Here is a 144,179-nt window from a genome sequence, read left to right as displayed (position 1 = left end):
CATCATCTCTAAAATGACCTTAAGAGGAAAATGGGAAAACACTCCCATATCTTTGTTCAGAAACCCTGAAATGGGATCTAGAATAGTCAGACGCAACTGAAACAACTGAATAACCACTAAGGACCGAGTGAGAGAGTAAAGTAGAAAGTTCAGTCAGATGTTTCAAGGAATTTGCCTGAGAAAAGAAGGTGAGATTGTTCAAAAGGTGCTGAAGTTTTAGGGAAGGCTTCCTTAAAGAAAGGGGAGATGAGTATGTTTGAAGTCCCTAGGAAAGGGACCAGCTGGTAGAGAAAGATTAACAATATGAGGGGACTGGGTGTGGGGAATGATTGAGTGTGCTAATTATTGGGGAGGATAGGATGGTGGGGGATGGAATCGCCATATACATACTTGGCCTTTGCAAAAACAAGGCTCCCGCTTTCTTAGAAAAAGGAAATAAGGTGCTGTAAGATGACATGAAGAGGTTCTGAGAAGTAGAAAAGACAGACAGCTATTTAGTCTATACTTATTAAGTGCCTACTATGTTCCTGGCACTATGCTTAGTAGGAGTTGTGCAAAAAGAGGGTAACAGCAGTGTCTGCCCTCAAGGAGCTTACAGCCTAAGGGGGAGACAACAAACACACAGACAGGTACCAGAAAGGTAGAGAAAAGTCAATGGAATATAGTTAATGGAATGAAGGGGAGCTGGGAAAAATAGAAGATGGGAATTTGGTTGAGACTTGAAGGACCCCAGGAGGCCTAAATGAGAAGGCAGAGAATTCCAGCCACTCTGGAGACCCAGAGAAAATGTCCAGAGCCCAGAGATGGAGTTTCTTCTTCCTGGCATATAAAGGAGACCAGTGTCATTGGATCAGAGACGGCAGCAGGAAATAAGTTGGAAGCAGCCTGCAGAAGTAAGTGATGTCTAGGTCATGATGGGCTTTTAAAGCAAAATGAAAAGACACAGATGACACTGTTTAGATAGTCAGTCATCAATAACCATTTGTAAATCAGCTTCTCTATGCCATGAACTGTGTTAAATCTGGGGATAAAATGGAAAAGAAGGAAGACTGTCCTGTTCTCATAGAGATTATACTTTCAAGGGGAAGACAACACACCCAAGGAAGAGATTTAGGGCTAAAAACTCCAGACCTTGGCACATGGTGGCAAAGTCAGTGAGAATTGGCAAAGTAGTGCAGCCAGGTGCACAATAGGGAGATCTGTGAGCTGACCCTCTCTAATATGGTGAGGTTTGGAAGCACATGAGCTCATCCCACGGTAGGGAAGAGACAATGTGGGAGGATGGAGAAGGAAAGAGATGTGGAAGAGCTTCTGTTAACAAGTTAGGAATTCAATAGATGAATTATCAGTGAACAAAAGCATAACCTTCTTAAAGTGATTGTTCATAGTATGAATATATATAATGCAGTGTAGAATCATGACTCACAACACTAAGTGAAAAGGAAAATTTTGCAAATTCCTGGGATTCAAAAAATTCAGGAAAAGTCTAAAACATTCTTTAATTGTTCAAAAGTTCAACAACAGAAATAAAGGAACCTGTAACTAAAATGTAGATTATAAATAGAAGGTGAATAAAACATTTTAAATAGAATCAAAATGACAAAAGTGAAAGGAGCTTTTTATCTATATGAAAGAGAATTGCTCTGAAATAATAGAAAAATTGTAAAAGTGACTCATCTTTCTGCTGGAAATGGAAGAGCATGGAATCCCAAGTGCATCGACTGACCATGTGTTCTACATGGAGCAGGTTGGATAAATAGATAAATCCTCCCAAGTATCAAAGGCCTTACAGATGTGTATCAGCAAGCACCCTGGCCCCCAGGAAGGCCTGCTGCAGAGGTTCTTAGATCTGCTTTTCTAAAAGGAAAGCAATTTTAAGAGGGGTAAACAATCTTACTTTAATTACATATGCCCACAGAAAAAATACAAGCGGGTCACACCTATCAGATTGGCTAACGTGACCAAACAGGAAAATGATACATATTAGAGAAGATGTGTGAGAGTTGGAACATTAAGTCATTGTTGGTGGAGCTGTGAGCTGACCTAACCATTCTGGAGAGCAATTTGAAACTATGCCCAAGAGGATATAAAAAGGTGCATACTCTTTGACCCAGCAATATACTTCTAGGGCTATATCCCAAAGATATTAAAAAAATGGGAAAAGGACCAACATGTATACAAATATTTATAGCATCTCTTTTTGTGGTGGCCAAGAACTGGAAATGGAGGTGATGCCCATCAATTGGGAAATGGCCGAACAAGATGTGGTATATGAATGTAATGGAATACTATTGTACTATAAGAAATGGTGAGAAGGAAGACTTCAGAAAAACCTGGAAAGATTTATATGAATGGATGCTGAGTGAAGCGAGCAAAACCAGGAGAACATTGTATACAGTAAAAGCCATAGTGTGCAAAGACTGTATCTGATAAACTTAGCCCTTCACAACAATGCAAGGACCTAAACATTTCCAAAGGACTCATGATGCAAAATGCCATTCCCATCCAGAGAAAGAACTGTGGAGTAGGAACACAGAATGAAGCAGACTATTTTCTCTTTTGTTATGTTTTGTTTTCTTTTTTTTCCATGGTTTCTCCCATTCATTTTAATTCTTCTACACAACATGACTAATGCGAAAATGTGTTTAATAAGAATGTATGTGTAAAATCTGTATAAGATTGCATGGCATCTTGGGGAAGGAGAAGGATCAAATTTAAAACTTATGAAAGTGATTGTTGAAAATTGAAAACAAATAAATTAATTATAAAAAATAAAATAAAAACATAAAAAAGGATTAAAAAAAAATGAAAATGCAAGCAGGACCAACAGACAAGGCTTCCAATTATCTGACCACAGGCAATACACACGTCATTACCAGAGAGAAGCAATAACATCTGGGTTTTTGAAGCTGGAGGGCTTCTGAAAACGGCTGCCAGAGTCTCATCTGGCACTAGAAACTTCTTCCAAAAACTATGCTCCAAAGCAAATCTTCACCTCAAAGTACATATACCCGTTTCAGAGTCAGATGGCACAATCCCTCATGACCCAGTGCCTCTTTAGCAATCAGCAAAATGTGTGACCTTCATATAATACAAGCCTCCCCTGAGCAAGCTTCCCTTAATAGTCCCACCTGAGGCCCATTAATGGGCAGGGAAGATGTTTAACTGCCATTGCAATATGTCACCACCTTTTTGTATGATATCTATCAGTCTGCCTCTTGTCTCCTCATTGTCAATGTCTTCAAGTTCTAGTGGCATATTGAAATATTTCATTTTTCATTAATACTGCAGTGTCTCTTATGCATCAGTTCAATCTCCAACTCCAGCTCATAAAATATTATATGTTTAATAAATCAAGTAACTCTCCCCACAAAACAAGAAAACAAAAGAAAATAAATGGTATTCTTTCACAAGCAGTCAGACTATATAGTTCTTTCTCTGGATGTGGATAGCCTTTTCCATCATGAGATTTTTGGAATTGTTTTAGTTCCTTTCATTTGTGAGAAGAGCTAAGTCTATCAAAGTCAGGTATCACACAATGTTGCTGTTACTGTGTGTAATGTTCTCCTGGTCCTGCCCAGTTCACTCAGTATCAGTTCACATAAGTCTTTCCAGGTTTTTCTGAAATTCACCTGTTCATCATTTCTTATAGTACAATTGTATTCCATTTCATTCATACATGACAATTTGTTCAGCCAATCCCCAGTAGATGGGCATCCACTCAATGTTTAATTCTTTGCCACTACAAAAAGAGCTATTATAAATATTTTTGTACATGTGGGTCCTTATCACATTTTTATGATCACATTGGGATACAGCCCTAAATGTAGTATTGCTGGGTCAAAGGGTATGCTCATTTTTATAGAACTTCAGGCACTGTTTCAAATTGCTCTCCAGAAAGGTTGAATCAGTTCATAACTCCACCAACAATGCATTAGTGTTCCAATTCTTCCACATCTTCTCTAGCATTTATAATTTCCCTGTTTTATCATGCTAGCCAATCTGATAGATGTGATATGGTGCCTAAGAGATTTTTCTATTTGCATTTCACTAATCAATAGTGGTTTAGAATGCTTTTTCATATGACTATAGAAAGCTTTAATTTCTTCATCTGAGAAATGCTTGTTGATGGCCTTTGCCCATTTATCAACTGGGGAATGACTTGTATTCTTATAAATTTAACTCAGTTCTGTATATATTTTAGAAATGAGGCCTTTATCAGAGACACAGGTGGTAAAAATTGTTTTCCAGTTTTCTGATTCCCTCCTAATTTTGGTTGCATTGTCTCTGAACAAAAAATTTCAATTTAATGTAATCAAAATTATACAGCTTGCATTTCATAATGTTCTCTGTCTTTTGTTTGGTCATAAATTCTTCCATTCTCCATAATCTGACAGGTAAACTATTCCTTGCTGTCCCAGTTTATTTACAGTATTAGCTTTTATATCTAAATCATGACTTTATTTTGGTATTCGGCATAAGATGTTGGTCTATGTCCAGTTTCTGCCATAATATTTTTCAGTTTTCCCAGCAGTTTTTGTCAAACAGTGAGTTCTTATCCCAGAAGCTGGGGTCTTTGAGTTTATGAAACAGTAGATTAATGTTGTCATTGAATATTGTGTTTTGCATACCAAACCTATTCCACTGATCTACCATTCTATTGCTTAGCCAACACCAAGTAGTTTTGATGATTGTTGCTTTATAATACAGTTTAAGATCTGGTTAGGCTAGGCCACTTTCCCTAGCATTTCTTTTCATTAATTTCCTTGATATTCTGGACATTTTGTTCTTCCAGATGAATTTTGTTATTATTTTTTCTGGCATCATAAAATAATTTTTGGTAGTTTGATTGTATGGCACTGAATAAGTAAATTAATTTAGATAGAATTATCTTTTTTATTATATTAGCTTGGCCCACCCATAAGCAATTGATGTTTTTCCACTTATTTAGATTTGACTTTATTTGTGTGAAAAGTATTTTGAAACTGTGTTCATATAGTTCCTGGGTTTGTTTTGGGTGGTAGACTCCCAAGTATTTTATGTTACAATAATTTTAAATGGAATTTCTCTTCCAATTTCTTGCTGTTGGGTTTTGTTAATAATATATAGAAGTGACAACGATTTATGTAGGTTTATTCTGCAACTTTGCCAAAGTTGTTTATTATTTCAAGTAGTATTTTTCACTTGATTCTCTAGGATACTCTAGGTATACTATCATATCATCTGCAAGGAGTGAGAGCTTTGTTTAATCTTTGCTTATTCTAATTTCTTCAATTCCTTTTTCTACTCGTTGCTAAAGCTAATATGTTTCTAGTACCATACTGAATAATAGTGGTGACATGGGACATCCTTGTTTCAACCTTGATCTTATAGGAAATCCTTCTAGCTTGTCCATATTACATGTAATGCCTGCTGATGGTTTCAGGTAAATGCTTCTTATCATCTTAAGGAAAACTCCATTTATTCCTATGTTCTCTAGTGTTTTTAGTAGGAATGTATATTGTATTTTGTCACAAGCCTTTTCTGCATCTATTGAGATAATCATATGGTTTCTGCTAGTTTTCTTGATGACATGATCATTTATGCTGATAGTTTTCTTAAAATTGAACCAATCCTGAATTCCTGGTGTAAATCCCACCTGGTCATAGTGTATTATTCTCAATGATACGTGGTTAAAATCTTTTTGCTTATATTTTATTTAAAAATTTTACATTCATATTCATCAGGGAAAATGGTCTATAATTTGCTTTTTTCTATTCTAACTCTTTCTGATTTAGGTGTCAGTACCATATTTGTATCACAAAAACAATTTGGCAGGACTCTTTCTTTGCCTATGTTCCAAAATAGCCTATCTAGTACTGAAACTAATCATTCTTTAAATGTTTGATGGAATTCATTTGTAAATCCATCTGGTCCTGGAGATTTTTTCCTAGGGAGTTCATTGATGGCTTGTTCAATTTCTTTTCCTGAGATGGGGTTATTTTTATATTTTACTTCCTCTTCTCATAATCTAGGCAATTTATATTTTTGTAAATATTCATCCATTTCACTAAAATTGTCAGATTTGCTGGCACACAGAGAGGCAAAATAGTTCCTAATTATTAGTTAAATTTTCTCTTCATTATTAGTGAATTCACCCTTTCCATTTTTGATACTGGTAATCTGATTTTCTTTTTTTTAATGAAATTAATCAAGGGTTTATTTATTTTATTGTTTTTCCTCAGAAAACCACGTCTTAGATTTATTTATTAGTTCAATAGTTTTCTTAATTTCAATTTTATTAATCTCTCCTTTGTTATTCAGTATTTCTAATTTGGTATGTAACTGGGGATTCTTAATGTGTTCTTTTTTTAACTTTTTTACTTGCATGCCCAAATTCATTGATATTCTCCTTCTCTATTTTATTACTGGAAGCATTTAGAGATATAAAATTTCCCTGAAGAAACACTTTCGCTGTACCCCAAAAAGTTTTGGTATGTTGTCTCTTTACAATCATTCTCTTGGATGAAGTTATTGATTGTTTCTATGATTTGTTGTTTGACCCACTCATTCTGTAGGATTAGATTATTTAGTTTCCAAGTAATTTTTAGTTTATCTTTCCATGACCTTTTATTACATATAATTTTTATTGCATCATGACCTGAAAAGAATGCATTTCATATTTTTCTCTTCCTGCACTGGATTGTGAAATTTTTATGCCCCAGTACATGATCAATTTTGTGTAGGGGCTATGTACTGCTGAGAAAATGGTGTATTTCTCTCTATTCCCATTCAATTTTATCCAGAGGTCTACCATATCTAGCTTCTCTAAACTTCTATTCATCTCCTTAACTTCTATCTTGTTTATTTTGTGGTTACATTGATCCAATCCAGAGAGGGGGAGGCTGATGTCCTGTACTCATATAGTTTTACTGTCTATTTCTTCCTGTAACTCCCTTAACTTTTCTAAGAATCTGGATGCTATTCCACTTGGTGCATATATGTTTAATAATGATACTACTTCATTGTATATAGTGCTTCTTAGCAGGATGTAGTTTCCTTCCTTATATTTTCTAATCAGATTTATTTTTGCTTTTTCTTTGTTTGAAATCAGGATTTCTACCACTGGTTTTTTGGGTTTTTTTTTACTTCAGCTGAAGCATAATATATTTTACTCCAGCCTTTTACCTTTATCCTTTATGTATCCCTTTTTCCAATGTGTTTCTTGTAAACAACATATTGTACAATTATTTTTTAAAATACATTCTGTTATCCCCTTTTGTTTTATGGGAGAGTTCATCCCTTTTACATTCACAAGTTTGAGTAGTAACTGTGTGTTTCTCTCTATCTTATCCCCCCCTTTTATGCTTTTCTTTTTTCTTTCTCACTTTCTCTCCTCAGTAATTTTGTTTTTGTTCACTGCCTCCTCCAATCTGCCCTCCCTTCTATCAGCCCCCCTCTCTTTTATTTCACTTTTCCCTTACTACTTCTTCCCTCCCTTCTATCTCCCCTCCCTTTGCTTTCCCCCTTTACCTCCTACTGCCAATAGGACAAGTTAGATCTATATACCTGAGTATATTATTCCCTTTTTGAGCCAAATCTGATGAGAGTAATGTTCAAAAAATACTCATCTCCCTCTCTCCTTTCCTTCTACTGTAATAGGTATTCTGGCCTATTCATATGATGTAATTGAGTCTTTTCTGCCTTTTCCTTTCCTCTTTTCCCATTACAATCTTTTTTATCACTTAATTAAGTTTTTTATCATTACATGACAGTCAACTTAAACCCACCCCCTCTATCTATGTATATCCCTTCTAAATGTCAAAATGAAGATACAGTTCTCAAGAGTTTTAAGTATCATGATCCCATGGAGGAATTAAACCATTTGCTCTTATTAAATAACATATTTTTTCCCCTTTCCTGTTTACCTTTTCACGCCTCTCTTCAGTCTTGTCTTTGAATAACATAATTTCCATTGAGCTCTGTTTTTTTTTCTTCAGGAAAGTCTGAAAGTCCCCTATTTTACTGAACATCCATCTCCTCCTCTGAAAGATCATGCTCAATTTTGCTGTGTAGTGGATCCTTGGTTGTAATCCAAGCTCCTTTGCCTTATGGAACATCATATTTCAAGCCCTCTGGTCTGTTAATGTAGAAGCTGCAAGATCCTGTGTAATCCTGAGTGTGGTTCCACAATATCTGAATTATTTCTTTCTGCCTGATTGCAGCATTTTCTCCCTGATCTGATAATTCTGGAATTTGGCTAAAATATTCCTTGGTGTTTTCAGTTTGGGATCTCTTTTGGGAAGTGACTGGTGTATTCTTTTGATGATTATTTTACCCTCTGATTCTAGGATATCAAAGCAGTTTTCCTTGATGATTTATTTTTTTTAATTGCTTAATTTTTTATTTTTTAAAATTTATTTAAGTTTTCAACATTCATTTCCACAAACTTTTGAGTTCCACATTTTCTCCCCATCTCTCCCCCCCCACCCCAAAACACCTAGCATTCTAATTATCCCTCTCACCAATCTGCCCTCCCTTATAGCATCCCTCCCTTCCCTTATCCCCATCTTCTCTTTTGTCCTGTATTTCTTATTTCCTAATAGTATGCAGGAACAATACTCAACAATTGTTCCTAAAACTTTGAGTTCCAACTTCTCTTCCTCCCTCCCTCCCCACCCATCCCCACTGAGAAGGCAAGCAATTCAATATAGGACATATATGTGTAGTTTTGCAAATGACTTCCATAATAGTCATGTTGTGTAAGACTAACTATATTTCCCTCCATTTTATCCTGTCCCCCATTTCTTCTATTCTCTCTTTTGACCTTGTCCCTCACTCTAAGAATTAAGGGACCCTAACTTATTGTTGTTAGTCTAAAGTCCTAAGCCTAATAACTTAATTTTAGACTTAACCTCAGATGTTCCCCTACCAGCAATCTATAATTTAATAGATTTAGTATTAAGCTTACAAACCTTTTGACTATAGGAAATTGCCACTAAGAGTAGGGATGTTGCAGCGAAACAATATCTCCCCAACTTCATGTCAGTTCCAGGCAGGAGGAGATTGTCAACTTGCATTCAGTGAGGCTTAAAGTCTGCCAGGTGTCAGTGGGGAGGTTGATTCAGGAGAATCCTACCTCAGCCCAGGCTGAACAGCCATTCTCCCACCCTTCCCATGAGATCACCTTTTGCAGTTCATACCAGCATCTCACAGGGTTTCTGACATCATGGACTGGAGGCTCAGACTGCCTTTCTTGCTATCCATACCTGGAGTCAGACTCAGAACAGTCAATTAATAGTCCCATAGAATCTTAAAATAGCAAGTTCCAAAAACCAGGTTTCAGACATGACTATAATTTCACATTGGCTAAGGAACATCTTTTGAGGAATGTCTAAAGTGGCTTACATGCCTTTCTATACATGTTCTAGTTCCTGATTAAATAACAATCACAAAATCAAATTTACCATTAAAACCTTAACTTTTCCATCAATGCCAAATTTTACCCAAGGTTACCTGCCTCTAGGAAACTCAGACTAAAATTCTTTTCCCCAAACTAAAGGTGTCTCTGATTTAGGATCAGTAATTAATTCAGTCAATTTTTTAATACTAATTGCTTTTACATTACTTTGTAACATGTCCAATTTTTCTCCCCATCTCTCCTCTCCCCCACCCCCTAATACCTTGCATTCTGATTACCACTTCCCTCCAGGTACTCTCCCTTCTATCACACCCCATCCTTCCCTTATCCCCATCTTCTCTCTTTTCTTGTAGGGCAAGAAAAATTTCTATACCTCATTACCCGTGTTTCTTATTTCCCAGTTATATGCAATAATAATTCTCAACATTCATTTCTAATACTTTGAATTCAAACTTCTCTCCTCCCTCCCTCCCTACCCATCCCCACTGAGAAGGCAAGCAATTCAATACAGACTAAATATGTGTCATTTTGCAAAAGACTTCCATAATAATCATATTGTATAATGCTAACTATATTGCCCTCTATCCCACTCTAACCCCACCTTATTTTTTATTCCCTCATTTGACCTTGTCCCTTCTAGTTACTCCCTTCTCCCATTTGCCATCCCTTCTATCATTCCCCTCACCCTACTTGTCACCTCCTCTCCTACTTTCCTGTGGTGTGATATAAATTTTCATATCAAATTTAGTGAGCATGTTATTCCCTCCTTCAGCCACTTGTGGAGAGAGTAGCTTCATTTTTCCCTTCTCCCCTTCTCCCTTTTCTCCTCCACTCAACAAGATTTTTCTTATCTCTTTTATGAGTCATAGCCTGCCCCATTCCATTTCTCCCTTTCTCCTCCCAGTATTTTCCTCCCTCACCCCTTAATTTTTATTTTATATTTTTTGTGTGGATATCATCTCTTCTGATTCAACACAACCTGTAATCTCTGTCTCTATATATGTGTGTATGTGTGTGTGTGTGTGTGTGTGTGTGTGTGTGTGTGTGCAATCCCTCCAACTACCCAAATACTGAGAAAAGTCTCAAGAGTTACAAATATTATCTTTCCATCTAGGAACGTAAACAGTTCAGCTTTAGAAAGTCTTTTATGATTTCTCTTTCCCATTTACCTTTTCATGCTTCTCTTGATTCTTGTGTTTGAAAGTCAAATTTTCTCTTCAGTTCTGGTCTTTTCATCATGAATGCTTGAAAGTCCCCTATATCACTGAATGACCATTTATTCCCTTGAAGTATTATATTCAGTTTTGCTGGGTAGGAGATTTTTGGTTTTAATCCCAGTTCCTTTGACTTCTGGAATATCCTGTTCCAAACCTTTCTATTTCACACCTTACTCTCTTCCTTATCTCTTGTTTATTCATAATTTGTTCTCCCATCCAAGAGTCTAATAGGTAAGATGCTCCATGATCTTCAAATTTTCTTGTAATATCTCTCTTTAGATATGTAGTGCCACTGTGATATTCACAGCACCTACAGTGGCCATGAATATCCCGGAGCAATTCTGAATCACAAAATACAACACACTCTTCACTAGAATGATGGAATCAAAACATTTATTAAAACACCAGAAATCCAAATCCATCATAGTAACAAAAATCTATACACAATAACAATTCAGAGAACGACACCATCCCCAAGCCTTCAACCTGCTAGGCTTCCCACAAACCAGCTCCATTAAACAGATCACAAGCAGGCTCCCTTAAGCAAAATCACAAATGACCTCTTTCACTCATGCTAGACACCTGCCTGCTTGCCTGCATCTTTCCTAGCTATGACTAGACTCTGTCCAATTTCCTCTCAGCTCTGCTCTAGCTCCACCTCTTCCTGTTCCATCCTTCCTATTCCATCTGTTCAGCAAATTTCTCCCACTACAGGCTCCATTTGAATCAGACTTCCATGTGACCTATGCAAGTCATATGGGCCTATTAATGAATGGGAAAAATCTTCCCATTTAAATCCTCATTACAAGATATAAGTCATGTATCCATTTTAACCATACCTTGACAAATAATGTAGTGAGTCTATGCATAATTTCAGACACACTGATTTCCAGTTTTTCGAACAGATTTTGCTAATGAAATCCCATCATAAAATCATAAGTCTTTACACTTCCCAAATATAAGATTCCTTTTTATATTTCCTCTTATAAATTGTATACTTACTCTCTTCTATTGATCTACCTTTCTAGTTCTTAGTCAATACCAGATAGTTTTCATAATTACTGCTTTATATTACAATTTCAGATCATGTTATGCTAAAGCTATTTCCTTTACATTATTTTTATTAGGTCCTTTCATATCCTTTACCTTTTGTTCTTCTGAATGAATTTTCTTTATTTTATTCTAACTCAATAAAATAAGGTTTGGATAATTTAATTGGGATGGCATTGAAAGTATATATTAGCTCAGGGAAAATTGTCATTCTTATTGTATTGGCCCTGCCAATCCGTTAAGAATTAATATTGCTATAATTATTTAAATCCGGTTTCATTTGTATCAGTTTTTTAATATTCACATAGTCCCTGGGTTTGTTATGGCAGTGTCCCCCCAGAAATTTTATATTTTCTAGAATTGATTTAAATGGGGAATCTCTTACTGTGTCTTCTTTCAGGGATTTGTTGGTGATACAGGAATGCTGATGATTTCTGTGGGTTTACATTATATCCTTCTAATTCACTACAATTATTGTTTCAGCTAAATTTTCAGGTGGCTTTTTGGGATTTTCCATGGATATCATTGTATCATCTGTATCTTTCTTTTCTCTTATTACTATTCCAGGATTCCCATTACAATACTGAATTATACGGTGACAGTGGCCATCCTTCTTGAACATGAGATCTTACTGGGAAGGTTTCTAGCTTAACACCATTACAAGTAATACTTGCTGATGGTTTTAGGCAATTGAGTTTTTTTAATCAATTTAAGATAAAATTCATTTTTGTCTATAGTTTCAAACTTTTTTTAATATTTAGGCAATTGTGTTTTTTTAAATCAATTTAAGATAAAATTCATTTTTGTCTATAGTTTCAAATGTTTTTTTAATAGAAATGAGTAGCAATTTTTATCAAAAGCTTATTGTTCAGCAATTGATATGTTCATACAATTTTAGTTTTTTTGATTCTTGATACAAGTCACATGAATAATTTTGCTTAGGTCAACCTATCCCTCCATTCCTGGTATAAATCTCAACTGGTCAGAATGTAGAATGCATTGTTGCAATCTCCTACATAGTATTTTATTAAGGATTTTTGAATCCATATGTAATTGATCTTTTCTTTTTTCTTCTTCTTAATTTGAATATCAATACCATATTTTTTTACACAAAAGGAGTTCAGTAGTACCCCTTCTTTGCCTATTTTTCCAAATGAAGTCCATGATCACATCAATGAATGCCACTAACTCGTGAACCATCAAAAATCACATGATTTAGAGTTGCAAGGGGGGCGGAGCCAAGATGGCGGAGTGAAAGCAACAACTTACCTAAGCTCCTGGAAAAACTCCTCTGGATATCTCTGGGGGGAGAGTCTGACCAGACTTTGGAGGTGTAGAATCCAGTGGGAGACGGACTTTGACAGATTCGGAGCCCAGGCTGGACTGGAAGGTCCACGGGAGGGATCTGTTCCGCGGGGGTAAGACCCCGGCGCACAGCGCAGCACGGTCGGCGCGGCAGGGCGGAGGGGACCCGAGGGGCCCGAGAGTGGCGGGCGAGACCAGCAGAGCAGGAGATAAGCCAGGCCGAGCCAACGATATCAGCGCAACAGCCTTTGAAATCTTCAGCCTAAAGACGGGACTTCAGTGGGTCACTACTTGAACACCCAGAAGCTGGGATGCCGGAGTGATCAGTAAGTGCTCTCCCCTCCCCCCCGATGACCATGAGGGAACCATAAAATTCTTCCCCAGATTGATCCTGGATCAGTGGGAGCAGCAGAAGGGGGCGGGTGGTCTCATAACACCAGAGGCTGGAGAGGTGGCAAAGGGGGATTCTTCCTACCGGGTGGAGGCTATCTGGAGGGACAGACGACCCAGGGCAGAGAAAAATTCGCACTGAGACCCAGGCAAGCCGCAGCCCGGGAGACAAGCCCCAGGAGGGGTGGGAACACGCATTAGCCTCTAGGCGTGCCCCAGCCCTCCAGGGGAAAAGGGAAGACAATAGGGAAGCTGGGATCACCATCCCCGGACCTTGCCTTTGCCTCAGGCCAGCTGAGGAGATATCCTGAGACCAGACCACACCTCCCACACACCTAACAAGCTAACCCCAGGGTTGATCTGGGAAACAACAACAACAACAACAACAACAACAACAAAAAAGCCTGCTTTTAGCCTAGACAAACATCAACTCAACTTAAAAGATCTGTATCTTCTGACTGAAAGAACCAAAAGCTACAACACTCAGCCAACATCATGAATCGGAAAAAGCAGATGAAAAGTGAAAAAACCATAGAATCTTTCTATGGGGATAAGGACCAAAACACAAACACCAAAGAGGTCAGAGCTGAGACTGTACTTCCATCTGAAACCTCAGATGGGACTATGAATTTCTCGCAAGCACAACTAGATTACCTGGAACGTCTGAAGAAGGATATAAAAGAAAAACTGGCCAATGATTTTAAAACCATAAAAAAAGAATTCACTGATGAGAACATCAACCTGAAAAAGAAAATTGAAGAAATGGAAAAGGAAGTTCAAAAATTAACTGGAGAGAATAATTCCCTAAAAGGAAGAGTTAAATCAAACGGAAAAGGAAACTCAAAACCTAATAGGGAAAATTGATCAGATGGAAAAGGAAACCCAAAACCTAACTGGGAAAATTGGTCGAATGGAAAAAGAAGTACAAAAATTAAATGGAGAAAATAGCTCCTTAAAGAGTTGCAAGACTCCAGAATTTGTCTAGTCCAACCCTTATCAACTTAGAAGAGAAAACTGAAACCCAGAGAAGGGATTTGCCTACAACTCATACATATAACCTTGATGAGTGTCAGAGTCAACACCTGAAACCACTCATGAAGAGCCCAATGGAATATTGAGAAAAGCATTCTCTATTTGATGTGAGAATCACAATGGAATAGCAAAAGTTGGAAAAAATGTCATCCTATACAAAGCTTATCCAAATGGAATTAGGGAGAAGGCAAGTGCTCCATCCGTGAAAGAGAAGCATCAGTGGAGGAGAAAGAGAAAAAATAATTGAAACCCCCAGCAGAGAAGTCCTAAGGGATTTATTAAGAGAATTTGGAGGAAACTTGGTGAGAAAGTGGTAAGAACTGTGCGTCCTTGAGAGGGAAATGGAACAGGGATGTAGAAGTAAGTTCTTAACTAGAGGAAAGTGAGAAAAGGGCTCTGGAGAGAGGTTACTGACAAGCTGGACTCAAGGGAGTGGAGACTGTTTTCAGCCAAGTGAAGAAGAACCCCCATTTCCATACTGGGGGGTTCAGATGACACTGGGGGCGAGGTGTCCTGGGTAAAAGCAGCTGCTGCCAAGGCTTCCCGACTGCCGGCAATCCTTCCCTGAATACATTCATTCACTGTGTTATTTCACGACAGAGAAACAAAGTAACCAGGTAGGGGAGGGAGGAGCCAGCCCACAGCCTGGGTCAAGTAGCGCGGTGGGAGGAGCTTGCTGAATGGGCGGAGCCGGAAGTGCGGAGGGGGCCGACCCGGAAGTGCGAGGAGGCCGACCCGGAAGTGCGAGGAGGCCGTCTCTAAGTGCTAGAGGCCTGCCGCCCGGGTGAGTGAGGGGGACTTTTACCCAGCCGAGTCCGTTTGCGGGGAGCCCCGCGGCGGGAAGGGTGGCCGTGGCCGCGCTCCCGGTGTCGTGAGGGGAGGAGCTTCCTGTTACCGCCGTGGCGCTGCCTTTCGCCTTCCGAGTAAAGATTTGGGTTTGTTCTTTGGAAAAGAGAGTTTACGTTTCCCGAATTTACCCGGAAACGCGCCGGCGTGGCCATAGCGGCCGCCGTGGTCCTCGGGGAGAACCCGGTGGGGTGTGGACTGGGCAGGGCCCCGAAGGCCGAAGGTGAGTGTGACCGGGGCGGAGCCGGGGGATTCTGCTGAGGAGCGGAGGGGGGGAGGGGGGAAAGGGAGCGGAACAGTGGGGGAGGGGAGCGCCGAGGTGACCAGGCTTGGAGTGGTGGTAGGTTGGTAGGCCCTGAACTGTGGGGGGAGGGGAGCGGGAAGGGGAGCGCCCACCCAGGAGAGGTGTGGACTGGGCAGGGCCCCGAAGGCCGAAGGTGAGTGTGACGGGGGCGGAGCCGGGGGATTCTGCTGAGGAGCGGAGGGGGGGAGGGGGGAAAGGGAGCGGAACAGTGGGGGAGGGGAGCGCCGAGGTGACCAGGCTTGGAGTGGTGGTAGGTTGGTAGGCCCTGAACTGTGGGGGGAGGGGAGCGGGAAGGGGAGCGCCCACCCAGGAGAGGTGTAGACTGGGCAGGTCCCCGAGGGCCGAAGGTGAGTGTGACGGGGGCGGAGCCGGGGGATTCTGCTGAGGAGCGGAGGGGGGGAGGGGGGAAAGGGAGCGGAACAGTGGGGGAGGGGAGCGCCGAGGTGACCAGGCTTGGAGTGGTGGTAGGTTGGTAGGCCCTGAACTGTGGGGGGAGGGGAGGGGGAAGGGGAGCGGGAAGGGGAGCGCCCACCCAGGAGAGGTGTAGACTGGGCAGGTCCCCGAGGGCCGAAGGTGAGTGTGACCTGGCCGAGCCAGGAGGGCAGGGGGCGGGGAGGGGCGGAGAAGCAGTGGGGGAGGGGAGCGCCGAGGTGACCCGACCAGGGGTGGTGCCGGGGAGGGGTCATTGCCCCGGACCGTGGGGGGAGGGCCCACCCAGGAGAGGCCGACTGGAAGCCAAGGCCCCGGGATCAGAGATCTCTGTGTCTTCTGGCAGCCAGCTGGGTCTGAAGGGGCCCCTCCCCCGCCCCCCTTCTGGCTGCCCTCTGACCTCTTGGTGACCCTCCTACTTGTCCAGGCTCCCTACCACACCCCAAAGGTCCTGGGGTGCCACCCCCAGTTTTACCGTTGGGTCACAGTGACCTGACCTGCATCTCCCACCTGTAGGACCACCAGGAGGCAGAGCTCTGGGTGTGGGTCATTGAGTCTCTGCCAGGTCTCATCCCCTCTGGGATCCCAAGCCCCTTCTGCCTCCTGGGTCTCCTCAGGGGTTGGGGGTGGGGCATGAGGTCAAAGGGAAGGAGTTAGAGAGGGTGGCAAGTCCTGATCCTGCTCAGACCAAGTCCCCTTCCAAGCCTGAGCCTCCCTGCTGCCTCCTCCTGAGGTGGAGTCTTTGCCCAGAGGGCAGAGCAGGGTCTTGTAACACTCTGGGAACTCACCATCCACCCTACAAAGAGAAGGCAAAGCTGAAGTCTCTCCCAGTCTCACATTCTTCTCCCCAGGTCAGCTCACAGAGACCAAAGTCTTTTACAAGGAGAGAGCCTAGAACCAGAGAGAATGGCCCCTGGGACCCAGAGACCCTCATCTCAGGTGAGTGCAGTCCATCCACAGACCTGGTCACCATCAGCAAACATGGAATCCAGGAGAACCAAGGAGCCTTGTCCTGGTAGGTTGTAGATGTAGGTTGTCCTTGGCAGTGCTGTCAGCAGAGCAGATATTGTCCTTCTGCTCATAGCCTCCTGCCTCAGGCCACAGGAGCCTTCCCAGGTCTGTCTGAATGCCTCTCACAGCCCATTTCTTAGGTCAAGTCAGTAGCTTTTAGAAAGTGTCTTCTCTGTGCCAAGTCCTATGGTAACCTACTGGGGATGCGAAGGAAGGCTTACAAAAGAGCCATCTCTGCTCTAAAGGAGCTCACAGTCCAGTGTTGAGAAAACATTTCATAAGGTAGGTCCAAAAAAACTCTCTGCAGTATGGATGGGAGGCACCCTGAGAGGGAAGGTTCTAGCAGTGTCAGGGGCCACACAAAGCTTGTTTTCAGATGAAATATTACCTGAGATTCAGAGGGAGCCAGGAGGCCCAGGTGAGGGTGAGTACATTCCCAGTATGAGAGATAGCCCTCGGGAACGCACAGGGTCAGGGAATGGAAGGTGTTGGTCCTGGATCACCCAGGAGCCCAATATCCTTGTGTCAGAGAGAAGAAAAGGACCACATTTTGAGAAGACTGCAAAGGGTTAAGAGGCAGATTCTATAATGTTTGCTATGTGCCAGGAATCACATCAGTATCATTTCATTTAATCATGTAAGAATTGTCAGGGTCAGCTACGGACACCAGAATAAGGCAGCTCAGGTTATACACAGAAAGGAACCTGGGGTTCATTTGTCAACTCAGGAGGGTGATACACTCCAGCAGTAAGTGATGTATGTGTGTTTCACAGAGGACACAGACACTCTCCTCCTGAGCTACAGGACCCATTCTTTGGGTCGGATCCTTGAGGTCTTGTAGAAAGGCTTACAAAGAAGTGTTAGATAAGATCAGGATAGGAGACAGAGAGAGGAAAAGATACATTTTTAGGAAAAAGAGACAGTTATCTAAACTTAAAGTATTGGTTCCTCTAATCAGGGGGACTAGTAGGAGGAGCAGGTCAAGGTAGAGCTTGCCCAGAAAGGTTGGCCATGTGCAAAGCAGAAGAAGCCCCATGGGACTCGATGGACCAAGCCTTTTGTGGGATCTGGCTTCCAAGAGGTCCTCTCTGCCAGTATTGTGAGACCTCAGGATCATCCTCTTCCTTCATACAACACGGAGGGCAGGAAATTCAGGCGCCTGCCTTCCTCTGTGCCCCTAATCCTGGTCTCCATCAGCTACAATGCCATGGCCATGGCAGTCACCCTTCTTCTGCCCTGATCTTCCCTAAACTACCAACTTCCAGTGTGAGGCTCCAGTTCTACCTGAGCCAAAATGGAAAAGACTGGTTCTTCTTGAGAGCCCCTTATCCCAAAATGGAAAAGACTGATTCCTCTTGAGAGTCCCTCATAACTCATCTGTTCATCAACTCTCATTCTCCTTCCTTGCCACTTTGGGACTCAGACCCATCGCCTCCTGAGTAGAAAGACTGCCACAAGAAAACTTTGGTAGCACACTGTCCCAAAGGAGTGGGCCCTATAGTTTGACACCCTGGTTGCAAATATTTATCCTAAACTGAATTATGATGTGGTCTCATTTAATGTCATATTTATTCTCCTTTTAAGTTACTTGTGATGCTTACCCCTTTATAGGTGGATTATACCTTAGAGAAAAATATTCTTAAAGTTTGGCATTAAGGCAATACCTTTAGAAAATATAAAGATAAGAATTAAGAGCATCCTAGGATCAAAATTACTACTGGTATCTGAATGCAATCAGTCTAAACTGTCAAATCAATAAAAGGGTAAAGCAATTTTCTGAATAAGAAAATTCAAAAATGTTTTCAATTGCGTTGATTTTATTTGATTCACAGTGAAATAATTTGTGTTATTTATATAATTATGAATCTCATTTTGTTTCATTGTTGTGATTTTTGTTAATTTGAAAAAATAATACCAGATGGACAGAGGAGTCTCTGAATTTTTCCTGTCTAGGCCAGTACATACCTGGGGACTTTCTTTGGGGCAAGGTCATGAAATCTTACCAGCCTTGGAAAGAAGTTGCCCAACTTCACCTGGACTATCACATGGCATGTACATGTTAGAGACAGTCAGTCACAACAGAGCACAATCTTGATTCAGAATGGGATCCCTTCCTTGAATATAGTTGACATTCTCAGATCTTGGAATGCAGAAAACAAGAGAAGGGCTCCAGTCCCCATGATTTGGGTGACTCAGTCATGGTAATTCAGTAAGCATTAATTATGTGCCAGGCACTCTGCTAAGTGCTTTGGGAGCAAAGCAAGGTGAGCAGCCCCTCCCATCAGGGATCTCACTTTCCAGTGGCTTTAGTCAAATCAACAAGTCAGTGGGATTTTATTAAGCAACTGGTATGATCCAAGCCACTCTAGGGATTCCAGGAATGGAAAAGGAAAACAACTGACAGTTTGCACATAATTACAAACATTCATACATACATATCTATTTTCATAATAGAAGCTAGGAGGTACAGTGGTTAGAGTTCTGCACCTGGATTCAGGAAAAGCTGAGTTCACCTCTTACCTTAGAAACTTCCTAGAGATTTGGTTTCAGTTTTCCCTACTGTAAAATGGTGGCAGTAGGACCTCCATAACAGTTATTGTGAGGATCAAATGAGATAATGTTTTTAAGTGCTTCTGCCTGGCACATAGTAGACACATTGCATAAGGTAAATTTCAGGAAATCAAAGAGAGAGAGTGGACCAAGGAGGGCTTCTTATAGAAGATGGATGGTCAAGAATATTGAATGAAGCATAGGTCAGTTAGGAAGAGGACTGAGAAAAGGCAATCAGATTTGGTAATTAAGTCATCAATGCTAACTTTGGAGAGAGCCCTCTGAGGAAAGGAAATATGAAAGCCAAGTTGTAAAAGGTTATGGAGTGAGGGTGTGATAGCAAGGTGGCCTAGTGGTAAGAGTGCTAGGCTTGGAATTGGGAAGAGTCATCTTCATGAGTTCAGATCTGGCCTCAGACACCTACTAGCTGTGTGATCCTGAGTCACTTAAGTCTGTTTGCCTCAGTTCATCATCTCTAAAATGACCATAAGCAGGACCACTCCTGTACCTTTGCTCAGAAAACCTCAAATGGCAACTAGAAGAATCAGTCACTGCTGAAACACCTGGATAATAAGTAAACAGTGAGTGAGAGAGGAAAATAGAAAGTTCTGCCAGATATTTCAAGGAATTTTGCTGAGAAAAGGAGGTGAGAGAATGATTGTTCAAAAGGTGGTGAGTGTTTTGCAGAGATGGGCATGTTTGAAGTCACTAGGAAAGGGACCAGCTGATAGAGAAAGGGACCTGGGTGTGGGGAATGATTGAGTGTGCTGTTGGGGAGGATAGAATAGGGTGGGGGAATCAAATAACCATAGACCTAATTGGCCTTTGCAAAAACAAAGCTCCCACTTGCTTAGAGAATGGAGGAAAGAAGGCATTGTAAAATTCCATGAAGAGGTTCTGAGAAGGAAAGAATGCAGGCAGGTATTTACTCCACATTTATTAAGTAATTGCTATGTGCCTGGCACTGTGCCCAGTAGGCACCATGGGAAAAGAGGCTAACAGCAGTGTCTGCCCTGAAGGAGTTCACAGGCTAAGGGGGAGACAACAAGCACACAGATAGTACCCAAAAGGTATAAACAAGCCAGTTGAATATCATTCATACAATGAACTCAGTAGATTGAAAGGGAGCTGGGAAAAATAGAAGGTGTGATTTCAGTTGAGACTTGAAGGACCCCAGGAGGCCTAAATGAGGAGGCAGAGAATTCCAGCCATTCTGAAGACCCAGAGAAAATGTCTAGAGCCTAGAAATGGAGTGTCTTCTCCCTGGCATATGAAGGAGGCCAGTGTCATTGGTTCAGAGACGGCAGCAGGAAATAAGATGGAAGCAGACTGCAGAAGCAAGTGATGTCTAGGTCATTATGGGCTTTTAAAGCAAAGTACATGAAAAGATACTGAGATGAAACTGTTTGTATAGTCAGTTGTCAGTAAGCATTTCCTCTATGCCATGCACTGTGTTAGGGCCTGGGGATTCAAATAAGAGTTTACACTTTCAAGGGGAAGACAGTACACCAAAGGAAAAGATTTTGTGCAAAAGATAGCAGAGGTCTACCTTATCTAACTTTTCTAGTTCTCTTAACCTGCTTAACTTTTTCCCTGTTTATTTTATGGTTATATGCATCTACTTCTGAGAGGGGAATGTTGAGGTCCCCCACCAGTATATTTTTGCTCCGTATTGCCTCCTGTAACTCCCTTACCGTTTCCTGAGCATCTGGATGCTATACCACTTGGTGCATATATGTTTAGTAATGATATTCCATCATTGTGTGTGGTGCTTTTTAGCAGGATGGAGTTTCCTTCCTTATTTCTTTTAGTTAGATCTGTTTTTGCTTTTGCTTTCTTTGAGGTCAGGATTGGTACCCTTGGTTTTTTTTTTCCTAGATCTTGGCCGCACAAAAAGAGCTGCTATATGTTTGTACAGTTGGTTCCTTTTCCCATCTGTATGGCCTCTGTGGGTTTCAGCCCTGGAAGCAGTATTGGTGGGTCAAATGATGTGTACATTTTTATAGCCCGTTGGGCGTAGTTCCAAATTGTTCTCCAGAATGGTTGGATCAGCTCTCAGCTCCACCAGCAATGAATTACTCTTCCAACTTTCCTACATTTTCGCCAGCGTTTATCATTTTCCTGTTTTGTGACGTTAGCCAGTCTGATAGGTGTGATGTGATATCTCAGAGATACCATCCCAAAGAGGTCATAAAAATGGGAAAGGACCCATGTGTACAAAAATATTATATCCCTCTGTTTCAGATGTGTTTCTTGTGAACAGCATGGTATAGGATTATGGTTTTTAATTGATTCTGCTATCCTCTTCCATTTTATGGGAAAGGTCATCCCATTTACATTCAGAGTTATGATTACTGTCCAAGTCTTCTCCATTCTATTCTGTGCCCCCTTTATGCTTTTCTTTCTCCTTTCCCCTGCTTGCTGGAGTTTTGCTTTTGCCCACTAGCCACTTCAGTCTGCCCTCCCTTCTATCAGTGCCCCTCCCATTTCTTTCCCTTTTCCCTTACTACTTCTTCCCTCCCTACTTTCCCCAACTCCCTTTTCTTTCCCCTTTCCCCTCCTACTACCTATAGGGCAAGTTAGATTTCTATACCTAACTGAGTATGTTATTACTTCCTTGAGCCAAATCTGATGAGATATGGTTCAAACAATGGCCATCTCCTTTCCCTGTGCTGTGATAGTGTATTTGTGTCTCATCATTTGATATAATTTACCCTTATTTGCCTCCTCCTTTTCTCTTCTTCTGTTACAATCTCTTTTCACCCCTTAATGAGGCTTTTTATCATCACATCAAAGTCAACTTAAACCCACCCCCTGTATGTATATCCCTTCTAAATGTCTTAATAATGATACAGTTCTCAAGATTTATAAGTATCAACTTTCCATGTAGGGAAGTTTACCCTTATTGAATACCATGTTATTTTTTGCCCCCTTTCCTCCTTGCCTTTTTATGCCTCTCTGAAGTCTTTATTTAAATGTCATATTTTCCATTGAGCTCTGGTCTTTTCATCAGGAAGTCTGGAAGTCCTGTATTTCATTGAATGTCCAATTCCTCCTCTGAAAGATTATGCTCAGTTTTGCTGGTAGTTGATCCTTGGTTGTAAGTCAAGCTTTATACAATATCATATTTCAGTCTCTCGAGTCTTTTAATGTAGAACCTGCAAAGTCCTGAAAAATCCTGACTGTGGTTCCATGGTGTTTGAATTGTTTCTTTCTGGCTGCTTGCAGTATTTTCTCCTTGACCTGTTAACTCTGAAATTTGGCTATAACGTTCTTTGGGGTTTTCAACTTGTGCTCTCTTTCCAGAGGTAATTGATGGACTCTTTTACCCTCTTGTTCTAGGACCTCAGGGCAGTTTTCCTTGATGATTTCTTGAAAGATGCTGTGCAGGTTTTTTTTTTTATCATTACTTGTAGGTAGACCAACAATTGTTAAATTACCTCTTGGACCTGTTTTCCAGGTCAGTGTTTTTGCACTGAGGTGTTTTACATTTTCTTCTATTTTTTGATTCTTTTGATTTTGACTGATTCTTGATGTCTCATAGAGTCATTGCCTTCCACTTGCCCAATTCTATTTTTTAATGTATTGTTTTCTCCAGTTAACTTTTCCATTTGACCATTTCCCCATTTTAAGGGGTTGTTTTCCTCAGTGTACTTTGTTTCCATTTTATCAACTGTATTTTAAAAGAATTGTTCATTTTTTTCCTACCTCTCTTACTTGACTTTTGAAGCCCTTCTTGAGCCCTTCCAAGAATGCTTTTTGGGCTTGAGACCAGTTCATACTCTCCTTTGAGGTTTCAAATGTGGGTGTGTTGTCAATGTTGTCCTCTCCTGAATTTGTGTTTTAATCTTCCCTGTCACCAAGATATTTCTCTATGGTTTTTGTTTTTCTTGTTGCCCCATGTTGTTTGTCTTTTTTTTCCTTGACAAGTTGATCTGTGTTTTGGGGGCACTGTCTCAGGCTTCTTATGTTGGGAGTTAGGGGGCTAGTTTCTGGTTTTGCATTCTGGTTCCTCAGGTGCTGGTAGCTGGAGGCTATAGTGATCTGATAGTTTACCTTGTGCTGAGCTAGAGCTGCTGGTGGTGGCTGGTGTTAGTGCTTGCCAGTTCCACCACCCTGGGGCTCAGGATCACACACCCCTCCTCCCCCCCCAGTTCTCTGAGATGAGTCTTGGCATTGGCTTGCTGGGACAACTCTCATCTTGTTCTGGTCCCCTTCGGCCACAGCAAGAGGGACATTTCCCATTAATCCTCCTACTCTCTGGAGCTAAAAAACTGCTGCCCCTCACCTTTCAGATAGCTCCACTATTCCAGGATTTTTCCAGGGGCAATATTCTCTGGGTTTTTAAAGGTCAGTCAGGGAGGGTGAGAGCAACTTACTGCATACTCTGCCCTCTTGGTTCCTAGAAGCTGAAAAAGATGACTTTTAAACATTTAATCTGTGGGCTCATAGCTTCAGGAGTAGCCACTGCTTCTGCTTTGCTGCCACAGCTGATTTACTGACTCCCAAAGCCTACTTCTAGTTTGCGGAGACTGGGTCTATATTGGCATAACCAGCACTGGACTGCACTTCTGTCTTAACCAGTTCCTCCCACCCCTCCTGACCATCTAAGTAACCTCTGGCATCTGTAGGCTGAGAAGTCTGGAAGTTGCTACTGCTCCCAGTGATTCAGTGACCTGAGAACTGCTCCAGCTTTGCTGGGCCAGGGTCTGTGCTGGTGTGGCCTGTGCTAGACTGCTCTCCTCAGTCTAGCCCAGTGGAATGGACCCTTCCTGTTAATCTTCCAGGTTGACTTGGGCTGGAGATCTGCCTTACTCACTCTCTTTGTGTAGAATCTGTTCAGTCACTTTTTAGAAGTATTTGAAGGGTTTTGGGGAGAGATCAGGCAGATCCCTGGTTTCACTCAGATACTTGGCTCAGCCCTCCTCCACATGTTTTTGTACTTCACCTCAGGGAGTACTTACCTTTCCATTGGGCTAAGCACTGTGTAGTAAGACATTTTCTCCATCATGATTCTCATTTCAAATACGAAATGCTTTTCTTAATATTCACTTGGGCTCTCAATGACTGGTTTCAAGCATTGGCTCTGAAACTCATAAAGGTTCTATGAGTTGTAGACAGAGGCCTTCTGTGGGCCACAGTTTGACTTCTAAGTTGATGAGGGTTGGACTAGATTAATTGTGCAGTCTCTCCTCTTAATTGTGTCACTTTTGATGGTTTAGGAGTTGGTGACATTCAACGATGTGATTGTGGACTTTACTGAGGAGGAGTGGTGTCTCTTGGACCATTCTCAGAAAGAGCTGCACAAGGAAGTCATGCTGGAGAATATCCAGAATTTGCTGTCCCTGGGTAAGGACCATTTCCCTTCTTTTCTTTGTGATAATGTAAGGCACAAATAGCAGAGAATAGGTCAATACTCTATTGCATCTCATCCTCCAAAACTGCATTGAATGCACAGTCCTATGTGTACAACAATTCTCCATCAACTTTGTACTTGGCTTTCAGCATTTTCACCTTAAATAGCCTATCATTAGTCAAGTGGCTAGAGATAAAGATCTGGGTTCATTCTCAGAGGAAGGAAGGTTAAAAAAAAAATCATTCCTACTTCATAGAGAAATTTCAAATGGTCACAATCCCCAAAAGAGTTTTTGGAAGAATTTAAAGAAGGATTTCAAAAATCAGATGAGAGGCTGAGGGGAAAATTAAAGGGGAAAAATAAGAGGAGTCTAGGAAATGAAGAAAATTATGGAAATAAAGTCAGCTTATTAGAAAAACAGTTACAAAAACTTAAGAAAGAAAAAAACTTCTTAAAAACTAGAATTGAGCATGATGAACCTAATCATACAAGATACCCAGAAATACTAAAACCTAAAAGAATGAAAAAGTAGAAGGGAATGTGAACCATCTCATTAGAAAAACAAATAATATGGAGAATAGATCAAGGAGACACAATATAAGAAATGTACTGTTTGAATGCTATAATTTAAAAGAGTCTAGATAAAATATTTCAAGACATTCTTAAGGAAAATTTCCCTGATATTCTAGAACAAGAGGTAAAGTAGAAATAGGAAAAAACTCATCATTCACCACCTGAAAGAGATACTAAAATTCAAACTTATAGGAACATTATAGCCAAGTTTCAAAGCTCCCAAATGAAGGAGCAGCTACCACAAGCAACAAGAAAAGCACAAGGTAAATACTGTGAAGCTATAATCAAAATAATACAAGACCTACCAGCTTCTCCAGTAAAAGACATTGGGTCATTATATTCCATAGAGCTGGAGATTTGCGGTTGTGAACAAAAAATTACTCAGGGAAGCTGAGTGTAATCCTGAATGAAAAAAAGGGATATTTAATGAAGTGAAAAGCATTCAGATATTTATGAGTAAAGGAGCAGAACTCAATGGAAAATGGGACATGAAAGATGCCAGAGAAATCTAAAAGTTAAAGACCGGTTATAAGGGACTAAATAAGGTCAAACTTGTTTACTTTTTGTGTGAAAAATGTTATCAGTATCCTTAAGAATGCCATCGTTACTTGAATAGTTTGAAAGAAAAGCTTAAGCTGAGTTGAGTATGATGGGTTCATTCTCCAAAATAAAATTGGGTAGGTAGAGGTAATACACTAACAAGTCCTGAAAGGAAGTAGTGAGACAGAAGAAGCAGATGGGAGTGGAGCTGTGGTAGTGCTGGAGCCTTATTCTCATGGGATTAAGAAGAAAAAATAGAATATCTTAATCATCTTGTTTTAGATAAACTGAACTGGCCACAAATGTGCTTATTAAAAATAAAGCAACAGGATCAGAGATTTGCAAAGAATTTCTACCACACATGCAAAGGTCAGCTAAATCCAGTATTAAATAAGTGATTTGGAAAAATAGGCAAAGAAGGAGGGACTACCAAACTCCTTTTATGAAACATATGATATTGATATTCAAGTCAGGAAAAATAAAAAATGAACATTATAGACTAAATTTATTAATGTCTATGAATGCCAAAATACTAAGTAAAATGCTCACTAGGAGATTACAAGAATATATTGCAAAGATTATACATTGTGATCATTTGGGATTTATACCAGGAATTCCAGGATTGTTCAACAAAAGGAAAATTATCCACATGATCTGTTATATTAATAACAAAAATCATATGAGTATGTCAATAGCTGAAGAATAAGCTTTTGATAAAATAGATTGCTCGTTTCTATTAGAAACACTTGAAAGTAGAGTGAAATTGAATGTTTCCTTACATTGATAAAAAGCACTTACCTAAAGCTGTCAGCAAGTTACTTCTAGGGGGCAGAGCCAAGATGGTGGAGTAGAAGCAGAGACCTGCTTGAGTTCTCCCTTCAAATACTTCAAAATACCTGTAGAAATGACTGAAAAATTTCTAGATTAGTAGAAGCCACAAAATGACAGGATGAAACAGATTTCCAGGCCAAGACAATCTGGAAGGCTGACAGGAAGGGTCTGTTGCACTGGCCTTGGAGCAGGGCACAGCCTGTAGTAGTAGGCCTCAGGGGGAATTCTCTCATGAGCAATTTCCCCTTGATTTTCATCAAAACCAGTTTAGATTTTTACTTGTGTTCTAGTCCAGATGAGTTAATGTGGTACTGTACAGTAAATCTCTGCTGGCCACTCCTTTCCTGCTGCAATGTTCAAAATCATGTTTTGGTTCAGCCTTCTCTCCCATGTTAGCAGCAAACTGTTCTCGTGTGGATAGTCACTCTTAGCCGTTGCCATTCAGTCTTCTAGTAGTGACCTTGCCTTGGGGCTGCTGCATTTGTTGAATGTGAGTGTTTATGCTCTGATGGGTCCAGCACTTTGTGATGCACATCTCCTTTGTCAACTTGCACATCCTGTCTCTGTCTTCTCCATACAGTGACATAGTCTATGTAATACCAGTGTTTGCTCCAAGACTACATCCATGAAGTTCTCTTACATTTAGGTTGGTGATGAGAAGGTCATGAGCTGCAAAAGTCTTCAGTTACCATTGCTGTTACATTTATTTATGTGTCTATATTTTTCTCTCTATATGTTTGATGTTTTCTTTTCTTCAGATGTAGATACTAGGTTGGAAGTAAATGAAATAACTAGAAAGCTGGGAATTTTTTTGGAAGAGCATGACCTGCAAAAAGTCAAGAATGGTGGTCCCTGGGAATTCAATTTGAGAGAAATTCATGACTTTATTCTCAAAGTAGACAAAAATCCAAAGAGTTACTGTGAATTTGATGAAACTGAAAAGAGATTCAGACAATCTTCCATCCTAAATCACTGTAAGAAAATGACCTCAGGAAATCATTGTGTTCCTGACAGTAATAGCAAATGCCTCACTGAAGAGTTAAAGCTTTTTCAGTCCCATGGGAAGTTCCCTGAATTGCAAATGTATCCTGGTACTCAGTTTGAAATGGCCATGAGCTGGAGTTCAGTCCTCATTAGACATCAGACAAGTGATACTGGAGAAATCCTTTCTGTAAGTAATAAAGGTGGGAAGGCCTTTACTCATCTGCAAATTCCCATTAAAAATGAGCTTGATGCGTGTTATGAATGGGAAGCACACCAAGGAATCCACACTGTAGAGAGAACTTACAGATGCCATCAGTGTGGAAAGACTTTCCCAGAGAGCTCCACTCTTGCCAGACATCAGAGAATCCACACTGGAGAGAAGCCTTATGAATGTAATCAATGTGGAAAGGCTTTCCGCCAGAGGTTCACTCTTACTGCCCATCAGATACTCCATACTGGAGTGAAACCTTATAGATGTAATCAATGTGGAAAGGCTTTCACAGCGAAGAAGAGTCTTGCTGCCCATCAGAAAATCCACAGTGGAGAGAAGCCTTATGAATGTAATCAATGTGGAAAGACTTTCACACATAATTGTTTTCTTGCTGCACATCAGAGAACCCACACTGGAGAGAAACCTTATAGATGTAATCAGTGTGCAAAGGTTTTCACACACAACTCCAGTCTTGCTAGACATCAGACAGTCCACACTGGAGAGAGGCCTTATGAATGTAATCAATGTGGAAAGGCTTTCCGCCAAAGGTTCACTCTTGCTGCTCATCAGAAAATCCACACTGGAGAGAAACCTTATAGATGTAATCAATGTGGAAAGGTTTTCACATACAGCTCCAGTCTTACTGCCCATCAAAAAATCCACACTGGAGAGAAACCATATAGATGTAATCAGTGTGGAAAGGATTTCATCCAGAAGTTCATTCTTGCTGCCCATCAGAAAATCCACACTGGAGAGAAACCTCATAGATGTAATCAGTGTGGAAAGACTTTCACACTGAAGCGCTATCTTGCTATACATCAAAAAATCCATACTGGAGAGAAACCTTTTAAATGTAATCAGTGTGGAAAGTCTTTCCGCCAGAGGATCAATCTTGCTCTCCATCAAAAAATCCACACTGGAGAGAAACCTTATAAATGTAATCAATGTGGAAAGGCTTACCGCAAGAGGTTCGATCTTGCTGCCCATCAGAGAACCCACACTGGAGAGAAACCTTATAGATGTAATCAATGTGGAAAGGTTTTCACACACAGCTCCACTCTTATTGCACATCAGAGAATCCACACTGGAGAGAAGTGTTATGAATGTGATCAATGTGGAAAGACTTTCGCACACAAGGGCCATCTTGTTCCACATCAAAAAATCCATACTGGAGAGAAACCTTATACATGTAATCAATGTGGAAAGTCTTTCACAGACAGCTCTAACCTTGCCAGACATGAAAAAATCCACACTGGAGAGAAACCTTATAAATGTAATCAGTGTGAAAAGGCTTTCCGCCAGAGGTTCGATCTTGCTGCCCATCAGATAATCCACACTGGAGAGAAACCTTATGGATGTAATCAATGTGGAAAGGCTTTCGCAGTGAGGAAGAGTCTTGTTGCCCATCAGAAAATCCACACTGGAGAGAAACCATATAGATGTAATCAGTGTGGAAAGACTTTCACACATAAATGCCTTCTTGCCACACATCAGAGAACCCACACTGGAGAGAAACCTTATAGTTGTAATCAGTGTGGAAAGGTTTTCACACAGAGCTCCAGTCTTACTGCACATCAGACAATCCACACTGGAGAGAAGCCTTATGAATGTGGTCAATGTGGAAAGACTTTTGCACAGAAGAGCCGTCTTGCTACACATCAAAAAATCCATACTGGAGAGAAACCTTATAGATGTAATCAATGTGGAAAGGCTTTCACAGAGAACTCTGGTCTTGCCAGACATCAAAAAATCCACACTGGAGAGAAAGCTTATAGATGTAATCAGTGTGGAAAGACTTTCATACAGAAGGGCCATCTTGCTAGACATCAAAAAATCCACACTGGAGAGAAACCTTATAGGTGTAATCAGTGTGGAAAGGCTTTCATAGAGAATTCCGGTCTTGCTACACATCAGAAAATCCACACTAAAGAGAAGCCTTATAGATGTAATCAGTGTGGAATGGCTTTCACAGCGAGGCAGAATCTTTCTGCCCATCAGAGAACCCACACTGCAGAGAAGTTATATAGATGTAATCAATGTGAAAAGGTTTTCACACACAACTCCAGGCTTATTGCGCATCAGAGAATCCACACTGGAGAGAAGCCTTATGAATGTAATCAATGTGGAAAGTCTTTCACACAGAGGTCCACTCTTACTGCGCATCACAGAATCCATACTGGAGAGAAGCCTTATAGGTGTAATCAATGTCAAAGGACATTTACACATAGCTCTGGTCTTGCCAGACATCAGAGAATCCACACTGAAGAGAAACCTTATAGATGTAATCAGTGTGGAAAGACCCACACAGAAGAGTCATCTTCCTGCACATCAGAGAATCCACACTTTAGAGAAACTTTATAGATGTAATCAGTGCGAAAGGGCTTTCACAGATAGTTTCTCTCTTAGTAGCCATCAGGGAGAGAAACCTTTTGAATGTAATCAGTGTGAAAAAACTTTCACAAAGAGGCATCTTGCTCAACATCACAGAATCCACATTGCAAAGAAACCTTATAGATGTAATCAGTACGGAAAGACTTTCCCACGTAGCTCCTATCTCAGTAGACATCAGAGAATCCACACTGGAGAGAAACCTTTTGAATGTAATCTGTGTGGAAGGACTTTCACGCAGAAGTCCATTCTTGCTAGACATCACAGAATCTTTACTGGAGAGAATCCTTTTAGATGTAATCAATATGGAAAAGCTTTTCCACAGCGTTATAATCTTGCTGCACATCAGAGAATCCACACTGGAGAGAAACCTTACTCATGTAATCAGTGTGGAAAGACTTTCAGAAGGAGCTCCCAGCTTACTACCCATCAGAGAATCCACAGTGTAGAGAAACTTTTTGAATGTAATCAATGTGGAAAAACTTTCACACAGAGCTCCAGTTTTGCTAAACATCAGAGCATTCACACTGAGGAGAAACCCTAGGAACTTAATCTCATCATATATTATGACAGAATATAGTTATTGTGTTCATGTGACAATAATCCTCAACAGCATTAGTTCAAATTCAGGCAATATTCATTAACCTTTCCATACTTTCAATATAGTTGTTGGAGACAAAATTCACCACATGTACATATGTTCCCAATTATATCCAAATAAGTAATTGATAGGTTTTCCAACTGCCCCCTTAGTCTAGTCTGTAGATAGTCTAGAGGAAGGGGGAGTACATCTGGCCACTGCAGGTGGGCTTCATAGTAAAGCTTGCCAATAACAATTAAAAAGCTTTAATCTACTAAGTGAGTAAAAGGGTGCAACAACCACCAACAGGAAATGTTGGGGAGGCAAGCTGGTGGAATGTTGGATAAGGTGGACAATCAGCACAAATAGTACATTCTAGAATCTTAATGGGAAACAGTTAGCACTGGCTTACACCTGGTGAATAGTTGGTTCACAAATGTAGCTATATTGTATGCTAAATATTACCAGATATAATTCATGATTTTCCAGATGAGCACAAATGAAACTCACTTATTTAAAGTTTAACCCATAAATTTCCTTACTTTGGCATGGAGAGGTCCTAGTGCCTTAAACTGCAGCCTTACGGAATCTCTAAACACTGTCAACAGGGCTAGGGACATCTTTGAACACGTTAAGTAAGGTCAAATGAATCTCATATGAACCCCTTCGGGAGATTTTGTTATGTTTCTCTCCCAACAGTTAGTCATCAATCATTATAATTAGTTTCTTAACTAAAACAGAATATTCCTCATTATTTTCAAAATATTTTGTCGCATTTGATAATTGATTCATTTAAGATTGAACAGCATTGAGATCAAAAGTAACCCACCTTACCAGCTTTTTTTTTAAGTTATAAGACAAGAGAAAAACAGTTCAATAGAACACATTTTCAAAAGGTGTTACAGGGAAAATCAGTCATCCTGTCTCCCTTGACATTTTAGTAATCACATCTAATGGCATCAGAACCCCCATATTTAGTAAGGAGTAAGTACAGTCAGTTAAAGATGTGGCAATAATTTATTACTACAGTATTTACCACATGCCTGGTTTTTCTCCCTAGTTCTTAAAAATTAAACAGTTTCATCCAGCTGTGATGTTTTCTACCCAAGTTGCACTTGCCACCTCCTGTCTCTCCAGGGTTTAAACTTGCCACTTCAGAATTCACCCTGGAAGATGATATTACTGCCCTCATTTTGACAATTGCTCCAGATTGTGCAAAGCTGGCTTTGCAGGAAACAAGTGTCCCTTGCGTTCCCTTCCCTTCCATTGTTGTGGGTACCCCATACATCAGGGTGTGACGGTGAATATGGGTCAGGAAGACGGCTCTATCTGAGATGAAGCCCAGAGCAAGAGAGAGATTCTGACCCTGAAGCAGCCCATTGAACATGGAATTGTCATGTCACTCTGTAATACTTTCTCTGGATGTGTTCAGCATTTCCTATCCTGAGTCTTTTGGAATTGCCTTGGATTGTTGCATTGCTGAGAACAGCGAAGTGTAATAAAAGTCCATCGTTGCACATTGTTGCTTTTGCCATGTACCATGTTCTCCTGTTCAGTTCATTCAGCATCAGTTCATGCAAGCTTTTCCAGGTTTTTCTGAAGTCTGGCTGCTCACAATTTCATAGACATTAATGCTATTCCAATACATTTTTATACCATAACCATATACCATTCAGCCTTTCCTCACTTGTAATGGTAAAGGAATTTGAAGATCTACCATGCCCCTTAATAGACCTTTGAGCTTTGGTCCAGCCTAGTGTCTGAGTTAACATGGAGCCCATGGTGAGAGGAGTTTGATTAATGGGTGGAACAGGAAGGGTGGAAGTGAGAGAGAGCAAGCAGAGCATCTAGAGTGAGTGAGAGGGAGTGATTTTGCCTAAGGGAACTTGTTTGTGAGGATGCGTGATGGAGGGAAGGCTTAGAGATGGTGTTGTGACCTGCATTGATAATGTGTACAAATTACTTTGTTAATATGATGGATTTGGCCTTCTGGTGTTTCAATAACTGTCTTGGTTTCAAGAGAGTCTTTATATTTCCCTAATTTTCCCTGAAAATCCGCATGCATGTCCATAGCTGCACCAATTGATAGGTATCCCCTCAAAAGTAAAGGCACTCCTCACCCTTCTGGATTTAGTCTTGCAATGGAGAGTGGTGGGCAGGGAGGGCCCAGTGGTTGGAAACGTTCCTGGGCTGGGGAGTGGGGCTTAAGGCATAGATTGACACTCATCAACCAGGTACTTGGCAGAGTGTGTATTGATCTTGTTTCTTGATAGTTGAAGTGGTGGAGAGGGTAAGTTTTGGTATGAAAATGAAGGCAAAAGAAGGAATAGACATACACACAGACATACACACATGATATTGTTCATGTTTGCCAGGAATCCTGAAACGTCACATTACACAGCAAGGCTGTCTGGAAAGACTTCAAGCACATCCTTGAAAGTTGGCAAGGTTTATGATTATGCCAACAGAAGGTAGCCTGATTCCTAGTGAACCAGTCCTTTAATGGAGATTAGAGATTGATACTTGTAAGGAAAAAAGAACAATGAAATAATCTGGATGTGATTAAGGGTGATTGTGTTTGTCCTTCATTTTTGAAGAGGACCATGGCATCAGGAAAATGATGACATCACTTGCAGTTGACTTGGATTTGAGAGAGGGAGGGCTGTGCAAGGTCACCAGCCTCACTTTCTCCTCCAGAGCCATCTGAGTCCAGTGGCCTGATATTCATCAGGATGATTGGAGATGGCCCAGGGTGCAATGAGACACCCTGACCCTTTTAGGCTAAGGTCTTTTCAGGTTCTCACTTTGAGTGAGGTAATGCCCTTTCAGTGAATAGGCCTTTTTAAGAAGTGAGGCAAGGGATTGCCCCTTTAATTAGAAAGAAAAAAAATCAAACTGAGAGGGGAAGACCCTCAGGGTTACTGTTCCAAAGAAATACAGTTACCATTGACATTCACTTTAAGCTAGGAGGGTCCAATTTTGATGGTCAGAAGCTGCCCAGCTAACGTGAATCTACTAACTAGGTTTCTCTCTCCCTTCCTTCCTTCCTTCCTCCCTCCCTCCCTCCCTCCATCCCCTACTTAACTCTAAAACTCAGAAATTAGACCCCAATGGATCCCTGCTGAAGTTCCACTTGATGGCTGTATATTAAGGGTGGTAAATAGCCTAGAGTGGCCCAGGTGCAACAGGGGTCTGGGATGGGTCAGAGAACCACAGTGAAAAACCAACTGATTATTTAGGTGGACTGGGCCTAGTGAGATACCTTGGGACTGGGTTGCTGAAATGCTTGGGGAAATTCAGGGTACAGGTCCCATCACCCCTTCATTTGCCCCTTAAACAACTTGAACCCAGAATCTCTTGAGTCTTGCCTTCTGAAACTGCTTCCTGTTGGAAGAGCTGTCCCTGCTTTGAGGGGGTCACAGGGAAGAGGCTGACTGGAACCAAGTACAGGCTTCACCCAGGAGAAGGGGGGCATTACCTAGTACCCACTGTTGCTACCAACTGTATGTGAATGTCCTGTAGTCTGAAAGACACAAATCTCACAAGCAAGTCTGACAAGTTATTTAATATGTAGGGCCCAAATATAGGGAGAATTAAAAATGTTGTCAAAATAGGGGAAAGCAAAAACAAAGTAAGAACTCTGTTAGTCATTTCTCTTTGACATACAGGATTGTCTGATCTTGTTCCTTCCTCAGGCTTCCACTGTGATTCCAGTTCCTTTAGAATGTCAGATGCTATTGGGAAGCAGTGAGTTTTGTAGATATTAGTTTTCCACCCTTGTCCAGAGACTGACTCCAATTATAGCAAAAGATTTGGGAGGATACAAGAAAATTTCACTAACATTCTCTTCCCTAAGTCAAGTTGAAGATGTTTCTGGTTTAATTTCTGTAATTAATAGCAATAACGTATTACTTAATTGTTTAGGATGTAGAAAGGTATGTAGTTTTAGGCTGAATAGCTCAGAGCTCCAGCCCTCTTCAGAAAAGTTCAGAAGGACATTGCTGATCATGAGATTGCATAGGAAGCTGCTCAGGCTTGGGTGGAGACAGATTCTTCTGCCTGAGTAACCCAAGGTTGGGAGTGGTCTGGTATGGTTATGGGGTGATCTGATAGAAGAGGTATTTCCTGTGTTCCCAGGTGGGGTGATATCAGCCACTATTGAAAAGGTATTGTATCAGGATTAAGTGACCAAAGTCATGCACTCAAGACCTTCATTTTAATATAGCCCACCTCCCAGTGTGTTGACCAATCAGAGTTTATTGGCAGCCTTGGGAACATCTACACTTTGAAGGGTATATAACTTTACCCCCAAATCAAACCAGTTCTGGGCTGCTTCCCTTAGAGGGAGCCCAATTCTGGACTGTAAGTCCCATGCAATGCATGTTATGCCAGCTTGAAAGAAATAAAAATGTAGCCCCAACCTAATCCAGTTTGTCTTTCTTAGATTAAACTCTGTAGATTTTGGAGGTTGACAAACTATAAATGAAAGTAGACCCTCAAAAAGAAAGGGGGTATTCAAAACATTCCTAGTGAGAAAACACACTGGGAGAATTTATTTACTTCTCAGACGACTGAGGCAACAGAAGTACAGCACACAAGAGTAACCAACCAAGTACAACATAATAGAAGAGTAGTAATCAAGACAATTGTTTCTTAATGTACATGTGGACACTAAGGTGAAAATAAAAATGAAAAAGAAGTGGAAGTGGGAGAAACAGAATTGAGAGATCATGAACTAATCCCTGCATCATCTTCCAGATGAATGGGTATTTTTCTGGAACTAAATTACAGAATGTGAAGAGGCATAAACAAGAGGGAAAGAAACTCATAGAAGAGGATATGTGGTGTACCTTAATCAAGTCAAAGGCTAACAAGGAAATGGAATTTAATGTGGCAGTCTGCTAGAAACAAGAGGAACTAGAGGAGAATAAAAAGGGAAAGATAGAAAATGGGAGAAAGAAAAAAGGTAAAACTTCCCTCAGTGTTTGAATGGGGTGCCACTGATTAAGGGAGAATAAGACATCTTTTTTTCTTTCAAATAGCATTATAGTTTTCCCAAATACATATAAAGACAATTTTTTTTGCCACAAAACAGGACTTCATTTGTTTTGTTGATTGTTCTTTTTTTAAATAGTATTTTAATTTTTTTCCATTTCCAGGTAGTTTTCAACTTTTTGTATTCACTTTTTATAAGATTTTGAGTTCCAAATTTTTTCTTCTTCCCTCCCTTTCATTCCCCCTGTCCAAAATAGAAAACAATCTGATACAGATTGTACATGTGCAATCATGTAAACATATTTCTACATTAGTCATGTTGTGAAAGAAGAGAAAAGCCATAAAAAACAAAATGCAAGTAGTATGCTTTGAAATGCATTCATACTCCTTTGTTTTTTCTCTGGATGTGGTTAGTATTTTCCATTAAGATTAGTCTTTTAGAATTGTCTTAGATCATTGTATTGCTGAGAAGAGCCCAATCAATCATAGTTGATCTTGCACACTATTGCTGTTCATGGGATCATGAAATATCAGACCTCTACTGGGAGGCAGAAAGGCTTTAGAGAGAGAAAGGGATATCCCAGGATGGGAGGATTTGCCTTACTCCCTACAAAGAGAACAGGATAAAAGCACAGGGTGTTGTGAAAGCTTGGAATCAAGGCAATAGAAGGAAGAATCTAGAGATTTGGGAAGGTATTTGCAAGGAAAGCAATAGAACTGGGAAAAGAACTGGCAGGGATACGTAGGAGAGGCTGGGCCTTGCTAATGCGTACGTGTAAAAGCAGAGACAAGTTGCTGGAAGAGAAAGCTCAGGTGAGAAGAAAGTTGGCTGGTTTGCATGAGAAGATTTTTATACTGCAATGTTCAAATTCTCCTTTAGAAGAGCAAGCTCAAGTAGTAGACGAAAAAGCTGTTAGTTTAGCTCACAAAAAGAAGCAAAAAAGTAACAAGAGACTTGATTGGGTCCCAAACATCTGCTGGCAGGATGAGTGGGACACTTTTCAGGCAGAAGCATGCCCAATACTAAGGTGAAAACAGGAGAATCAGCCTTCCCACCCCAACGGTGTTTGGGGAGGTAATTGAAGAGTTTACTCAGCAAGAGGTAACATTTTTAGTTGGTTCCCCCAGAAGATGGGAAAAGTCATTGGAATCCTGGATGGTGAGAATCAGTGAAAAAGATAACTTTCCTTGAGAGAAGAGTAAATAGCCAGCAGATTTGAAGTCAGATCAAATTGACAAGAAAAAAATTGTTTACTGCTCAATTGAGAGCAAGGGTAGATTTTGGAAGAATAGATGCCATTCCAACTAATTAGCTATAGAAAATGTACTGAGAAAAGCAGCTTGATATTAGACTGAGCAGGGAAATAAGGACTGCCCCTACAGATCCTCCTTAATCATTGTATCTAAGTTCATCACACCTGCAGGGAGAATACAAAGTTGGTTAGGCCCTAGCTCAGTTTAAAGACAGCATACCTCTAGCCAGAATGATGACCCCAAAACTGCAAATTAGAAAACAGTAAACAGCAGTGAATAAGGCAATAACAGTGGATCCATGGACTCCAGAAGCATGGCTGACTCTGTAGCTACCCTTCTTCAGATTATTGTCTCCTTGTTTCTTTTTGGCTTTTTGTCTGTTCACCTTGTTTGTCAGATTTGTTTTCTACAGGCTGAATATTCTCCACCTGTAGATGCCTGATCTCTTAAGCCAGATGTCACCCCCTTTCCATGACTGTGATATGTCACCCCTGGACCTGTCACCTCCAGCCCCAGTGCAGCAGGCAACCAGCTCAGTGCAACTGGTAACCAGGTTGATTAGGCTGACCTAGGTGAGCCCAGTGCAGTGGGCCAACCATTAGCCCCTGAACCCCAGTGCAAGAAATGAGCTGCCAGCCCCAGAGGCCCTAGCACAGAAAACTAGTGACTAGGCCCCTAGCCCCTAGTGCAAGAAGCTTGAGACAGTTCCCCCTGTACCCCAGTAACAGAGCTCAACTTTAAGAGTGAGTAAATAGTCTGGGAAAATGAGCAAAAATAAAAAAATCTGTGACGATAGAAAGCTACTATGGTGACAGAGATGATCAAACTCAGAAAAGGACAACAATGTCAGAATAATTGCATGTGAAAACCCTCAAAGAGAAATATGAATTGGTTTCAAGCCCAAAAAGTCTTTGTGGAAGAGTTCAAAAGCAATTTTAAAAATCAAATAAGAGAGATAAAATAAAAAATGAGAGTGATGCAAGAGTATCATAAAAACGAGACAACAGCTTGGAAAAAGAGAAGACAAGTCCTTCAAAAGTAGAATTGGCTAAATAGAAGAGGGGGTACAAAAATCCATTGAAGAAGAAAACTTCTTAAAAAAAGTGGGATTACATTGTTGATGGAGCTGTGAGCTGATCCAACCATTCTCAAGAGCAATTTGGAAGCAAGCCCAAAAAGCTATGAAATGTGCATACCTTTTGGCCTAGCAATACCACTTCTAGGACTGCATCCCAAAGAGAGCATAAAAATGGGAAAAGGACTCACATGTACAAAAATATTTATAGCAGTTGTTTTTGTAGTGGCCAAAAACTGGAAGTAGAGGGGTTGCCCATCAATTGGGAAATGGCTGAACAAGTTGTGGTATATGAATGTAATGGAATACTATTGTGCTATAAGAAATGACAGACAGGTGGACTTCAGAAAAACCTGGAAAGGCTTATATGAACTGGTGATGCATGAAGTGAGAAGAGCCAAGAGAACATTATACACAGTAACACCCACAGTGTGTGAGGACTGATTTTGATAGACTTAAACCTTCACAACAATGCAAGGACCTAAGACATTTCCAAAAGACTCATGATAGAAAATGCCATCCACATCCGGAAAGAACTATGGAGTTGAAAAGCAGAATGAAGTAGACTATTTTCTCTTTTGTTTTTCTCATGGTTTGTCCCATTCATTTTAATTCTTCTATGCAATATGACTAATGTAAAAATGGGTTTAAAAGGATTGTGTGTGTAGAACCCATATAAAATTGCATACTCTCTTTGGGGGGAGGGAATGGGAGAAAATTTGGAACTTATGGAAGTGGTTGTTGAAAACTGAAATAAATTAATAAATTTAGGGGGAAAACCTCACCAAGCTCTGGATGCCAGCTGAGGAACTAACCCCTGGAATGGGACCTTTTGGGGCAAGGACAGCTCCACATTCAATTTCAACAGGATGTAGCTATGGAAAAAGAGACCTTTGCCCCTTACCCCACAGGATTTTGGACTCTATTCATTTGAGAGTGAGGGGGATGATGGGGTACTTGCGCTCAAGCCCCACCTTAAGATATTGTTTTATGTACTTATTTTGTGTAATCCTTATTATATTGTTGTAAAGTTCTGTTGACACCAGTTGCCTAAGATACTGTTTTGTACGTTTATTTTCTGTTATCCCTGTTACTGTTCTCTTGATACCAGTTGCCCACTGACCTATGTAATAAATACAAAAGATCTTGGAGCGAAATGGAAGGGTAATCCAAATGGGAAGATCTTTCCTATTCATTAATAGGCCCATGTTACCTGCTTAAATCACATGGAAGCCTAAGTCATAGGTGGTGGAAGGAGCTTACTGAATCAGTGGAACAGTCAGGGTGGTGTAGAACTGGAAGGAAGTCGGTGAGAGATGTTAGAGTGGAGGGAGGAGAGGACACAGGCAGGGAGACAGCTAGGCTCATGAGTGTTTATTTGTGGGAAGGTCCCTGTCAGGAGGGGGTGGGGTGGTGGTTTGGGAATGCTCATGTCCCCTGCAGTGACAATGTGTATTGAATTCTTGTTACCATGAAGGATTTGGTATCTGATTAAATGTTTTGGTTCTGTCATCCATGTGAAGAGTCTGTTGTATTTTGCTATTCAGAACTATGCCAGCATATTCATAGCCACCATAGGCACAGTGAATGTCACACTGGTATAACAGGGACATACCTGCTACCTAATTCCATTGGAAAAAGCATTGTATAGTAAGACATTTTCCCCAGGTTTTCTTTATTCCATCATGATTCTCACTTCAAATAGAAAGCATTTTGCTTTTCTCAATATTCCATTGGGTTCTTAAAGAGTGGTTTCAACTGTTGACTGACACTCATAAAGGTTATTTGAGTTTTAGGCAAATTCTTTCTCTGGGCTTCACTTTCCTCCTCTCAGTGGATGATGGTTGGACTACATGAATTCTGGAGTCTCCAATCCAAATCATGTGACTTTTGATGGTTTAGGATTTGGTGACATTTCAGGATGTGATTGTAGACTTCACTGAGGAAAAGTGCTGTCTCTTAGACCATTCTCAGAAAGAGCTGTGCAGGGAGGTCATGCTGGAAAATGTCCAGAATCTAAGTCTTATGGATGTAATCAGTGTGGAAGGGTTTTCACACACAGCTACAATCTTGCTAAACATCAGAAACTCCACAGTCGAGAGAAGCTTTGTGAATGTTAACAACGTAGAAAGGCTTTCAGATTCACCTCCAGTCTTGCTTTACATCAGAGAATTCACACTGGGGAGAAACCCTAGGAACTTCATTCATCATATGTTAAGGCAGGATATAGTTATTTTGTTCATGTGACAGTAATCCTTAACAATGTTGGTTCAGATTCATACAGTACTCATTAACCTTGTCATACATGCAGTATAGTTGTTGGAGGCAAAAGTCACCACAGGCACATGTGTTCTAAATTATATCTTAATAATAAGTATTTTATAGGTTTTTAAATTCCCCACTTGCTCTGGTCTATAGGTAGGCTAGAGGAAGGGAGAGTACATTTTGGTGGACTTCAGAGGACATCTTGCCAGTAGGTGTTAACAATATTTAATCCACAGAGTCAGTAGAAGGGAGCAACTACTACAGAAAATGTTAGGGCAAGCTGGTCAAATGTTGGATAAAGAGGACAATCAGCACAGATAGTAAATTCTGGAATCTTACATGAAGACAGTGAGCATTCTTTGACACCCAGTGGATATCTGGTTCAAAAACCTCACTTTACTATATGTTAATTATTAAAAGACTTAATTTCATGATATCCTAAATGATCACAGATGAAATTTATTACTTAAAGTTTAATACTTCAGTTTCTTTACTTTGACTGGGAGAGGTCCTAGTACCTTAACCTGCAGCCTTACAGAGTCTCTGAACACTGTGAGTAGGGCTGGGGAGGTGTTTCCACAGGTTAAGGAAGAATTCCAAAGGAACCTAACAGACTAACATCTCTTAAGAGGATTTTGCCATTCTCCTGTTAGAAACACTCTTGACACTAAAAAGGTATCAAGGAAAATTTATTGCAGCAGAGTTCAGAGGAATTGAATACTTTGGCCAAAGCGAACCCTAGCCTTTGTGGAGGAGGGAGCACTGAATAGAGAATACTCCAAGACAGATGCTCTCACCAGGAGACAGATTGGTCCATTCTCCATTAGGTCACCATCTTGTCTATGTGCCCATTATGTAACCACCAATGGTGTGATTTCCCCCCTCCTAAACATGCTTTAACATAGGACTCATGATCAGAAAATGGAGGGATAATTTTATGTGGGGTGTGTCTGCTTATGTGTATGAGGTTCATTAAGCAAGCACAGTGAAGAAAAGCCTTCTTAAGGTTATTCTAGGTCATTTCTCCTGACTGTGTCAGGCCAGCTTCAGGCCTGAACCTTGTTATTAAAAATTTTGTGACTTTGCAGTCTGCTGGCTTTCTTATTATCTAACTTATTCTCAGTGACTTCATCAACTACTAACCTCTGTGTAAACTTAACTTTTTCCTGTCTCTCACATTCCCAGTAGTCATTTTTGAAATATTTTGTTAGATTCCATAAAAGATAGTTGAAGTCTAACAGCATCAAGATCAAAAGTAACCCTCTTTACCAGCTTTTTTTTAAAGTTATAAGACAAGAGAAAAACAGTTCCATCCATTTTCGAAAGATATTACAAGGAAAATCAGTCATCTTGTCTCCCTTGACATTTTAGTACATTTTATTATAGAGTAGGTACAGTAGTAATAGTTCGTTTCTGCAGTATTTGCCACATGCCTGGCTTTTTTCCTAGTGAATTTCTTTGAGCTATGAGGTCTTCCACCCAGTTTTCACTTGCCTCCCCCGGCTTCTGGGTGCCATACCACCTCCTGTCTCTCCAGGGTTTAAACTTGCCACTTCAAAATTCACCCTGGAAGGTGATATTGTTACCCTCATTGTTGCCGATTGCTCCAGAATGTACCAAGGTGGCAGTGCCACTTTGCAGGACGCAGTGCCCCTCTGGTTGTCTTCCCTTTCATTGTTATGCATGCCAAACATCAGTGTGTGATGGTGAGTATGGTATGGACCAGAAAGCCAGTTCTATGGGGTCTGAGGCCCAGAGCAAGAGAGATTCTGACCCTGAAGTAGCCTGTTGAACATGAAATTGTCGCTCCATTGTTCTTTCTCTCTATATGGACAGTATCTCACATCATGAGTCTTTTGGACTTGTCTTGGATTGCATTGAATGGACCACATTGCTAAGTAATAAACTTGGTCATTGCACAATGTTGCTGTTACTATGTACCATATTCTCCCATTCAGCATCAGTTCATGCAAGCCTTTCTACGTTTTTCTGAAGTGTGCCTGCTCATCGTTTCTTATGGAAGTATGCCATTATACTAACAGACCACAACTTGTTCAAACATTCCCCAATCCATGGGCATCCCCTCAAAAGTAAAGGCAGTCCCCACCCTCCTGGACTTTATCTTGCAATGGGGAGTGGTGAGCAGGGAGGGACTCACTGGTTGAAAAAGTTACTGAACTGGGTTGGGGCTTTAGGGCATAGACTGACACTCATCAGTCGTAGTGGAGCAGACTGCATATTGATCTTGGTTCTTTTTAGCTGAATTGAAGGAGAGACAAAGTTTGGAGATGAAAATGAAGCCAAAAGAAAGAATATACACAGACACAGACACGGTATGGTTTGAGGTTGCTGGAAACCATGAAATGTCAGGGTACAGGATGAGTCTACCTGGAAGAAATTCAAGCACTTTACTCAAAGTAGCAAGGTTTATTCCAAAGCCAATACAAGTAAGCTACATTCCTAGTAAATATGGGCCTTAATGGCAAATAAAAGATTTAGATTAAAAAAAGGAACAGTCAGAAAATCTGGATGGAATTAAGGAGTGATAAATAGCCTGGGTTGGCCCAAGTGTAACTGTAGACTGGAATTAAGTAGTTTTAGGGAAGGTCTGAGAGCCACAGTGAAAGGATTATTGAGTATCTAGGTGGGCTAGGATAGGCCAGATACCTCTTGGCAGGATCCCAGGGACTGGGAAAATTCAGGGACTAGGCTGCTGAAATGTATGGGAAAACTTAGGGTCCACTACCCATCATTTCCCCCTCAAACAAATGTGACGCAAAATATTTCGGGGAAAGGGGAGAAGGTGTTGGCATCTGAACCTGCTTCCTGCTGGCCAAGGGCTTCCCTTGCCTTGAGGGGGTCCCAGGGAGGAGGTTGACTGGAACCAAGGACAGGCTGCATCCAAGGGGAGATAGGGGTACATGGACTGTTACCTACTATGTGCCACCCACTGTAGGTGGATGGACTATATTCTGGGAGACAAAAATCTGACAAGCAAGTTTGATGTGTGGGGCCCAGATATAGGGAGAATTAAAAGTGCTATGAGAATGGAGGAAAATAAAGAAGGAAAGCAAGAGCCCCATTAGAATCATCCCCATTTGACATGACATATTGTCTGATCTTGTTACTTTCTAAAAACTTTCCACTCCAAGTCCAGTTCGTTTAGGAGGATCAGACTCTGTTGGAAGTAACTACACTTCTGCAGGCATTTCCCCTCTGGATGCAATAGTTACACAAATGAAAAACGAGCCAGAGACTTGGCTTTTACTTGAGTTCTAACCAAAGACTTGGGATGATACTTAAATGATGACTAGGCTAAATATCCATTTTTCTACAGATCATCTCCTTCTAAGAAAATTAATTGCAATGAAATTCTATTCCCCAAACCAAACTGAAGATGTTTCTGGTTAAATTTTAGTAATTAATAGTAATACCCAATTACTAAGTTATTTAGGATATAGAAATACAGTTTTAAGTCATCCACCTCAGATTTTAAACACACATTTTGTTATCCCAGCCTTACTTTGTGGGACAGTAATTCACATAACTGTGCCAGCAGGCCGATCACCAGTACTGATTTACCTAGTTGTTTCAGATATGGAATGAGTATATATTCAAGTCAAAACAGCAAGATCTCACATACTTACTTTGTGCTCACATCTTTTACTGAGCATTTGCTGTAAAAGGATAAATGAGGGACAAGACTATACCAAATAGGCCAACAGTTCTGTATCATTCCCACCTCATAGCCAGACTGAGGAATAGTTAGGTGGGTAACATTCCTTTTCAAAGGAACACAATGGGGAAATTCACCCTGGAGGATCCCATTTTAGACTGAGGCTAAAATTGTCCTCTTAGCTTTTCCAGATGCACACCTCTCCACCTGTATCAGTTCTTTCTCAGTAGCTTGTGGCATTTCTCTTTAATGGTGGATTGTTGACTGTTTATTATGGATGGACTATTATCAGTTTTATAACAATAAATAATATACATTATATTATATAATAATAATAATTATTATTATATATTATTATAATTATATAATCAGTTATGGTCCCACGAGGTACTCCCCAAACAGCAAGTTTTACTAATCACAGCTTGTGGGAAAATTGACCGGGATTTTCATTTCAAATTTAAATTTGTCCTGATGTAAAAGCCAATCACTAAAGATTATTTCTATGAACTTGCAAATTCTGAGCAAGCCCTGTTGATTGTTTAGGAACTCCATAACCTTAGCAAGCTCTTTGGCAAGGTTACAACACAAGGAGGATTGATGGGGATCCCAGAGAAGCGGTTTCCTATCCCCCCCATCTGCCTTAGAACTACTATGGGCTGTGCCTTTTGAGTAGCCCTGAGGACTCCTCTGAATGGGCAGAACCAATCTGGATAAGACTTTCACCTGATCCATCCCCTTCTTTCCACACACACATGGTAATCAATTGCCAGTTTTAGGTTTCAGCATTTAGTTACCAATTTTACAGTTGTCATAACTTAGAGCCAAATTATTTTATCTTAAAACTTTCCTCTTAACTAAAGGCTAAGGTGAAAATACCCAGTTTTCTAAATGGCAGTTACAAAACATTATAAGACAGCAGGGAAACCGTTTTTTCTGCTCTCTTTATCTCATTTCCTACTTTAATAACATCCAAATTTTGAAAAGTTGTTTGACATAACTGATAAATAAGTTTACCAATTTGAAAGTTGAAACAAACCAATCAGATGACTTTCAATTATGTTAAATTCGTTTCCAAATTTCTTTTTTTAATGTTCTACAATCACTACCAAAAAAACTTAGATTTTACCCCCCCCACTTACCCCTCATCACCCCTCTCCCTCCCCAAGATGCCATAGAATTCTGTATAGAATCTACATATACTTTCGTATTGAATATGTTTTCACTATAGTCATGCTGTGTAGACGAACTAAAATAAATAGAAGAAATCATATAACATCAAAACATAATACACACACATATACAAACATAATCTGCTGCATTCTGCAAATAAATTCCATAGTTCTTTCTCTGAGTGTGGAAGGCATTTTGCCTTAGAAAACCATTGGGGATTATTTTTTTTTAGTTCTTGCATTATTACCAAGTTCCAAATCTACGAGAAAAAACTCTCATACACTGTGGTCTTTGCTGTGCACAAAGTTTTCCTGGTTCTGCTCCTTTCGCTCAGCATCAGATCATATAAGTCCTTCCAGGCCTCTCTGAAGTCGTCTTGTTCATCCTTTCTTATGGTGCAATAGTACTCCATTACATTCATATACCACAACTTATTCAACCATTCCCCAGTTGATGGGCATCCCCTTGATTTCCAATTTTTGGCCACCACAAAGAGTAGTGCTATAAATATTTTTGTACATGTGGGACCCTTTCCCATTTTTATGATCTCTTGGGGATACAATCCTAGTAGCTATATTGCTGGATCAAAGGATATGACACATTTTTGTAGGCCTTTGGGCATAGTTCCAAACTGCTTTCCAGAATGGCTGGATGAACTCACAGTTCCACCAGCAATGAATTAGTGTTCCAACTTTCCCACATCCTCCCCAACATTTATCATCATCCTGTTTTGTCATGTTAGCCAATCTGATAGGTGTGATGTGGTACCTCAGAGTTGTTTTGATTTGCATCTCTCTAATCAAAAGTGATTTAGAACATTTTTTCATATGATTATAGATATCTTTAATTTCTTCCTCTGAAAATTACCTGTTCATATCCTTTGACCATTTATCAATTGGGGTCCAAATTTCTTTAGACAGAGAATCGCCATGTCATCATTAATATGTTAAAACTGCAACCTTAAAACAGTGGGTTTACCAAGTGTAAAGGCTTGTTAGCTTCTTACCTTGTACTCTCTTGACCCATCTCACTTTCCTCTCTCCTTACAACTGCTGGGAGACGGGATAGAGATGATCAAGATGTGCTGAAACTACTAACACATTCTGGGTTGGCTACAGAGTGTTCAGGGCCAGGGATGTTGCCAGTGGGGCCACCTATGTAGCTGTCACTCTTTCCCCCTCCTTCCTTTGTTCAGATCAGGGAGGGTGAATCTGAAGGTGACCTAAATTGCCTACTGTTCTACATTTTCTTCTCCTAATCTCATCTGGGATGGGATGGGTCAACAGGAAAACTGAGCTCTTTGCAGTCCCCAAACTGTGATACCTTTTCAACTGAAGGGAAGGGAATGGAGGAAGGGCATGACTGGGATTGTAGGGACGTATTTCAAAACTCTTTAGTGATCAATTGCAAAAGCTCCAGAATATGCTAGTATATTTTTAGTTGTTCTAACTTTTCACTGTAGCCTTCATCTGGTCAGACTTGGGACTACAAGAAGAATCATAAGAAAAACATGCCTCTTTTTGATGGGGGGAAGAGTTCCCTCTTTTTTCCTTTGTCTCTCCACATTCTGAACTGAGAGAGAATCAATAACTTTTTTTCCTTTCTAAAAGTTTCCACAAATTCAGAAGCTCAGAGAGGCTTGTCAGAAATCCCCTGCACAATAATCAGACAATTTTCTTGGTCCTCTAGATTTGTTAAGGCCCAGCACAAAGCTTTCCTTTTCAAGGTCTTGAAAACTGAGCCTTTTCCAATTCTGTAAAACATAACCTAGTGGTGAATCTTGCAGAAGTCCCACAGAGTAGAGCTGGGAGGATTCTGGCACCCTGAGGCTCAAAGAAAAAGGGGCTCTTGGGGACATGAGTGTGGGGATGGAGAGTCCCTCCATGAAGGAGGATCCCAGGGTGTAGAGGGAGTAAGGCTCAGGAAACCAGAAAGCACCTGCAGTTTTCCCACTTCCCTAGCATCCTAGAGAATTGAGAGAATTGGGCCTAGGGTTCTATATAAGACGTCAGTGCAGTGGAAGGTGTGCTGATGGCATATAGTTTACCTTCTATAAAATGAATTAATAGGCATTAAGTGTCTGGACACACAATCTTTCCCCATTGATCAGAACTCCCTTCTTTCAGGCCATTACAGTCAGCTGATCAAGGTTGGGACAAGGACCTTTGGCAGATGCACAGATACCCTGATGAGCATAATGGCTTGGATTCAGGTCACAGCCAAAGGCTGAGGGTCTTCAAGCCAGTGATTCAGTGATAAACTCCTGTCTTTTGAGATCCATGAGTGCTGACTCAGGCTTCCCCTAGGTTTGGGCTCCTACACTTTTTGAAATCACTGGCCACTCTTCACACACTACACTTCATACACTACATCTTGTTTTTCAGTTCTTTCAGTCATGTCAGACTTAATGAGCCCATCTGGGGTTTTCTTGGAAAAGATACTCTAGGGATTTACCCTTGTCTTCTTCAGCTCCTTTTCCAACTGAGGAAACTACCTAAACAAGGTGAGGTGACTCACCCAGGGTCACACAACTATTAGGTGTCTGAGGCCATATTTGAATTCAGGAAGACTCATCTTCCTGACTCAGGCCAGGTGCCCTATCCACTGTACCACCTAACTGCCCAGCATTTATTAGTGAATAAAATGCATGCATCCAAAGGGAGAATTTCATAATGGTCATTGGTGCAAGTCATGTGCCTTAAGGCCCTGGTTGGACCCTGTCTCCTCTCCAAGGAGAGGACCACAATACCAGAAGGTTCTGAAGGAGTTCTGCTGGGCATCCTGACACTGTTCCCAGGCTGCTTCCCCAGGGGCCTGGATCTTTACTGCCATTTCTTCAGTCCCCCTGATCACCATGATTGGGCAGTGGGAGTGAGGTTTTCTGCCTCTCCTAGGACTTTGATGTCATTTTTTCTGCTGGATACTTTCAATTGGTAAACAGTGGCATGGAGAAAGGACTGCTCTAACATACTTGCGTGGCATCCTTACACATAGCCAGTGTTGCCTCTACCTGCTGGGCGCTTTTTATGGAGCTGAGACAACACATTCTTGTTTGACCTTTCCCATAAGCTGCACTGTAGGTGTGCTGCAGGACTCGGTTGGCCTTCCCTCCGTTACTGGATTGTAACTCACCCTTGGTACCATAAGCCTTCCCTCAGAGGGCACCATGACCCTGAGACCTAACACCTGGGCTGTAACACCAGCACGTAGGTCATCCTCCCTCAGAACAGGTACCCTACATTAAATGAAAGCTTTCATGCAGGGAGGATGCCCCCCCCCCTTCCAGAACCCTGTCTGGTGACCCTCTTGTCTTTTGTTCATCATCCACCCTCAGCAGGTGGTCTCTGTTTGCCAACAGATGAAGATGTCTGTAGTCACAGGGAGCCTACCCCAACTCTCTCTGCATTCCCAATGCTGTTCATTCCTAACTTCAGCCACTCACTGTTATGGCCCCTGGGCTTGGCCTCCCTCCTCTTCTGCTTCTCTTCCCATCAAGATCCTCTTCATGAACTGTGCTCTATTGAGTGTGAGCTTGGCCTGGACCACAATAGAAGAAGACTTCCCTAGCACCTGGGCACAATGGGCCAGAAGGCCCACCCTGGGCCTGGTCTGTGGCTCAGGGATCTAAAGGGCAGAATGGAGGGAGGGCTCTCTGTGGCTGAGATCTGGGGTTCAGGCCCTGGCCCTTGCTCTCATCAGTGAAGGCAGGGAGTCCTATGCACTAAGGTATGGCTTCCAGAAGACCTAGTCACAGCATTGGTCAGTACTCATGGATTTAAAAGTTCTCTGTCTGTGAGGCATGGACTGAGCACTCCTCTCCTGCGTTCAAGTCTTCAATCAGTGCCAAGGTTCTCAGTATGATCAGGGAGCTGCCTGGTTTTGGCAACAGAGATCTAAGAGGGAGATGAGTAAGGGTTCCCTCTCTCTGAAACAATGACCCGGCCCTTACGATTCCCAGTACCCCTAAGGGACAGCTTTGGTCAGTGGCACAAGAACTAAAGGGAAGTACCTGGGGTCTAACTTGGTTTGTGACTCATCCATCTGGTTCAGTCATATTTTACCAGGAAAGGATAATTCCAGGAGTCATTACAGGCAGTTTGATTAGTGCATAGCACAAGACTACCACTTGGTGGGTAGGCTACTCTGATCTTGAGGCAGGAGGGGCAAAGTGGCAGCAATAGGGCTATCCCCTAAATGGGGATAGGCAAAAGGGAAGGGAAGGGTTGGGGCAGAGTCCAGGTGCATCCCATAAGGAGGCTAGATTAGCCCTGTAGGGCAAAGGAGAGGCTCTTAGGGCATCAGAGGAGAGGGGCAGACAGTCCTGCAAGGCTGAACTGTTGGTGAATGCTGCACCTGCAGGGGTTTTGAGGGGTTGTTTATGGTTTCTTTGGGATGATGCCCTCAGAGAATACATTCCCACTTAGCCCTAAAGGGAAGATGGAGTATTCCCTCCTGTCTTCAAAGGGGAGGGGGCATTCTCTCCCAAGCAACTGAGCTAAGCTAGACCTTATGTTTAGACTCGGGGTGAGTGAAGCACTTTTCCAACGTTCTAACCTTACCCATCTTAACAGGGATTTCCTTATGCCCAGAGTAATGCAGTGTACTTTATCCAAATGCACTGTCAGGTTTGACCAAGCAGGGGAAGACTCCAGCAAGTCACCTAGCAAAATGCCAGGACAAATTAAAACTGTTACAAGTGAGTTACAAGGTGGTCCCCAAGTACCAAAGTCCACAGGATGAAATGTTTCTACTATATGAACTCCAACTGGTTTCAGTTTTTCCCACTAATTCAAAAACAGGTCCAGCAACAGTAATTCCAGCAAGGAAATAAGGATATAGCAAATGCTTGTAGGTTATGAAGGAATCTGAATGTCAGATAGAGTCTTTGTAGACAGCCCAGCTTCCTTTCTGGTGCATACTGACTGTATTCTACCTTCTAGTGGCCTTTCTCTGCCCACCTAATTTTAGAGGAGGTCAGTATGTGTTTACAGATGACATGGATGGTCATCACCTTGCCTCCAAGTGTGGCTCCTCCTCATGGATAAGAGGTTGGGGCTCTTTTTTGGAGAAGATACAAGGGAGAACCCATTGCGCAATTGTATGAAAAGGAAAATGCTGACTGTTTCCCATATTAGTGGGACACGTTAGTGTCCCATGCTAGAGGAGAGAATATGAATCCACATGTAAACTCCTGAGGGACCAGTTGTGGTCCTCCTTAATGCTTTTCCTTCAGACAGCTAACTGTAAGATGGCTGGGCACCTGGGCCAGGAGGTACTCATGGGCCCAGCAACATAGTATTCCCTCATCTGAACTAAATAAAGCCACAGAAGGCATAGGAAGAATGAAGTCCTTCCTCCACCCACCCCACCCTGTAATTTCAGTCCTGGCAGCACACCTGAGGACGGCTGCTGTGCATAATTTTAAGAGTGTAATCTCATAGTATAATGAATTCTATTCAGTAATAAACTAAATATTGTTCAATAAAGCAAAACATAACATTCATAGCAACATCCTTAAGCAAAGATATCCTATATGCATGTGTGTGTGTGTGTGTGCGTGTATACATACATATATATAAAACACTCACTACGTCATATGGCACATAGTATGTATCATTGCATCCCCAAAGTCAGGGGGTCCCAAGCTAGGATCTTCCCTAGCACAATGCATCACTAAGGGGTGGCAGAAAATAACCACACCATCCATCCCTAGGTCTCTGTAAGAACAATCTCCTCAGTCAGTGGTGTGCAAGTCAATTCCTTTCTCATCTTGACTCAAGGCTGATTTCCAAACCCCACAACTCCTCCGCTCCCCTGTAGGCTGACCACTCCCAGCTCATGCTTGGTTTCACATGCAGGCAGCTCTTTGCTCCTGCTCCTTGTCTCAGCTCCCAGGGACTGTTCCCCTCTAACCTCTTCCTGCTTCTGCCTGACAGTAGGCTTCAGGGGCTCCTGCCCACAACTTCTGTTTCTGGGAAAACAGCACTTAGCAGGACTATAACAATATTTGTACACATTACCAGCAACATCGTCTTATTTCACTCACAAACATCAACAGACAAGACTTCTGTAAGTTCCCCCAGCACACTCATACTTGCTTCTTCTCTCTCAGCTCTCTGTTCTCCCTCCAAGCAATGCAATATATATACTGTTTCCAGTCAAAGACTCTTGATTCAAACAAAGACTTTCAATCAAAGGCAAGAGTCAATCAAAGGCCAAACAATCCAGAAAACAGCAAAAAATCCTATTTTGCTTTCCATTACACACCCACAACCCCATCATGGAACCACCAGCCTTCTTGTCATTCCGGGACACCATCTTGAATTCCTTCTTCTCTCCTCCCTGCCCCCTCATCCAATCACTGGTCAAGCAGAGAAATCCCTCCTTGGGTCATCCACCCCCTTGATGGCCTCCTAAAGATCTCTCTGTCTCAAGACTCTCCTCTCTAATCCATCCCGTATAACAAAGGGGCAAAGTCAAAAGAACTAACCAACATTTCAACTCTTCAGGCATTAGATCCAGTGTTCCACACCCAGAAGTCCCTTTCTACCTGTGCAAAGAAATAGTGGTGAGGAAGGAGGTAGGCATTCTCATGTCTCCAATTCAAGGCCAAGGTTGGGCAGGCTAACTTCTCAGCATTCAGCCTCAAGAGTTTTGTCCTGGTTATCTTTTTCCAGTTCCATTGAAGTTCTAGTGTATCTTATTTTTCTGGTTCTATTTAATTCAATAGTTTATATGTAATAGTAGTACCAGTAATGGTAACAGTACCAGTAGCTACACTTATACAGGATTGTAAGATATTCAAAGCATCTTATGAATATCATTTCATTTTATCTTTACAAAATCCCAGTGACATAACTGCTATCATCACTGTTGCTGTTTTACAAATGAAGACACTGAGCCAGACACAGGTTTCAGAGACAGATCCAACAAGTGTCAAAGCTAGATTTGAACTCAAGTCTTCCTGACTCCAGGTACAGCATTCTGTCCACTGTGCCACTTGGGGGTCTTCCCAGGAGTGTCTATATTCAGCTTTTCTCATGGCACAGGAACAGATTCCATGCATTCATGTAGTGAAACTGTTGTTTTTCTTATTCAGTCATTTCAGTTGTGCCAAACTCTCAATGTCGATCTTAAAGTTTTGTTAAATAGGCAAAGAAGCTAGGTGATATATGTATGTATTGTTTATTCCCTTAAGCTCGCAGAATTCATGTGATACATGAGAGCCAAGAGAGAATTCTGACTTAGAAATAAGAACATTGTGGAAGACCTTTTATATTCTTAGAGCAATCCTGACTCAGGATGTGTGTGTCACTCAGAAATTATAGTCTCCATATGTGTTTAACCACAGCATGAGAAAGGAAGTTACTTACCTGGGTATGTTGGAAATACAATAAGATAGAAGTATCAGAGTGTCCGTTGAAATTACAGACCCAGGATATCAGTGTTTCTCTATCACCAGTAAGATATAACATAGCATATGTGCATAAAATACCAAGAAAAGCCAAGTTCCCCTATTCAATGTAATGTCCAGGCCCAGGCACCCTATGCTTAGCAGTCATAAACAGAGGTCGTAAACAGAATAATCCTCCCAGTGAGCTTCATCTGTCCCTGTAGTTCCTGACAGAAGAAGGGCCATTCTGAGAAAGAGAGAGAGCAGAGCAGAGTATGTCTGCTGGGCTGTGGTGGTTCTCCTGGTTGATTAGTTCGGACTTTGGCCCTTATTGTGGTGCAAATGTCCTTAAATGATTATTACAGGAATTTGGGGTTTTCTTGGCAGTGATACTAGATTACCATTTCCTTGTCCTGCCCATTTTACAAAAGAGGAACTGAGGAAAACAGGGTTAAGTGACTTGCCCAGGGTCACACAGTCAGTAAATGTCTGGGGCCAGATTTGAACTCAGATCCTTCTGATTCCAGGCCCAGCACTCTACCCACTGGGTCATCTTACTGCCCCCAAATTATTTATCAGTTCCAAAATTGATGGGCATCTGTTGGTTTTCAATTATTTACTACTAGAAAAAGGACTGCTATCAATTTTGGGCACATGGAAGGTCCTTCCTTCTGTCATTGAACTTCCTGTGATACATGCCCACCAGTGGAATCTCTGACTCCCAATGTAGAGATGTAGTTAGTGTGGGAAACAAGGAAGTTTTGTTTCCACAGAGTCATGACCTAGGATGGTCAGGTAAAAGGTCAGAAACTATTGCACAGACCTGATGAGCTCCTATCAGAGAGGAGAACATGAAGTCACATGGCCAGAGATCAGGGGCCTGGGAGATTCAAAGTTTGGAATTGTATAAGAAGCTTGCCTTATTCTGACCTTGTAGTCTTCCAATAGCCATGCTGGAGACCACCTCTTCATTCAAAGGAATGAATGTAGAAGGCCTTCCCTTCTCTGAACTCCATTTTAATCAGTTTTTCTTGATACATTTTTGTGTGTCAGGTTCGTCTCTAACAGCCCTTCTCCATTCATTTTGAACCCCAGTCGTAACACTGAGGGGGCGTTTCTTTTAGAGTCATTGGCTCTCTCCAGATTCTGAAGGATGAAGGCAAGGAGGGTGAGTATTTAGGCAGTCAGTCACTTAATCTTTTGAAACTATGAAGGTTTCTGTCTGGGGAGACTGGCAATGCCCTGTCAACATCCTTAGGTCTCTGCCTGGATCAAAAGCTTCCTCTTACAATATTGGCATATTTTAAGCAAACCCGGGGAGAGCAGTTGTAATTTCAAAACTCTTTGTAGAACTTGATGTGCTTTTCCTGGTGTATAGCCAGGATGTGAGTGGGATAGCAGAGTATCCATAGGCTCAGACCATCTGCACGTGGGGGAGGTTACCTCCTCCCCCTCATCTGATTTAAAAGCTAGAATGAGACTGGGAGAGCTTGGCTGGAGGGCCTGGGAGGAGGAGGGGAGCCAGAAGGTGGCATTTCAGCTCTTTAAGGAAGCAGAGTAAGAAAATAAGGGAAAAGGCTGTTCAGAGCTGAGAATGGCCAACCACGTGTTCCCTCAAGGGAAGTTTTCTTTTAAGTAGCAAGAGTATTTGAATGAAGAAAAAAAGGCTAAAATGTTTCTCATTAGTGATTCTAAATCCAGATTTGACATGATTCAAGTTAAAATCTGTCCTGAAAGAACACAGAGCAGCATCAGAGAATGCTCTTCCTATCAGGATTAAGCAGAAAAAGATATTGTTACTTGGCATTTATGATTGTAAAGTGCTTGGCACAAGCATGGGTATAAGCAAGATACTACAGTATAATGTAATGCTTATAATTTTTAAATTTGGATTTTGTTATATATGGATTAGGGTTTTAAAAAGATGTGATAGAAATTTGATAATGTGAAACTTATTTATAAATAAGCAGTGAAAATGCTGATGTTTGCTATATAATGGTAGATTTAACCTCTTTTCTTTGTTTAAGCTGGAGTGGGATTCCAGTCCATAGAATTAAAAAGTGATAACTTATGAGCTATCTTGATAGTCTTATGGTTAACTTCGTTGAAATAGCTCAATCCAATTTGAGATGACTCAAAGGATATCTGAAAGGATACCAAATCAATATTTGCTTGCTATTTAAGACTATGGTACTAAGATTTACCATTGTTTTAAGCTCTGATTACAGGAATAAGTTGTCTGAGTTATCATAAAACCAACTGACACAGACTGCAGGCTGAGATATTTGGGAGAACTTTGAAGACGCTTAAGCCCTGCTTTCAGCACCTATTGACCACATGATTCACTGTCAGAGACTGACTCATTCCTGGAATCGAGCAGAGCTAAGGAAGTCTTTCCTTCTGTTAAGACATATGACATTGTCCCTCTTCTTCTTTTATAGCAAAATCTCTATCATCAAATAGTTATATTAAAAAATTATCAGGTGATAGAGTGTGCCCACATGGTGGTAAGGAGATGATTTGCTGTGCAAGGTGATGTGGAAATGCATTCACCTGAATGGGTAATGGCTTATTTTAAGTTTTAAGTAAACTTAAATAGTTTAAATTTTTAAGTAATCCATCTATATCTTGTTATATTAGGAATTTTATTGTCAAATTAATGATGTATTGGATAAAAAACTTATGAATTCTGCATGAGACTTTCTTTCTTATAGAATTATTATTGAGAAAAATGAGAATCCTTGAAAGTAGATAGATACTGTTGACCTGAAAACTTGATTAAAGCAAAGGCAACAGGCTAAATGCATACATTTTATGATTTAATTAATTAATTGATCAATTCCCTATTAAAGATAACGGTAACATAATGCATTATGGAGCCAGAAATGTTCTGGCTACCCAGTGCAGAAATCTTCCGGCTTATATACATTTTGCCGTGAGAAAGAAACTCTCCTAATTAAGCAAACCATAAATTCAGTAAGACAGGACAATTAACAAAGCAATGTCAGTTGGGCCTTGTGATTCCAGGCTGTGTAAACATATAGTCTCTGTGACCTACAATAAGAAAATCCCACCAGGCTTCCTGTCCTAAACAGGTACTCGAAATAGCTGACACAGGAAAGGGTAAACAGAGTTTCAATTGAAATTACGACCTAAGATGTCTATATTTTCTTTACCATTAATATGCCATAACATAGTATATGTCTACAAATACTAAGATATGGAAAATGTCCCGTTATTCAAGATAGTGTCTTAGGTTAGAGGTCTCCCAAGGAATGTAGAGTCAGCCTTGGCTGGCTTTTGCTGACATAGGAAGAGGCATTCTCTGAGTTTGCTTCAGAGAGAACAAAGAGATTATTCCAAAATTTTATATTAAACATTATCAATACATAGATAGATATACACATATATTTTTATATATGGGTGTGATTTGCAAGCCTGTTTCATTTAAGGATGTAGTAAGTATGTTAAAAAGTTTATTTCTGCTATTCAGAAGGAAGTTTTGACTAAAATTGTTTTTGCTATCAATCAAGCATTTACAAAAGTATATTTGTGAAAGGAAGCTTGGTAAATGTTGCAAAGGCCTTGGTTTTAGATCTTTTCTGGTAATTTTTGTCATTTAGGTTCAAGAGGGTTGTGTGATAAATTGTAAACTGTTCTTAAGAGAAGAAAATATTTGTTGCATGAAAAAATGTTTTGCAAAATCTTTTGTATGATTTTTGAAAGGCCTACCAAAATTTATATTTGTAAGCTAATTTATTACCTAAAGGTTTTGTGGGCGTTGGAAAATAAAGGACAAGATAATGCAGACCAGGAGTTTTATGACTCCAGGAAGCTCTGTATTATATTTAAGGCAGCCTCATGGTGGTCTTCTCATTCACCTTCAAAGTCCAGTCTTTATTACAGAAGGACTTCTTGAGATCTAATCTGAACTCAGAACTGTTCAGAGAAAAGATGTTAACTCTTTCCTGTTGTAGAAGGAAAGGAGGGGCGCTAGCCCCACCCTGGGCCTCTGAGCCTGGAAAATGTGCCTACATGTAAGCCTCCTCTCTCTCCCTCACCTTTTCTCTCCCTGCAGTTGGGGTCATTCTCCAAGCACTTGGGAAGGCCTGGAGGTGCCTTTTGGGCCTGACCTCTCAGGTCCCATTAGAGCAGACAGTTCCAAGTCTGTCCTACACTTGTCCTGACATTCCCAGGCTCTGGGTCCAGCAGTTGGAGGCCATGGACCTTGGCACACCTTCCAAAACCCTATCTAGAAGGGTAAGTCCAATTCTCTGGTCACTAGGGAATTGGGAAAACTGCAGGTGCTCCCTTCCCTCTATACCCCAATATTCCCTGTCGCTATGCCCATGCCTGCAGGATCGCCCTTCTCTCCTGGCCTGCTGGCCACCAGATCCTTGCATCTGGACTCAGCAGGACTTCCCTGAGAGTTGCCCCTAAGTTAGCAAAAAATCGTGAATTTATGGATAATAATCTTTCCTTTCAAAAGTGCTAAGAGTATTGGGTCTTATGTTTGCCCATGATATGATTATACTTAAAAGACATTTTGAACCAACTTGGTTTCCATAAATTCTCATCTTTAAGGTTTCCAGCTAATTTATTTTATGAAAATTTAGTCATTATTTCTTTTAGCAGTGTGATGAATTGTGAGCTTTCTTGTGGAAAGGGAAATACTTTTTACAAAGAAATGTTTTGCAAAATCTTTTTGTGTGTGATTCTAAAGGCCTACTAAATTTCCATTTCTAGGCTAATTTGTTGCAGTTTCTTGATACTGATAACAATTATATCCAAACCTACTGTGAGTTTTCTAAGTTTCACTCCTAGGTTTCTTGTGTTCTTGGATCAGCCTTAAAGGGGTGCTTTCAGAGAAAGTCACTTCTTTCATGTTGCAGGTATTCTAAGAAAGGGCACTCTCATGGATGTCAGTCTGAAAGGTTCAATTCCCCACTAAATTTTTAAGGGGTGAACATAGAGGTGAAAAGTTAGAATCTTGGCAGATTCTGGAGGTTTTGTCATTGATCATGAAGGAATTTTGAAACACCTCCTTACAATCCCAGTCCTTCCCTTCCCTTGAGTCTAGAGGGTATATCATGAAAGAGTTTCACCCTTCCGCCCCCCATATGCAAATTCACCTTTCCCCAACTGGACTGGGAGACTCAAAGTTTGGAATTCTGTAAGAAGCTTGCCTTATTCTGACCTTGTTCCAATAGCCATGCTGGAGACCACCTGTTCATTCAAAGGAATGAACGTAGAAGGCCTTCCCTCCTCTAAACTTCATTTTAATAAATTTTCCTTGCTACCTTTTTGTGTGTCAAGTGCGCCTCTAACATTAGTCTCTTCAAATATTTCCATTTTTTCCCCAGAATACCTGGAACAATTCACTTCTCCACCAACAGGGTACCTTTTACTTTTCCCATCTTCTTTGTTCTAATATGGTGGCTCTGGAGGAAAACTCAGTTGTTTGGAACTGGATTTCTCTAATAATTAGTGGTCACTGGGTAATAGGACAGACTATGGGCCTGGAGTGAGGAGGACTCATCTTCCTGAATTCAAATCTGGTCAAAAACATGAACTAGCTGTATGACCCTGGGCAAGTCACTTAACCCTGTTGGCCTTAATTCATTGGAGAACAAAATGACAAACCACCCCAGAATAGATGCCAAGAAAATCTGGTGGAAAATACTGGTGTGAGGTAGTCCAGGGTAAGGGATAATCAGTGTTGAGCTGTGAGAATACAAAAAGAGGCAAAAGACAGTCCCTGCCTTCAGGCAGCTCACAGTCACATGGGGAGACATCATAGAAATGCTTACAAGGCAAGGCATGTAGAGGATAAATGGGGAATAACAGAGGGATGAAGAAAGATTAGAGAAGGCTTTGTTAGCAGCAGGGATTGTAGCTGGGACTTAAAGGGAGCCAGGAAGGTTAGTGGTCAGAGCAGAGGAGAGAGAGTGTTCCAGGCACGGGGAACAGCTAGAGAAAATGCAGGGAGCTGAGAGCCAGAGAGTCTTGGGTGTGAAATCTCCAGGGGAGAAGTGTCACTGAATGGAAAAATACAGGTCTGGGAGAAAGGTGTAAGGAGACTGGAAAAGTAGTAGAGGGATAAGTTATGCAGTATTCTGTATGACAAACAGAGCATTTTGTATGTGTTCCTGGAAGAAATAGGGAGCCAGTGGAGTTTATCGAGTGGGAATGCACTTTAGGGCTAGAGCAGAATGGACAGAGACTAAAGGCAGGCAGACCCCCTCCCTCTGCTACTATTGTGATAGCCCAGGGGTGACATGATGGTGTTTTGTTGGAAGTTGAATGAGAAACCTTAAATTGAAGTACAAATGTGAATGAATGTTTCAAATTCATTATTGTATTAGGCAGAAAGGGGCCTGGGTAAGTGGGGAAGGGAGCAGGCTACAGATCTTTGTCTCCTTCCAGGCATAGAAGAATACCAGAGATCTCAGGCGAGTCCCAAATCTGATTCAGTCAGGGGCAGGGGTGGGTCTGGGATCAGTTCCCCCAGCTGAAAGGAAGGAGAGGTCTTTGCTTGGAGACATCTCTGTATTATTGGGGCTGTGGCAGTAGCACTAACCCCAGGTCATGTAACTAACCCAGCCTGGGTAAAGGGAGCTTTGGACATTTTCCCCCACCCCAACCCCCTTCCCACACACCTGGGCTGGGAGGAGGTGGGGCAGGGAGGAGCCAAGTTTAACCTTGCCTGGCTGGGGAAGGCAAAGGGGTGGAGGGACAAGAGAAAAATTGTGGGAGTCAGGGAAGACTGTAGGATTGATTACAGGGAGCAGTTACTATCTCTTCATTCAGTTCTCTAGCCAGATCCAGAAGACATCAAAGGACCTGCAGTCTTTGGCCAGAGAAAGTAAGTCTGGGTCTCAGGTGCCCCCCCCCCCCCCCTCCCCCCCGCCCCAAACCCTCTCAGCAGCCCTGTGGGTTATCCCCCCTCCCCCCACCTCCTGTGGTAGTCAGAACACAACAGGATCAGGAAAGGAAACATTTTTCAGAATCCCTTAAGTGTCATGTTTCCATAATGGGAAACTGACTGGTAGAGGTAGGGAAGAGGACCTGGGTTCAAATCGAGCTTCTCAGGTCCCCCTACTAGACTCTATACGGTACTTTACATGCGTGATCTCTTTTGAAGCTGTCAGCCTGAACATTTGGTTAAAGGAGGCAAACAGGTTAGGTGATATGAAAATTGATATGGTTTATTCCCTTAAAGCTAGCCAAAGATAGGGAATTTGTATGCACAAAGAATGACTAGGCTTACTTCTATAAGTTTTAGGATAATCCCAACTCAGGGTCTCTATGTGGGTGTGATTTTTAAGCCTGTTTCATCTAAGGATATATTTATGTATGTTAATCTGGAGGTGTATGCACTATCATATTAATTCTGTAGCAACTAGGAATTTAGTTTTGTGTGGGTCAGAGACCACTGACTCCCATAAAAATCAGAGACTTCTCAAGGTAGAAGCAAAGCAGCAAGATTTTATTACGATCACACAAGAAAGGGCATCTCCTCTCTCATAAGTAATCAGGAGGGTGAGGCAATTAGAGAAGGCAGAAAAATAGAGATTATACAGCCCTAACACAGATCCCACCCCCTGCTGGCCTTTTACTCCCATTGACTGGGAGGCAGGCTCACAATCTAAATGTGACATGTGCCCCTGTGAATAGGGGACAAAGTAGCAGTGGAATAACCAATAGACGTTATGTTGATGTGGATGTTGATGTGGCACCCCAAGGGGGGGTAGTTTAAATTTTGTATTCCCAAAAGTCACATGATTTCTCAGAAACCAAACCTTAGACCTAATCATTACTAAAAGCCTTTTGTTAAGCAGTGAGAAGTCTTCACTAACTTCATTCCATTCAATCTTTTCTCTTATTTTTATACCTTTGAAGACTTCTCATACCGTTGTTGATACATAGCCTCAGCTATCATATCCCCTTCCTTCTCCAGGCCATCAGGACTGTGCTATCCCTCCTGATCCAATGGTACCCAGCCCTGTTTCTTGAGCACCATGAGTCTTATTGATCCCTCAGCTTTCCCTTCTAGCCTAATCATTTTGGACAGAGCATCCTCCAGGGGAAACAGAGAGATGTGTAACCCCTATACAGATAAAAAGACCTAGAATGAAAAAGATTAAGCCCAAAACAATCAGTAATAACAAACACCCTATAAACTTCCAATACTTGTTCTTTCATAGACTATATGACCACCTCTTAGGTGGTCTTTTCTGGAAGTGCAGCTTCATCCCTTCAGATCCTAGTGGACTTCACAGTCCACTTAGTAGGAGGAGTCACCAGGCTCTTTATTCTAGTGTGATGAGTCCTGGAAGGTTCCCTCCCAATATTGGGTGAGTTCCTCTTCCTTCCATGTCCAAATCAACACCCAATCACCAGGTTGTAATCAATGTACAGGAAATCCCAGACGAAGAGTTTGGGCTATCAAACCTTAGTTCTGCAAGACATGAATATGCTAATATAATAAAAACAATTGTACCTAAATTAATTTACTTATTTAATGCCATATCAATCAAACTGTCCAATAATTTTGAAGGAGAGATGAGTTCATTTTATGGTTGAACCCTCACAGTTGAAAAAATTCTAATTCCATTTTCAGGCTCTAGGTAAAAACGGAAACAGCAAATAATATAAAGTGAAAGAAGATTCCTTTCTCATAGAAAAGTGTATTTAAGCCTGGTCATTCTTCCATCAGGCAGTCAGAGGTTTTCCTTCTGGCTCCATGGCCATGTAACCACTAGCTTGAAGGGAATAAACAATATGCATTTAGCCTGTTTGCCTTTTTTAACCAAACTTCCAGGTTGACAAGTATTATGGTTAAAAACAGCTGCTACCATTGCTTTATGATTGCTTGCAATTGTTCAAGGAATATATTCCTTCACTGTATTATTTAATGATAGAAAGACAAAAGTAATTATGTAGGGAAAGAGGGGATCTTTGTTCAGCAAAAATGTCATATTTTATGGCCTGGGATTGGAGATTCAGCTAATGCATAAGAGAGATACTGACACTATTTAATGAAAATAAATGATTTCAGCATGCTGCTAGATTTGAAACCACTGAGCATCAGGGGTCAGGAGGCAGACTGATGGATATACAAGAGAGGGGAGACATCTCTTAAATATTTGGATACATGGGAGGGCTCATCTATTCAACCTGCTAAATGAAGAACAGATGTTCAGCCAATGCACTTGGCATTCAGTGCTCTTCCATTTCATTTTTTCCATTTTGGGCAGAATGACATGATTGACTTTTTTAGAAGTTCTATTATTTGAGTCTCTTTCATGTAGATAAAAATCTCATTTCACTTATTTGTGAATTATCTTCTGAATTATCTTCTATTTATAATTTGTATTTCAGTTTAGCTTCCTTTTTTCTGGTATTGAACTTTTGAGCAATTAAAGAATTTACTAAAATTTTCCTGATTTTAGATTCCCAAGAATTTAGAAAACTCTCTTTTCACTAGGTGTTCTGAGTCATGATTCTTGATTGCATTGTTTTTAATCATAGGATGAACAATCATTAGAGGAAGGCCATGCTTTTCTTCATTGATAATTTCTGTTATTGACCTGAAAACTTGGTTAAGAAAAGGCAACAGGCTAAATGCATACATTTTATGATTTAATTAATTAATTGATCAATTCCCTATTAAAGAAAATGGTAACTTAATGCAATATGGATCCAGAAAAATGTTCTGGCTACCAATACAAAGAATTGGGCAGCCTTAAATCTGTTTTAGGACAAGAAGTGTTCTGTGTCCTTCAGATGTATGATCTCCATAAGTGATTAACTAGACCATTAGAAAGGAATTTCTTAATTGCATAGGTTGTAAATACAATAAGATAAAATTTGACAAACTTTCAAATAGAAATTACGAGCTAAGATGTCTGTATTTTCTTTACCATTAACATGCCATAACATAGTATATGTCTGCAAATATTAAGATATGGAAAACATCCCATTATTCAAGAGAGTGTCTTAGGTTAAAGGAATGCAGAGTCAGCCTTGGCTGGCTTTTGTTGACATAGGAAGAGGCATTCTCTGAGTTTGCTTCAGAGAGAACAAAGAGATAATTCCAAAATTTTATATTAAACATTATCACTGTCTTGGATTGATGGGGTTCAGACTCTGGGAACCTCCTTGAACCCCCCCCCCTTGAATCTTCCCCCTTAATCTGGCCTTTCATACTCAAACCTGTTGCCCTTGGCCTGGCTTGGCCTTCTATAGTCTGTTACCTCTTGCTTCCCACCCAGGCCCTGCATTGGCTCCAGCTGTTTCCCACCCTTGATTACAGTTGCCACTGTCTCATCAAAATCCTTCTTAGACCCTCTTCCCAGACTACTAGACCCCCTCTAGATCTTTTCCACAGCTTTCTGTATATAATAAGTTCCAACTTGTCTCCATGGAGGTGCTCAGATTGAATCCAGCTCAGACTCTGTCTAGCTTAGATTCTATCAGGCCCTCTTGCAAGCATCACAAATGCTTAGACTCTTAAGAGTCATCCCAATAGGGGGAACCTTTAATAAACTTTGTTTTACTTTGGCTGGAAGAAGTCTTGCGTCGAATTCATTAGGTAGGACCGGGCATGCTGGTATTTTGCATCCCAAACCTCAATGTAGTTTCCCAGACCTCAACAGGATTCTTAAGTTGTTCTTATCAGAAACCCTTGTACATCTTTTTGCTTTCCCATCTTTACTAGCTGTGTGACCCTGGACAGGTCAATTAAGTGTGTTGGCCTTAATACACTGGAGAAGGAAATGGCAAACCACAGGAGAATAGTTGCCTAGTAAACCCCGTATATAATATTGGGGTGCTGTGGTCCCTCTGACAAGGTGTAGAGTTGGTAGAGCAGGTGCAGGTGTGAAAGGATTCACTTAGACTTCCTGTAGCCATTGGGAGCTTTATTTTACATGAAAAAGCAGCAAGGGTCTCCCAGCAAGAAAGTGAGACCCTGATATTTGGGGGAGTTGTGCTTTTATAGAGGTTTCAGAGGGGTGATGGAACTCTAGAGATTTTTATGGAGGTTAAAACTGAGGCACAGGATGAGGAATATGGATGACTGGATAGGAGAGGCAAGATAAGGGAAACAGGAAATTTTTGACCCAGGATGGGGGGAGACAAGGTCAGGATAAGGGGGAAGTGTTACAGTTTAAGAATTTAAGGACAGGGCAGGAGGATAAAGGTTAAAGAACAAAGGAGGCAGGGGACACAGGATGTAAGAGACAAAGGCAATTCCTTTGGTACTGGTTCAGCATAATGGGGGAAGGACTTTAGGGCTCCTTCAGGTTACAGAATAAACTAGGGGCTACACAAAGTACTGGAAAAGCAACTCTTAATATTCTTTTTAGCCCTCAGGGCACTGTTTGTAGCTGCACCACCCAGGGTAAGGGAGAGTCAAAGGAGACTGAAGGATGACCAGGTCCCAGGCACAGTGCTAAGCACAGGGATACAAAGAGGCAAAAGACGGTCCCTGCCCCCAGACAGGTCACTAGCAGGAGGAGAAACCACGTGCAAATGGTTACAATGTGAACTATTTAGAGGATAAATAGGACATAACTAACATTGGAAAGAAGAGGGTTGGAGAAGGTTCCTGTAGATGGAGGGATTTTAAGGTGGGACTTAAAGGGAGCCAGTGAGGTCAGTGGTCAGAGCAGAGGAGGGAGAGTGTCCCAGGCTTTGGGGGACAGCCAGAGAGAATGCCGGGAGCTGGGAGGTCTTGGGAGTGAAACCTGCAGGAGGAAATGTGGGGGAGAAAGGTGTAAGAAGGCCAGAAAGGTGGGAGAGAGCCAAGCTAGGCTGGGCCCTGGATGCCAAGCAGAGCATTTTGTGTTTGTTCCTGGAAGCAATAGGGAGCCACAGGAGTTTACTGAGTGGGGGGCGGAGGACATAGTCAGACCTTTGGGGCCGGACCAGATGGGCGAGGGGCTGGAGGCAGACCGAGGTCCGGGGAGTCCTCAATCTGACTCAGTCGGGGGCGGGGGCGGGTCTGGGGTCAGATTCCCCACCTCAAAAGGAGAAGGGGTCTTTGCTTGGAGGCAGCTCTGCATTATTGGGGCGGGGACGGCAGCTCTGAACCCAGGCCACTCAACTGACCCAGAGAGCCTTGGATGTTGCGCCCGCCCCCTTTAATCCACCCCCCCAACCCCGGGCTGGGAGGAGCCAAGATTTACCTGGCCTGGCTGGGGAGGCAAAGGGGCGGAGGGAGGAGGGATATAAATCCTGGGGACTCCAGTCTCTCCCTTCCCCCCGCTCTGTAGCAGGACCCAGGAGACGTCCAACAACCCGGAGTCTTTGGCCAGAGAAAGTAAGTCTGGGGCTCAAGTGCCCCCCCCCTCACCTCCTGGTTTCCGCAGCCCTACAGGGTCTGCTGTCCCCCCACTTCGGGACCAGGAACTGAAGCATTTAGTTTTAGGTCCCCCCTCCCCAAGAAATCCGCTCTTTCTCCCTAGAGAGAACTGTCCGGCAGTCTGCCCCCAACCCCAGGTTGGGAGGCTGCCTGGTAGAGTTGGGGAAGAGCTCTGCATTTGGGATCAGGACCTGGGTTCGAATCCAGCTTCCCAGGTCCCAGTACTAGGGTAGGCAGTGCTTTACATGTGACATCTCTTTGACCTTCACAAAAGCCCTGCCAGACAGGGGCTGTTCTCCCCATTCACAGATGAGGACACTGAGCTTGAGAGGGGCAGTGACTTTATCAGTCTTAGCCAGGACCTGTCTGAGGGAGGATTCTCTCAGTTCTGGTTCCAGACTCTCCACTTAGCCTTGGCTGGTAAGTCACTGAACCTCAGTGTCCTCCATAAAACGTGGGGTAGACTTGGTGATCTCTAACTAAGCCCCTTTCAGGTGTCAGATATACATGCATTTCCTCGGAAAAAAGTAAACAGAAAAAACTCCCAACTGAGGAATGTTGAGAATTGGAAGGATTTGAGAAAATGATCTTGGAATTCCCGAATAGATCTATGACCCAGGCTGGTCTCCTGGCTGTTCCTCAATGCCCCTGTGACCCTTGAGAAATCAATGACCACTGTGAGCTTTGAAAAAATCCTAGAGTGGTTTTCCATCTTCTTTTTACAGATGAGGAAACGGAGGCAAATAGCGTTAAGATACTTACCCAGGGTCACACAGCTAGTGTTTGAGATTGGAATATTTTCTTAAATCTGACTCTGGACCAGGCACTCTGTCCAGGTTAACACCTAATAGGTGCTTAATTGATATTTTTTGATTGAGTGGCCTGTTCAGCCTTATTGTCTGAGGGGGGCATGGAAATTGGTGATCTCTGAGGGTCCTCCTTATCTAAGATCTTAGGAGCCTTGGTGCTGTGACCCCTTTCTTTCTCAGCTCAGCTTTACTTCTAAGTACCCAGTGGGCAGGGACTGGGATCCTCAGAGCCAAGGAATCTGTGACTGCCTCTTAATGACTGTGGACCTGGAAGTTGGCTCTCAATTCCTCTCCCAGTGAATGACTGAATGAAAAGTCATTTATTCAGCTTGTCCTTAATCCACGCCCGTATCTGCAGTAGGAGATATAGACTCTAGCACCAGAGCAAAGATCTGCCCCCCATTAGCCTACCCCATTACAGGAGCTGGCCTTTGGAAAGCCTTTCCTGAAAATCCAAGTCTTTTTCTTTGCTGAACCCTGGACTGCAGAGGGAATGGGAGTGTGGGGGTTGGGGAATCACCCCTCCTTCTACCTCTGACCCTTGGATTAGCATTGATTGTTACAATTCACACCCCCTTCCCACTCCTCCAGATTTTGGAATTCCCTTTTTTCCACCTCCCCCCTCCCCCTCCATTCCTTCTGCACTAGTTCTTTTTAGTTTTGAAAGCCCAGATCCCCTCAGGCCTCTTTGTTTTCATTTATAAAACACACATGAGCCTACCTTTTGCTTTCTGGCCTTTGTTGGGGATCTGCTGGGACAATGAAATGCTAATGGCTCTCTCCAGACTTTGTTGCACCCCAGCCCCTCCCTCTTTCCTAGTCCCTCCCAACTCCCATCCCCAGTCCTGAGTTTTTAATTTTTTCTCTGGTCCATAGTACCATCAGTCTGTTCCTCATTGCACTTTTATTACAGAGTTCCTTTGTCTGCCAATTAATTCCTGGAGAGAGAAAAAAAAACCCGTCCTTGCTCTCGGGGAGTTTACCCTCTATGTTTAATCATGTGGGGGTTGCTACTTTGGACCTGAAAGTTTGGTTAAAAAAAGCCAACTGGCTGAATGTATATTGTTTATGCCCTTAAAGCTAGCGGTTAGTTGGTCATGGAGCCAGAAAAACTTCTGATGGAATGTTACAGGAATGACCAGGCTTAAATCTGTTTTTGGACAATCCAAGGTTGTCTGTGTCCTTCAAATTTGTGGTCTCCATGAGTGATTAACTATAACACGAGAATGGAATTTCTTAATTGGATAGGTTGTAAATATTATAAGATGAGAATTGACCAGGTGTTGATTGAAATTACAACTCAGAACATCTGTGTTTTCTTTATCACTAACATATCATGACGTATTATATGTCCACAAGACAAAAAAAAAAGCCCCATTCAAGATCGTTTCTTGGGTTAAGGGTCTCAGCAAGTATGCCAAGTTGACCCCATCTGCCCTTGTGGACATAAGAAGAGTTCTCTGAGTTTACTTCAGAGAACAAGGAGACTGTTAGGTTTAGGCTCTTTTTCTGATTGATTAATTCAAGCTTATTAAAGTCCAAAGATATTAAATATTGTCACTACATAATTTATGAATATTGGGAGATCTCTGGGGCTGGAGTGCCCTGTCTTCTGAGGGATGATCCCAGACCTCTGAATATCAGAACTGACCTGGATCTTGGAAATATTCCAGGTCATTAATCTCTTCTCAGTGATTTGCTGAAGGTGTCTCTGCCAGCCTGGTCTGAGGCAGGGCTTGGATCCTGGCCCTACTGACTTTGACTATGGCTCACTGTTCCTAACAAGTGAAGAATTGTTTAGATCAAGCCTGTAGATAGAGGAGACACATGGAAGGTAATCTCTGAGGAAGGCACTAGCAGCTCAGGATGGAGGGAGAAAACCAGGGCAAGCCTGTAGAAGGGAGGATTTGAACACCATCCGGAAGGATGCCAGTGTTAAAGGGGGAAGGGAAGAGCCTTTCAGGCTGTAGGGAGCAGAACTTGGGGATAGTTTTCTGTTTGTGGAGAAGGGGTAGAAAGGCGTGCATTTAGGAGTCTTTGTCTGAAAGGGGAGTAATAAAAGGATTGAGCGGTCTGCTGCACACTTGTATTCCATCTCAAGGGTCTCATTTTCAAATTTGAGAAATTAAGGGGTTGGATTAGATGAAATGCTCTCTCTTTTGTACAGGACATAGGGTTTGTAAAAGCCTTGCTTTCTGTTACAAAGGTCATATTATTATTGGAGAGCGTCAAGTCACTTGCTCAGAACGAACATAACAATGTCTTGGTGGAATTTGAACTCAGGTCTTCTTTCCTGCTAGGCAAGTTGATGGAGAAGTGGATGGAACCCCTGGTGTGGAAGACTCATTCTTCCTGAGTTCAAATATAGTGGCAGACCACTTACTGGTTGTGTGACCCTGGGCAAGTCACCTAACCCTGTTTATCTCAGTTTCCTCTTTGGGGTCACAATACATTGGACTCCACTGAATGACTCCAACACACATTATTATTGCCATAGAATCAGAAGAATTGTTGGAGCTGGAGAAGACCTCAGAGGCCAGGCAATTCTGCTATCTTGAATTCAACATATCTAAAGCAGGAGATATAATCTTTTCTCCTTCAGTGACTTCTTTTTTTTTACTTACTTAATTTTTCCCCAGTTACATCTAAAAACCATTTTTTAATGTTTGTTTTTAAAACTTCGAGGTCCAAATTAACCCCTTCCTTCCTTTGCAAACCCCTCATTGAGAAGGCAAGCAACTGCATCTAGGTTATATATGTGTAGTCATGTAAAACATATCCATAATAGTCATGTCGTGAATGAAGACATAGACAACCACAAGAAAAATAAAAGAATGTGGAAAAAAAAAATTGCTTTGATCGGTATTCAGACATCATCAGTTCTTTCTCTGGGGACGGATAACTTTTTTCATCCTAAGTCCTTCAGAGCTGTCACAGATCCCTGTATTGCTGAGAATAGCCACGTCATTCACTGCTGATCATCTTACACTATTGCTGTTGATTTGTACCCAGTTCATTTCACTTTGCTTCAACACATGTAAATCTTTCCAGGTCTTCCTGAGAGTATCCTGCTCATCATCTCTTATAGTATAATAGAATTCCATCATAATGACATACCACAGTTTATTCAGCCGTTCCCCAGTTGGTGAGCCTTTCCTCAACTTCTAATTCTTTACCCCCAGAAAAGAGCTGCTGTAAACATTGTTCATACACATCCTTTTCCTTTTCGTTTTTTATCTCTTTTGGGATACAGACCCAGTAGTGGTATCGCTAGGTCATTACTTGGTTTTATAGCCCTTTGGCATAGTTCCAAGTTACTCTGTAGCTTGGTTTAGTCAGTTTCCAACACTTCCATCATACATTAATGTCTCACTTTTCCCACGTCCCCTCCACCATTTGAATGACTCCTCTTTTAAACCTTCCTGCTTCTATCAGGGTTTTCTGTGTTGTTCAGTTAACTCTTCATGAGGTCATTTGGGGTTTTCTTGGCACAGATGCTGGGGTAGTTTGCCATTTCCTTCTCTGGCTCATTTCACAGATGAGAAACTGAGGCAAATGGAGAGAAGGGACTTGACCAGGGTCACCCAGCTGAGTGTCTGAGGTTGTGATGAGTCTGCCTTATTCCAGGGTCAGTGCTGTGTCCACTCTGCCACCTAGTGGCCTTCAAGGGCACCACCAGCCTTCTCATTAACCAGGTTCACAACATTGTACCACCAGGACCTAGCTTAGTGCCTGTTACTCAGTTGGTCAAGCATTTGGTATACCTTTGTTGTTTGCTTGCTTGGATTACAGTTGCTGGAACTTCCCGTTTTCAAACTAGTGGGAAAAACTGAAACTGGTTTGAGTCTATGTAGTAGAAACATGTTGCTGTGTGGACCTTGGTTTTTCCACCTGAGCTTGTGGGGCCCATCTTGGAACTCCCTTGTGTCAGTTTTAATTTGTTGTGGCATTTTGCTAGCTGACTTGTTGTAGTCTTCCATGTCTTGGCCTCCCCTGACAGCGCAATCAGATAAAGTGTCCTTTACTAGGGCATGAAGATGTCACTGTCAAGATGGTCTAAGGTTAGAACACTGGGCCAGTGCTTCACCCACCATCAATCCAAAGATAAGACCTAGCTCAGCTCAGATGCTAGGGAGGGAATGCCCTCCCCCCATTGAAGACAGGAGGGAATCCCCCATCTTCCCTTCAGGGATGAGTGAGAATGCCTTCTCTGTCCACATTTCCATACAGTTTAAGAGGTTCGTGGACCCCCTCTCCTCAAAGTCTGTAGTACAGGACAAAATCCTCTAGAATGAATTCAGGGACTTAACATTCTTTAATTCAAGGGGGCAAAGGTTTATTTTAACACCAGTATACTGGCAGAGCTCTTTAACAAACTTGGATTCTTTTAGGAACTTGCAGCTTAACTGGGTGATACTAAAACTTATATAGGAAAAGTAGTGGATTATCTGCCAGTTATGGTAATGAGGTGATAACTTACAACTTTGGTCACAGGTGTCATTCACTCCTGGAAACGAGGGGCAGGAGTTTCTCAGGGGTGTATTTTTGTTCTGCTACCTCTGTAGCAAGATACCTTGGCCTCTGAATTGAATATGATAACTTTGGGAATCAATATGTGATAATTTTGTGGTTACACGATGGTCCTGTTTTTAGAAGAGAGTTTCTTCATAGGTCATCTTGTTCTTCTGATGAGGAAAGATAGTTTGTCCTACTGGGGGCCACTCATGAGCAATTGCTAGGCTTAGTGTCCTTGGGCTGGGGAGAAAACTGTCAGTGATAGTGTTTTGAGGCTATGGAGAAATGTGATCTTGGAATTGGGATCTAAGCACAAGTACACCATCAATCCCAGGGAAACCATAAACACACCTTCAAATCCCCAGCTGATCCAGTGTTGACCAACACTTGTGCCCTGTTGGACTGTCTGCCCCTCTCATCTGATGCCCAGAGAGTCTCTCCTTCATCCTACAAGGCTTGCCTAACCCTCATATGCATAGGGATGCACCTAGCCTCTGCCTCAACCCTTCCATTCCTTTTCCCTTTCCCCATTTTGCTTATGCTCCTAATGTGTCCTACCTGCCCCCAGACCAGAGCAGCCTACCCCCACCAAATGGCATTGTTGTGCCATGCACTAATCAAGCTGGCTGTAAGGCCTCCTGGAGCTATCCCTTCCTGACAGAATCTGACTGAACTACCTGGATTAGGTAGACCCCAGGAACTTCCCTTTAATTTCTGAGCCACTGCCCAAAGCTGAGCTGAGCCTTAGGGGTGCTGGCAGCTGTGAGGGCTGGGTCACTGTTTCCATGAGAGGGAACACTTACTCATCTCCCTCTTAGATCTCTGTTGCCAAAACCAGGCAGCTACCCTAGTCATCCTGAGAAGCTTGACACTGATTAAAGATTTGAAGTCAGCGGTGGAGGAGCTTAGACCATGCCTCAGAGGCAGGGAACTCCTTTTAGATCCATGAGTACTGACCAGTGCTGTGACTAGGTCTTCTGGAAGCCATCCCTTAATGGGCAGGGCTCCCTGAAGAGAGCAAGGGCCAGGGCCTGAACCCCAGGCCTCAGCCACAGGGAACCCTCCCTCCATTCTGCCCCTGAGATTCCTGAGCCACAGACCAGACCCAGGCTGGGCCTTCTGGCCCACTGTGCCCAGGTGCTGGGGAAGCCTTCTCCTATTGTGGTCTAGGCCAGGCTCACCCTCAATAGAACACAGTTCATGAAGAGAATTCTGATGGGAAGAGAAGCAGGAGGGAGGCCAAGCCCAGGGGCCATAATAGTGGCTGGTAGAAGTTAGGAGTGAACAGCTTTGGGAATGCAGAGAGAGTTTTGGGGTAGGCTCACTGTGACTGCAGGCACCTGCTTCATCCATTGTTAAGGAGAAGCCACCTGCTGAAGAGAGATGATGAGCAGAAGACAAGGGGGTCACCAGGCAGGGTTCTGGAAGGGGGAGACATCCTCCTTGTAGGAAAGTTTTAATTTACTGGAGGGCACCTGGTCTGAGGGAGGATGAGCTACCATGGACCCTGCTAGTGTTGCAGCCCAGGTGCTAGGTCTGAGGGTCATGGTGACCTCTGAGGGAAGGCACCTGGTACCAAGGGTGACCATTTGACTATCCTTTTTGTGAGGGAGCCCTGCCCAAGTTGGCACCAGGGTTACAATCTAATAACCTTTAGGCCAACCCAGCCCTGAGGTGGACCTACAGTGGAGCTTATGGGAAAGATTAAACAGGAATATGTTGTCCCAGCCCCACCAAAAAGCCCCCAACAGATAGAGGCAACACTGGCTGTGTGGATGGATACTATATAAGTGTGCTGGACTAGTCCTTGCTACAAGGCACTGCTTACCTGAAAGTATGTAGCCAGAAAATGAGATCAAGATCCTGGGAGAGACACAAAACCTCATCTCTCATCGCTAGCCCCATTCCCAACACATGGACACACGCGCGTGCACGCGCACACACACACACACACACACACGGCAGTGAGGGAAACTATAGTGACAAAAGGGAGGTTCCCTGGAAGTTGAGTCAGGATGCCCAGTTGAACTCCTTCAGAAACTTCTGTTATTATGATCCCCTCCTTGGAAAGGAGATAGGGACCATCAACCAGGACCATAAAGGACATGACTTGTACCCATGGCTAGTATGAAATTCATCCTTTGGCTGCATGCATTTATTCACCAATAAATCCTGGGTATCCTGGTACTAGTAGATAGAGCACCTAGCCTGAAGTCAGGAAGACACATCTTCCTGAATTCAAATCTGTCCTCAAATACCTCCTCGCTGTATGATCATGGACGAGTCACTTCACCCTGTTTAGGTGCAGTTTCCTCAGCTGGAGAACAGGGCAAACCCCTTCAGTATTTCTTCTAAGAAAACCCTCAAAATCCTGGCTCTGAGAGTTGCCTCTGCTACTTCTCCAGGTTCCCTGTCACATCCCAAAGATTCTAGGGTGCGATCCCCAGTTTTACCAATGGGTTATAGTTGTCTGACCCACATATCTCACCTATAGTATCACTTGGAGGCAGAGTTATTGTTCTGATCATTGAAGCTCTGCCTGGTCTCATGTCATCTGGAATCCAAGCCCCTTCTGGTCTCTGCAGAAAGATGAGAGAGGGACATGGGGTCAAAGGGAAAGAGAGAGGGTGACAAGTCTTCTTCCTGCTCCCTGCTGTCCTCCTCCTGAGATTGAGTCTCTCCCCTGAGGGCAGAGCAGGGCCTTTGTAACTGCTCTGGGAACTCATCCTCTTTCATTCCTGGCAGGTCAGTATCCACCCTGGGAAGAGAAGTCAAAGACACTGTCTATCCTCCTCTGACATCCTTCTCCTTCCCCAGGGCAGCTTGCAGAGACCAAAGCCTTTTCCTAGGAGAGAGCGTATTACCAGAAGGAATGGCCCCTGGGACCCAGAGACCCTCCTCCCAGGTGAGTGCAGTCCATCCACAGACCTGACCAGCATCAGCAAACCTGGATCCAAGAGAGCCAAAGAAGCCTTATCCTGGAAGACCCAAGTTGTCCTTGGCAGTGCTGTCAGCAGAGTAGAAATTGTCCTCCTGGTTCTGCTCATGTCCGCTTACCTCAGGACACACAAGCCTTCCCAGGTCTCTCTGAATCTCTCCCATTTACCATTTCTTAGGTCAAGTCAATAATCATTTGGACAGTGGATCCTCTGTGCCAAGCACTGTGCCAACTTCCTGGGGATGCAAAGGAAGTTTTACAAAATAACAGCCCCTGCTCTCAAGGATCTCACAGTCTCATGGGGCAGAGAATATGTCAGCACCTGTGTCCAAACAAGCTCTGTATGAGTGGGAGGCACCCTGAGAGGGAAGGTTCTACCAGAGTCAGCGACCAGGAAAAGCTTGTTGGTTTTCAGGTGAGATGTTACCTGAGTTAAGAAGGAAGACAGGAAGCTCAAGTCAGGGGATGGAGGGTCTTGGTCTGGAATCAGACCAGTGTTCCTAGGTGAGAGGAGAAGAGGACCAAGGTACAAGAAGACTAGAAAGGGTTAAGAGGAAGTAAAAGTAAAATACAGGTTATGAATAGAAGGTAAATGTTTTCAACAAAATCAGTCTGACAGAAGTGAAAAGAGATTTTTACCCACATGAAAGAGAATTGGTCTAAAATAATAGAAAAACTGACTCATCTTTCTCTTGGAAATGGAAGAAAATGAGATGGAAAAACGTTGAATGCCAAGTGCATTGGCTGAACATGTGTTCTACATGTAGCAGGTTGGACAAATAGATGAGCCCTCCCAACTACCAAAGGCTTTACAGATATGGCCACTGTCTTGTATGATTTCCCTCTGTCTGCTTCTTGACTCCTGATCCCCAGTGTTCTTGCGTTTCAGTGGCATGTTGAAATAATTCATTTTTCATTAATAGTGTCAGTGTCTCTTATGCATGAGCTCAGTCTCCAACCCCAGCTCATAAAATGTTACATTTTTATTGAATCAAGGAACCTCCTTCCCCACATGGTTACTTTTTCCCCTCTATAATTAAATAATATAATGAATGAATATATTCCTTGAAAGATTGCAAGCATTGATAAAGCAATGGCAGCAGATGCTTTTGACTGTGACAAATCATAGCCAGTGTCCTCTCAACCCCTCGGTATAAAAATAGAGAACTCTTCTTCACTTCGTTGGGAACAGTTTCATTCCACTCACTTGAGGCTAGTTTGTGAGTGATCTCTCTTTAGAATCCTATTTCATCTAGTTAAGAATTTATTTCAGACTTTTAGGAAATCATTCCTTTTTCTTTGTTTTTTCCTCAGTAATTACTGTTCATTGTGTCCCCCCACACACACCCACCCATACATAAGAATACACACTACTTATCAGCTTCTCACAAAGTCTTCATTGAATTTTCTTAATAAGTCATTCTGGACCCTTGTGGGAGTAATTTCAGATGACCTTATCTCTTCTCCACAGAATCTTTTTAAAAATTATTTTATTTATTTCTGGTTTTCAACATTCACTTTCATAACCTTTTGAGCCATTTTCCTCTAATTCCCTTCTCTCCTCCCTCCCTAAGATTCTGTGGGATCTAATGTATGCTCTACATATTAAACATTTTCACATTAGTTATGTTGACAAGATGTATTAGAATGAATGGTAGGAACCAGAAAGAACAAACAAAACAACAAAAGAAAAAAGGAGCAAATAGTACGCTTCCATCTGCAGTCAGACTCCACAGTTCTTTCTGTGGATATGAAAAGCATTTTGCATCATGAGTCTTTTGGAATTGTCTTAGTTCCTTGCTGTGGTGAGAAGAGTTAAGTCTCCCAAAGCTGGCCATTATACAATATTGCTTGTAATGTTTCCAGTGTTCTGGTTTTGCTCGCATCACTCAGCATCAGTGCATATAAGTCTTTCCAGATTTTTCTGAAGTCTGCCTGCATATCATTTGTTAGAGTAAAATAGTATTCCATTACATTCATATACCATAACTTCTTCAGTTATTCCCCAGTTGATGGGCATCCCCTCAGTTTTCAGTATGTTAGGCTTTTTCCCATTTGGCTGATACTTTTGGGATACAGCCCTAGAAGTGGCATTGCTAGGTCAAAGAATGTGCACTTTTTTATCTCCAGAATTGTGGCAGCAGTTAACAACTCCACCAAAAATAAATTAGTGTTCCAGTTTTCCAACATTGCTACTATTTACAATTTTCCTGTTTTGTCATGTTAGCAATGTGAGAGGTGGGATGTGGTACCTAAGAGTTGTTTAAATTTGCATTTCTCTAATCAATAGTGATTTAGTGTATTTTCATATGACTTTAGATAGTTTCAATTTCTTCCTCCAAAAACTGCCTCTTCATATCCTTTGGCCATTTATGAATTGGGGAATGACTTGTATTCTGATAAATTTGACTCACTTTAGTATATATTTTAGAAATGAGGCCTTTATCAGAAATACTTATTGTAAAAATTTTTTCCCTTCTTTCTGCTTCCCTCCTAATTTTGGCTCTGTTGCCTTTTTGTGCAAAACTTTTTTAATTTAATGTAATCAAAATTATCCATTTTGCATTTCATAATCTTCTCTATCTCTTGTTTGGTCATCACTTTCTCCATTCTCCATAAGTCTGACACATAAACTATTCCTTGCGCTCCTAATTTGCTTATAGTATCAGCCTTTATATCGAAATCATGTTGGATTTTATTTTGGTATATGCTTTAAGATGTTAGTCTATGCCCAGTTCCTGCCATCCTCTTTTCCAGTTTTCTCAGCAGTTTTTGTCAAATAGTGATTATTTTATCCCTGAAATGGATCTTTGGGTTTATCAAACAATAGATTAGTACAGTCACTGACTACTTTGTCTTGTGTACCTAGACTATTCTGCTTATCTACTGCTCTATTTCTTGGCCAGTACCAAGTAGTTTTGATGATTGCTGCTTTATAATACAATTTCAGATCTGGTATGGCTAGGCCACCTTCCTTAGCATTTCTTTTCATTAATTCACTTCATGTTCTGAACCTTTTGTTCTTCCAGGTGAATTGTAATATTTTTGATAGCTCTGTAAAACAAATTTTGGTCATTTGATTGGTATGACACTGAATAAATAAATTATGTAGAATTATCATTGTTGTTATATTAGTTCAGCCTACCCATAAGAAGTGATATTTTCTCAGTTATTTAGAAATGACTTGTTTGTGTGAAAAGTGTTTTGTAATTGTGTTCATATAGTTCTGGGTTTGGCAGGTCGACTCCCAAATATTTCATGATGTCTATGGTAACTTTCAATGGAATTTTTCTTTCTATCTCTTGCTGTTGGGTTTTGCTAGTAACATACAGAAATGCCAATGATTTATGTGGGTTTGTATCTTGAAACTTTGCTAAAGTTGTTTATTATTTCAAGTAGTTTTGTACTTGATTCCCTAGGCTTCTCTAAGTATATCATCCTATCATCTGCAAAGAGTGATAGCTTTGTTTCTTTGCCTATTCTAATTCCTTCAATTAATTCAACTAATTCTTGTCTTATTGCTAAAACTAGTATTTCTAGTGCTGGCTTACAGTTGAGCAAAATAGTTCCTAATCATTTTTTTAACTTCCTCTTCATTAGTGTTAAATTTATCCTTTTCCCTTTTTTTGGAGGGGGGCAGGCAAGGCAAATGGGGTTAAGTGACTTGCCCAGGGTCACACTGCTAGTAAGTGTGTCAAGTGTCTGAGGCCAGATTTGAATTCAGGTCTTCATGACTCTAGGGCCAGTGCTCTATTCACTGTGTCACCTAGCTGTCTTTTTTTAAAACAAATTAACCAAAGGTTCTTGTATTTTATTGATTTTTCCATAAAACTAGCTGATAGTTTTATTTACTAGTTCAACAGTTTCCTTAATTTTAATTTTAGTCATCTCTTTTGGTTATAAATATTTCTCAATTGGTGTTTAATTGGAGATTTTTAATGTGTTCTTTTTCTGGCTATAGAATTCTTTTTCTATTTTAGTCATATAAGCATTTAGAGATATAAAACTTCTCCTAAGAACTCCTCTCACTGTATCCCTTAAGTTTTGCTACATTGTCTCATTATTGTAATTTTCTTGTATGAAATTATTCATTGTTTCTATGCTTTGTTGATTGATCCACTCATTTTTTATGATTAGATTATTTAGTTTCCAATTAATTTTTAGTCTCATTACATATAATTTTTATTCAGTCATGACCTGAGAAAGATGCATTTCATATTTCTGCCTTTCTGCATTGGATTGTGAGGTTTTTAACCCCTAGTATATGATCAGTTTTTGTGTAGGTGCCAAATACTGCTGAGGAAAATTATATTGCATTGTATCCCCATTCAATTTTCTCCAGAGGTCTGCCATACCTAACTTTTCTAAAATTCTGTTCATCTCCTTACCTTTTTTTTTTTTTTGTAGCAGTACTTGAATTTTATTTGAATTTTTTTTCTTTTCAGGGAAAAATGCCTTTTTTATTATCTCTTAAGACATCAGTATGTTTATACTGATTGGTACATTTTGAAATGTTGGAATACGTATCTGACCCAATGCAATACACAACAGCAGAAAAGGGAGGAATGCATTAGTTTAGGACATATTATGGCTAAAAATACACATATCTCACCAGCTTTTGAAAAATGATTTTATTAAACCAAAGCCTTGCACTTGGTAATTATATTGCTACAGCAAAATAAGGCCATTTCATTGTTGTTAACACCTTTCATTTCTAATTTTACCTGATTCTCATATTCTCCTCATCCATTGTAAGTTTCCATGTGGACAGAATATTTGAAAACAATTTAGAGCACATATCTTTGTTCTATGATCATAGTGAAAAATATAGAAAATAAATTCATATGATATGAGGTCTACTTTTCTATTTTTGTCATCAGAGAAATCTTAATATTTCTAAGGAAAAAAGTTACAGACACAACAAATATTTTTACAATTGAGTGTGTTCATTTTTGATGCATTTAGGAAGGTAAGTGAATACTGAATCAATGTGTTATATTTCAAAAACTGTGTCATTCCTGGATATGCAGTACATTCTCAGATACTTCAGCATAATAACAGCTACTATAGATATCACACAGTTGACTCAAAGCTTTGTGCTTAAGGGCACAGTTTTTTTTATTTATTTATTTATTTTTGTTTTCCACATTCATTTCCACAAGATTTTGAGTTCCAAATTTTCTCCCCATCTTTCCTCTCCCCCTGCCCCACAACACCGTGCATTGATTACCCCTTTCCCCAATCTGCCCTCCTTTCTATCACATCCCTCCCTTCCTTATCCTCATCTTCTGTCTTTTCTTGTAGCACAAGATAGATTTCTGTGCCCTATTACCTGTATTTCTTATTTCCCAGTTGCATGCAAATAAAATTCTCAACACTTGTTCTCACAACTTTTGAGTTCCAACTTCTCTCCCTTCCTCCCTCCCCATCCATCCCCAATGAGAAGACAAGCAATTCAATATAGGCTATATATGTGTAGTTTTGTAAAAACTTCCATAATAGTCATGTTATGAAAGACTAACTGTACTTCCCTCCATCCTATTCTGCTCCCTATTTATTCTGTTCTCTCTTTAGATCTTATCTCTCCCCAAAAGTGTTTACTTCTAATTACTCCCTCATACCATTTGCCCTCCCTTCTATCATCCCCCACCCCACTTATCGCCTTCTCCCCTACTTTCCATACCATACCAAATTGAGTGTGCGTGTTATTCCCTCCTTAAACCAAATGTGATGAGAGTAAGCTTCACTTTTTCCCTCTCACCCTCCCCCCTTTTCCCCTCCATTGAAAAACTTTTTCCTGCCTCTTTTTTGAGAGATAATTTGCCCCATTCCATTTTTCCCTTTCTCCTCCCAATATATTCATCTCTCACCCCTTAATTTTATTTTTTAGATATCATCCCTTCCTATTCAACTTACCCTGTGCCCTCTGTGTGTGTGTGTAATCCCTCCAGCTACTCAAATATCAAGAAAAGTTTGAAGAGTAACAAATATTATCTTTCTATGTAGAAAATACAAACAGTTCAACTTTAGTAAGTCCTGTATGATTTCTCTTTCCTGTTTACCTTTTCATGCTTCTCTTGATTTTTGTGTTTGAAAGTCACATTTTCTGTTCAGCTCTGGTCTTTTCATCAAGAATAATTGGAAGTCTTCTATTTCATTGAATGACCATTTTCCCCCTAAAGTCTTTTGCTCAGTTTTGCTGGGTAGGTGATTCCTGGTTTTAATCTGAGTTCCTTTGACTTTTGGAATATCATATTCCAAGCCCTTTGATCCCTTAACGTAGAAGCTGCTAGATCTCATGTTATCCTGATTGCATTTACACAATACTTGTTTCTTTCTAGCTGCTTACAGTATTTTCTCCTTGACCTGAGAACTCTGAATTTGGCTACAATATTGCTAGGAGTTTCTCTTCTCAGATCTCCTTCAGGAGGTGATTGGTGGATTCTTTTAATATTTATTTCATGCTCTGGTTCTAGAATATCAGGGCAGTTTTCCTTGATAATTTCATGAAAGATGATGTCTAGGCTCTTTTTTTAATCATGTTTTTCAGGTAGTCCCATAATTTTTAAATTGTCTCTCCTGGATCTGTTTTGCAGGTCAGTTGTTTTTCCAATGAGATATTTCACATTGTCTTCTATTTTGTCATTCTTTTGGTTTTGTTTTGTATTTTCTTGATTTCACATAAAGTCATTAGCTCCTATCTGCTCCATTCTACTTTTTAAAGAATTATTTTCTTCAGTGAGCTTTTGAAACTCCTTGTCCATTTGGCTAATTCCACTTTTTAAAGCATTTTTCTCCTCATTGACTTTTTGGACCTCTTTTGCCATTTGGGTTAGTCTATTTTTAAAGGTATTATTTCCTTAAGCATTTTTTTGGGTCTCCTTTAGCAAGCTGTTAACCTACTTTTCATGATTTTTTTTGCATCACTCATTTCCCTTCCCAATTTTTCCTCCACCTCTCTTACTTGGTTTTCAAAATCCTTTTTGAACTATTCCATGGCCTGAGACCATTGCATATTTATTTTCGAGGTTTTGGATGCAGAAGCCTTGACTTTTATGTCTTCCTCTGATGGTATGCATTGTTCTTCCTCATCTGAAAGGATGGAAGAAAATACCTGTTCACCAAGAAAGTAGCCTTCTATAGTCTTATTTCCCTTTTGTGAGCATTTTCCCAGGCAGTAACTTGACTTTTGAGTTCTTTGTCATGAGGAGGGTACAAACTCTGGAGACCAGTAAGTTCTCAGTTCCTCCAGGGTGGCACAATCAAGGGAGAGGAGTTTACTCCTTTCTTGCCATGAGCTCTGGCCTGAGAGCAACCACAAATTTTCTGCCCAGGATCTGCGAGTAGAATTCCCTCTCCAGAACTAGCACCAGCCAGTATTCCTCCTCACCCCAGGACTGCCACTCAGGGCTGATGTCCAGATCATGTCTTTAGGCCAGGATTCCAAAAGCAGATGCTGCTGCCACCTGGAGCTGAGGCAAGGGGAAGACCCTGCTCCCTTCTCACCCAGGTGAAAGTGGTTTCTCATTGACCTGTGAAGCTGCCTTTGGCATTTGTGGGTTGAGGAATCTGGGAACCGCAGCTGCTTACAGTGTCACCCTGAAGCCTGCTCTGGTCCTGTCCATGCTGAACAGGCAAGGCTGGACTGCACTCTGTGGGCTGTGATCCAAATTGTATCAAAATTGTACTGGTGAATTCCCATTCTAAAGGTAGATTTTTCTTCTTTAGATGGAGACAGGTAAGTTGACACTAATAAGGCAATTTCTTTATTTTCCTCTCCATTGGTGGTAAATTCACCCTTTTCATTTTTGATACTGGAAATTAGGTTTTCTTTCTGCTTTTTTAATCAAATTAACCAAAGTTTTATGTATTTTATGGTTTTTGTCATAATTTATTTATTTTTAATAAATTTGTTTATTTGTTTTTTTAATAGTTTTCTTTTAATTTTATTAATCTGTCCTTTGATTTTTAGTATTTCCAATTTGGTTTTCAACTGGAGATTTGTAATGTGTTCTTTTTCTAGCTTTTTTAGTTGCATGCCCAATTCATTGACCTTCTTTTCCATTTTACTCATGTAAGTATTTAGAGATATAAAACTTCTCCTAAGAAGCACTTTCACTGTATCACTTAAGTTCTGGTGTTGTCTCATTTTTGTCATTGTTTTGTATGAAGTTATTGAGTGTTTTTATGATTTGTTGTTTGACCCACTCATTTTTTAGCATTAGATGATTTAGTTTCCAATTAATTTTTAGTCTCTTTCCATGACCCTTTATTATTGTAATTTTTATTCCATCATGACCTGAAAAAGATGCATTTCTTATTTCTGACTTTCTGCATTGAACTGTTAGGTTTTTGTGCCCTAGTACATGGTGAGTTTTTGTGTAGGTGTGATGCACTGCTGAGGAAAAGTATATTCCATTGTATCCCCATTGAATTTTCTCTGGAAATCTACCTTATCTAACTTTTCCAATTCTAGTCACCTCTTTAACTTCTTTTCCTGTTTATTTTATGGTTAGATTCATGTACTTCTGAGTGGGGGATGTTAAGGTGCCTCACTAGTAGATTTTTGCTTTCTACTTACTCCTGTAACTTGCTTCACTTCTCTAAGAATCTGGATGCTATTACCACTTGATGCATATATATTTAGTAATATTTCTTCATTGTCTATGGTGCCCTTTAATGGGATAGAGTTTCCTTACTTATCTATTTTTGCTTTTACTTTCTTTGAGATTAGGAGTGCTACCCCTGCTGTTTTGTTTTTTTTTGCTTCAGCTGAAGTACAATATATTCTGTTCCAGCCTTTCACCTTTACCCTGCGTGTATCCCTCTGTTTCTTTTTTAAAATTTATTAATTTTTGTTTTTGTATACACTTCCATAAGTTTTAAATTATCTGCCCCTCCTTCCTCAAGATGACATGCAAAAGGGTATGACTTTACACATACATTCCTATTATACACATTTTCACATTAGTCATGTTGCATAGAAGAATTAGAACCAATGGGAGAAACCTTAAGAAAGAAAAACAAAGAGCTAACAGTATGCTACAATCTGCATTCAGACTCCATATTTTCTTCTCTGGATGTGGATAGCATTTACCCTCATGAATCCTTTGAAATTGTTTTAGGTCCTTACATTTCTGAGAATAGCTAAGTCTATCAAAATCAGTCATCCCATACTGTTGGCTCTTTCTGGGTCCTGTGTTCTCACTTGTTGAGCTCACTTCCCTAAGCATCAGTTCATATAAGTCTTCTCAGGATTTTTAAAGTGTGTCTACTCATCATTTCTTATAAAACATATTATTACATTGCATTCATATACCACAACTTGTTCAGCCATTTCCCAATTGAGGGACATCCCCTTAATTTGCAGTTCTTGGCCCCCACAAAAAGAGCTGCTATAAATATTTTTTTACATTTTGGTTCCTTTTCCCACTTGTATGATATTTTTGGCATATAGCCCAGGATGTGCAGTATTACTGATTCAAAAGGCATGCACATTTTCATAGCCCTTTGGGCATAGTTCCAAATTGCCCTCCAGAATGCTTGGATCAGCTCACAACTACACCAACAATGAATTAGTGTTCCAACTTTCCCACACGTCCAACATCATGTTCCTGTTTTGTCATGTTAGCCAACCTTGTATGAGATACCTTAGAGACATCATCCCAAAGATACCATAATAATGGGGAAAGGACCCATATGTACAAAAATATTTATATCCCTCTGTTTCAAATGTGTTCCTTACAAACAACATATTGTGGGATTATGGTTTTTAATTGATTCTATTTCCCCTTCCATTTTGTGGGAGAGTTCATCTCATTCACATTCGCAGTTTTGATTACTTTCTGAGTCTTTCTCTCCATGCTATTATACGTTTGTTATTATATTTTCTTTGTTATACTCTCCATCGTTATACTTTTCTTTCTCTTTTCTTCTCAGTAGAGTTTTGCTTTTAACCAACACCCACATCAATCTCCTCCCTTCTATCAGTCCCCTTCTCATTTCTTTCCCTTTTCCTTTACTATTTCTTCCCTAACTTTTTCCCCACTTCCCTTCTCTTTCCCCTTTCCTCTCTTACTGCCTATATGATAAGTTAGATTTCTATACCTGAGTATGTTATTCCCTCCTTGAGCCATATCTGATCAGAATATGGTTCAAACAATGTTCATCACTCTTCTTTCTCTCCACTGTAATAGATACTCCTGCCTCATTGTGTGATGTTATTTACCCTTCTTTTTTTATCTCTTTCCTTTCCTCTTCTCCCATTAAAACTCTTTAGTAAAGATACAGTTCTCGAGTTTTATGTATCATCTTTCCATGGGAGGATGCAGTTTGTCCTCATTTGAAAACATGTTTTCTTTTACTTCTCTGTTTATCTTTGCATACCTCTCTTCAGTTTTGTATTTGAATGTTATATTTTCCATTGAGCTTTGGTCATTTCACCAGGAAAGTCTGGAAGTTGTCTATTTCATTGAATTTGCAAATTCCTCCCCTGAACAACTGTGCTCATTTTTGCTGGGTAGTTGATTCTTGGTTGCAATTCAAGCTCTTTCGACTGATGGAATACCATATTGCAATTCCTGTTATCTTTTAATGTAGAAGGTGCTACGTCCTAACTGTGTATTCATGATATTTGAATTGTTTCTTTATGGCTGCTTGCAGTGTTTTCTACTTGACCTGTTAATTCTGGAATTTGGGTACAATATTCTTTGTGGTTTTCAGCCTGGGATCTCCTTCAGGAAGCGATTGATGCATTCTTTTGATGATGATTTTACCTTCTACTTCTCAGACCACAGGACAGTTCTCCTTGATCATTTCTTGAAAGATGCTGTCCAGGCCTTTTTTTTTTATCATGACTTTTAGGTAGACCAGCAATTCTTAATTTATCTCTTCTGGATCTGTTTTCCAGGTCTGTTGTTTCTCCAAGGAGGTATTTTACATTTTCTTCTATTAATTTTTTGGCTAACTGATTCTTGATGTCTCATAGAGCCATTAGCTCTCACTTGCCCAAGTCTAATTTTTAATGAGTTGTTTTCTCCAGCTAGCTTTTAAGTACCTCCTTTTCTTTCATTTGGCCAATTCTCTTTTTGAAGGGGTTGTTTTCTTCAGTGTATTTTCCTTCCATTTTGTCAGATGTATTGTAAATGGAATCATTCAGTTATTGACTTTTGAAATCCTTCCTAAGCTGTTTCAAAAATGCTTTTTGGTCTTGAGATCAGTACATACTCTCCTTTAAGGTTTCAGATTTAGGTGTATTGTCAATGTTGTCCTCTCCTGAATTTGTGTTTTGATCTTCCCTGTCACCATGATATTTCTTTATTTATTGTCATTGCTTTTCTTGTTGCTTTTTGTTCATGTTGTTTGCCTTTTTCTGGCTTTGTAAGTTCATCTCTGCTTTTGTGGCATAGGGGGCACTGTCCCAGGCTTCTTCTGTCAGGGACTAGGGGCCTGGTTACAGGTTTTGTGTGCTGGGGTCTCAGGTGCTGGTAGTTGCAAACTCTAGTGATCTGATAGTTTACCTGGTGCTAAGCTTGAGCTGCTGGTAGTGGCTGGTGTGTGCCTGGTGTTGGCACTTACCTGTTCCACAATCCTGGGGCTTAGGATCTCTTCCCTGTTTCCCTGAGGAGGGCTTGCCACTGGCTACTGGGACACTTCCCATCCTTTTTTGGTTCTCTTCAGCCACAGCAGGAGGGATATTTCCCATTAATCCCCCTAGTCTATGGTACAAAAAGCCTGCTGCACCTCATCTTTCTGCTGGCTCCACTATTCCACGATCTTTCCTGGGGCAATATTCTCTGGGCTTTTCATGTTCAGTCAGGGAGGGTGAGAGCATCTTATTGCTTACTCCATCATCTTGGCTCTTGGAAGCTGAAAAATGTGACTTTCAAACATTCCATCTGTGGGCTGATAACTTCAGGAGTAGCCACTGTTGCTGCTGCCACAGCTGATTCAATCACTCCCAAGGCCTGCTCCTACCAAGTGTACTGGACAGCCTGTACTGGATTGCACTTCTCTCTGACCCAGTTCCCATATACCCCTTCTGCTGACCTTCTACTCACCTCTGGAATCTGTAGGCTGATAAGTCAAGAAACTGCTCCCAGTGATGCAGGTAACCAAGGCCTGTTCCAGCTTTCCCGAGGCCAGTTTTGTGCTGGTGTGGCCTAGGATAGACTGCTCTCCTCTCTTAGCCCAGTACAACAGACTCTTCCAGTTGATCTTCCATGTTGTCTTGGGCTGGACATCTGCTTCACTCTGTCTCTTTGTGGGTGCTGCTCTAGAATTTGTTCAGAGTCACTTTCTACAGGTATTTGAAGGGTTTGGGGGAGAGCTCAGGTGAATTCCAGCTTTGACTCCTCAGACCTCCTCCACGTACCTTACTGATGGAGTACTTGCCTTTTTCCTAATTCCATTGGGCTTAAGCATTGTATAGAAAGAGATTTTTCCAGCTTTTATGATTCTCATTTCAGATAGAAAATGCTTTTCTTAATAATTAATTGGGCTCTTAATGACTAGTCTCAAGTATTGGCTCTGACAGTCATAAAGGTTACATGAGTTGTAGGCAAAGCCCTTCCCTGGGCTGCATTTTCCTCTTCCAAGTTGAGGAGGGTTGGGCTAGATGAATTGTTGAGTCTCTCTTTGAGCTCTTAATCATGTGACTTCTGATGATTTAGGAGCTGGTGACATTCAAGGATGTGGTTGTGGACTTCACTGAGGAGGAGTGGTGGCTCTTGGACCAGTCTCAGAAAGAGCTATACAAGGAGGTCATGCTGGAGAATATCCAGAACCAGCTGTCCCTGGGTGAGGATATTTTCTTTCTTTTCTTGGTGTTGTCAGTACAAGATGAGGAACAAGTGGCAGAGAATGGATTCATACTCTTACATCTCAGCCTCAGAAGCTGCCTTGAGTACATAGTCATCTGTGTACACCAGTTCTCTATACTTCATACATGGCTTTCAGCATTTTCAAGTTAAATTACTTGCCATCAGTCAGGTACGGGAGATTAAGATCTGAATTCATTCTCACTGGAAGAAAGTGAAATATGAAAAACAGCACTCCTACTTCAAAGAGAAATTTCAAATGGTCACAAGGCCAAAAAGAGTTCTTGGAAGAACTTAAAAAGGCACCACCATTCTGAGAATTTAATGAGGGACTGAGGACAAAATAAGGGAAAAACTAAGCAGTACAGAAAATCAAAATTTTGAAAAAAATCAACCAATTAGAAAAACAGATCCAAAAAGTTGAGAAACAAAATAGCTTCTTAAAAATTGTAATTGGGCATGATTAATTAATGATATTATAAGATACCCAGAAATACTAAAACCCAAAACAATGAAAAAGTAGAAGGAAATATGACACACCTCATTAGAAAAACAAAAGCTATTGAGAATACTTTAAGGAGATACAATGTAAGGATTCTTACACTACCTGAAAGGTATGATAAAAAAAAGAATCTAGGTACAGTATTTCAAGACATTATGAAGGAAAATTGACCTCAAGTTATAGAATAAGAAATAAAGTAAAAATAGGAAAAAATTCACCATTCACCCCCTGAAAGAGATACCAAAATGAAAACTTACAGGCACATTAGAGCCAAGTTTCAGAGCTCCCAAGTTAAATAGAAAATGCTAGAAGCAACAAGAAAATCACAACGTCAATACTGTGGAGCTAGAATCAAGATAACACAAGAATAGATTTTCTACATTAAAAGACTATAGGGCTGGGCATGTTGTATTTCATAGAGCCAGGGAGCTGGACTAGTAACCAAAAATACAGCACAGCTGAGTGTAATCCTGAATGGAAAAAAAAAAAGGACATTTAATGAAGTAAAAGACATTCAGGTATTTGAGTAGAAGAGCAGAACTCAGTGGCTTATTGGACGTGGAAAATCCAGGAGAAACATAAGATAAACTTTAGAGATCCATTATAAGGCTCTCGGCAAGGTCAAACTGTTTACTTTTTACATGTGAAAATGTTATCAGTAACTTTAATAATGCCATCATTCCTTGGGGAGTTTGAAAGAAAAATTTAATCTGTGTTGAGTATGATGGGTTGATTCTAAAAAATAAAGTTGGCTAGGTACAGGTAAAATGGAGAAGTTAGTACATACTAACAAGTTCTAAAGGGAAGAAGTAAGACAGAGGGAGCAGATGAGAGGGGATAGCTGCTCATGCTGCAACTTTATTCTCATGGAATTAACAGGAAAAGAATAAAATATCTAAATCATCTTGTTCTAGAAAAAGAAATTGAACTGATCACAAATGAGCTTCCTAAGATTTAAGCAACAGAGCAGAAGGATTTGCAAGGGAATTCTATCCAATCAAACCTTTAAAGGTCAAGTAATTCAGGTACTAAATAAATGATTTGGAAAAATGGTAAAGAAAGGAAACTACCAAATCATTTCATGAAACAAATATGATATTAATAGTCAAATCTGGAAGAATAAAAAAGATCATTATAGAGCAATTCCATTAATGTCTACAGATGCCAGATGCAAAGATTCTACATTGTGACCAAATGGAATTTATACAGGGAAGGCAGGAATGGTTTTACCTAAGGAAAATTATACACATGATCTGTTACATCATTAACAAGAATCATGAATATATCAATAGCTGAAGAATAAGCTTTTGATCAAAGAAAATGTTCATTTCTATTAGAAACACTTGAAAGTTTAGGGGAAATGGATTTTTCCTTAAATTGATTTTAAAAACTCACCTATAACTGTCAGCAAGAGTTACTTATAATTTGGAGAAGTTAGCAGCTCTCCCAGTAAGTTCCAATGATCACTGAGGATGGCCATTGTCACCAATATTATTCAATAGTATATTGAAAATCCTAGAATATAAATAAGAAAAAAAAAAGAAACAGAAGGAATGAGATGAGGCAATGAGATAATAAAAATATCTCTTTGCAGATGATATGATGAAATCCATGGAAAATCCTGAAGACTCAATTAAAAAATTAGTTGAAACAATTAATTATATTAGCAAAGTAAAAGATACCTTAATTACAGTAATTCTAGAGCAAGAGGAGGTAATCTGTGACCTTAAGGCCCAATGTGGCCCTGGGGTCCTCAAGTGCAGCCCTTTCACTGATCCAAACTTCACAAAACAAATCTCCTTAATGAAAGGATTTATTGTATAAAATTTGTATGCAGTCAAATTTACCCAAATACCTAGAAGACCATAGCTTCCCCACCCCTGCTCTAAATTAATTCATACCTTCAGTTCCTTCCCAGTGAAATCACCAAAACCTTATTTTACTGAGTTAGAAAATAATGATAATAAAAAAAACTCATTTGAAAGAACAAAAGGTCAAAACTATGAAAAGAAGAAAAAATAATGTGAAGGAAAGAAATTTGGCAGAACTTGATCTTCAACTGTATTATAAGGCAGTAATTATCAAAACTCTAGAAAAATAGTTCAGTGGAGCACAGCAGATGTACAATTTGCATACAGTAGAAAATAAATAGTTACCATCTATTTGAGAAGTGTAAAGACAAGATTTTGGAGCAAGAATTCATTATTTAGGGAAAATTGTTGGGAAAGCTGGAAAGAAGTGTGACAGAAATTGGGCACACACTAACATTTTAGAGTTTATCATGATAAAGTCAAAATGGATAGATACATGATCTAAATTGAAAGAGAGATATTGTAAGGAAATTTGAAGATCATGGAACATGTTACCTATCAGCCTTATTGGACAGGTGAACAATTTATGAATAAACAAGAACTGAAAAAGAATGAGATGTGACATGGATATTTGATTACATTAAATTAAAAATGTTTTGTACACATAAGAGCAGTGTAACCAAGATCAGAAGGCAAGTAGAAAAATGAGGTGAGGGGAGAATTTTAGGTAAGGTTTCTCAGAAAATGTTTTCATATCTCAAATATATAAAATATACAAAGATTTTGGTAAAATCTATAAGATTTAAGTCATTCCCTAATTGATAAATGGTCAAAGTGTTTGAACAAGCAGTTTTCTAATGGAGAAATTCAAATAATTTATAGTCATATGAAAAAAATACTCTAAATCAGTATTGAGTAGAGAAATATAAATTAAAGGAATTCTTAAGTTATCATTTTATACCTACCAAATTGGCTAAAATGATTGAAAGGGACACTGATAAATGTTGGAGAGGATTTGGGATACTAATTAATTGTTGGTGGAATTGTGAACTTAACCATTTTGCAGAGTAATCTGGAATTATGCCCAAAATGTGATTAAACTGCCTATATCCTGTGACCCAGCAATACCCCTGCTGGGTCTGTATTTACATAGATGATTAGGGAAAAAGGTAAAGAACCTATATATTCTCAAATATTTATAGCAGCTCTTTTTGTCTTGGCAATGACCTGGTTACCCTTCAACTGGGGAATGACTGACCAAGTTGTAGTAGATATTTGTGATGAAGTAATACTGTGCTACAAGAAATGATAACCTTGATGATTTTAGAAGAAACATGGAAAGACTTAAACAAAATATTGAAGACAGAAAGTAGTACCAAGGGAATGTTATTCTCTTGTTATTAAGAGAATGTTAAAGAGAAAGAACTGATGAATAGAAGTACGTTTGGAATGATTTTACATAGGTGTACATGTTTGTATCTGATGGTAGCCATCTCTAGTGGAAAGGAAGGAGGGAAATGAAATAAAAAGAAAGAAATTTACATGATAACTTTATTATTGGAACAGGATGTTTTACATAATTGATTTGCTACTTCATGTACAATGATCTATTTTTTTATTATATCATGTTAACAAAAATGCTTATTTTATTCCATGAGTTAAAAACAGAGAAATTTTAAAAAATATTGATAACATTTTTTGTAAGTGCCTGGTGCTGCCTAGGAGACAGAAAGGTAGTTGAGTAGAATAGATTATTAACTTTGTGTTTGAAAAATGTCAAGATAAATTTTTGTGATAAGTATCCCTGATTTGGTGAAAATTGGGAAGAAAGTAATCTGTCAGAAATTGGACAGAGATGAATATCATACTCCACTTACCAAAATAAGGTCTAAATGTATACATAATCCAGATATAAAGGAAGATACAGGAAATTTAAAGATCATTATGGCACATCTTACTATTCAGACTTAGGGAGAGGTAAACTATGAATAAACGAGATAGCATGGTGAGGTGCAAAATGAATATTTTTCAGTTACATTAAATTACAGAGGTTTAAGTACAACCAAAACCAATGTAGCCAAGATCAGAAGAAAACAAGAAAATTTTGGGGGTGTGTGGGGGGGAGATTTATGGACAGTTACTCACAAAGGTCTTATACCTCAAAATATATAAAGAACTTGGTCAAATCAAAAAAAATAAGAGTCATTCTCCAATTCTAAATGGTCAAGGGCTAGGAACAGGCAGTTTCTGACTGAAGAAATCACAACTAGTTACAGTCATATGAGAAAAATTCTCAAAATCATTATTTATTACAAAAATGCTAATTAAAACAATCTTGAGATATCTTCTTATACCTGTCAGGCTACAAAGATAGATGGGGGAAGGGACAAATGTTGGAGGGGATATTAAAAATCTGGCACAATCAGTCATTCTTGGCAGAATTGTAACCTGATCCATCTATTTTGCAGAACAAGCTGTAATTATGCCCCAAGAGATGTTAAATTCTGTCTACCCATTGCTCCAGTAATACTGTCCTTAGGTCTGTTGTGCAAAGCAATTAAGGAAAACAGAAAAAAAAAATTGGCCGTTTTAAAATGCTTATAGTAGCTCTCTTTTTGTTAACAAGAACTGTAAATTGTGAGACTGCCCATTAGTTGGGTAATAGCTTGAGAAGAATGGAGTACAACCTGAAGTACGTGGTCTGTAGCTTCAACAGAGTTTAAAGATGACCGCTTAGGAATGCTGTGGAAATGTTCAGCCCAGCTCTCCAGAATCATGTCCTTGTCACTGATCCATGTGGTTCCATCAGCCCTGAGTAGTTGAGGTGCACCATAGGTGGATAGGGCTTTGGCTCATATACAGCCTTTAGGGCACTTGGCCATCTCCAGTTTTCCTGATCTCTATCTGGACCCAGATGGCTCTGGAGGAGAAAGTTAGCCTGCTCAGACTGGTGACATGGCACATCCTTCCAGCTCTTAAATCCAATTCAACTGCAAGTCCTGGCATCATCTTCCTGATGTCATGGTCCTCTTCCAGAACAAAGGACAACCCATAACCACACAACCTTAAACCCAGTTCACTCTGACTGTCATTTATTGGCCAACAATAAGTCTGCCCAAACACCACTCTATGTTTTTTTTTGGTGGGGGGAGGCAACTTATGACTGAGAGTGAATGTAAATAGCAATGGTTTCTCCTCAGGCCAGTGACTTGAAGGTCTTCCCATCAAAGTTTGATTTGTTTTTTTTATTGAAGGTACCATCCCTTGATTTACTTCTTAAACAGGCCTAATCACTGAATCTGCATTTCCTCAGTCAGACTGAGAAATTGAAAAGATCTTGGCTTAAAAAAAACAAGGTGTCCCACTACATCTTTGACCATCTACAGTTAATTAAGATAATTAATCTGTATCTGGCCACTGAACCCAGAAAGCTCAGAAGAATAAAGTGAGGTTGGTGACTTTGCACAGCTCTCCTTCACTCAAATACAAGTTATGACATCATCTTCCTGATGGCATGATCCTCTTTGAGAATGAAGGACAATTCACACTGCCTTTAGGGCATGATAAAAGTGCTTTGGATTGTTACAGTCAGCATAAAACTAAATTCCTTTTGCCTTCTTATTTGGCCAAGAATGCTGAATCTCTCAAAGCTTTGCTTGCCTTTAACTTTTGCAGCAGTTAAATACAGCTTTCTTAGAGATGGATGAAGTAACATACTGGTAGGCCTGTCAAGTTCTAATTTTTTATTTACTACCTTCTGAATTTCCCCATCATTTTGCTCAAAACTAATTTTGATTTTTACTTGTGTTCTGAGAGCCCAGATGAGTTTATATGGTATTATACGATAAGTCCCTGAAAGATGACCACTCCTTCCATGCTGGAATGTTATAAACTATGTTTTGGCTCAGCCTTCTCTTCCAGGTTAGCTAGAAAGTGTTCTCCCATAAAGAGTCACTTTTAGCTATTGCCATTAAATCTTCTGGTGGTGACGTTTCCATGGGGCTGCTGCATTTTTTGAATGTGAATGTTTAGGCTCTAATGGTGCACATCACCTTTGTCACCCTCACATCCTGTCTGTTTCTTCTCCTTAAAGTGACAGTCTATATAATGCCAATATTTGCTCCAAGAGTACATCCATGAAATTCTTTTGCATTTTTGTTGGTGATGGGGTCATGAGCTGTTAACATATTCAGTAACCATTGCTATTACATTTATTTATTTGTGTATATCTTTTTCCTGTTCATGTGTCTGATCGTTTTCTTTGGTTGTAGAGACCAGTTTTGAAGCAAATGAAATAACTAGAAAGCTGGGAATTTTTTTGGAAGAGCATGACCAGCAAAGATTCATGAGTGATGGTCTGAGGGACTTCAGTTGGAGTGACATTCGTGACTTTATTCTCAAAGTAGATAGAAATCCGAAGTGTGACTGTGAATTTGAAATTGCAAAGAAATTCAGAGAGTCTTCCATGCCACATTACTGTAAGAAAATGACCTCAGGGAATTACTGTGTTCTAGATAGTGATTACAGCAAATGCCTTTCTGAGGAGGGAAAGCTTTTTCAGTCCCATGGGAAGAGAATCCATACTAGAGTACAACCTTATGGATATAATCAATGTGGAAAGATTTTCACACACAGGGACCATCTTGCTCCACATCAAAAAATCCACACTGTAAAGAAACCTTATAGATGTAATCAGTGTGGAAAGGCTTTCACACAGAACTCCTTGCTTATTACACATCAGAGAATCCACACTGGAGAAAAGCCTTATGAATGTAATCAATGTGGAAGGACTTTCACACAGAAGGGTCATCTTGTCACACATCAAAAACTCCACACTGGAGAGAAACCTTATAGATGTAATCAGTGTGGAAAGGCTTTCACACAGAACTACTTGCTTATTGCACATCAGAGAATCCACAGTGGAGAGAATCCTTATCAATGTAACCAGTGTGGAAAAGCTTTCACACAGAACTCCTTGCTTATTACACATTGGAGAATCCACACTGGAGAGAAGCCTTATGAATGTAATCAATGTGGAAAGGCTTTCACACAGAAGGGCCATCTTGCTACACATCAAAAACTCCACACTGGAGAGAAACCTTATAGATGTAATCAGTGTGGAAAGGCTTTCACACAGAACTACTTGCTTATTGCACATCAGAGAATCCACACTGGAAAGAATCCTTATCAATGTAACCAATGTGGAAAGGCTTTCACACAGAACTCCTTCCTTATTACACATCAGAGAATCCACACTGGAGAGAAGCCTTATAGATGTAATCAATGTGGAAAGACTTTCACACGGAAGGGCCATCTTGCTACACATCAAAAGCTCCACACTGGAGAGAAACCTTATAGATGTCATCAATGTGGAAAGGCTTTCACACAGAACTACTTGCTTATTGTACATCAGAGAATCCATAGTGGAAAGAATCCTTATCAATGTAACCAATGTGGGAAGGCTTTTACACAGAACTCCTTGCTTATTGCACATCAGAGAATCCACACTGGAGAGAAGCCTTATGAATGTAATCATTGTGGAAAGACTTTCACACAGAAGGGCCATCTTGCTACACATCAAAAACTCCACACTGGAGAGAAACCTTATAGATGTAATCAATGTGGGAAGGCTTTCATGCAGAACTACTTGCTTATTGCACACCAGAGAATCCACAGTGGAGAAAATCCTTATCAATGTAACCAGTGTGGAAAGGCTTTCACGCAGAACTCCTTGCTTATTGCACATCAGAGAATCCATACTGGAGAGAAGCCTTATAGATGTAATCAGTGTGGAAAGACTTTTACACAGATGGGCCATCTTGCTGCACATCAAAAAGTCCATTCTGGAGAGAAACCTTATAGATGTAATCACTGTGGAAAGGCTTTCACCCAGAGCTTCAGTCTTACCACACATCACAGAATCCATACTGGAGAGAAGCCTTATAGATGTAATCAATGTGGAAAGGCTTTTACGCAGAAGGGCCATCTTGCCACACATCAAAAAGTCCATTCTGGAGAGAAACCTTATAGATGTAATCATTGTGGAAAGGCTTTCACCCAGAGCTTCAGTCTTGCTGCACATCAGAAAATCCACACTGGAGAGAAACCTTATAGATGTCATCAATGCAGAAAGGCTTTCAGAGTGAGCTCCCAACTCACTACACATCAGAGAATCCACACTGGAGAGAAACCTTATAGATGTAATGAATGTGGAAAGGCTTTCAGAGTGAGCTCCCAACTCACTACACATCAGAGAATCCATACTGGAGAGAAATCTTTCCAATGTAATCTGTGTGCAAAGACTTTTACACAGAGGTCTAATCTTGCTGGCCATCGAAGAATCCATACTGGAGAGAAGCCTTATAGATGTAATCAGTGTGGAAACACTTTCACAATGCGCTGTCATCTCACTACACATCAGAGAATTCACACTGGAGAGAAGCCTTATAGATGTAATCAATGTGGAAAGGCTTTTACACAGAGCATCAGTCTTGCTAAACATCAGAGAATTCATACTGGGGAGAAACCCTAGGAACTTCATTCATTACATATTATGGCAGTGTGTAGTTATTGTATTTATGTGACAATAATGTTCAACAGAATTGGTTCAGATTCATGGCAGTATTCATTAACCTTTCCATTCATTCAATACAGTCATTGGAGACAAAATTCATCACATGCACATATGTTCTCAATTATATCCAAATATGTATTTGATAGGTTTTCAACCTTTCCCTTGGTCTTGGGTCTTGTCTGCAGGGAGGCCAGAGGAAAGGGCAGTACATCTGGCCACTTGTAGGTGGGATTTAGAGGACAGATTGCCAATAGGAATTAGAAAGCTTTAATCCACTAAGTAGAACGGAGCAACTACCACAGGAAATGTTGGGGAGGCAAGCTGGTGGAATGTTGGGTAAGGTGGACAATCAGCATGAATACTACATTCTGGAGGCTTACACAAATACAGCGAGCACTAGTTTACATCTAGTGAATAATTGGTTCAAAAATGTAACTTCACTATTTGCTAATTATTAACAGATAAAATTTCATGATTTTCTAAATGATGGCAGATGAAACTCACTTCTTTAAAATTTAATGCATAAGTTTCATTACTTTGGCTGGCACAGGCCCTCTCACAGAATCTCTGAACACTGTCAGCAGGCCTGAGGAGATCTTTTCAGAAGTTAAGTAAGAAGGCCAAAGGAACCTCACACACAGAAACTTCTTCAGAGGATTTTTCTCTGCTTTTCTCCCCACAGTTACTTATCATTGTCAATTAGTATCTTCATTAAAATTTACTTGGGCACTGGGGTGTTAGAGCACAGTTTGACGCCCATCAACCAGGTCCTGGAGCAGAGTTTGTATTGATCTTGATTTTTGTTAGCTGAATTAGAAAGGAGAAGGAAAGTTTGGGGGTGAAAATGAAGGCAAAAGAAGGAATATATATATGTATATACATACATAATACATACATACATATACACACATAGACACACACTATGAGAACCATGCTTACTTTACACAGAACAATATTTGTTGTGAAACCAGGAAAGTTCTCATTTTGTTTGGTTAATTATTTTGCATTCTTTTTTTACTTTATTGTAAATTTTATTTTAGGCCCAAATGCCAGAATACAAATACAGACTAGAAAAAAATAACCAAAAACATATCAAACTTAAATATGGGAACTTAAATACAATGTTAAGAAAAAAAAAAAGCATGTCATGGGCCTAACAGAACACAAGAGAGGATTGAGTTATGTACAAAATTTTCATTTCAAGAAAGCCGGTATGATAAATAAATAATCCTTGTGTTGAAAATTGTCCATCTTTTCTTTGCTTCCTTGTGAGTTCTTTGGTTCTCTGCTGTGCATTTTTAAAATTGTGTTCCTTTTTCCCTCCCCCTAACCTTCCAGGAGCCTGCAATCAAGTTTAGACATGTTTATAGCTATAGATATATACGTATATAGAGACTTACAGTTTCCAAAATATATTCTACTCCTGATCTTTGTTTTTTGTATTTGTGGATATCTTTGCTTTCTTATCCCTCCTACCTCCTGTATTTTACTTCTTCCCACTAGGTTGCCCTCCTATTACTCGCCTGGCCCCTCCATGGATTCCCTCCCCTATCCTCCCATTCACATAAATCTAAACACCCCTTTTACCTATTCCCTTTCCCTCTATAGATCCCTCCCTTGGCCTCTCTCCCTTCCCTATGACCCTACCATTTTATTTTTTCTGAATTTTGAAGACTTTTATACTCTTCCAAATGTGTGTGTGTGTGTGTATATGTGTGTATGTATGTGTACTATTTCCTCTTAAACCATTCCCAATAAAAGTAGATTACCAGAACTATTAGCCCTCATCCCCCATCCAAGTCTTCTGTATCATTTCTTCCTCTTAAACCTCATTTGTATAAAATACTCTTTTTAGCTCTTCCTAAATGGTTTCACTTTTTAAATTCATATCTAATCAGGTTTTCTCCAATCTTATCAGCTTCCCAATTGATAAGAATCTTAGACATACATTACATATATATAAAAATAAACAGTCTGTCTTTATGGATCCCTTATAATCATTCTTTGGTATGTACCTTATATTTCTCTTAGGTTGTATATGTCAAATCTTCTATTAAGTTCAGAATTTTTAGAAAAGAAAGTCTTGTAAGTCTGAGAATTTATCAAATGTCCATTTTTTTTCCATTCAGGATAATACTTAATCTTGCAGGGTATGATATTTTTGTCCAGAACCCCAGTTCTTTTTTTTTTTTTGATATATCATGTTCCAAGATGTGCAGTCCTTTAATGTCCTGCTGCTCGGACTTGTGCAAGTCTAATTGTGGCACCACCATATTTAAATTGTTTTCATCTTGATGCTATTTTAATATTTTATCTTTGGGGGTTTTGGAATTTGTGAAATTCCTATGAGTTTTTCTCATAGGATCTCTTAAGTGGTTAGCAGTGAATTTTTTTCTATTTCTACTTTGTCCCCTTGTTCTAATGCTTCAGGACAATTTCCTCTAATTATTTCTGGTATTATTGTATCAGGATTCTTTTTTTTTTTGTCATAAGTTTCAGTTAGCCTTATTATATTTTCTCCTATTTATCTATTCAGCAAATCTGTTTTTATGTTTTACTTTTTTCTCTTTTTCATTATTCATATTTTGTTTAATTATTTCTTGATCTCTTATAATTCTCCTGACATCACTTTGCCCAGTTCTAATTTTGAAGGTGTCATTTTCTTCCTTAAGATTCTGGATTTCTTTTTCTAATTGGTTTACTTTCCTTTTATGACCTTGTTTTTCTTGGATTATTCTTATTTTTTTCTTTAGTTTTTTCCTCTGTCTCTCACTTCGTTTTTAAACTCTCTTTTAAGATCTTCTAAGAATTCTTTTTGGGCAGATGACCATTTGACGTTATTCTTTGGTGATTTCTTTACTTCAATATCATCCTCTGAGGATGAACCTTGGTCGTCTCTATTCCTGTAGCAGCTTTGTATGGTTGGATTCTTTCTCCTTTGCCTGTGCATTTTTTGTGGTGATAGCTTAATTTTTGTAATCACTCCTAGATCTGGAGTATGGGAAATGGTGCCTCTTGCCTCAGATCTTCAGTTTCTGCCCGCCTGCCTGGAGCCAAAGATGAACCTCCAACCTCCTGTAAGTGCCCACAGCCAGGGCCCTTCTGCACTCTTGGAGTGTGTCCTCTATACTTCTCACCCCACTGATCTTATCAGCATTGCTGGGTTTGGCCTTCCTTATCAGCAGAGGTTCCCTCAATCTTCTGGGGCTCAAATGCCCAACTCCCTTCACTATCCCAGGAATGAAAATTTCTGTTACTGGGGCCAAGGCAGCCTCTCAAACCAATTAATTCCTAGGACTTGCTGCTGGTTGTTTAAAATGACTTGTTAAACAGGACCCTATCCTGGAGGTGTTTACTCTTCACAGCCAACAAACCTAGTCCAGGGATTTTTCTTCTCATCTTCTTAAATTATTCCAGGAAGACCCTGGTTGTGCCCCATTCTTATTTATCTCCACCTGTACTTTGTTAGCCCTAAGGTGCTATTTCCCCCTTGTGGGGGAAAACCTTGAGAGCTTGGAATTTTCTGACCTACTGTGCCATCTTACTAGAATCCTCTCCAATTATTTTACATTCTTAGTGAATGGGTCCCTCCCAAATGGAGAGCACATTTTTTTCAGACAGTTGCTAGGCTTAAATGCCCTAATTTCAATTCAAATTTTCCACCTTCCTCCCATTGGTCAGCATTCCAGTGTTCACTAAATTCCACCCCTTGATCACATATTCTCATATATTTTATTCTTCATATTTTAGTGTATTTGTGTGCATCAGACAGAGAAATAGAGAGGAATTTTCAATTGCTTAGGGAACTGACAAAAGCTGTGAGTCTGAAGACATCAATGAAAAGCGTGGGTTTATGGCCCTTATCCCCATCCTTTGTGAATTAGATCTGATCTGGCAGTTGTCTCACTTCTCCTCTCTCCACAGTGTGAATGTAAATACTAGATCTTAACTGTTTCTCTTTTACCCAGGAGCCCTGAGATTCTTCTTCCAGGTTTTTTTAAAATTTTATTAAAAGAGGCCATCTCTAGAGTAACTACTTAAAGAGGCCTCTTCATTGAATGGGTGTATCACTCAAAGTGAAAATCTGATAAGACCTTAGCCTAAAATGGCCAGGGTCCCACATTGCATCCTGGGCCATCTCCAGTCATCCTGATGAATATCAGGCCACTCGACCCAGATGACTGGAGGAGAAAGTGGACCTGGAGACCTTGCACAACCCTCTCTCACTCAAATCAAAGTCAGCTGCAAGTCTGGTCATCATCTTGATGTCATAGTCCTCTTCAAGAATGAAGGATAAACAACAAGAGGAAGAGGCATTTTCAGAACAAAAAAAGTAGTAGAGATGCTGATTTCCAGGTAGCCAGTATTCACCTCCCACTGGCTTGTACAAGAAGTTTTTGTGTTATTTTCTGTGGAAAGGACATTCAGTTATACCTAACAACTGACACATGACATGGTTTAGGGTTACTGGGAACCCTGAAACATCAGAGTACAGAACAAGTCTGCTTGGAAAGAATTCAAGTACTTTGAGTCAAAGTGGTGAGTGTTATTATAATGCCAATAGAAGAGGGCTAGATTCTTAGTGAAGCAGCCCCTTAATAGAGATTAAAGATTGATAATTATGTAGGTGGTGGTGGTGGTTGTTTTCATCCTTTGTTTTCAAGGAAGACCATGACAGAGAAACGATGACATGACTCCCACTTGACTTGGCCTTTTCAGGTACTCACTGAGAGGGAGAAAACACCCACTGAGTACATAGTCCTCTTTTAAGAAGTAGTCAGGGAATGGCCTTTTTAGTGAACAGCAACAAAATAATAATAAATCACACTGGGAGGGATAGAGAAACTGTTACAATTTATGGTCACTCTAAGCCAGCCATTAACTAGTTTGGGCAGGGACCTATTGTCCAACTTGCGGCCTTCAGAGTGCACTGGGTTAAACGTTTTGAGAATGACAGGAAAGGAAGGAGAGAGGAGATGTGACCTTGCACAGCCCTCCCTCACCCAAAACAAAGTCAAGTGCAAGTCATGTCATCATTTCTTTGATGCCATGGTCTTCAAAAAGGAAGGATGAACACAACAACCTGCTTCACTCAGCCTTCTAGAACCCACCCCCCTACCCCAAAGACCCTGCTCTCCTTAATGGAGAGCCCAACCCTTAGCCCCTGACTGCTGCTCTGTGGCCATCTTGGGAAGCACACTCACACCCTTGGTGCTCAGATTCCCCTTATCACTGAGGCTTTCAGACAGCAGTGTCCTCAGTGTCACCTCCCTTCCCTCAATCTCTTGGAGAAAACTCAAAGATGCACTTTCTGTCCAGTTGTTCTAAGGGAACAAAGGACTTCGCGAGTGATGATTAGCTACCTGTCTAATCAAAGAAGTACAGCTTTCTTTGGACTGGTGTAAGAACTTTCTAAAAGAAATATTTATATTTCTCATGACATATTTATATGTCCTGTGCCACACAGCAGACACCACAGGACCAGCCTCTTAACTCTTTCAACTCTTCTTACACCTTAGTCCTCTTCTCCCCTCTGACCCAAGGACGCAGGCATCCTGGCTGGTATTGGACCAAGACCCTCCATCCCCTGACCCTGTGCCTTCCCAATGTCTGTGTCTCATGCTGAGAATGTCCTCCCCCTCACCTGTGTCTCCTGGCTTCCTTCCTTCCTTCCTTCCTTCAGGTAACATCTCACCTGAAAACAACTTTTGCCTGGACCCTGACACAGCTAGAACCTTCCCTCTTAGGGTGCCTCCCATCCATAGCGTAGAGAGCTTGTTTGGAGACAAATGCTGACACGTTCTCTCTCCAATGGACTTTGAGCTCCTTGAAGGCAGGGACTGTTATTGTTTCAACTTTCCTTTGCATCCCCAGTAGGTTAGCACAGTGCTTAGCACACAGGAGCCACCTTCTTGCATTGTTGCTGTGTTGTTCATCCTTCATTTTCAAAGACCATGACATCAGAGAAATCATGACATGACTTGCACTTGACTTGGTTGTGAGGGAGGGGGGATTGTGCAAGGTCACCAGCCTCACTTTCTCTTCCTGAGCCATCTGGGTCCAGTGATCAGATATTCATCAGTTTGACTGGAGATGGCCCAGGATGCAATGGGAGACCTTGGCCTTCTCTAAGGATAACCCAGCTCATCCTCTCCCTTATTTTGGGGTTTACTGGCTAGATGTCCTTTCTTTCTTCCCTCTTCCTCCTTTCCTTCCTCTTTCCATTCCCTCCCACCTTCCTTGCTGTCTACCTTCCCTCCTTCCTCCCTTTCTTCCTCCCTCCCTCCCTTCTTTGTCATTCTCAAAACCTTTAACCCAGTGCACTCTGAAGGCCATAAGTTGGACAACAGTAGGTCCCTGCCCAAGCTAAAATTAATGGCTAACTTAGAGTGATTATCAGTAGTCACTTTCTAAACACTTCTTAAAAAATAGGAAATGGGAGGGATTCACAGGGACCTGGGGAGGTTTATGTGGGCTGAGGCAGGAGGACAATTTCTTTTCTCCTGACAAGACTGCAGAGGACAACCTCAGTAGGAATGGATAAAGCTTCCTTGGCTCTCTTGGATTCCAGGTTTGCTGATGCTGGTCAGGTCTGTGCATGGACTGCACTTACCTGGGATGAGGGTCTCTAAGTGCCAGGGCAGAAGGGGCTGGGGCCCCAGATGAGACCAGTCAGTACCTCACTGACCCCAGACCCAGAGCTCTGCCTCCACCTGATACTATGGGAGAGATGAAGATTGGGAGGCTGGAACCCAAGCGTAAAACTGGGGATGGCACCCAGGACCTTTGGGATCTGACAGGAAGCCTGGACAAGAAGCAGGGCCAACTTCCAGAGACAGGGCTTGGAGGGAGGCCTGCTCCTAGCAAGCCTGGAGGACACTCAGCAAGAGGTCAGAATGGTAAGATGAGGCCCAAAGAAAGGGAAGCCAGAAGAAGTGGGGTGCAGGAATGGGTTTTTGTCCAGAAGTACCTGGCCCCTACGTGTGCAGAGCTTGTTCTCAGAAGGCAGAGAGTGCTCAGCTCAGAGGAAAGAAAACAGAGATTTCAGCTCCAGGGGTGTAGGCAGAAAGATCTATCTCCTAATGTTTCTGTTTCCAGCCAATCTGCTCTGGGTAGATCTTCCTAATTACAAGAGCCCTGCCCTGCCCTGCCCTCCACCCACCACAATGACCCCTCCCCTTCTCTGCCTTCCTCCCAGGCTTCCAAACTTCTCCCCCATTTCTCTGCCACCTCCCTCCCTTCATCCCTCTCTTGCCTTTCTCTGGGACTCCAGACCTCCTCAGCAGAATCTCCTGGTCTTCTAGCTCTCCCCGCCTCACACACACTACTCATCTTCCCCACAAGGATATGCCCAGCTTACATCCCTCCTGGTTCTTCCAGCCATTCCCCTCCCCGACTCCCTCCCCCTTCACCCCCCCCCCCCCAATTCTTCTCTGCAGCCTGGGTCTAGACCTGCCCACCCCCACTGAACTCTCCTCTAAACTGAACTCATTTACCATCTTGGCCCTTCTCCATTCCTGACCTTCCATACCCTAATCCTAACACTGAAGGCACCTTTCCCTGTGTCTTGTTCTTATTTCCCAAGAGATCTCTCTCCCTGGAAGACAGTCCTAATGAGGAGCTGAAGCTGGGACATTAGGACACTTGGTCCCAGAGCATATGTTACAGTTCATGTTATAAACTTCTGTATTTACTTATATAAACCTTCACATTGCCCTCTCAGTCTAGGTTTCTTTTTTTTAAATTAATTTTCATTTATTTGTTTTACTACATAAAGAGGCCATTTTCTGCCTCATGTCTTATTAATCACTGAATGGGTACTGCCTCAGTCAAACTGAGACCTGCTAAAGACCAAGGTCTCCCACTGCATCCTCAACCATTTCCAATGCTCCTGATCTGACCACTGGACACAGATGGCTCCACTGAGAGGAGAAAGTGAAGCTGGTGACTTGGCACAGCCTCCTTCACTTAAATACAATTCCCCTGCATGTCATGGTATCACCTCCTTGATGTCATGGTCCTTTGTCAGAATGAAGGATATAAAATCACAAAAGAAATTTGGTTGTTATTTATTGAAGCTACTGAAATCCATCCCCTTGGAGATCCCACTATTTCCCTTTTCACCCCAGCAAGGAACATTGGTCCTGGGGCACAAGGATGACCAGAGCAGGGATGAATGTGGGATTGTTGTGGGAGGGGGAGGACCCCAACCCTCTGGCATAGAATTCCTTATGGAGTCTTCTGGTATTGTTTTGTTTTTTGTTACAGAAGTAAACAGTCCCCACCATCCTGGACTTTATCTTGCAATAGAAAGGGGTGGGCAGGGATACGCACTAGAATCAATTATGGGAGTCAGTGGAATTTACTGAATAGGACTGATATGGGAAAGACTGAACTTCAGCTTAGATTTTATTTTTTTTAAAGCCTATTAAGTTAGTTAAGTCAATCCAGTTCAGTTCCTGTACAGGTCTTCTAACTGGAGATGGCTCATATGGGCAGTCTTGTTTATTTGGCCCCATAAGAGTACGTTGGACAATGGTAGGGAATTTAGGTCCCCTTCAAATTCACCCTCCCTGACCTGGGCAAAGGAAAAAGGACAGGGGTGGCAGCTACCCAGGGGGTCCCGCTGGCAATATCCCTGCTGCTGGACATCCTGTAGCCCATTCAGAATATGTTAGTACCACCTAGTTTCAGTACCTCCTGATGACCCTGCCCTTCCCCGCCCCCAGCAGCTGTATGAAAATAGGAAAGTGAGATGGGTCAAGGCAGTATGAGGTAAGAAGCCAGTAAGCTTCTACACTTGGTAAACTCACTCTTTTAAAAAGTTGCTGTTTTAACATGTTAGGGATGACATGCTGATTCTCTGTCTAAAGAAATTTGGAAATGCATTCAACAAAACTGATGTCATCTGATGGGTCTGTTTCAAGTTTCAATCTGTTAAACTTTTGTATCAGTTATGTCAAACAATTTTTCAAAACTTGCATGTTATTAGAGTACGAAATGAGAGAAATTAAAGACATCAAGAAAATTGCTTCCCCGCTAACCCTGTCTTATAATGTTTTTAACTGCCATTTAGAAAACTGGGTATTTTCACCTTAGCCTTTAGTTAGAAGGAAGGTTTAATTAAGCTAAAAGAATCTGGCTCCAAGTTGTGACAACTGTAAAATTGTTAACTGAATGCTGAAATCTAAAACTAGTAATTGATTACTCTGTGTGTGGCAAGCAGAGGACGAGTTCAAAGTCTTATCCAGATTGATTTGCCCATTCAGAATAGTCCTCAGGGATAGTAGTTCCCAGGTTAGATGGGCTGGATAGGAAGTCTTTTCTTTGGGGTCCCTGTCATTCTCCCTTATTTTGTGAATTTCCCAAAGAGTTTCTTTGGGTTATGGAGTTCCGAAACCATCAATTCAGCTTGCTAAGAATTTGCAAGTACATAGAAATTATCTCTACTAATTGACTTTTTCGCCAGGACTAATTTGAATTTGAGAGGAAAGTCTTGGTATAGTTTCTCCCAAGGTGTGATCAGTGAAATTTGATGTTTAAGTTAAAAGCTCAAGGGACCATAACTAATTCTTCATCATAATCAATAGTCCACCATCTGAGAGAAACGCCACAAGCTACTCAGACAGAAAATGATACAGTTGGAGGTGCGCATCTGGAAACGCTGAGAGGGCAATTTTAGCCTCAGACTAAGATAGGAGCCTCCTGACTCAGTTTCCCCATTGTGTTCCTTGGAAAGGAATGTTACCTATCTGGCTATGAGGTGGGAATGATACAGCATTGTTGGCATACTTGGTATAGTCTTGTCCCTCACTTAACCTTTTATAGTAAATTTCTAAAATCACAGCAAATGCTCATAAAAGACATGAGCACTAAATATGTGAGGTCTTGCTGTTTTGACCTGAATATGTGGTCATTCCACATCCCAAACAACTGGCAAAGTTAATGCTGATCATCCACCTGTTGGCATAATCATGTGAATCATTATCCACCAAGTAAGGCTGGGATAATAAAATGTATGTTTAAGATCTGAGCCAGACAACCTAAAATTATATTTCTTTCTGTATCTTAAAACAACTTAAATAATTGAGTATTGCTGTTAATTACTAAAATTAAATCAGAAACACATTGTGCTATCTAGGCAGAAGAATCTGTCTCCACCCAAGCCTGGGCAGCTTCCAATGCAATCTCAGTATCAGGAATGTCCTTCTGAAGAATTTTTCAGAAGTGGGCTAGAGGGCTGAGCTATTCACCTTGAATTACATTCCTTAACACATACTAATCAACTTAGTAATTAGGTGTTGCTATTAGTTACTGAAATCAACCAGAAACATCTTCAGTTTGATTTGGGGAAGAGCATTTCAGTGCAATCAATTTTCTTCTATCCTCCTCCCAAGTCTTTTGTTATAATCGAAGTCAGTCTGGACAAGGGTGCAAAACTACCTACAAAACTTGTTACTTCCCAATAGCATCTGATCCTCCTCAAGGAAGTGGAATCAGAGTGGAAACCTCGGGAAGTAACAAGATCTGATAACCCTGTATGTCGAATGTAAATGGAGCTCTTACTTTGTTTTTCCTCATTCTGAGATCATTTTTAATTCTCCCTATATTTGGGCCCTACATATTGAAGTCACTTGTCAGATTTGTGTCATCCAAACACAGGCCATTCACCTACAGATGGTAGCATACAGTGGGTACCAGACTTTGTCCCAGCTTCTTCCCTTGGATGAAGCAGCCTGTGTTTGGTTACTGTCAGCCTCCTCCCTGGGACCCCCTCAAAGCAGTGACAGCTCTATGGCACTTCCAGCAATAAATTTTCATAAACTGAGAATACTCCCCCAAGATTTTGGGTCCCACTTATTTGAGGGGGAATGACGGGATGACAGGCCCTAGACATGGAATTTTCCCAACCATTTCAACAACCCAGACCCTGGATTTTCCCACACGTCCTAGTCTCTGACATCTTGGCTGAGGCAACTGGCTCAGCCCAGCTAGTCAGCAGGCCTCTCACTGTGGTTCTCTGATCCACCCCCAGGCTATTTACCACCCTTAATCCAATGCAGATCATTTCATTATTCCTTTTTCCTATATAAATATCAATCCTTAATCCCGATTAATCACTAGGAATTGAGCCCTCCTCTACTGGCATTACAGTAAACCTTGCCACTTTGAGTGAAATAAGTGGTTGGATTCTTTCTAAGCAGACTCCCTCTGTATAATGTCATTTCAGGGTTCCCAACACAGTTAAATGAGGGGAGAGGGGAGAGACAGAGAGCAGAGAGAAGAGAGAAGAGAGAAGAGAGAAGGGAGAGGGAGAGGGGGGAAGAGGGAGAGAGAGAGAGAGAAAGAAAGAGAGAGAGAGAGAGAGAGAACTCCCTTTGAGGATTTTCATCCTCAAAATTTCCCTCTCTTTTCCAAATCACGTAACAAGAACCAAGATCAATACCCACTCTGTTCCAGTTGGTTGGTTGTTGTCGTTCATTCTTCAAGAGGACCAAAATAACATCACCATAATAAAGTGAAGTTTCAATGTGTACAATTGTGGCTGATCAGACCAATATGAGCTCAGAATGCTCTACCACAGATTGAGCACAGTCTGTGTGAATATTTGGGATGGATGCTCCAAATCTGCACATCCTACATTTTCTTTGTGGTGTTTCAATTCTGCTTTGCTCATAGAGCACAGCAAACTTTCTGATGTGGGTACACCATGCTGAGCAGTCCTATGCCAGTGTCTCCCATGTTGCACAGTTAAATCCAAAGTCCATAAGACCTTGAGAGTGTCCTTGTATCGCTTCTGATCATCATGTGATTGCCTGCCCCATGTGAGTTCTCCATAAAATAGTCTTTTGGGCAAGCAAACATTTTGCATTCGAACAATGTGGCCAGTCCATCAGAGTTGCGCTCACTGAAGCATAGTTTGAATGCTTGGCATTTTACCTTGAGCAAGGACCTCAGTGTCTGGTACCTTAATCTTCCAGGTTATCTTCAGAATTTTCCTAAGACAGTTCAAATGGAAGCAATTCAGTTTACTGGCATGGTACTGTTAGAGTGTCCACAGTTCACAGGCATACAACAATGAGGTCAGCACAATGGCTCTGTAGACCTTCAGTTTGGTAGTCAGTCTAATACCTCTTCTCCCTCATACATTTCTTCAGAGCCTCCCAAACACTGAACTAGCTCTGGCAATATGTGCATCAACTTCATTGTCAACGTGTACATCCCTGCAAAGTACACTACCAAGGTAAGTGAATTTATCCACAGCATTCAAAACTTCTCCATTTGTTATAACTGATGGCTCCACATATGGATGGTGTGGTGGTGGCTAATTGAGCACCTGTGTTTTCTAATTATTAGGTCAAAATTAGCACAGGCGGTGGGGAATTGATTCATACTTTGTTGCATCTCAGCCTCAGAGGCTGCATTGAGTGCACAATCGTCTGCAAACAGAAAATCATGCACTAACACTCCCTCCACTTTGGTTTTGGCTTGTCGCTTTTTCAAATTGAAGAATTTACCATCAGCAGAGTGGCTGACCTTGATGCCGTGCTCATCTTCACTGAAAGCCTATGACAACATGACTGAAAACATCATGCTAAAAAGCATGGGAGCAAGCACAGAGCCTTGTTTCACTCCATTGGTGACTGGGAAGGCAAGAGAGCACTGTCCATTATCCTGAACCGAGGTAAGCCATGTCATCATGAGGCAGAGAGGTGTAGACTGTGTTCAGGGAAGACCAATATTCTTGGTGTGATGGCTGCCAAGCCCTTTTTAGGGCTGCTTTCTACCTTTGGTGTCCAGCTATTCCACCAAACTCTCATTTGTGGCTCCAAGAAACTGCAGCTTGTGCAGTGGCCATACCCCAATAAATCGTTTCAGAAGATAGGCCAAACCACATTAAGGGCAACCAAGGTGTATGAATTAGAGGGGTGTCTTCCTCAAGCATGTGAAGATTTCCCTTGGTGGAATGGGTGGAAGAGAACAATTTGTTCCAACAATCATGAAAGCAGCTGAAGCAGGCGATGTGGAGCACTAAGAGTTTGGTTAGACATCAAAGATGCCAAGGTCATCCTCTGCATCCTGAGCCATCTCCAGCCATCTTGTTTCTGTCCTGTCACTGGACTATGATGACTGGGATAGAGAGTGAGGCTAACAACTTTGTGCAACTCAGCCTAACTTAAATCCAGTTTATGTATGAATCAAAAGATATCACCCATACCCACACCCACCACGCATACCATTTCGCTATTATACCTCAAAGTCCTGTGGTGACAGGCAAGTGATGAAGCAGCAGGTGCAGACACACTGGGAGCTATACCCACAACCTGCACACAAGAGGCCCAGGCCACAGGGTCATTTCTCACTGGAAACAGCAGTGGAACTCGGCAGCCGCCTCAGTGTCTGAGCAGTCTTTTAAGGATCACACTACTCACATCCTGGCATGAGGAAAGGGGATAGAAAAGGTGCCCTAAAAATTGTCTGCTTACCCAGCTGTGGCCTGATTACTTAAGCAGGTGGAGAATCCCACTCTGTGGTCGATACAACAAAAAAATGTACAAAAACATCTGCAAAGATGATTCTACTAATCATGGGCACATGGAATGTGTGCACACTTATTTTGCAATCAAAACTAATCTAGTCAGCATGCTGGTATTCCTGCCCAAAGGAGTGAATGACAGGCTCATAACAATGTGATTGCCACTTGCAGGAAAACGATATACCACCATCACCAGTGCCTAAGCTCCCACCATGACGACCCCTGATGAGGTCAAAAAAATTTTATGAAGACCCAGAGACCCTTGTCATCAACATGCCAAAAGAGGACAAGTTTATAATTCTAGGTGACTTTAATGCTGACAGTATGTGTTCGTCTTTCATTGCCAAAGAAGACCATGCCATCAGAGAAATAATGACATAATTTACACTTGATTTTGTTTTGAGTGAGGGAGGGCTGTGCAGATCACCAGCCTCACTTCTCCTCCAGAGCCATCTGAATCCAGTGACCAGATATTCATCAGGATGACTGGAGATGACCCAGGATGAAGCAATTGGGATTAAGTGACTTGCCCCAAGGTCGCACATGTAGTGAGTGTCTGAGGTGAGATCTGAACTCAGACCCTCCTGACCCCTGCACTGGTGCTCTATCCACTGTACCACCTAGCTACCCCTGACTTTAATGCTAGAGTAGGCTCAGACTACCAGACTACCAGGGAGTCCTAGGGAAGAATGGAGTTGGAGACAGCAACAACAATGGTCATTTACGGCTGAAGACAGTAATGGAATGATTTTCTCATCACCAACACTTTTTTCTGTTTACCTAAACACAATAAAACTTCATGGATGCACCCTCACAGCAAACACTGGCATCTAAGAAACTGTGTGATTGTAAGGAGAAGAAAAAGACAAGACGTGAGAGTGATGAAGGCAATGTGTGGTGCAGAGTACTGGACTGATCACAGACTTATCCTTTCCAGGCTAAACATTAGCATTCATCAAAAGTGCCACCCCCAAGGTAAAATGACTACCAGAAGAATTAATGTCAACAAATTAGAGTTCTTCTCTGAGGGTGAACAGTTTGTGGCTAACTTGGAGAGAAAGTTGAGCCAACACAAGAGTTGGCAAGTACCTGGTTGATAAGTGTCAATCTGTGCCCTAAGGCGCACCCCCCCCATCTATTAACTTTTGAAACCATTGAGCCCCTTCCTGCTCACCACTCCCCCACTGCAAGGTTAAGTCCAGGAGGATGAGAACTGCCTTTACTTTTGAGGGGATGCCCATCAACTGGGGAAAGGCTGAAAAAGTTGTGGTATATGAATGTAAAGGAATACTACTGCTCCCTAAGGAATGATGAGCTAGTAGACTTCAGAAAAACCTGGAAAGGCTTCGATGCTGAACAAAATGAACAGAACCAGGAGAGCATGGTATAGAATAAAAGCAACACTGTATGATGACCAATTTTATCACGCTTAGCTCTTCTTAGCAATGCAGTGATGAAAGACAATTTCAAAAGACTCATGATGATAAATGCTATGTCCCCATTGCAAGATTAAGCCCAGGAGGGTGAGGACAGTCTTTACTTTTGAGGGGATGCCCATCAACTGGTATAATCCCAATGGGGAACCCACAGAAGTAGGTATGGATATGCATGCATATTTCCAGGGTAAATTCACAAAACATAAAAGATTCTCTTCATCAAACACAGTGGATTAAAGCTTTTTAATTTTTATTGGCAAGTTTTACTCTGAAGTCCACTTGCAGTGGTCAGATGTACTCCCCTGCCCCCGCCCCCCCCATCTAGCCTACCTACAGACTAGACCAATGGGGAAGTTTGAAAATCCACCAAATACATATTTGGATACAATTGAGAACATATAGGCATGTGGTCAATTTTGCCTCCAACAACTATACTGAATGTATGGAAAGGTTAATGAATACTGTATGAATTTTAACCAGTGCTTTCAAGGATTACTGTCACAGGAACACAATAACTATATCCTGCCATAACAGATGATGAATTTCCTAGGGTTTCTCCCCAGTGTGAATTCTCCTTTGTTTAACAAGACTGGAGCCATGTGAAAGCTTTTCAACACTGATTACATTCAAAGTTTCTCTCCACTGTGAATGCTCTGATGTGCAACAAGCTGGGAGCTCCTACTGAAAGTCTTTCCACATCGATTACATACATAAGGTTTCTCTCCAGTGTGGATTCTCTGATGTGCAGCAAGATTGTAACTCTGTGTAAAAGCCCTTCCACATTGGTTACATCTAAAAGGCTTCTCTCCTGTATGGATTCTGTGATGTCCAGCAAGAGAGGACCTCTGTGTAAAAGTCTTTCCACATAGATTACACTCAAAAGGTTTCTCTCCAGTGTGAATTCTCTGATGTTGAGCAAGATGGCTCTTCTGTGTGAAAGTCTTTCCACACTGATTACATCTATAAGGCTTCTCTAAAGTGTGAATTCTCTGGTGTGTAGCAAGCTGACTCTTCTGTGTGAAAGTCTTTCCACACGGATTACATTTATGTGGTTTCTCTCCAGTGTGAATTCTCTGATGATTGACAAGACTGAAACTCCAAGTAAAAGCCTTTCCACATCGATTACATTCAAAAGGTTTCTCTCCACTGTGCATTCTCTGATGTGCAACAAGCTGGGAGCTCCTACTGAAAGTCTTTCCACACTGATTACATACGTAAGGTTTCTCTCCAGTGTGGATTCTCTGATGTGAAGCAAGATTATAACTCTGTGTAAAAGCCCTTCCACATTGATTACATCTAAAAGGCTTCTCTCCAGTATGGATTCTGAGATGTCCAGCAAGAGTGGACCTCTGTGTGAAAGTCTTTCCACAGAGATTACATTCAAAAGGTTTCTCTCCAGTGTGGCTTCTCTGATGTCTACTGAGATCGGAGCTACATGGGAAAGCCTTTCCACATTGATTACATCTGTAACGTTTCTCTCCAGTGTGGATTCTTTGATGTTCGGCAAGACTGAAGTTCTGAGTGAAAGCCTTTTCACATTGATTACATCTATAAGGTTTCTTTGCAGTGTGGATTTTTTGATGTCGAGAAAGATGCCCCTTCTGTGTGAAAGTCTTTCCACAGAGATTACATTCAAAAGGTTTCTCTCCAGTGTGGATTCTCTGATGTCTACTGAGATCGGAGCTACATGGGAAAGCCTTTCCGCACTGACTACATATATAAGCCTTCTCTAAAGTGTGGATTCTCTGATGTCCAGCAAGATGGCTCTTCTTTGTGAAAGCCTTTCCACATTGATTACATCTATAAGGTTTCTTTCCAGTGTGGATTTTTTGATGTTGAGCAAGATGGCCCTTCTGTGTGAAAGTCTTTCCACACTGATTACATTCATAAGGCTTCTCTCCAGGGTGGATTTTCTGATGTGCAGCAAGGTTGAATCTCTGGGTAAAAGCCTTTCCACATTGATTACATCTATAAGGTTTCTCTCCAGTGTGGATTTTTTGATGTCTAGCAAGATGGCCCTTCTGTGTAAAAGTCTTTCCACACTGATTACATCTATAAGGTTTCTCTTCAGTATGGATTCTCTGATGTCTGGCAAGACTGGAGCTCTGTGTGAAAGTCTTTCCACATTGATTACACTCATAGGGCTTTGCTCCAGCAAGGATTACCTGATGTTCAATAAGCCAGGAGCTTCCTGCAAAAGCCTTTCCAAGTTGATCACATCTATAAGGTTTTACTCCAGTGTGGATCCCTTGGTGTACTTCCCATTCATTACATGCATCAGGCTCCTTTTTAATGGGAATTTGCTGATGAGTAAAGGCCTTCCCACCTTTATTACTTACAGAAAGTATTTCTTCATTATCACTTTTCTGATGTCTAATGAGGACTGAATTCCAACTCAGAGACCTTTCCCATTGATTACTAAGATACCTTTGCATTTCAGGAAGGTTTCCATGGGACTGAAAAAGCTTTACCTTTTCAGCAAGGCATTTGCTATAATCACTATAGTGCATACAGTGATTCCCTGAGGTCATTTTCTTACAGTGATTTAAGATGGAAGACTGTCTGAATTTCTTCCCAATTTCAGCATATTCATACTCACTCTTTGGATTTTTATCTACTTTGAGAATGAAGTCATAAATTTCTCTGAAACTGAAGTCCCAGGGACCATCATTCATGAAACTTTGCCGGTCATTCTCTTCCAAAAAAATTCCAAGTTTTTTAGTTATTTCATTTCCCTTGAACCGGGTATCTACATCAGAAGAAAATAAACATATTTATAGAAAAAGATAAAAACACATAAAATAAATGTAATAGCAATGGTTATTGAAGACTTCTGCAGCTCATGGCCTTCTCATTACCAACCTAAATGCAATAAGACTTCATGGATGTACTCTTGTAGCATTACATAGACTATGTCACCATAAGGAGAAGAGACAGGATGTGTGAGTGACAAAGGAGATGTGCACCACAGAGTGCTAGACCCCTCAGAGCTAAACATTCACATTCAAGAAAAGCAGCAACTTTTTTTTGCTTTCCTTCTGATCTTGGCTACATTGGTTCTATTTGTGGTAAACGGTTATAATTTAATGTAATTGAAAATTATTCATTTCGCACCTCACCATACTATCTCTTCTTTATCCACAAACTGTTTATCTCTCCCTAAATCTGACTATTAAAATGTTCCATCATGTTCTTTTAATTTCCTATAATGCCTCCCTTTATAGCTAGATCATGTATCCATTTAGACCTTATTCTGGTAAATGGAGTATGATACTTGTCTCTGTCCAATCTCTGACAGACTACTTTTCATCTTTCTTCCCAATTTTCATCAAATCAGGGATTCTTATCATGCAATTTATCTTAACATGTTTTAAATACAAAGTTACTCTGTTCTACTCATCTACCTTTCTCTTTCTTAGCCAGCACAAGACATTTTTTTATTATTATCATTATTTCTTTTAAAAAATTGTTATTTTTAACTCATGGAATAAAATAAGCATTTCCATAATATATGATAAAAAAAAGATGATTGCACACAGAGAACCAAATCAATTATGTATATCTACCTATTCCTACAAAAAAGTTAACATGCAAATTTCTTTTTTTTCCCCTTCCCTTCTTCCTTTGACCTAGAGATGGCTACCATCAGACACAAACATGTATACATATGGAAAATCATTCCAAACATACTTCTATTTACCTATTCTTTCTTTGGAGGCAGATAGCATTTACCTTCATATGTCCTTTGCATTTTGGGGGTGTTTATAATAGTCAAATTGGCTTATTCACTGAAAGTTGTGGTTAAAAATATTTTGCAGTGACTGTACATAACATTCTCTTGGCACTGCTCCTTTCTCTCCATCATTTTGTGTAAGTCTATCCATGTTTTTTCTAAAATCATCAAGCTCAAAATTTCTTATAGCATAGCATTACTTCATCATAAATGTCGACTACAACTTGGTCAGTCATTCCCCAATTTAAGGGTATGTAATTCATTGCCACCACAAAAAGAGTTGCTATAAATATTTTAGTATAATTTCTTTATCTTTTGGAATCAACTTTGGAAATGCAGACCTAGTAGTGGGATTGCTGGATCGAAGGGTATGGGCAGTTATTAATAAGTCTTTTGACATAATTCTAGATTGCTCTCCATAATGGTTGGAGAAAATCACAATTCCACCAACAGTGAATATCCCAAATTTCTCCACTGGAAAACTGCCTGTCCAAATCCTTTGACCATTTATCAATTAGAGAATGACTCATAATCTTAGAGATTTTACGAAGATCTTTGTGTACTTGAGATGAGAACTTTATTTGAGAAACCTCATACAAAGTCTCCCTCTGAAATTTTATACTTTCCTTCTGATTTTGATTGTATTGTTCTTATTTGTACAATGTTTTTGATTTAATGTAATCAAAATTATCCACCTCACACTTCATTCTCTTCCATGTCTCTTGTTTATCCATAAATTGTTCACCTATCCATTAAGTGATGTTCAAATTTCCTTGTAATCTCTCTTTACATCTAGGTCATGTATATATTTTGACCTTTTTTTGATCAACTGTAAAATGTTGGTCTATACTCAATTTCTGCCACACTTCTTTTCAGCTTTTCCAACAATTTACCCCAAATAATGAATTCGTATTGCAAAATCTTAAGCCTTCACACTTCTCAGACACATGGTGACTCTATGCATTTGCTGTTTTAAGCTGCCTACCTACTCTGTTCCAGTGATCTACTTTCCTATTTCTTCACCAGTACCATAGTTTTAATAATCACTGCCTCACACTATAGTTTAAGATCAAGTTCTGCCAAACTTCTTTCCTTCACATTATTTTTCATTAGTTCCTTTCATATTCTTGATCTTTTGTTCTTTCAAATGAATTTTATTATTTTTCTAACTCAGTAAAAAAAGGTTTTGGTAATTTCCTTGGGACAGTATTGAAGGTATGAATTGGTTTAGATAAAATTGTCATTTCTATTATATTGGTTTTGCATACCCATCAACAAATATGTCTTCAATTATTTAAATCTGCTTTTATTTGTTTAAAATGGTTTTTCTATTTCTGTTCATGTAGTATCTGAGTTTTTTCTGGCAGGTGTACCCCCAGGATTTTTGTACTGTCCAGAGGAGAGATGGGGAACCTGTGGCCTCCTAGGTACTTGAGTGCTATCTTTTGGCTGAGTCCAACTTTTACATTACAAATCCTTTGATTAAGGGGATTTCTTCTGTGATATCTAGATTCAGTAAACAGCCCTACTTGAGGACCTATATCTGGGGTCACAGATTCTAGACTTGTTTTGTTGGTGATGTATAGGAATGCTGATGATTTATATCAGTTTACATTATACCCTGCTACTCTAAAATAACTAATTGTTTCAACTAACTTTTTAGCTGAGTCTTTGGGATATTGCACGGATACCATCATAATATCTGCAAAAAGAGATATTGTTACCTCATTCCCTAGGGTGATTTCTTCTATTTCTCTTTCTTATTGTTATTCGAGGATTTCCAATACAACACTGAATAATATTGGTGACAATGGCCATCCTTGTTGAACAACAGATCTTACTGAGGAGGTTGATAACTTCTTCCCATTGCAAGAAACTTTTTTAAACAATTGCTTGAAGCATTATATAACTTATTTCCAGTTTAAAACAGTATTTCCACAAGATTTTCTTCCCATTTCTCCCCTCCCCAACAGCATGTACCCCAATCACCCCTTCTCCCAGTTTCTTGCACTTTTTTCCTGTAGGGTAAGACAGATTTCTATAACCCACTGCTTGTACATCTTATTTCCCAGTTGGATGAAAAATTCATTTTTAAAGCTTTAACTTCCACATTCTCTATTGTCCTCCCTCTCCACCTACCCTCACTGAGAAAGCAAGCAATTTGAGACAGGTCATACATGTGTAGCAGTGCAAAACACTTCCATAACAGTCATGTTGTGAAAGACTAACCACATTTCCCTCTATCCTGTCTTGCCCTCCATTTATTCCATTTTTTCCCTTGACCTGTCCCTCAATAATAGTGTTTGGTTCTAATTACCCCTTCCCCCAATCTGCTGTCCCTTCTATTATCCTCCCTCTCTCATCCCCTTCCCCACTGCCCTCCTGCAGGGTAAGATTGTTTTCCACACCTAACTGAGTGTATTATTCCCTCCTTAACCCAAATTCAATGACTCCCTCTCACCACCCCACTCTTCCCCTCCATTGCTCTTTCTTGCTTCTTCTATGTAATGATTTACTACATTCTACCTCTCCCTTTCTTTTTCCCAGTACATTCCTCTCAACACTTAATTTTGTTTTAGGTATCCGTCCTTCACATTCAGCTCACTCTGTACCCTCTGTATGTATATATGTGTGTATATGTACATATATGCACTTACATACATCTACACACATACAAATATTCATATATACATGTTATACACGCATACATGTGTGTGCATATATATACATATACACACACACATACATACACACACACACTTATTTATTCCCTCTAACTACCCTAATACTGAGAAAGATCTCATGAGTTACAAATATCATCTTCCACGCAGGAATGTAAACAGTTCACATTTAATGAGTACCTTATGACTTCTCTTTCCTGACCTTTTCATATTTCTCTTGATTCTTGTATTTGAAAGTCAAATTTTCTATTCAGCTCTGGTCTTTTCAAGAAGAATGCTTGTTAAATCCTCTATTTCATTTAAATTCCATTTTTTCCCAGAAGTATTATGTTCAGTTTTTCTGGGTAGGTTATTCTTAGTTTTAATCCTAGCTCCTTTGACCTCTGGAATATCATATTCCAAACCCTTCTATCCCTTAGTGTAGGAACTGCTAAATGCTGTGTAATCCTGATTGTTTCCAAAATACTTGAATTTTTTCTGAGTTATTTTTGTTCACAACTGCAAATCCCTATCTCAATGAAGTATGACTCAATACCTTTTACTAGCAGTAGAAGCTGCTAGGTCTTGTGTATCTTGACAGTAGCTTCACAGAATTTACAGTGTGCTTTTCTTGTTGCTTGTGGCATTTTTTCCTTAATTTGGAAGCTTTGAAACTTGGGTACAATGTTCCTCTAAGTTTTCATTTTAGTATCACATTCAGGGTATGAATGGTGAGTTTTTTCTTATTTCTAGGTTTACTTCTTGATCTAGAACTTCAGGTAAGTTTTCCCTAATAATGTTTTGAAATACTGTATCTAGACTTTTTTTAATTACACATTTCAGGCAGTGTAACAATTCTTAACACTGTGTCTCCTTGATCTATTCTCCATATCATGTTTCTCTAATGAGATGGTTCACATTCTCTTCAACTTTTCCATTCTTTTGATTTTTAGTATTTCTAGGGATCTTACAATGTTATTAGCTTCCTCATGGCCAATTCTAGTTTTTAAGAAGTTATTTTTCTTAAATTTTTGGATGTTTTTTTTCTAACTCGTTGACTTTTCTGTGCACTCAATGCAGCTTTGGAAGTTGAGATGCAACAGAGTATGGATCCATTCTCTGCCACTTGTGCTAATTTTGGGCTGACAACACCAAGAAAAGAAAAAAAAAATGTCCTTACCAAGGGACAGCAGATTCTGGATATTCTCCAGCATGACTTCCTTGTACAGCTTTTTCTGAGAACAGTCCAAGAGGCCCCACTCCTCCTCAGTGAAGTCCACATCCACATCCTTCAACGTCACCAACTCCTAAACCATCAAAAGTCAGTCATTTTAGAGCTAAAAGACTCCAGAATTCATTTAGTCCAAACCCCATCAACACAAACTGAAGCCCAGAGAAGAGCTGTGCCTATAAGACATATAACTTCTATGAGTGTCAGAGCCAATACCTGAAACCAGTCATTAAACACTGAATGGAATACTGACAAAAGCATTTTCTATTTGACATGAGAATAATGATGAAATAATAAAAGCTGGAAAAAAAATGTCTTGCTATACAATGCTTACCCAAAAGGAAAAGGCAAGTGTTCCCATCAGTGAGGTATAAGAATATGTGGAGGAGGTCTGAGCCAAATGGCTGAGTCAAAGCAGGGATTCACCTGAGCTCTCCTTAAACCCTTAAAATAACTATAAAAATTGACTCTGAACAAATTCTAGAGCAGTGAAACCCACAAAGAGACAGAGTGGGACAGATTTCCAGCCCAAGATAACCTGGAAGATCAATAGGAAGGGTCTGTTGTACTAAGTTGAGAGAGGAGAACAGTCTATCCCAGGCCACACCAGCACAGACCTAGCCCCAGGAAAGCTGGAACAGGCCTTGGGTCACTGAATCACTGGCAAAAAGTGGCTGTTTCCAGACTTCTCAGTCCACAGATGCCAGAGGTTACATACTGGGAAAGAAAGAAGTGCAGTCCAGCCCAGGTTGTGCCAGTACAATCCTGACCTCTCCAAAGCAGGAGCAGGTCTCAGGAATGCCTGAATCAGCTGTGGAAGTAGCAGCAGCAGTTATGTGCCCACAGATGAAATGTCTGAAAGTCAACTTTTTCAGCTTTCAGGAGCCAAGATGGCAGAGTAGCAGTAAGTTGCTCTCACCCTTCCACACTGACCTTGAAAAACCCAGAAAATATTTCCCAAGGGAAAATCCTGGTGTAGTGGAGCCAGCAGAAAGGTGAGATGCAAAAGTATTTTAGTTCCAGAGACTAGGGGGTTTAACCAGAAATATTCCCCTTGCTGTGGCTGAAGGGGACCAGAACAGCAGGGGAGCTTTTCCAGCAAGGCAGTGGCAAGACTGACCTCAAGGAACAAGGGGGAGATATTCAGCCCCAACATGGTGGAGCAGGTAAGTACCAATACCAGGCACACTCCATCTACCAGCAACAGATTCAGTTCAGCACCAGGTAAACTATCAGATCACTATATCTTCCAGCTGCCAGCACCTGAGGCTCCAGCACACAAAACCAGTAACAGGCCTGTAGTCTCCAACACAAGAAGTCTAGGACAGTGCTCCTTCTGCCCCAAAGCCAGAGATAAACTTTCAAAGCCAGAAAAAAAGGCAAACAACATGAACAAAAAGCAACAAGGAAAACAATGACCATAAAGAAGTACCTTGGTTACAAGGAAGATAAAAAACAAATTTAGACACAACCCATAGAACAGCTACAGGGAAGTAACTCACGGTGAATTCTGCACCCAGAGGCCACGGAACATTGGAGCGAGGGAGATTTCTGTTCTGGAGAGACCTGCAAACCTCTCGCGGGGGTCCTTCATGCTGCAGACATGGAGCCCAGCCCAGACCTGCCACGGCCGCGGCACCGAGAGGAAAAGATCCAAGCGGGCTTCAGGGATGGGATCTCCAGCGGCCACACAATTCCCTCCACCCACAGGTGATGGGGGTCGGTGAGATAGTCTCTTTGGCGGGTCGAAGGGGGAGTGGGGTGCCCCCATAACTCAGGCCCCCCCCCCCCAGAGGTAGAAGCTGAGAGGCAGCTGCAGACAGGGGCTCCCCAAGCGGGCGGGAGCCTGAATCCATTGTGGAAGGTCTGTGCATAAACCCCCTGAGGGAACTGAGCCTGAGAGGCAGCCCTGCCCCGACCTGACCACCTGAACTTAATCTCACACTGAATAGCAGCCCTGCCCCCGCCAAAAGCCCTAAGGCTGGAAGCAGCATTTGAATCTCAGACCCCAAACGCTGGCTGGGAGGATCAGGAGGTGAGGTGGGTGTGAGGAGAATATTCAGAGGTCAAGTCACTGGCTGGGAAAATGCCCAGAAAAGGGAAAAGAAATAATATATAGAAGGTTACTTTCTTGGTGAACAGGCATCTCCTCCCTTCCCTTCTGATGAGGAAGAACAATGCTTACCATCAGGCAAAGACACAGAAATCAAGGCTTCTGTGTCCCAGCCCACCCAATGGGCTCAGGCCATGGAAGAGCTCAAAAAAAATTTTGAAAATCAAGTTAGAGAGGTGGAGGAAAAGCTGGGAAGAGAAATGAGAGACATGAAGTCAAAGCATGAACAGCAGATCAGCTCCCTGCTAAAGGAGACCCCAAAAAATGTTGAAGAAAATAACACCTTGAAAACTAGCCTAACTCAATTGGCAAAAGAGGTTCAAGAAGCCAATGAGGAGAAGAATGCTTTCAAAAGCAGAATTAGCCAAATGGAAAAGGAGATTCAAAAGCTCACTGAAGAAAATAGTTCTTTCAAAATTAGAATGGAACAGATGGAGGCTAAGGACTTTATGAGAAAGCAAGAAATCACAGAACAAAGCGAGAAGAATGGAAAAATGGAAGATAATGTGAAATATCTCATTGGAAAAACAACTGACCTGGAAAATAGATCCAGGAGAGACAATTTAAAAATTATGGGACTACCTGAAAGCCATGATCAAAAGAAGAGCCTAGACATCATCTTTCATGAAATTATCAAGGAAAACTGCCCTGAGATTCTAGAACCAGAGGGCAAAATAAATATTCAAGGAATCCACAGAACACTGCCTGAAAGAGATCCAAAAAGAGAAACTCCTAGGAACATTGTGGCCAAATTCCAGAGTTCCCAGGTCCAGGAGAAAATATTGCAAGCAGCTAGAAAGAAACAATTCAAGTATTGTGGAAATACAATCAGGATAACACAAGATCTAGCAGCCTCTACATTAAGGGATCGAAGGGCACGGAATAGGATATTCCAGAAGTCAAAGGAACTAGGACTAAAACCAAGAATCACCTACCCAGCAAAACTGAGTATAATACTTCAGGGGAAAAATTGGCTTTTCAATGAAATAGAGGATTTTCAAGCATTCTTGATGAAAAGACCAGAGCTGAAAAGAAAATTTGACTTTCAAACACAAGAATGAAGAGAACCATGAAAAGGTGAACAGCAAAGAGAAGTCATAAGGGACTTACTAAAGTTGAACTGTTTACATTCCTACATGGAAAGACAATATTTGTAACCCTTGAAACATTTCAGTAGCTGGGTACTGGGTGGGATTACACACACACACATGCACACACGCACACATACATAGAGACAGAGTGCACAGAGTGAATTGAAGAGGATGGGATCATATCTTAAAAAAAAATGAAATTAAGCAGTGAGAGAGAAATATATTGGGAGGAGAAAGGGAGAAATTGAATGGGGCAAATTATCTCTCATAAAAGAGGCAAGCAAAAGACTCATTAGTGGAGGGATAGTGAGGGGAGGTGAGAGAAAAACATGAAGTCTACTCTCATCACATTCCACTAAAGGAAAGAATAAAATGCACATTCATTTTGGTAGGAAAACCTATCTCACAATACAGGAAAGTGGGGGATAAGGGACAAGCAGGGTGGGGGGGATGATAGAAGGGAGGGCATGGGGAGGAGAGTGCAATTCGAGGTCGACACTCATGGGGAGGGATAGGATCAAAAGAGAATAGAAGTAATGGGGGACAGGATAGGATGGAGGGAAATATAGTTAGTCTTATACAACACAACTATTATGGAAGTCATTTGCAAAACTACACAGATTTGGCCTATATTGAATTGCTTGCCTTCCAAAGGGAAGAGGTGGAGAGGGAGGGAGGTAAAGAAGTTGGAACTCAAAGTGTTAGGATCAACTGTCGAGTAATGTTCTTGCCACTAGGAAACAAGAAATACAGGTAAAGAGGTATAGAAAGCTATCTGGCCCTACAGGACAAAAGAGAAGACAGAGACAAGGGCAGAGAGGGATGATAGACGAGAGAGCAGATTGGTCATAGGGGCAATTAGAATGCTTGGTGTTTGGGGGGGGGATAAAAGGGGAGAAAATTTGTAACCCAAAATTTTGTGAAAATGAATGTTAAAAGTTAAATAAATAAATTTAATTATTAAAAAAAAACAAAACAAAACAAATTCAGGAGAGGAGAACATTGACAATACACCCACATCTGAAACCTCAAAGTGGAGTATGAACTGGTCTTAAACCCAAAAAGCCTTCTTGGAAGAGCTCAAGAAGGATTTTAAAAGTCAAGAGAGGTAGAAAAAAATATTGAACAATTCCATCTACAGTTGACAAAATGGAAAGAAAGTAGGCTGAAGGAAACAACCCCTTCCAAAAGAGAATTGGTCAAATGGAAAAGGAGGTACTTAAAAGCTAACTGGAGAAAACAATTAATTAAAAATTAGAATTGGGCAAGTGGAAGCTAATAACTCTAGGAGACACTAAGAATTAATCAAACAAAACCAAAAGAATGAAAAAATAGAAGAAAATGCAAAATACCTCATTGGAGAAACAACTGACCTGGAAAACAGATCCAGGAGAAATAATTTAAGAATTGTTGGTCTACCTAAAAGTCATGATTTTAAAAAAAGCCTGGAAAGCATCTTTCAAGAAATCATCAAGAAAAACTGCCCTAACGTCCTAGAACCAGAGGACAAAATAGTCAATGAAAGAATTTATCAATCTCTCCTGAAAGAGATCCCAAGGTGAAAACCACAAAGAATATTGTGCTCAATTTCCAGAATTAACAGATCAAGGAGAAAATAATGCAAGCAGTCAGAATGAAACAATTCAAACATCATTGAACCACAGTCAAGATTTCTCAGGACCTTGCAGCTTCTACATTAAAAGATCGGATGGATTAGAAGAAGATATTCTATAAAGCAAAGGACCTTAGATTACAACCAAGGATCAACTACCCAGCATAATTGACCATAATCTTTCAGGGGAGAAATTGGACATTCAATGAAATACAGGTCTTCCAGACTTTCCAGATAAAAAGACCAGAGCTCAATGAAAAATATGATATTCGAATACAAGACTGAAGAGAGGCATAAAAAGGAAAACAGTAAAGGGAAAAAACCAACACATTATTCAATAAGGGCAAACTGTTTACATATCCCCACACTGGAAAATAATCCTTATGACTCCTGAGAACTGTATCTTTATTAAGATATTTAGAAGAGATATACACAGATAAAGGGGGTGAGTTTAAGTTGACTTTAATGTGATGATAAAACTAAGGGGTGAAAAGTATTGTATGGCGGAAGAGGAAAGGAAAGAGGCAGAAAAGGATAAATTACATCATATAATGAGGCAGTAGATGGAAAGAAAGGAGGGAGATGAGTATTGTCTGAACCATACTCTCATCAGATTTGGCTCAAGGAGGGGATAACATGCTCATTTAGGTACAGAAGTTTAAACTTGTCCTATAGGCAGTAGGAAGAGAAAGGGGGAAAAAAAAGGAGGCAAGGGGGAAAAAAGGGAGGTGAGGAAAAAGAGAATTTATGCCCATAAAAGAGATATAATTTTTACAGTATTTCTGATAAAGATCTCATTTCTAATGTGTAGGGAAGTGAGTCAAACTTTTTAAGGATATGTCATTCCCCAAATAATAAATGGTCAAAGGAATGAACAAGCAGTTTTCAGAGGAAGAAATTAAAACTATCTATAGCCATATGAAAAAATATTCTAGATCACTACTGATTAGAGAAATGCAAATTAAAACAACTCTTAGGTACCACATCACACCTATCAATGCTGGAGATGTCGGGAAATTGTAACGCTAATTCATTCTTGGTGGAGTTGTGAACTGATCCACCCATGCTGGAGATAAAAAATGTGCATTCCCTTTGATCCAGCAATGCCACTTCTAGGGCTGTATTCCAAAGGTATTAGACAAAAGAGAAAAGGACCAACATATATAAAAATATTTATAGCAAGTTCTTTTTCTGGTGGTCAAGAACTGAAAATTGAGAGGATGCCCATCACTTGTGAATGGTTGAACAAGTTCTGCTATATGAATGTAATGAAATACTATTGTACTCTAAGAAATGATGAACAGGCATACACTGGAAAAACTGGAAAGGCTTATATGAAATGATGCTGAGTGATGTGAGCAGAACCAGGAGTACACTGGAAATAGTAACAACAATCTGGTATGATGGCCAACTTTGACAGATTTAGCTCTTCTCACCAATGCAAGGAACTAAGACAATTCCAGAAGACTCATGATGGAAAATGCTATCCACATCCACAGAAAGAACTATGCAGTTAGAATGCAAGTCATAGCATACTATTTGTTCTTTTTTTCTTTTGTTTTGTTTCTTCTTTCTCCTGGTGCCTCCTATTCCTTCTAATACTTCTTTTCAACATGACTAATGTGAAAACGTTTAATAGGAATGTGGATGTAGAGACCATATAAGATTGCATACCATCTTGGGGAGGGAGACAGAGTAAACACCCTCAAAAGGTTGTGACAGTGAATGTTGAAAATCCAAATTAATAAATAATTTTTAACAAGACAATCTATGGAGGAGTATGAGATAAATTCATCTGAAATTCTTCCCCACAAGTGTCCAAAGTAACATACTAAGAAAATTCAATGAAGACTTTCTGAGAAGCTGGCAAGTACTGTGTATTCTTGTGTGTTTGGGAGTGGCGGGGTTGTGTCCAAGTTAATAGTGATTACTAAGCAAAGAACAAAGAAAAAGGAATGATCTAAATTTCCCAAAAGTCTGAAATAAATTCTTCACTTGATGAAAGTATAAAAAGGACTCTAAAGAGAAATTACTCACGAGCTAGCCTCAACTGAGTGGTATGAAACTGTGTCCAGCCAAGTGAAGAAGAGTTCTGTATTCTGAGGGGTTAAGATGGTTATTGGCTATGATATATAATGGTCAAAAGCATCTGCTGACATTGCTTTATGACTGCTTGCAATTGTTTCAGGAATACATTCCTTCATTATATTATTTAATTACAAAGAAACAAAAGTTGAATTATTTCAACATGCCACTAAAACTCAAGAACACTGCTGTTCAGGAGTCAAGGGACAGACTAATGGATATCATACAAGACAGTGGAGACATCTGTAAAGCCTTTGATACTTCGGAGGGCTCATCTATCCAACCTGCTACATGTAGAACACATGGTCAGCAAATGCACTTGGCATTCAATGCTCTTCCATTTAATTTTCTTCCATTTCCAGCAGAAGTATGAGTCACTTTTTCAGTTTTTCTATTATTTTAGACCAATTCTCCTTCATGTGGGTAAAAATCTCTTTTCACTTTGGTCATCATGATTTTGTTGAAAATGTTTATTGTCTATTTATAACCTATATTTTACTTTTAGCTTACTTTATGTCTACTACTGAACTTTTGAACAATTAAAGTATTAGGCTTTTCCTGAATTTTTAGATTCCCAAGAATTTACAGCATTTTCTTTTTCAGTTGGTGTTCTGAATCATGATTCTACATAGCATTATATTTATTCATAGCATGAACCACCACTTTAGGAAAACCAAGCTTTTATTCATTGATAACTCATCTCCTGAATCCCTAACCTGCTCTTAACAGATGCTCCCCCATATCTTTCCTTCTCCATCCTCAAACATTCTCTCTTCCCTACTATGGAGTGAGATCATGTACTCCAAATCTCCACATAAGGAGAGAGTCAGCTCACACATCTCCATATTTTGCACCTGGCTGTACTATTTTGGAACTTCTCACTGACTTTGCACCCTGTCCCAGTTTCTGGTGTCTTTAGCCCAATATCTCTTCCTTTGGTGTGTTGTCTTACCCTTGAAAGTATAAGCTCTATTTGATTCCCCAGGCCTTAACACAGTTCATGTCATATAGAATGTCCTTCACAAACACTCACTACTGACTATCCAAACACTTTCATCTGAGTATCTTGTTTTTCATGTTGCTTTAAAAGCCCCTCATGACACTTACTTCTGCAGTCTGCTTCCACCTTATTTCCTGCTGCCTTCTCTGATCCAATGACACTGATCTCTTTTATATACCAGGAAGAAGAAACTCCACCTCTAGACTCTGGACATTTCCCTCTGGCTCTCAAGAATGGCTAGAATTCTCTACCTTATTTATGCCTCCTGGGGTCCTTCAAGTTTCAATCAACATTCCACCATCTATTTTTCCTAGATGCCCTTCATTCTACTGCCTTTGTTCTATTATAACCAACAGACGTGCCTATACCTTTTGGGTGCCTGTGTGTTTGTTTTCTCCGCTTTAGACTGTGAGCTCCTTGAGGGCAGATGCTGCTATTGGCCTCTTTTTGCATGGTGCTAAGAACAGTGGCTGCTTCATATGAGGAACTTATTAAGTGTAGAGTGAATAAACGTTTGCATTCTGCCCTTCTCAGAACCTCTTCATGGGATCTTACAGTGCCTTCTTTCCTCCATTCTCTAAGAAAGTGGGAGCCTTGTTTTTGGAAAAACCAATTAGGTCCATGGTCACTTGATCCCCCTCCCCCCATCCACTCCTCCCCAACAGTTAGCACACTCCATCATTCCCCACACCCAGGTCCCTCACATAAGTTAACCTTTCTAAATTAGCTGGTCCCTTTCCTAATGATTTCAAACATACCCACTTCCCCCATATTTGAGGAAGCCTTCCCTAAACCCTCTCCACCTTTTGAACAATCATTCTATCTCACCTCCTTATCTCAGCAAAACTCCATGAAACACCTGGCTGATCTATTTTCTTCTTTCACTTATTGCTTAGTTATCATTCAGTTGTTTCAATTGTGACTGATTCTTTTAGTCATCATCTCAGGGTCTCTGAGAAATGATATAGGAGTGCTTTTCCGTTTTCTGCTTATGATCATTTTAGCGATGATGAACTGAGGCAAAAAGTTAAGTGGCTTAATGACTCAGGATCACATAGCTACTAAGTGTCTGAGGCCAGATTTGAACTCATGAAGATGAGTCTTCCTGATTCCAAGACTAGTGCTCTACCACTGGGCCACCTTGCTGTCACCCCTCTCACTCCTTAACCCTTTACAACTTGGCTTTCATCTTTCCTTTTCTCAAAGTGCTCTCTGTCAAGTTAGCATTGATGCTTTAATCACCTAATCTTATGATCGTTTCTCAGACCTCTTCCTAATTGACCTCTGCCTCATTCAATAGTCTTGAAGACCCATCTTCTATAAGAAGCCCTCCTTGATTCACTTTCTTTCGATTTCCTGAAATTCACCTTATATGATGAGACTACCATGTGCCAGGCACAAGCACTTTACAAACATTATCTCATCTGATACTCACACTAACTACTACACAGGTCCTACTACCACCATTTTATAGGAGAGAAAACTGAGAGCAACTCTCTAGGAACTTTCTAAGGTCAGATGTGAACTCAGCTTTTCCTGAATCCAGGCCCAGAACTCAAACCACTGTACCTCCTACCTTCTGATTATGGAAGTAGAAATGTATATGTGAATATTTGTAAATATGTACAAACTGTCTTCTGCTTTCCTTTTCCATTCTTGGAATTCCAAGAAGCCTAAGAATTCCTTGGACTAGAGTAGGTGCTTAATAAAAGATGATTGACTTGTTGACTTGACTAAAGTCATTGGAAAGTGAGCTCCTTGAGGAAAGGAGCTGCTCACCTTACTTTGTAACGTAGCACTTAGCACAATGCCTGGCACATAATTAATGCTTATTGAATTACCTGGAGCCATTCTCTTATTTTCTGCATGCCAAGATCTCACAATATCAACTATATTCAAGAAAGAGGTCCCATTCTGAATCAATGCTGGGGACATTTGTGACTGATTGCCACAAACATGAAAATGCCATGTGATATTCCTGTTGGAATGATGACAACTTCTTTCCAAGGCTGGGAAGATTTGACAACGTTGCTCAAAATAAAGTCCCAAGGTATCTACCTGCTGAGTCCCTAGAGATCTGCCCAGAGTGGGGAGAATTTACAGGCTCCTTTGTCCATTTGGTATTACTTTTTCAAATTAACAAATATCACAACAAAAACCACATAAGATTCATAATTATATAAATAATGTAAACTTATTGTGGATCAAGCAAAATCTATTCAGCTGAAAGTAATTTTGAATTTTCTCACCTAGAAAGTAACTTCATACATTTATTGATTTGTCACTCTAGACTGATTGCAATCAGATAGCAGGATAGAGTAATGTTGATCCAATAATGCTCTTAATTTTTATCTTTATAATTTCTAAATTAAGTGCCTTAATGCCACATTTTAAGAGTGGTTTTTATTGAGGTACAATCCACCTGTAAAGGGTTAAAAATCACAAGGATTCTAAGAGGAGAACACATGTGACATTAAATGAGAACATATTACAATTTAGTTTAGGACAAATGCAATTCCATTTGTAATCAGGTTGTGAAAATATAGGGCCCACTCCTTTGGGTCAGTCCACTGCCAAAAGTTCTCTTGTGGCTGTCTTTCTACTCAGAAGTAGGTTCCAAAGTTCAAAGGAGAGAGAATGAGAGCTGATAGACAGATAAAGGAAGAGGGGCTCTCAAGGGGAACCAATCTTCAATTTTGGCCCAGATAAAATTTGAGCCTCACCATGCAAGTTGGTAGACTAGGGGAAGGTCAAGGTAGAAGAGGGGGTCATTTCCAAGACCATGGCATTGCAGTTGATGGAGACCAGGAAGAGGGGCAGAGAAGAAGGCAGGGACCTGAGTCCCTGGCCCTGAGTGTTGAAGAGAGGAAGAGGATGATCCTGGGGCCTCAGGACCCAAGCAGAGAGCATCTCTTGGACCACCACCCCAGAAAGGCCTTGACCCATTGAGGCCCATGGGGCCTCTTCAGCTTTGTACATGGTTCCCCTTTCTTGGCAAGACCTACCTTGAACTCCTCCTCTTAGATCCCCTGGTTAGAGGGACCAACTCTTTGAGTTCACTGTCTCCTTTTTCTAAAAATGTACCTTTTCCTCTCTGTGTCCCCTAACTTAAATCTTACCTAAAACTTGTTTGTAAGCCTGCCTACAAGACCCCACAAATCCTACTTAAAGGATGGGTCCTATAGCTCAGAAGGAGTATCTGTGTGTGCTCTGTGGAACTGTGAGACACACATGTCCATCACCCACTCCTGGAGTGTGTCACAGTGGACAAATGAACCTCACTTTACTGTCTGTCTGTAACCTGGGCTCTCTTACTCTGGCTGTCCCTAGATGACCCTGACAATTCTGACAACAGGACTAAATGAAATAATATTTATGTGGTTCCTAGCACACAACAGATACCATATGACCAGCCTCTTGACCCTTTCCAGTCTTCTTATGCCTTGGTCCTCTTCTACCCTCTGACCCAGAAACACTGGCCTGCTGGGTGACTCTTGACCAAGACCCTCCATCCCTTGACCCTGTGCCATCCCAAGAGCTGTCTCTCATGCTGGGAATGTCCTCCCCCTCACCTGGGCCTCCTGGCTTCCTTCCTATCTCAGCTAACATCTCACCTGAAAACAAGCAAGCTCTTCCTGGTCCCTGACACTGCTAGAACCTTCCCTCTCAAGGTGTCTCCCATCCATACTGTACAGAGTTTGTATGGACACAGCTCATGAGATGTTCTTAGCCCACTTGACTGTGAGCTACTTTAGGGCAGGGACTGTCATTTTGTAACACTTCCTTTGCATACCCAGGAGGCTGGCACAGTGCTTGGCACAGAGGAGCCACTTTCTACATGTTTATTGACTTGACCAAATAAATGGGCAACGAAAAGGATTCAGAGAGACCTAGGAAAGCTCCTATGGCCTGAGGCAGGAGGACATGAGCAGAACCAGGAGGACAATTTCTGCTCTGCTGACAACACTAAGGACAACCTATATCTAACAGGATAAAGCTTCCTTGGCTCTCCTGAATTCCACGATTGTTGATGCTGGTCAGGTCTATGGATGGACTACACTCACCTGAGATGAATGTCTCTGGGTACCAGGGGCCATTCCCTCTGGTTCTAGGCTCTGTCCTAGGAAAAGACTTTGGTCTCTGCAAGCTGACCTGAGGAGGGAGAAGAATGTCAGACTGGGAGAGACACTATCTTTGCCTTCCCTTCATAGAGTGGATGCTGACCTACCAGGAATAACTGAGGTTGATTTCCCAGAAGGGCAACAAAGGCACTGTTCTGCCCTCAGGGCAAAGACTCCACCCCAGGAGGAGGCAGCAGAGAGGCTCAGGCTTGGAAGTGAGCTTGGTCTGAGCAGGATCAGGACTTGCCACCCTCTCTAAACTCCTTGCCTTTGACTTCACGCCCCTCGCCAACCCTCCTTAAGAGACCCAGGAGAAAGAAGGGGCTTGGGCTCTCAGATGGGATAAGACCAGGCAGAGCCTCAATGACCCCAGACCCAGAGCTCTGCCTCCCGGTGGTCCTACGGGTGGGAGATGCAGGTCAGGTCACTGTGACCCAATGGTAAAACTGGAGGTGGCACCCCAGGACCTTTGGGGTGTGGTAGGGAGCCTAGACAAGTAGGAGGGTCACCAAGAGGTCAGAGGGCAGCAAGCAGAAGGGGGGGGAGGTGCCCCTTCAGACCCAGCTGGCTGCCAGAAGACACAGAGATCTCTGATCCCGGGGCCTTGGCTTCCAGGCAGCCTCTTCTGGGTGGGCCGGGCCCTCCCTTCCCTTCCCCTCCCCAACAGTTCAGTGCCTACCAATCTACCACCACTCCAAGCCTGGTCATCTCGGGGCTCCCCTCCCCCACTGTTCCGCTCTCCCCCCGCCCCCGTTCGCTGCTCGGCTGACTCTCCCGGCTCGGCCCCGGTCACACTCATCTTCGCAGGGACGTGCCCAGTCTACACCTCTCCGGGGTCTCCCAGAGGAACACGGAGGCCGCCATGGACACGCGGCGCGCTTCGGGGTAAACTCGGGAAATGTAAACTTCTTCAAACACGAAACCAAAATCTTTATTTGGAAAGCAGAAAGGCAGCTGCACCGCGGTAACAGGAAGTTCTTCCCCATTAGATACCGGGAACGCGACCACCGCCACTCTTCCCCGCTCAGGGCTCCCCACAAAAAGCTTCGCTGACAAGAAGTCCTATCTCTCACTCACCCCGCAGGCACTTCCTGCTCGGCCTCTCACACTTCCGGCTCCGCCTCGCCCGCACTTCCGGTTTCGCGGGCTCCACAAGCTCCTCCCACCATGCCACGTGACTCAGGCTGTGGGCTGGGCCAGAGCTCAAAGTAGATCACATGAGGCTGTCAAGGGGCTGGGAATATCCTCAAATTCCCTTACCATGGCGGGGGGGGGGGGGGGGGACGGGTCACGTGAGACCCAGGCTTCCTTTCTGTGCCCAAACCGTCCGGCTCTTTGGCGCCTCCCGGTCGGGCTACAGAGGTGAAGAGACACCGCGGCTGCTCTCTGGAATCTGACCTCCGACCTCCCATGACCCCCGAGGTTTATTTCTCTCCTCCCTTCCCCCCAGGCCAGGTAGAACTCGGGTCCGCCCTGCCCCGCCTCCTCCCATGGCGGGGGCGGAGCCTACGCTAGGGGCGTGGCCAGGGGGGTCAGCGCTGCCGCCCCACCTCCTTCCATGACGGGGGGCGGAGCCTGCGCTAGGGGCGTGGCCCGGGGTCAGCGCTGCCGCCCCGCCCCCAGACCTCCTGGGGCTTCTCCGCTGGAGGAGACCAAGCCCTGGAGCCGGCCTCCAGCCCCGAAGTCACGGTCCTCCAGGGCAGGTCTCCCCGTGCCACCCCTCCCCCGCTCCATAGACCCCAGGGAGCGAGCACCACCCGGACCCCCTTTCCGGGCTTCTCCTCCTCCTCCGTCCGGTGACGCTGGTCTCCTGGACGTTTCCCCACGAGCCCCTCGGGCTCCCCGCTCCCGGCATTCTCTCTGGCTGTCCCCCAAAGCCTGGGTCACCTCCTGTTTCTCCTCTGAGCAGCTCCCGCTGCCAGCCTGGGCACGTGCTCGCAGGGCAGGGGCTGTCTGTGGCCTCTGGTATCCCCGGGGCTTGGCACTGTTCCTGGCGCTTTGTTCTTGGTCAGTCCTGTTTGACTTGCCCTAAGCTGGGGACCACAGCACCCCAATATCGTCGAGGGGGTTTCTTGGCAACCCTTCTGGGCTGCTTCGCCATTTCCCTCCCCAGTGAATTCAGGCCAACCGAGTGAAGTGACCTGCCCAGGGTCACACAGCTAGTAAGGATGGGGAAGGAAAGAGATGGGCGAGAGCTTCTGAGACCTTAGGGATTCAAGGAATGGCCTTCCTCTGTGACTCATCCTTTGAATAAATACAGTGCAGTCAAGAGTTATGAGTCAGAACACCTAGTGAATAATCGTGTAAATTCTTGGGAATCTAAAAAAGCAGGAAAAGTTAATAAATTCTTAAATTGCTCAAAAATTCAATGCCAGAAAAAAAGGAAGCTAAAATAAAATACTAATCACAAATAGGAGATAAATCAGGGTCTTAAGATGAGAAAAAAAATGAAAATAGATGTGTATCTACATGAAAGAAAATTGGTCTAAAGTAACAGAACTTCTAAAAAACTGAATCATATCATTCTGCTCAAAATGGAAAAAATGAAATGAAAGAGCAAATCCCTCCTGGAGACCTCATTTTCCTCTTCTAAATGGACGAGGGGTTGCACTAGATGAATTCTGGAGTCTCTCAGCTCTAAATCATGTGACTTTTAATGGTTTAGGAGTTGGTGACATTCAGAGATGTGGTCATGGACTTCACTTGGAAAAACAGGCAAAGAAGGGGTACTGTTGAAATCCTTTTATGAAAAAATATGTTATGGATATGCAAATCAGTAAGAAAATAGAGCAGAAAAATTATAGATCAAATTTTTTTATTACATATGGATGCAAAAATCCTAAATAAAATACTAGCTAGGAGATTACAATATTATATAATATTACAATAATACAAAGATTCTATATTCTGACCAATTGGGTTTTATACCAGGAATGCAGGAATGGGTTAACTTAAGCAAAAATATTCATGTGACTTATAGTAAGAATAAAAAAAAACATATGAATCTATCAATTGCTGAAGAATAAGCTTTTGAAAAAAATTAATACTCATTTCTATTAAAAAACATTTGAAAGCATAGGTAAAAATGGATTTTATATTAAATTGATAAAAAGCGATTGCCAAAAACCATCAGTAAGCATCACTTGTAATGGTGTTAAGCTAGAAGCCTTCCCAGTAAGATCTAATGTTCAAGGATGGCTACTGTCACCCATATTATTCAGTATGGTATTGTAAATCCTAGAATAGTAATAAGAGAAGAAAAAGATGCAGATAATTCAAGGATATGCATGGAAAATCCCAAAGAGCCACCTCAAAATTTAGTTGAAAAAATTAATATTTTTAGCAAAGTAGAAGGATATAATGTAAACCCACATAAATTGGGATTGCATTCCTATATATATCACCAACAAATCCCTGTAAGAAGAGATAGTAAGGGATACCCCATTTAAAACAATTCTAGACAATATAAAATTCCTGGGGAGACACCTGCCAGAACAAATCCAGGGACTATATGAATATGAATATAAAAAAATTTATAACAATAAAATCAGATTTAAATAATTATAGTAATATTAATTCTTAAAGGACTGGCAGGACCAATACAACATGAATGACAATTTTAGCTGGACTAATTCGTACTTTCAATGCCATCCCAATTATCAAAACCTTATTTTATTGAGTTAGAAAAAATAACAAAATTTATCTGGAAGAACAAAAGGTCAAGGATATGAAATGAACTAATAGAATGATGTAAAGGAAAGAGTTTTAGGAGAACTTGATCTTAAACTGTAGTATGAGGTAATAATTAACCAAAACTAGAAAAAACTAAGAACTAGAAAGGTAGATCAATGGAACAGAGTAGATACACAATTTATAACAGCAAATACAGAAAGCAACCTTGTATTTGACAAGTGTAAGGACTTAAGATTTTGGAATAGGAAAATTGTTGGGAAAACTGGAGATCAGTATGGCAGAAATTATGCATAGCCCAACATTTTACATTATTTATCAACATAAGGTCAAAATGGATATATAAAACTATATCTAAAGAGAGCTATTACAAGAAAATTTGAAGATCATGGAACATGTTAATTATTAGACTTATGAACAGGAGAACAATTTATGAATAAACAAGAGGTAAGAAAGAGAGTGAAGTGCGAAATGGATAAATTTGATTACATTAAATTAAAAATGTTTTTGTACAAATAAAAGCAATGCAATGAATATGAGAAGAAAAGCAGAAAATTGGGAGTGGGGGATTTTATATACAGTTTCTTCAGATAAAGTTCTCATATCTCAAATATACAAAATGTACAAAAATCTTTGTAAAATCTATAAGAATATGAGTGATTCCCCATTTGGAAAATGGTCAAAGGATATGAACAGGCAGTTTTCAGATGAAGAAATTAAACCTATCTCTAATCATATCAAAAAATGCTCTAAAGCACTATTGATTAGAGAAATGCAAATTAAAACAACTCTGAGATACCACCTCACACCTATCAGATTGGCTCAAATGACAGAAAAGGAAAATGATAAATTGTGGAGAAGATGTGGGCAAACTGGGTCATCAATGCATTGTTGGTGGAGTTGTGAACTGAATACATCATTCTGGAGGGTATTTTCAAGCTATGCTCAAAAGGCAACCAAACTGTGCTTATCCTTTGATGCAGCAATACAGCTACTATGTCTGTATGCCAAAGATATCTTAAAAAGTGGAAAGAGCCCTACATGGACAAAAGTATTTATAGCAGCTCTTTTTGCGGTGGCAAACAATTGGAAACTGAGGGAATGCTGATCAGTTGGGGAACAGCTGGACCAGTTGTGGTATATGATGTAGTAGCGTATTTTTTCATATGACTATAAATTGTTTAGATTTCTCCATTGGAAAACTGCCTGTCCAAATCCTTTGACCATTTCTCAATTAGGAAATTGCTCATATTCTTTTAGATTTGAGAAAGATCTTTGTATGTTTTGTGTGCTTGAGATATGAGAACTTTATCTGAGAAGCCTCAAATGAAATTGTCCCCCAAAATTTTCTACTTTCCTTCTGATCTTGGTTACTTTGCTCCAATTTCTACAAAACCTTTTTTAATTTAATGCAATCAAAATTATCTATATCATATCTCATTCTCTGCCAAGTCTCTTGTTTATTCATAAATTGTTCACCTATCCAATAAGACTGATAAGTAACATGTTCCATGATCTTCAATTTTTCTGGTAATATCTCTCTTTAAAATCTAGGTTATGTATCCATTTTGACCTTATCTTGATAAACTATAAATTGTTGTTTTATGCCAGATTGCTGCCACACTTCTTTCCAGCTTTCCCAATGATTTTTCCCAAATAATGAATTCTTATCCCAAAATCTTAAGTCTTTACACTTCTCAAATGGAAATGATTACTCCATTTTTTTTTTGCTGTTGTAAATTGTATATCCACTCTGTTCTATTTATTTACTTTTCTATTTCTTAGCCAGTACAAGAGAGTTTTCATAATTACTGCCTTATACTATAGTTTAAGATTAGGTTCTGCTAAGCTACTTTCCTTTATATTATTTTTCATTAGTTCTTTTCCTATTCTTTCATTCTTCCAAATGAATTTTATTATTTTTTCTAACTCAGTAAAATAAGGTTTTGGTAATTTCATTAAGATGGCATTGAAGGTAAATTTTTCATTCTAACGTTATTGGTCTGGCACATCCATGAACAATTATTTAAGTCTGCTTTGATTTCTATAAAATGGTTTGTTTTTTCTATTTGTGTTCTGGTACTTGCTGGCTTTCTTCTGGCAGGTGTGCCTCCAGAAATTCTATATTCTCTAGAGCATGGGTGGGGCACCCGTGGCCTCCAGGCAGCATGTGGTCTTCTAGGTCCTTAGGTGCTGCCTTTTGTCTGTGTCCAAGTTTTACATTACAAATCCTTTTATTAAGGAGATTTGTTCTGTGAAATTTGGATTCAGTGAAAAGTTTGCCCTTGAAGACTTAGATCTAGGGCCACAAGTGACTTTGACGACACAGATTTCCTACCCCTGGTATATACTTCTTTTGAATAGGGTATCTCTTTACTGTCTATTCCTGTAGGGTTTTGTTGGTGATATATAGCAAAGCTGATGATTTAAATGAATTTACATCATGTCCTGCTATGTTACTACAATAATTAATTGTTTCAAGTAACTTTTAGTTGAGTCTTTGGGATTTGCCATGGATATCATCATATCATCCACAAAAAGAGAGATTTTCATTACCTCATTCCCTAGTCTGATTGCTTCTTTTTCTTCTTCTTCTCTTATTGCTATCCTAGTATTTCCAATACAATATTGAATAATATTGGTGATTGGCATCCATCCTTGTTGAACATCAGATCTTATTGGAGTTCCTAGCTGCTCTCCATTAAAAGTAATGCTTTCTGACAGTGTTAGCTGAATACTTTTTATCAATTTAGGGAAAAATCCATTTTCCCTATACTTTGAAGTGTAATAGAAATGTGTTCTCTTTTACCAAAAACTTATTCTTTCTTATTCTATTAATAGGCTCATATGATTTTTGTTATTTGTGTTACTGATATAATAGATCATGTGTTTAATTTTCCTTAGGTTAAGCCACGCCTGCATTCCTGGTTTAATCCCAATTGGTCAAAATATACAACATGCAATATATTGTTATAGTCTCCTACTATTTTATTGAATATTTTGGCATCCATAGGTATTAATGAAATTGGTCTATAAGTTTCCTTCTTTTTTATTCTTCCTGATTTGAATATCAATACTGCATTTTTTTCATAAAAGTTTGGTTGTTCCCCCTTTTTGCCTAATTTTCCAAATCATTTATTAAACACTGGAATTAGCTGACCTTTACAAGTTTGGTAGAATTACACTTCAAACCCATCTGGTCCTGTTGCTTTATTCTTAGGAAGCTCATTTGGGGCCAGTTCAATTACTTTTTCTAAAATAAAATGATTTAGATAGTCTTATTTTTTCTGTTAATCCCTTGAGAATAAGGTTCCAGAACTACAAGCCCTCCACTTCCACCTACTTCCTCTATCTCACTTCTTCCTTTCAGGACTTGTTAGGGTTTAAAACCTTCTCCATTTTACCTCTGCCTACCCAATTTTATTTTTTAGAATCAACCCATTTTAGAATCAACTCAGCTTAAGCTTTCTTTCAAACTACTGAAGTAATGGTGACATTCTTGAGGGTACTGACAACATAGTCACACATAAAGGGTAAATAGTTTGACCTCTTTGAGTCCCTTACATGGCCTTTAATGTTTACCTTATGATACTCCTAGATCTTTTTTAAATTTATAATACAAGAAAAAAAACAATTCAATATAATGCATTTTCAAAAGATATTATTATCAAAATTATTTATCCTCCTACCCTAGAAGTTTTTGTAATCACATCTAATGACACTGAAAACTCAATATTTAGTGCGTTGTAACTTCAGTCAATTAAAGAGGTAGCAACAGTCCATTTCTACAATATTTACCACATGTCAAGCTTTTTTCCCTGGTTCTTAAAGATAACTTTAAAAAGCCAACTAGCCAGAAAAGGAGATACGGTATCTTTTTAAAAACTATTTTATTTGTTTTCAGTTTTCTACAATCACTTCCAAATATCTTACATTTTTTTCTCCTCCCTCCCTTTCTTCCCTCCCTCCCTGCTTACTCCCTCCCCAAGATGGCATGTAATCTTATATAGGTTCTACACATACATTCCTATTAAATACATTTTCACCTTAGTCATGTTGCATAGAAGAATTAAAATGAATGGGGGAAACTATGAAAACAAAAAAAAAACCATAACATAACACAAGAGAAAATGGTCTGCTTCATTCTGGGATCCAATTCTCTAGTTCTTTCTCTGGATGTGGAAGACATTTTGCCTCAAGAGTCCATTGGGATTTTTTTAGGTCCTTGCATTGCTGTGAAGGACTAAGTCTACCACAAAAATTCCTTGCACACTGTGGTTGTTGCTGTGTACAAAGTTCTCCTGATTCTGCTCTTTTCACTCAGCATCAGTTCATATAAGTCCTTCCAGGCCTCTCTGAAGTCTTCCTGTTCATCATTTCTTATAGCACAAAAGTATTTCATTACATTAATACACCAGAACTTGTCCAGCCATTCCCCAATTGATGGGCATCCCCTTGATTTCCAGTTTTTGGCCACCACAAAGATAGCTGTTGTAAATGTTTTTGTACATGTGGGACCCTTTCCCATTTTTATGATTTCTCAAGGATGAATATTTTAAAAAATATAAATTGCCGAGTTCCAGAATTTTAAGAAAGAAAATGACTCCTTGACAATTTGATTTGGGCAAGGAGAAGCCAGTGAAGTTATAGGAGACCAAGTAATTATAAAACAAAATATAAAGAATGAAAAAATAGGAGAAAACTAAGTTATCACTCTTTGCAGATGATATGATGATATACTTAGAGAATCCCAGAGAATCAACCAAAAAACTACTTGAAACAATAAACAACTTTGGCAAAGTTGCAGGTTATAAAATAAACCCACATAAATCATCTACATTTCTATATATTGCTAACAAAGCCCAATAGCAAGAGATAGAAAGAGAAATCCCATTTAAAGCTGCAGTAGACACTATAAAATATCTGGGAGTCTACCTGCTGAAACAAATCTAGGGAATATATGAACACAATTACGAAACATTTTTTGCACAAATAAAGTCAAATCAAAGTAAGTGCAAAAACATCAGTTGCTCATGGGTAGGCCTAGCCAATATAATAAAAATGACAATCCTACCTAAATTAATTTACTTATTCAGTGCCATACCAATCAAATACGAGATAATTATTTTCTAGAGCTAGAATAATATGAAAGTTCATCTGGAAGAACAATATGTCCAGAATATATTGGGAACTAATGAAAAGTAATGCTAGAGAAGGTGGCCTGGACCTGCCAAATCTCAAATTATATTATAAAGCAGTACTTGGTACTGGCTAAGAAATAGAGGGGTAGCCCAGTGGAATAGGCTAGGTCCTCAAGACACAGCAGGCAATGAATACAGCAATCTACTGTTTGATAAACACAAGGACCCCAACTTCTAGGATAAGAACTCACTGTTTGACAAAAATTGCTGGGAAAACTGGATAACAGTGTGACGGAAACTGGGCAAAGACCAATGCCTGACACTATACACAAGAATAAAGTCCAAATGGGTACATAATCTAGGTATAAAAATTGATACTATAAACAAATTAAGGGAGCAAGGAATAGCGTATTTGTCAGATTTATGGACAATGGAGAAATTTTTGACCAAACAAGATATAGAGAACACTATGAAGTGCAAAATGGATAACTTTGATTACATTAAATTGAAAAGTTTTTACACAAAGAAATCCATTGCAACCAAGATCAGGAGGAAAGCAGAAAACTGGGAAAGAATTTTTGCAACTATTGTCTATGATAAAGGCCTTATTTCTAAAATATATAGAGAACTGAGTCAAATTTACAAGAATACAAGTCATTCCTCAATTGATAAATGGTCAAAGGATATGAGCAGGCCGTTTTCAGAGGAAGAAATTAAAGCTATCTACAGCAATATGAAAAAATGCTCTAAATCACTATAGATTAGAGAGATGCAAATCAAAACAACTCTGAGGTACCACATCACACCTATCAGATTGGCAAACATGACAGAACAGGAAGATGATAAATATTGGAGAAGATGTGGGGGAGTAGGAACACTAATTCACTGTTGGTGTAGCTGTAAGCTGATCCAACCATTCTGGAGAGCAATTTGGAACTATGCCCAAAGGGCTACAAAAATGTGCATACCCTTTGACCCAGCAATATAGCTTCTAGGACTGTATCCCAAAGAGATCATAAAAATGGGAAAAAGTCCCACATGTACAAACATATTTATAGCAGCTCTCTTTGTGGTGGCCAAAAACTGCAAATCAAGAGGATGACCATCAATTGGGGAATGGCTGAACAAGTTGTGGTATACAAATGTAAGGGAATACTATTGTGCTATAAGAAATGATGAACAGGAAGACTTCATACTTATATGAACTGATGCTGAGTGAATGGAACCAGGAGAACTCTTTACATAGCAACAAGAACAGTGCGCAAAGAATTTTTCTTGCAGACTTAGTCCTTCATAGAAATTAAAGGACTTAAAAAATTCCCAATGGATTTTTGAGGCAAAAAGCCTTCTACATCCAGAGAAAGAACTACGGAATTGGATAGCAGAATGAAACAGACCATTTTCTTTTGTATTATGTTTTGTTTTGTTTTATGGTTTCTCCCATTCATTATAATTCTTCTATTCAACATGAATAGGGTGAAAATGTATTTAATAGGATAAGATTGCATGACATCTTGGGGAGGGAGTAGGAAGGGAGGGAGGCAAATCTAAGATATATGGAAGTGATTGTAGAACACAAAACAAATAAAATAACTTTTAAAAAAAGAAAAAATATCTAGCACCTTCTACATTTAGGGATCAGAAGGCTTGGAATATAATATTCCAGAGCTCAAAGGAGCTAAGATTCAAATCAAGAATCACTGACCCAGCAAAATTAAGTATAATACTTCAGGGGGAAAAATGGTCATTCAATGAACTACAGGACTTTCAAGAATTCTTGATAAAAACACCAGAGATGAATAGAAAATTTGACTTTCAAACACAATAATTAAGAGAAGCATGAAAAGGTAAACATCAAAGAAAAATCATAAGGAACTTACTAAAGTTGACCTGTGTATATTCCTACATAGAAAGATCATATTTGTAACTCTCAAGTCTTTTGTCAGTATTAGGGTAGTTGGAAGGATTATATACACATAGAGGGCACAGGTTGAGTTGAATAGGTAGGGATGATATCTAAAAAAATAAAGTTAAGGGGTAAGAGGGGGATATATTGGGAGGAGAAAGGGAGAAATAAAATGGGGCAAATTATCCCACATACAAGAGGCAAGAAAAGGCTTTTTCAATGGAAGGGAAGATGGCAGAGGTGAGAGGGAAAGAGTGAACCTTACTCTCATCGATTTTGGCTTAAGGAGGGAATAACAAGCACACTCAATTTGATACGAAAATCTATCTTACACTACAGGGAAGTGAGGGGAAGGGGATAAGATGGGGATGGGGGGATGACAGAAGGGAGGCCAAATGGGAGGAGGGGGTAATTAGAAGTAAACACTTTTGAGGAGGGACAAGGTGAAAAGAGAGAATAGAATAAATGGGGACAGGATAGGATGAAGGGAAATATAATTTGACAATATGACTGTTATGGAAGTGTTTTGCATAAGTATACATGTGTAACCTATATTGAATTGCTTGCCTTTTCAGCAGAGATGGGTGAGGAGGGAGGAAGGGAGAGAAGTTGGAACTCAAAGTTTTAAAAACGAATGTTAAAAATTATTTTTATATGTAACTGGGAAATAAGATATACAGGCAATGGGGTATAGAAATCTATCTTGCCCTACAGGAAAATAGAAGGGATGGGGATAAGAGAAGGGAGGGGTGTGATAGAAGGGAAGGGAGATTGAGGAAAGGGGTAATCAGAATTCATGCTGTCTTGGGGTAGGTGGAGGGGAGAGATGGGGAGAAAATTTGGAACTCAAAATCTTGTGGAAGTGTCTGTTGAAATGTAAACTTAAAAAAAAAGAGAGAGGGAGAAAAATATCTCATTGGAAAAACCACTGACCAGGAGAGACAATTTGAAAATTATTGGACTACCTGAATGCCATGAAAAAAATGCCTAGACATCACCTTTCAAGAAATTACCAAGGAAAACTGCCCTGATATTCTAGAAGGAGAGAGTTAAATAGAAATTGAAAGAATCCACTCATTGCCTCTTGAAAAAGATCTCCCCAAAAAACTCCTAGGAATATTGTAGCCAAATTCTAAAATTCCCAGGACAAGCAGAAAATATTGCAAGCAGCCAGAAAGAAACAACTGAAGTATCATGGAAATACAATCAGAATAACACAAGATCTAGCAGCTTCTATATTAAGGGATCACAGGGCTTGGAATATTATATTCCAGAGGTCAGAGAAACTAGGATTAAAACCAAGAATCATCTACCCAGCCAAACTGAGTATAATACTTCAGGGGAAAATACAGAATTTCAATGGAATATATTCAATTCAATGAAATAGAAGACTTTCAAGCATTTTTGATGAAAAGATCAGAGCTGAATAGAAAATTTGACTTTCAGATACAAAAGTCAAGAGAAGCATGGCAAGGTAAACAGGAAAGAGTAATCATAAGAGACTTATTTGTTCCGCCTAGAGGCTGATGAGCTACCCGAGTCTACTCACCTTTTGCAGGTCTTCGGAGGCCAACTGGATAAACGTGTTGAGAGAAGAGACGTTCCAGAGTCAAACAAGGGTTAGGCTTTATTCAGGGTCTTAGTTACATATCCATATGCAGGGTGAGTTCTTCCCCAGGAGAGAGGAATCCTCCTCCTCCCAAGGGGCAAGGATCATACAGCAAGAGGATGGGAGTGGAAGAGGGGAGGGACCCTCTTCCCTCTAAGGGCCCCGCAGCAAGAAGAGCCCCCGGAGGGGACTCCGAATCCAGAAGAGAGCCTTCAGGCTTTCCTGTCCCTACTTAAGCTCTCCCAGCCACATAGTTTGCACGTGAATACTGTGAGTGCTCTCAGCCCCTAGCTAATTAACAACAGGTGTGCTCAGACCACGGACCAATCTCAAGGGTGGGATGCGCTCTCCAGCAAGTTTCCCACTGAGAAGAGGTGGAAATGCACGAGATAGCCTGTGTTTCACGCCTCAATCCCCAGCTGTTCCCTGGGGGGCCTCGTGAGAACTCTGAGGTTTAGAAGTCCTCACTTTTACCTGCCCGAGACTGTCCACATGAAAACTGAGCTTACACCCCAACACTTATTAAAGTTGAGCTGTTATATTCCTACATGGAAAGATGGTATTTGTAACTCATGAGACCTTGCTTACTATTAGGGTTGGAAGAAATATAGACAGACAGACAGACAGACAGACAGACAGACAGACAGACAGACAGATAGATAGATAGATAGATAGATAGATAGATAGATAGATAGATAGATAGAAGGCACAGGGTGAGTTTAATATGAAGGGATCATATCTAAAAAATAAAATTAAGAGGTGAGAGAGAAGAATGCACTGGGAGGAGAAAAGGAACAGTAGAGTGAGGTTTCACAGTGGAGGAGAAGAGGGGGAAGGTGAGAGGAAAAGAGCGAACCTTACTCTCATCAGATTTGGCTTTAGGAGGGAATAATGTACACACTCAATTGGGTATTTTACCCGCCAGGAAAGTAAGGAGGAAGAGGATAGGGGTGATGATAGAAGGGAGGGCAGATTGGGGAAGGGGGTAGTCAGAAGCAAACACTTTGGAAAAGAGACAGGGTCAAAGTTGAAAATACAATATATGGGGGTGAGATAGGATGGACTGAAATGTAGTTAGTCTTTCACAACATGACTATTATGGAAGTGTTTTGTCAAGGATTCAAACTATGCTACAGAGAGCACAACTCTGATGGGCTAGCCATGTTGTTTGAATGCAAAATATATGCTTATCAAAAATATTATTTTATGGAGAACTCCCAAGGGGCAGGCAGGTGATCACATGGTGGCCAGAAGAAGCAATACAAGGACACTCTCAAGGTCTCTCTTGAGAATTTTGGATTTGACTGTGCAACATGGGAGACACTGGCACAGCACTACTCAGCATGGCATGCCCACATCAGAAAAGGTGCTGTGCTCTTTGAGCAAAGCAGATTTGAGATAGCACAAAGTAAATGCAGGATACGCAAATCTGGGATATCTCCCCAATATTCTCACAAACTATCTGTGCCCAACCTGTGGTAGAACATTTGGAGCTCATATTGGTCTGATCAGCCACAGTCAGACACATTGAAATTTCACTTTATCATGGTGATGTCATTTTGGTCCTCTTCGAAAACAGAGGAGAACAACCAACCAATTATGGAAGTGTTTTGCATAACTACACATGTATAATCTACATTAAATTGCTTGTCTTCTCAATAAGGGTGGGTGTGGAGGGAAGAAGGAAGAGAATTTGGAACTCAAAGTTTTAAAAAGAAATGTTAAAATCTGTTTCCACATGCAACTGGAAAAGAAAATATAGGCAATGGGGTAAAGAAATCTCTATTACCCTACAAGAAAGTAAGGGGGAAGGGAATAAGAGGACAGGGGTGATGATAAAAGGGAGAGTAGACAGGGGGGAAGGGTAATCAGAATGCATGCCATATAAGGGTGGGGGAGGAGAGAGATGAGGAGAAAAATCTGGAACTCAAAATCTTGTGGAAATGATTGTTCAAAACTAATAATAAATAAATTAATTTTTTTAAAAAATAAATGGAATGTTGCCCACTTCAGTATTCCTGAGTCTGGTTATAAGGATGATGCGCTAATGCA

General features: G+C 40.6%; 3 protein-coding genes across 5 annotated transcripts; 2 read left to right on the top strand and 1 right to left on the bottom strand.

Annotated features, from left to right (window-relative positions):
• The first annotated feature begins 15,642 nt into the window (after positions 1-15,642).
• LOC140508338 (uncharacterized) lies at positions 15,643-39,837 on the top strand. Its single transcript, XM_072616176.1, is given in 5 exon segments — positions 15,643-15,677; positions 16,825-16,912; positions 24,757-24,883; positions 27,593-30,329; positions 30,331-39,837. Coding segments are annotated over 4 exon segments (3,528 nt in total). The 5' UTR covers positions 15,643-15,677; positions 16,825-16,879; the 3' UTR covers positions 30,962-39,837.
• Positions 39,838-53,909: 14,072 nt separating this feature from the next.
• On the top strand, positions 53,910-96,408 carry LOC140508339 (uncharacterized). 3 transcript variants are annotated; one of them, XM_072616177.1, is made up of 6 exons: positions 53,910-53,993; positions 56,904-57,085; positions 73,337-73,424; positions 73,636-73,872; positions 86,129-86,255; positions 92,860-96,408. In XM_072616177.1, exons 3-6 carry the CDS (start codon positions 73,392-73,394, stop codon positions 95,118-95,120), a joined length of 2,658 nt encoding a protein of 885 aa, XP_072472278.1. In that variant the 5' UTR covers positions 53,910-53,993; positions 56,904-57,085; positions 73,337-73,391; the 3' UTR covers positions 95,121-96,408. The 3 variants fall into 3 exon arrangements, with proteins under 3 accessions (XP_072472278.1, XP_072472280.1, XP_072472279.1); XM_072616179.1 differs by lacking the exon at positions 73,636-73,872; XM_072616178.1 differs by lacking the exons at positions 53,910-53,993; positions 56,904-57,085 and adding an exon at positions 57,266-59,690.
• A 13,956-nt stretch (positions 96,409-110,364) lies between these two features.
• LOC140508340 (uncharacterized) lies at positions 110,365-130,852 on the bottom strand. The gene is given in 4 exon segments (XM_072616182.1): positions 110,365-110,767; positions 110,769-112,884; positions 117,709-117,835; positions 129,725-130,852. Coding segments are annotated over 4 exon segments (2,298 nt in total). The 5' UTR covers positions 129,758-130,852; the 3' UTR covers positions 110,365-110,745.
• Positions 130,853-144,179: the final 13,327 nt, after the last annotated feature.

The sequence above is a fragment of the Notamacropus eugenii genome, chromosome 5 (assembly GCF_028372415.1).
Source record: "Notamacropus eugenii isolate mMacEug1 chromosome 5, mMacEug1.pri_v2, whole genome shotgun sequence".
Classification (NCBI taxonomy): domain Eukaryota; kingdom Metazoa; phylum Chordata; class Mammalia; order Diprotodontia; family Macropodidae; genus Notamacropus; species Notamacropus eugenii.
This window is presented reverse-complemented; position numbering and strand designations above follow the sequence as displayed.

Coding starts and splice junctions, on each gene's coding strand:
- LOC140508339 (XM_072616177.1), top strand. CDS start 73,392: ATGGCCCCTGGGACCCAGAGACCCTCCTCCCAG. Junction 73,873..86,128: donor AAAAGCTTGTTGGTTTTCAG/GTGAGATGTTAC, acceptor CTGATGATTTAG/GAGCTGGTGACATTCAAGGA. Junction 86,256..92,859: donor CCAGAACCAGCTGTCCCTGG/GTGAGGATATTT, acceptor CTTTGGTTGTAG/AGACCAGTTTTGAAGCAAAT.